General features: G+C 42.3%; 1 protein-coding gene across 4 annotated transcripts; it reads right to left on the reverse strand.

Moving 5' to 3' along the window:
- Positions 1 to 39,054: 39,054 nt before the first annotated feature.
- NDFIP2 (Nedd4 family interacting protein 2) lies at positions 39,055 to 103,658 on the reverse strand. Of its 4 annotated transcripts, none has more exons than XM_090023783.1 (8): positions 103,496 to 103,658; positions 78,307 to 78,463; positions 77,045 to 77,172; positions 66,695 to 66,782; positions 54,222 to 54,346; positions 47,737 to 47,803; positions 42,858 to 42,963; positions 39,055 to 42,035 (listed from the first exon to the last, which is right to left on the reverse strand). In XM_090023783.1, exons 1-7 carry the CDS (start codon positions 103,529 to 103,531, stop codon positions 42,860 to 42,862), a joined length of 705 nt encoding a protein of 234 aa, XP_089879909.1. In that variant the 5' UTR covers positions 103,532 to 103,658; the 3' UTR covers positions 39,055 to 42,035; positions 42,858 to 42,859. The 4 variants fall into 4 exon arrangements, with proteins under 4 accessions (XP_089879909.1, XP_089879893.1, XP_089879882.1 ...); XM_090023767.1 differs by having other exon boundaries at positions 39,055 to 40,854; positions 77,045 to 77,175; XM_090023756.1 differs by having other exon boundaries at positions 77,045 to 77,175.
- Between the last annotated feature and the right edge of the window lie 40,521 nt (positions 103,659 to 144,179).

Genomic DNA, 144,179 nt, shown 5'->3' on the forward strand with positions numbered 1-144,179 from the left:
CTGACCAGCGTCGCATAGAGGGGGAGGATCACCTCCCTGGCTCTACTTGAGATGCACCTGTGGATGCACGACAAGGTCCGGTTAGCCCTGCCAACCGTGACCTCGCATTGTCGGCCCATGTTCATCTTGGAGTCAATAATGACTCCAAGATCCCTTTCTGCCTCCATGCTCTCAAGAAGGGAGTTTCCCATTCTATAAGTGTGCTGCTGGTTTCTACTGCCTAACGGCAGCACCCTGCACTTGTCAGTATTGAAACACATCCTGTTTATGTCAGCCCACTTCTGTAACCTATCCAGATCTTGCTGCAATCTTTCCCTCCCTACTAATGTGCTCACCTCACCCCAAATTTTGGTATCATCAGTGAATTTGAACAGGTTGCATTTCACCCCATCGTCCAAATCGCTGATGAAGAAATTGAACAGTGCAGGCCCAAGGACTGAGCCCTGGGGGACTCCATTGTCCACTTCCCCCCAGGTCGAATATGACCCGTCCACCACCACCCTCTGAGTGCGACCCTTCAGCCAATCTGCAATCCATCTGACTGTGTAGGCATCAGTGCCACAGTTGCCTAGTTTTTTAATGAGGATGGGGTGAGAGACGGTGTCAAAGGCCTTGCTGAAGTCAAGAAAGACTACGTCCACGGCGACACCTGCATCCATTGCCTTTGTGACCTGATCATAAAAGGCAATGAGGTTGGTCTGACATGACCTGCCCCTAATGAAACCGTGCTGGTTGCCCTTGAGCATCATCCCTGAAGCCGGCCCTTCACAGATGTGCTCCTTGAGGATCTTCTCAAAGAGTTTCCCAAGGATAGAGGTAAGACTGACGGGCCTATAGTTGCCCAGGTCCTCTCTCTTCCCTTTTTTGAAGATGGGGACCACATTAGCTATCTTCCAGTCATCTGGCACCTGGCCTGAGCACCACGAGTGCTTGTAAAGCCATGCCAAGGGCCCTGCAATAACCCCAGCTAGCTCCCTCAACACCCTGGGGTGGAGAGCATCTGGACCCACTGACTTGAACATGTCCAGCCCCTCCAGAAGCTCTCTAACCCAGTCCTCTGCAACCTGAGGTCTGGAGGCGTTCCCCTCAAGTCCATCTGTCATCACGGTGGGGAAGTCCCGGTCCCTGCACAAGAAAACAGAGGTGAAGAATTGGTTAAAGTGTTCCACTTTCTCCTCTGGTGCAACCACCAGATTGCCCAGCGTACTTTGCAGGGGCCCAACATTACCCGGTGCCTTCTTCATCCTCCCTATATATTTGAAAAAGAACTTTTTATTATCCTTGATCTTGGACGTTACTCCTAGCTCTATGTCCACCTTAGCTTTCCTGACAGCCCCCCTACAGGCCCGAGCAGAGGAGGTATACTCCTCTTTGGAGATAGCACCCCCCTTTCCCTGGGTGTACGCTGCCTTTTTGGTAAGCAGGTATTCCCAGATGCCCTTGGTGAGCCAGCGGGGCTTTCAGGCACTCTTGCCCCCCTTGCTTCTTGTTGAGATGGTCTCCCCTTGGGACCTAAGTATTGTTTCCTTAAGAAAAGGCCACTCGTCCTGGACACTGAGTTCCCCTGCCCTCAAGGACCCCAGCGCTTCACCCACTAGTCTTCTCAACTTGTTGAAGTTGGCCCTCTTAAAGTCTAGGGCTACCGTCTTGCTGCAGGCCCTTGACACCCTGTGCTGGATGGTGAATTCCAGCCAGCGATGATCACTATCGCCCAGGTGGTCAAGAACCTGGAGGCGCCTTACCAGGTCATAGCTTGTGGCCAGGACCAGGTCCAACAGGGCGTTTCCTCTGGTGGGACCGTGCACCTCCTGGATTAAGTGTAGGCCCTGTATCTCAGCCAGGAACCTCCTGGAACAGTCCGTCCTGGCTGACTGTTCCTCCCAGCAGATGTCCAGGTAATTAAAATCACCCATGACAACTACATCCCTTGCCTTAAGTGCCTCTGCAAGCTGGCCTGAAAATTCCCGGTCCAGCTCCTCCCCTTGGTTGTGGGGTCTGTAGTAGAATACTAAAACCCAATGTTTAATGGCTTAGGGGGTAAGAGATGTGTTTGAATCATCTCAGGTGGAGAAAGAACTTGATTTTGGGTCTGGCACTGGGTGGGCCCCTTCTTTTGTGCCAGTTTTGTGAATCTAAAGGTTTTTTTCTAGACAATATTATTTGCCCACGTCAACCCAAATGCATGAATAGTTTGGGTTTGACTAAAGCTCATTTTTTCAATGAATTTACCATTAATCAAAAATGTTATCCAGCTCTAGTGGCTCAGCAGTTTCTGAAACTTTGGAAATGTTAAGGGTTCTCTATCCTGGCAATGAAAGAGAGAGGCACCCCAAATCACTAAACTTTCCCATGGCAACAAATAACCTTCAAACATACTTAACTCTGGCTCTCACCATCAACATTGAGCTTCTCTGCTGACAAGAAGATATATGCTAAAATTAAATAAATCAACCCACTTGCAAAGCATAGCTAGCTCATGCTTCTGAGTTTAATTTTAAAAGAAGTGGCTAACATTGGCTATGCACTCAGCCAATTGCAGTCTAAGCCAGAGAGCAGGAAATCTGCTTGCCAACCAGGAAAGCAGATTTGTAATGTTGTTCCGCATTATACTAAATAAGATTTTTTTTCTGAAAACACATTTTCCACTACAAAAAACATAACTAATGATCGTTATCTGGGAACAAGTATCTATAAATAGCACATAGGCAAATAGGTGTTTTTTCCACTTAAAGAACTATAGTGGTTTCACACCACTTGTCAACAGAAGTAAAGATTATAATTATGTTCAAACAAGCCAACAAAATACATAGCCTACACCAGAAATAAGAACATGCACTGTTATTTACCATGTCATCTTTAAATTTTGTTTCATTTATGCTTTGATGGCTATTAATATAGGTTAAAACCTGACAGATTAGAATCGTGTATACTTTCCTACAGTATTTATTGTGCTATGGAAAGACAATCAATTTGCTATACTGTTTGCTAGAAACAGTAACAAATGGTTTATTTTCAGATCGTTAAAGTTTCCATTATTTTGGTTTACCAATGTCTATGCAAATGTCTGAAGATAGGCAGACCATATAACTGCTTGATTGTTTGTTTTCAAGGAAGATAGACAGTTTGTATATGCATTTATTTTCAAGACAGAAGTAAGTTTCTGTAGCAAGTAGTGGGCCAGGTGCAGACACAGTTATAAACAGGGTAAAGCCAAGAGCAGCTATACTTGATGGAATGTTACCAATGTGAGTCAATGTCAGTGGAAGAAGAATAAGGCTCATTGTGCTTTTCATTTTGTTTCATGTAGACTAGAGGGGAGAAAATTGATTTTAGCCTTGATTTTGTTTTTTTCCCCTCATACATGTCACTGGCAAATTTTCTTCCCTTGGAGAATTGGTGAATGTGGGAATACAGACTCTAATACAAAACACTTGGCTTGTTTTCAGTTCCTAACACATACTCCAGAGTTCACGTTATGGTTATCAGAAGGAATCTACGAAAAATGAAGCTGCACACAACTGCAGATCATCAGCATGGCTTAACCTTGTCAAGTGGGGATGAAACAGGAAGTGCTTGGTGACACTGACTGGCAGAAATACAAACTGATGAAGAAAACACACTGCAGGAAAGAGGATCTTAGACAGCAAATTGAAGCACAAGACATTAACTAGAACTGTATTCTAGCAGGGTCAAGATCAGAGAGTGCTGACGTACTTGTTACATGTTTCATCAAAAGGATTAGTTCCAGCAGTTTTTTTAAGCTTTCCTACAACACAATCTACCAAAAGGTGGCCAAGGGCAATAGGGGTTGCCCAGAGAGATAACATTTTTAATTATACAAAAAGCCATTCTTGATGTCATAATCCAAAGGTTAATGCAAAAGCAGGTCCTCAACAGATGTGCTATACATCTGCTAAATAACATGGGGATGTAGCTGTAGGGTCCTTTGATGGCAAAAAATATCTATAGATCAGTAGTACCACTTATGCTATGTTTGCCTCCTTCCCTTTCAGCATTTCTCATTGTATTTCTGCACTTTGTTTAAAAGCCTTAGCCAAACAAACAAAACCCACACGTCCAACTAACTGCTAAACAAAGGCTGAAGTCATTGTACCAGGGCAAGATAAGAAGGAAAGGGGTGGAAAAACAATAACTGATCACCCTAGATTTCAACTGAGAATAACCTTTCAATAATGGGGGTTTTGACTGTATTCTCAAAGAATAGTGAGGCATTCTGTTTAAATACCACTGGTAGGACATTTTATGTAGCTCAGCAATTCTCAGCCAGGATGCCATGCCATCATGGGGTGCCATGAGATCTTTTTCAGGATGCCACAGAATGCCAGGCTAACTAAGCATAGTTAGATGTACAAACACTTGCACACGATTCATAAGATAAATCCAGTGATTTCAAATAGGAATCCTTTGTGTCAGAAACTGTCTGACCTGTCTTGTGGTCTGGATGAGTTCTTTACAATACAAAAAAATTGTTCTATTATTTTTCTGTGGTGAAAAATTGAGTGGAAGATAAGAGCTGGCATTTTCTGAGGGGTGCCTTAAGTCAAAAAGTTTGAGAACCACTGATGTAGATCTTTTATCATTTATCACATGCAAGCATATTGAAAGAATTTGTCAAGTGGTTTCTGTCTTCTTTCACAACTGATGCATTCTTTTTGCCTAAAAAGGAACAAACATACTTTTTCTTAGAGGTGAGCGATTTCACACCAGATCAATGAAGAAAAGTTACCTTCACCATTAAATGGAACGTTGCTGTACCCAAGGTGCTAAACTGTGGTCTATTAAACATGGCCCACTGGTTCTTGTTTTATACAACTCAAGAGACAGTAGAAGTAGAAAAATTAAAAGATTTAACAAGTGATAAAAGAATGCAGAAAATCGAAAGCCAGTTACATCCACTCCACTCTGCATTGAAGAATATTTTCAGGTTTTTCTAGGTACCTGATTCAATGTACTTATTTATTAATGTGTCTTTAACTACAAAATTAACTAACTTCCTCCTTGGGAATGTTTTTGGAGTTTAAAATAAAATAATAATATTACAGCAGAGGTGTAAGTTGTAGCTGTGTTGGTCCAAGGACATAGGCAGACAAGGTTCTTTGGGTGAATCTGATATCTTTTATTAGACCAACTTAAATAGTTGGGAAAAAAAATTTTGAGCAAGCTTTCAGGTTCAAAAACCCTTTGGCAGAGTGAGGAAGTTTCAGCAGTTGGTGTGTGCTCTTCCTGGATGGAATGAAAAGTAAAGAAGCCAGAGGCTGGGCTGGTATGCATACAAGATAGGCAGTCAGTGAAGATGTAGACTGAGGAGTTAATGGGTGAGAGACAGACTGGGTCAGGGGAGAGAAGGGGAATGAACAGTGGAGAGGTACCTGGGAAGTCAGGTGTCAGGCAGGTTATAAGGTGTCATCAATTCAATGTCTATATTTAGTCCACGATTTTTAGTATCCAGGAGGTAGATGAAGTGGAGTTCATAGGCTTGTCTCTGAGAAATGTTTTGTAAGTTTCCTTTGAGAATCAGGACTGAGAGATTGGAAACAGAGTGGTTTTCTTGTGAGAAATGTGCCCCTGCAGGTAATTGGGTATTCCTGTCTTTGGTAACATGCTTACCTAACACTGAAAACATTGAACAACAATACTCAAGCAGACTCACAGAAGACTTAATTAATCAAGTCTGCTTTGTATGCTAATTAGTATGCATCCAAGCAGAGCTCCTTCACATGTATAGCAGCCAACGATAATTAGATCAAAAAACTGAATCATCTCTAAACTGTTTTCAACTGAAAACTGGGTTTTGAACTAGTCATTTTTCTTAATGCATCTACTTTGGCATTTTTTAAATTAAAACATAAAAACATTGGATCAAACCACGAAAAAGAAATCATTGAAAACATTTTGGGTTTAAGAAGATTGGAGCCAAGATTATTGTTTTCCTTTTCTTTTGGGGAAAAGTTGAAATTTTTTTCTGAAAATATTTTTCCATAACCAGTTGTAATGATAATATTTTGTATTCATTTAAAGATACCAAATAGGGGTGTGTGAAGCAGGAAGTATTTGATTTGGATTCAGATTCAGTTCGATTCAGGGGACAGTAATTTGAGTTGCTGATTTGGATCACTGTACTTATTCGATTCGGCCAAATCTGAATCTGAAGATTCAATTCCAATTTGGAGAATCAGCAATTCAGCCATAGACATAGCTTTGTCTGTTTTTTCTGTATACCTCAAGGTACCAGGTGCAGCTCATAAACACTGAGATGGTAGGGGGTGAAGCATCACACAGAAGCGTGGAGGACCCCCCTGAATGCTCAGCGGCTGACCTGGAAGTAGACCAGAAGTAATTCCGGTCCACTTCTAAGTCTGCCACCTAGAATGAGGGACCCCCCCCCCACCATGTCTCCCTGGTTCAGTGATTGGCTGCAGGAGGACCCCAGGTGGCCCCCACCATACACCCACTGAGCCATACGGGTCCCCCACATGCTCCACGGCAGACCTGGACGTGGACCAGAATTTTCTTTATTTATTTATTTGAGAGAGAGAGAGAGAGAGAGAGAGATGTTTCATTTAAATCACAGAAAAATGTGGATTTGGAGTTACTTTTTTTTTTTTTTTTAACCGAAAATTGGGGATTTTTTTTGAAGTCAGAGAAAGCCAGGATCCCTGGTGATGTCATTCTACAGATGTGTTCAAAGTCAGTTAGTAGGAGGAAGCATGTGGTGACATTCTGTGGTCTTGTGTTTGCTCTGGAAGTCAGGAAGAATAAGTGTAACGGATCCTTTTGCCCTTAAAATCTGTAACAAGTCTGATATAAACTTATACTGGAAGGACAGATGTACCAATGAGGGGGTAGCAACTTAACCTAAAAGATTTAATAGAAACCAAAGTTTGAAAATGAAAATTAAATACGTTTTCCTTTACCAAATTCATCTCTTGAGTTTATTCAACTGATGTTAAAACACATTGTATCACATCTCTATGCTAATTTAATTTACAGAAGCAACTTTCTAAAATTGAGAATAAAAGAAAAATAAAAAATAAAACTACCAGAGTTTTTGTGCAATATATCTTGTCCCAGTACAAAGTTTACATTACCTTTCTAGCTAATTGTTTGGTTGACCATCAATTTCCTGTCTTTTGCAAGTAAATACTCCCACACAGGAAACACAGTACAGTACTTTTGAATATAGAGGCCTTTGACTATCTTCAATTTATTTTGTGGTGGTCATTCCACATGCTGGCGTTCATCTTTCTTTTCATAACAGTCTTAAAGCAATCATTGAGATGAGCTTTAATAAAAAGGCAACAAACAGTGATAAACTAAATTAAAGTAAACATATCATGTAAATAGCATTATGTAACAGGGCACATACAGTATTATTCTGGCAAGAACAAAAACTGATTAGATTTCTATTCCCAAAGTATCAAAACTAGTGGCCTGCGAGTGTAAAACACATTGCCATAATCATGATTTTTACAGCAAAAATGACCCTCGTCTACTCTGCACCCTACTTGCCTACTTCTACCAATGAAGAAATTTTAACACGCTGCTTACCTAGGGTCTGATCCTGTTTCCTACGTATGTCAATGGCAAAACTTCCTTTGACTTCACTGTTTTAAGAGAGAGTGCCTGCAAACTAATGTCTAGGGCAGTAGTTCTCAACTGTTAGGTACCCCTCATTGGACTACGGACACTCCTCCATAATTTTTGTGAATTGAGTGGCACCCCATTTCAAAAACTAATTTATATATTACAGTACTTATTTCCTTGCAGAGGAGCCAGCAATGGGGTTGGGGGATCATCCAGGCAAGGACAAACCTGAGCCTGTACTAATCTGCTTAGTTTATTTGCTTATCTTCTAAAACCTCACTTAGATCTTCACACCTCACGGCAACCTTCAAAACATTCTGATGGCACCCCAGGGTGCCCCAACACCTTGGTTGAAAATTGCTGATCTAGGAAGTAAATCTAAGCAAAGACAAGTTAGGGACTGCACTACCTGGTGGTTAGATGATTGACCTCCAGTGTGTAATCTAGACCTGGGGTTAGGCTCACTATACAGTGCATACAGTGAGGACAACTAGGTGATCCAAACATTCCACAAATTGAGCAAGCAGCTGCTTAAAACTAGCAATAGGCAAGTCTAAGCACAAGAGTATGTATAAATTCATGCCCCCTCTCTGGAGGTTAGCCACCTGACCCCAGGTTGCAGGAAGGAGCCTTCATCCACTCAGAGCCAGAACCTGGCACATACAAATCTTTCAAAAAAATAAAACAGGGTTCACTATTTTTCCTTGAAAATCCAGTCAGACAAAGGTTTGGTGCCCATCTTTTATGTAATGTCTGGTCCCTTCTTTCATCACTACTTATATACTTTACAGTCATTGGATAAAAAACAGCAACAGGATTTAGAGACCATGGCTCAGAATAAACACCCCTGTTCAGTAGGGTTGTGCAAAGCTTTGGTCGCTGATCCAATTAGGAGGAGATTTGGCCCGATTCGGTGGCCAAATCTCCAAATCCAAATCGAATCAGAAGACACATTAATCTCTCCAAATCAAACCGGAAGCCTCTGATTTGATTTGGAAAGATTTGACAATTTGGCCATAGACACAGCTTTATGTTTTTTCTACGTACCTCAAGATACCAAGCATGGCTCATGAATGCCGAAATAGTGGGGCAGATAGAGCATCCCATGGGAGCATGGGAGAGTTCCCCGCCTGCTCTGCGGTGGACCCAGAAGTGGACCAGAAGTACTGCTGAGTGCGCAGGGGACCCACCCTGCCCCCTGGCTCAGCAACTGGTGCCTCCTGGGTCTGGGGGGCACCTGGGGTCCCCCTGCAGCCAATCACTGAGCCAGGAGGGCGTGGGGAGAGGGTCCCCCTGCGTGCTTGGCAGCAGACCCAGAAGTGGTCCAGAAGTACTTCTGGACCACTCCTGGGTCCACTGCTGAGCACATGGGGGACCCTCGCCATGCTCCCATGAAATGCTCCATCCACCCCAGCACTGCAGCATTCATGAACCACACCTGCTACCTTGAGGTATGTAGAAAAAACATATAAAGCTGTTTCTATAGCCAAATTGCTGCTTCTCCAAATCAGAATCATATCTTCAGATTTGGCTAAATTGAATCAGGACACTGATCCAAATCAGCGAATCAAATTACTGTCCCTTGGATCAGGCTGAATCAAAATCTGAATTGAATGTTGCCTGCCTTGCACACCCCTACTGTCCAGCTGAATGCTCTAACCATTATGATACAGTCATGATCTTTGTGTGCTTTCTTCTCAAACCCATTCCTTTCTGCCTAGTGAGTCAACTCCAATGGACAGAATAGGGACTGCCTCTACCCGGTCATCCTCTATCATTTTAGACTCAAGGTACCCCTCGGAAAATGTTAGCTCATAGCTTTCATTGATTCCTTATATGGCAAAAATAGGAAAGCAGTTCTTCTGCTGCAAAGAACTCAAAAAGACTATTAATGGGTCAAAATGCTTTTAATACTATGGGCTCCTATTTGAAACCTCTGGATTTATCTTGTGGATCCTGTGTAGGTATTTGCAACTGTTGAGAATCACTATTCTACCCAAACCAGCTTATTTAATAGATTTCATAGGCATTAGGGCTGGAAGGCACCTCACAAGATCATTGGGTCCAGCCCCCTGCCCAAGGGGCAGGAAGTCAGCAGGGGTCAAATGATCCCAGTTTAGCCTATAAATTGGTAGCCTATCACTCTCCTATAGGCAGATATAGATTTGAACCCTCTGGCCTCATCCAGATGAGTGTGGCTGTGTGGTATATGGTGCCACATACATGTCTGCAGCACCACATACCACAAATTCAGCTCTTCTCCATACTGCAAGGGAGCAAAACTCATGCCAAAAAAAACTGGAGAGGTGCACATGGGGGCAGCGTATGCTGCTCAGAACTGGAGCCTGGCAAGCTGGAACCATGATCTGTCTGTCAGTCAGGCTCTGAGTAGCAGGATCTTCACTGCTGCAGCTCCTGGAGGCCCACAAGGACCAGCCCAGTCTTGGTCCCCACCTCCCCTACCCCACCACCCAGGGTATCCTGCCATGCACTAGAAGGTGTGTGGCACAGGTGTTTCCCACAGACAACTAGCAGTGGCACAAGGTGCGCTGCCACTAGTTGTCACTGGAGAACCAAATGTCCATGATCATGTGGATGTGACCTCTGAGGCTAATGGGGGTCTAAAGCCCAGTTTTATCCCTTTTGCAACTAGTGATCTAACCAGCGCTATTTCTATGAGATTTTTATATAAATGTGGCCACCATTCTCCTCCAGCTGCATTTTAAAATAAAATATCTACAAGGGCATTTCCTGATCCTGCCGCTGTGTATTAGGCATGTATACTAGATGGGGTTCTGAAAGTAAGCATGGTTCTGCCTAGTCGTTGGAAATACACACCAGGTGCATCTACACATGCAATTAACATGCTTTCATTTTCTACACAGAAAATTCAGGCTCATTAAACTGCACCCAGGTGTGCTGCTATGCATGTGCCCAGGTAAGATGCAAACAGTCTGGCAGGAGCAGCTTACTTGAAGGGCTGCTCCTGCCCTGCTGTACCCCCTTGCAGCAACCAGAGGGAGCTCCAGGCTCCACCAGATGTCAGCTCTGGGCTGGCACAGGGTACTAGGGGTAGGCCTGAGCTCTGGGGGATGGAAGAGGAGCTGCCCCCAGCTCTAGGGGCAGGTCTGAGCAGAAGGAAGCTCAGGGCCAGGTGGACAGAGCAGGGCAATGACAGTCTGGTCTCCCAGGCTGGCTGGCTGGGGAGCCGTGCCCCCGTTCCATTTGCCCTCATGCTGCCCTAGGTACCTTGGGGCAACATGGCAGGGGAAAGGAATATTGTGGGGGTGGGGAATGGGTTGCAGGCAGCCATTGCAAAAGGGAAGGTGAAGTTTTCCTGACTTTCATTGCTCAATCCCTAGGAGCCAGGCAGCTGCTTCCTCTGTCTCTGCCCAGATATTTCCTCCTGCTCTGTGGCCCCAAGGGGGTAAGCAGTCCCAGTCCAGGGGCACCGCTTGTCCCATGGCTGGAAAAGGAGAGAGAGGGGGCAGGGAAGGCAAGAGGATCCTGGGGGGAGGCAAGGCTAGCAAGGGTGATTGCAGTTCCTGACAGGCCAGGGCAAGGGATGCATCCCAAAGCAATAGAGCTGCCTTGAGTGGGGTGCAGGCTGGAGCGACACCCCATGCAATACAGCTGCTTGGGGGGGGGGGCGGCGGGGGAAGCACTCCTATGCAATGAAGGCACCTAGGCCGGCAAACAGGCCAGGTAGTCCCTCTTTCTCCTACAGCTAGAGGCACCCTGACCCATGTGCCCCACTAGCACTGGCTGCCATGATGCTGATGACCACAAGGCTGGCCAGCAAGAACTATGACTATGGCTATGACTCAGTGGACCCCTACCTCTACTTCAAAGAGGAGAAGGAGAACTTCTTCCTGGTGATGCAGCACTAGGCAGGCACCTGCAGCTCACAGCTCTTCTCAGAGAACATCTGGAAGAAGCTCAAGCTGCTGTCACCCGGGTGCCATGCTGCCTTCCCATTCATCACCAACCACTTGGAGATGGTGACAGAGCTGCTGGATGGCAATGTGGTGAACTAGAGCTTTATCTGAAATCCTAAACAGGCCTTTGCCAAGTCCATCACCATTCAGGACTGCTAAGAAGCCACTCCACATGCTGTTCTTGAAGATGACAGACTTGGCAAAGGCCTCATAATCAGGGTCATAGATGAAGCTCTGGTTCACCATGTCACTGACAAGCAGCTCTGTCACCATCTCCAGGCAGTTGGTGATGGATGGGAAGGTTGTGCAGCGGCTGTGAGAAAGCAGAGGTGTGGGCAGCAGCTCAGACTTCCCTGCCTCCACCAGAATTAAGCTGAGCAGCAGTTGAGGCCACCTGCTGCCTGGGCTGATTGGGAAGAATTTGCATGCATATAGGCACATTCATGTAAAGCAGCATTGGCCAGTATCTGTACATTAATTTACTGTGCAGTAATTGCTGCACACATGTAGACAACGATGCTTTACTGTGCATTAGGGCTGTGCGAAGCTTCAGTACCTGATTTGATTCATCGGAGATCTGGCCCAATATGGTGGTTGAATCTCCAAATCCAAATCGAGTCAAGAGAGCCTTTAATCTCTCCAAATCGAATTGGAACCAAATGAATTCAGAGAGATTTGGAAAGACTCAACAGTTTGGATATCAACACAGCTTTCAATGTTTTTTCTATACATCTCAAGGTACCAGGTGGCTCATGAAAGCTGAGATGCTGAGGTGGATGGAGGGTCCCAAAGGAGCATGGAGGGCTCCCCAGCATGCTCAGCAGCAGACCCAGAAGTGGACCAGAAGCATTTCCAGTCTGCTTCTGGGTCCATCAGGCAACATGTAGGGGGGCTTCCCCATGGCCCCCCAACTTGGCGACTGGAGCCTCCTGGGTCTGGGGGGCCATCCGGGGTCCTCCCACAGCCAATCACTGAGCTGAAGGGGTGGGGGGGTTCGCCACTGAGCATGTGGTCACCCCGCCACACTCATATGGGATGCTCCATCTGCCCCACAAGCCACGCCTGGTACCTCTTGGTATGTAGAAGAAACATTTAAAGTTGTGGCCAACTCACTGATTCTCCAAATCAGCATTGAATCTACAGATTCAGATTTGGCCGAATCAAATCAGGGACAGTGATCCAAATCAATGAATTGAACCACTATCCCCGATTTAGACCGAATCCAAATTGAATACAGCCTATTTCACACAACGCTACTGTGCATTAAATTAGTTTAATGTACAGTAAAGTGCATGTGTAGACATGCCCACCCTTCTGCGTACACTGAGCGTACACACAAACCAAACTGCAGATTCCTAGGAAAGCTATCTAATTTCAACTAGGAAACATAAGTTCTATATAAGTCCCAATTCCTTAGAGAAAAAACCATGCCAAACAACTTGCTAAGTCAAGATCATGACAGGGAGAAAAGAAGGGGGAACTACCGCAGTTTTGGCCAATATCCAAGTAGCTTGAACATTTTCCCAGGAAGTGGAAGACCTGGGTTATAGGTCCACCTGAGCCATAAGTGGTTTGAAACTAGATCTTTCATTTTCCAGGAGCCTGCTTTAAACAATAAGATATAGCTTATGCAGGGCTGCAGGTATTCTCTATTCCCCTGCAAGTTTCCCTCTAAGGTGCGTTTGTGCGCAGCTGCACATAAGTAAAAGACTGGCCATGCACAAACTTTTTTAGGCCATGCTCCCACCAGGATAGAAGCTGGGCTGTGATGTGGGACATTTACAGAACGTAAGCTCCAAGCCAAGCTGAGATGGAGGTGGAGGTGCAGGTGAGGGTGGGGGTGGGGGCAGGAGCCTGGCATAGGCTCCGCCAGCTCCAGGGAACTGCTGTGCTCCCTTGCTTCACCTCAGGGAGTGAGGAGGCTGGGGAGCAGAGCACTTCCCCGGAGCCGTTGGAGCCTGCGGAGCAGTTCCCCAGAGCCGGCAAAGTCTGCTCCAGCCCCCAGCCCCAGCCTCCATCCCTCCCTTGCCTCACCTTAGGGAGGAGCTGCTGCTTGCCCTGAGTAAGGCTCTGCTGGCTCTGGGGAAGTGCTCCATTCCCCAGCCCTGACACCATGTGCCTCCTCACTCCCCGAGGCAAAGCAGGCGAGCGGAGCAGTGTCCTGGAGGTGGCGGACACCCTGCTAGGTCCCAGCCCCCAGCCCCCCCAGGCCTCTAGCCCCAAGGTGAGGAGTGAGCAGCTTACCTTCGGTAAGTGTCTCACGCCACACTGAAGCGGTGCGCTCACAGACCGCTGCTCCTTAGAGGGAACACTGTTCCCCTGTTGAAGCCAATGGGAGGAAGAGTCATGGAACTAGAAAGACAGTATGAGACAGGGAACCTGACTCTGTGTCCTAGTGCTGGTACTGCCTTAGGAAGGAGCCCTAGGTTCTATTTTCAATGGTGTTTATACACGTTATTCAATGACTGATCAGTTTAAAATGGAAGCAGGACAAAGGCATCCTCTTTCTCAAGAGAGTGCCCTTATCACTACAGCACTTCCAGGATATAGATAAAAGAATAAACTTCCAGTATTATTATGACATTACCATCTGGTTCTGGACATTGCCAAACCAACTTTTTTTTTTCCAGCATACTTCTCCCATAGCCCAGGTTTCCAGATACATACCCTATCATTCAGTTGCATGTGTTCTTGCTTTCTGAGACAATAATTTTGCAAATTCTTGCAAATTATTTTAAGTACAGTAGAGCTAATAATAAGAGAATGATTGCACCAATACTCCTATTGTATTCTTTTGCAATACTGACATTTAGCAATAGCATGAATAAAACTCCTGGACTTCTTTGAAAACAAAAAACAACAACAATGAGCAGTAAATTGAAATCCTTGAATGTTTCTGCTTAAAAAATTAATTCCTTGGACAGTGAACTATAAAACAGGTTGCCTTTTCTGGCATAGAATCTATGTTAGTGTATATGCAATTTTCAAAATTTTTAATTTTTTTTTAATATGGCAATAAAAGCAAAAGTGTTGGTTGTGTTATAGGAGTTGTTTAGGGTGGGACTTACCAGCTAGCGTTGCCATACAGTTCTAGAATGCACGATGTGTTCAGTCTTTGAAGAAATCTGGTTATTGGACCTAATGCAAGTAGTTCAGGTGAACTCTTGCAGACAGCAATGCGATTTGCCTTCTATGTTAATCTCGGAGTCGATTCCCTGGGCACAGTTACTTCCTGTGAATAAGGCACTTGTGTTGAACTGAAAGTTATGAAAGAGGAGAGTGCATGCATTTGTCTTGTGACCACCTGTGACTAATAGCCACACTTTATCAAACCATCCTCACAGACAAGTTGGAATGAGTAAGTAATGCTGCATAACAATGTGGAAAATTTAAAACATTACCTGAAGTCTAAGGAGTATAATTGTGATCCGAATTCAGATCGACTGAAGGAGGCCCTGCAGCTTTACAGAAATTCTTCTCACCAAGTCCCCCATACAACTGAGAAAGAAACAGGGCTTTGGGTGTTCTGGCCAAAAGTGTGTTGACTTGTGATACGTCTCAGAATTAGAAAACATTTTGCTATACTGGTGCTCCGCTCAAAAGGGAGGGCATGCTGCACTCCAAGAGAGAAAAAACAGTTTGGGGAGAGGTGAAGGAAGGGCAGTAGATGGTAGCAGAGCACATGAGGGATGATGAGTCAGCCAAGATAATTTTTCAAGCTCCTGTTTTCATGTCCTACCCACACAACATAACATGGCTTAAGCATATAATGCCCTAGTGGTAAAAGCTAGCCCTGAATAAGGATTTGGGGATGTGGTTCTACAAAAATACACGGAATAAAGGTTATTGTTCCTTTAAAAGAAAAAACCTGGAACTAAATTAAAAAGGAAGAGAGACACATATACATGTCATAAATAAACTGAAAAAGAACAAAGAACAGATCTTCTAAGGAATTCACTGTCTCAGTACTTGGCCTATAAAGAAATGAGCTAACCAGTCTTTCACAGTGGAAGTCCTCCACTTCCGCAATAAGTTAGAACATGCAGAGAAAGCAAAACAATTCCACAAGGCCTACGTATATGGGTTTCTAATCCAGTGAAAGTAATATATGCTCCGTTTCAAATCCAGAGTCAACAATGTTTTCCTTTTAACAGACACAGCATGGTTAAACTATATGTCTAAAACTGATAAGGCTGCTATTACCTAGGAATTCTTTCAGAAAGGGTCATGTTTCCTTAGTGAGACTAAAACAGTTTAAAACAAATTAGTAAATGCTCATTTTGGTTATTCTTTCTTTCTCTACTAAGTTAGTTTGTGGCAGCCAACAATATGTGGGCTACACAGTAGATAGAGTGCCCTACTTTTGAAAGGCAAAGAAGGGATGGTGCTTAAGTGTATCAAAAAACCCTATTCGATTTGGAATTTCACACTGAAGTCCTAGGAGAGCGGGCAACATCTGCAAACGGGCTATGCACTGCCACAAAATGTTATAGAATCTATTTTAATTGCTAGGTACAGGTCTTGTATTTCTCTCAGATATATCATCTAAAATTGACTGAAACACTAGAACTGTACTTAGCAATTAAAATAAATCCTGTAACACTTCACTGGGTTCATACCTCTGTGCACACACACACACACACACACACACTACACATGCTATACACACTCAGTACCATACATTCGGAGTTGTTATGATTCCTCTGATAACTCCTACTCTTAGAAAGTGTGTGGGGAAATAAAATGTAATGAACTATTAAAAAGCCAGAAGGTCTGTAAAAACACAGTGAAAGCAGTTCTTCCCATTCCTCAAATCAAGCATGAAGCAATACCTGCCCACAGCCAATTTTACATTTTGGACTCATGAGTGTACATGTTTTAGACTTTCACCTCCCAGTCCTCATGGAGCAGGAAATAAGAACCTGCCAAGTTCTTTATTTGCAGAAATGGCAGCCATGACAGAACCTCATTGTTGTAATGTCTGGCCCAGTAACCTCAACTGGAGAATCAGAGACGGGTGCCAGGGGTCCCATGTGGTCTCCCTACATCGTCCTGAAGACAGTAGCAATAAGCCCCAGTAGTATATTTCAGGGCCAGGGTTTCACAGATTAATGAAACCCTGTGAAGGGCCTCTTCTCATGAACCTCAATCCCGACTAGTACTAGGAAGCGATACTTTCCCATACCTCACAACTAGAAGAGGTCCAAAACCAGGAAATGAGGCTCCTTTAGTTCAAAATGCTTTAAAACATGGCTATTCCATTCCAATATATATGTAAAGAGAAGCCCCAAATTATCACATGGGCCAGAATGTGAAGCAGTTCTTTCTCTTTGCAAGACACAGTAGAATATTTTGTTTTTGGTGGAAATGACGATAGCACGCCAGGATAGGAGACTGTGAAAAGCAAGCGAGTACAGAGCACAATTCACACCTCAGTGTAGGAGGAAAACATCAAAAACATATCAGAGTTGTGTAACATGCTGAAGGAGAAATATAGAAGTTACAGCAATACTGAGCAATTTGGCTATGTGGTATTCTTTCCTATTCTGCATACAACTCTACCCCTTCACTCTACACTTATGATTGGCCCAAAAACCTTCATGGAGAACACTAAAGAAATACCCTCTCTCTCCTTAAAACATGTCTATTCCTCAAGTGGGGGAAAAAAGAGGATGTATGTATTTTCATTATTAGCTTCTGAAGGGTTAAATTAAGATGATTTTTTACAAGTCAAATAAAAGCTTCACAGCTCCTTAGATATTTATCAGCCCATTAAACATAGGTAAGAATATGAGAGGGAAGGAGAAAGGAACAGATATATATGTAAGGAGAATTAAAACTCAGGATGTTGGGTGTGGGGGGAATGTGCTTTGAAGTACAAAAGATCCATTGTTAATGTGGGACAAAACCTCCCCAGTATGGGACAGAGATAAAAAGGAGGGAGTTTCTAGCAGATCAAGGTCAACCAAGATATATGAATAACATAAATGCTATTAATCTCATACAGCATGAATCAGAGAATTGCAGCAGGGTATAGTTGTATGGTGGAGTTCATGGCATGAGTGTTTTAATGCCACTGTATTAGATAATGAGTGTATTCATCACGGACTCCTACACACCAACCAAACTGGCAGAGAAGCAGCTTTAAGGAGCTTGAAAGAACAAATGAAGAGCTGGATCTAAAGCTCAGAAAGGTAATAAGGAAGTTTAAACTCTACCACAGGTTTAGATATTTGTAGGCCCCCACACAACCTCACTCTGCAGGAAATAGCATGAGAAAGGAGTTCTTAGTTGGATAGCTTGCAGCTTATTATGTGTGATGCTGCCTCTGTCATTACAGCCTATTTTAACAGAAAAGATGCAGAGCAATACAAGAAAAGGCTGTGCTAGAAAATGCATCAGGTTTTTTCTTCTCAGGGTTCATTCAATGTGAAAAAAGAATTAATTTTCATTTTGCAGAGGTTAATCTAAATACTTCTGAACAGCAAGAGCCTGAGTCACACTTGAGTCAAAATGTTCATCACCAGATGCAATCCTGATCGAGTGCCTCCTTTCATCACACTTCAGACTCCTGATATTACCAGGGAACCACATGTTTAATAGGAAACATGTCAGGCAAATTTCTAAGGAGGAAGGAAATAAGAATTTTATATAATTAATACATAAAATCATATGGGTAATGCGTGTGTATAATAAATAGCAATCTGCAGTAGAGTGAATTGCCACTCAGTGGTTTGCACTACCATTTATTTTCAGTGGCAATATTTGTAAATTTACTCCAGACAAAATTAATGATGCAAGAGTATTTAGCCATATGACTTGTTTTTTCCTGATCATTTTTTTCAGACTTCTTAAATAAAGCTAAAAAGTTGGAACTACATTAAAATCTAGGATTCAACTAATTCCCTAACCCTGAAGTTTGCAGGAGTTTTTTTCCATATGAAGCTAGATTGCATTCAAATCTAAATGCCAATGGTGTATTATCCATGGGTAGGACAGTATCTGCAATGGAGCAAACTCCACAACCAGGAACACAGACTTTTTTTTATTTTTATTTTTTAAGATTTTCTGATCTGAGATGCATTCTATTCCACCTATTAGAAGCACAGGGGGATTTGGGTAATGAAATGCAACTCTATTCCACCTCATTCAAGCCTCTGAAAAACAGCTGATGCAAAAGATGAGTAAGTCCTCATTTCTTTGGTCTATTTTGTGACTCAGTCTATAGGATCAGTTGGTGGTGTACAAAAGTAAATGTGTCAATTAATTTGCAGGATTTAACTAGCATGGAAAAGAATTGCATTTATGTGCCTATGTCCACATTGACATCTAACAGAAAGAATTCAGTCTGACCATTTGTCTGCATTACTGTTGGACCTAGAGGCTATAATGGATTTGGAGGTTTTTGTAATAACGTATGAACATGGTATATTGCTGTCATAATTAGAGATTTTATTGGACGTATATATTAGTTTAATTTAATATGGGACATCAGGAAAATCCTGCAGTAAACACACAGAATGGCTTGAGACATGGGCGACTGGTGCCACCTTAGGGGGGGCACATGCCCCCCCAGCAATCAGTCAGCAACCAGGGGATTGGCCCATGGCCAATCTCACTGACTGTGGGGAGGGGGCAGAAGTGGCCGTGGTACTTCTCACTCCCTGGCCAGCACTCACAGGGGGGCACCGGCACTCCTGCCTGGCCCTCCTACCCATCACCTAAGCAAGGAGCACAGCCTGTCAGGGTGTACCAGTGCTCTCAGGAGGTGCATGTGCACTCCCTACCTGTCACCACTGGCTTGAGATAAGCCAATTCTCAAACACCATCCTGGTTTAAGTTAAATCAGAGCCCCCAGCCTGCTGTCTGGGCTGGGCGGGCCCTTCCCCACTACTCCCTGGCTGCAGCTCCAGCAAAGACTTGCAGACACAGCAGGGTCTGCCTGGCTTCCCTGTGCCTCCCTCTAACTCCCACCCCACACTTGCTGCTTAGGCAGGGATCCCTTCCTTGTCTCTCCCACAGCACAGACCATAGCCAACATGTGGTATGTTAGCTAATGCTGTGTAAGCCAGATAGGACAGTGTCTGCTTAGGGCTTTTTGGAGCTAATCAGTAGGTCAGCTGGTAATGTCCCTCCATGTCTTCCTTTGGGAAAAGCTGTTTAAGAGTTTGAACTAATGAGTGAGACCTTGTTTTCTGATGGGGTGCTAAACGCTGATAATGGAGCTGAGAAATACTCTGGTAGCAAGGAGGGAGGGGGAACCCTTCTGTAATTAGAGTATCCTGTTGGGGCCTGGCTTTGCACCTCTTTCTTGGTTTCTTCTTTGATTCATTGTGGGAAAACCCATCTTCAGGGGTGAGTCATCAGGGGCAAAATATGCCCAAATATTCATTGATTCTTTCTACCAGTTTTGTGATTAGAGATGCATTAATCATAATTTCCAAGATAATGCATCAGAAATAAGGAGAGAGGGAAAAATATGATAAAACTTTTCTGCAGCATAAGGCAGAAAAGAAGTAAGGTTTCAGAAACTCTTTTAAGATCAGATGAAAGATTACCTTTATTAGCTCACTAATACTTGTATAGAATTAGACTGTGGTTTATGGCTGGATTTTCAAAATTTGACTTCATTCTAAAATGGAGCAAAACATATATACTTTGAAATTCTCCAGAGCAATATTAAAAAAAATAATTTTTTACCATATCTTTATTTTGGATTCTAATATAATCCCAATGAAAAGCAATTTCAATATGAAACATTAAAAATGTTAAACTAAAAATATTAAAAACAGGATATTTTGATATAGGATTTTTTCCTCCAGCTTCCTTCCAAAATGAAAGTCTAGCAAAATCAGCAAGATTTCAATAAGCATTTTGAAATCAATCAATGGAAGAACTGCAGATTTTGAAGGACAATGATTTCATTTAAGTTTCTCTAGTCATCCATGAATAAAACATTCCCAAACACAGAACTATACAACAATGTTACTTCCCCTTAGCTTTCTACAGAAGCGGTCCTCACCCCTACCTTGGGCAAATTCAAGTGGAGGTTGGATGACCACCTGTCTGGAGGCTTGTGAACCCACAGTTCATTCCTGCCTGTGGCAGAGGGTCAGGCTAGATGATCTGTTCAGGTCCCTCCTGACCCTAGCTACTATGAAACTATGAATCCAATCTGTCACTAAGAGCAGTAATACCCCTTGGCCCACCCACACCCAAAAGCTAAGAGAGCTGAAGTCTCTACCAATGCTTGATATTTTACATGGCAGCGTAGATCCCTCTAATGGTATAAGGACAAACAGGTAAAATTTAAATGTATGCATTGTACAGATCCAGAGTTCACTCCAGAACAACTACTTTGTTTGTTTTCAGTCCAATGAGTGACTGTAAGTATACAGGAAAACTGCTCCAATATACTGTATTTACAGTGTGTTGAAGCAGACTCAATTAAAGTTCGCTGATGACACCAAACTCTGAGGTAAAGCATCCAAACCTGAGGGTAGGAGGATGATCCAGGCAGATCTGGACAGACTCATGAAATGGGCGGACAAGAACTTGATGGTGTTCAACACCAAAAAATACAAGGTTCTCCACCTTGGGAGGAAAAACCTGCACCATGCTTATAGGCTCAGTAGTGCTGCGCTGGTTAGCACTACAGATGAAAGGGACTTGGAGGTCACGGTTGACCACAAGATGAACATGAGCCTTCAGTGTGATGCTGCATCTAGTAAAGTGAGCAAAATGCTGGCTTGCATCCATAGATGCTTCTCAAGCAAATCCTGGGACATCATTCTCCTGCTGTACTCTGCCTTGGTTCGTCCAGTTTTGGGCTCCACAATTCAAAAAGGATGTGGAGAAGCTTGAGAGGGTGCAGAGAAGAGCCACATGCATGATCAGAGGTCAGGAAAACAGACCTTACGACGAGAGACTGAGAGCTATGGGGCTCTTTAGCCTGGAAAAGCGCAGGCTCAAGGGTGATCTGGTGGCCACCTATAAGTTTACTGGGGTGCTCATCAGGATCTGGGGGAATGTCTGTTCACCAGAGCCCCCCAAGGGATGACAAGATTGAACGGTCATGAACTCCACTGTGACCGATTCAGGCTGGACAAAAGAAAGAATTTCCTCACTGTTTGATCCCCCAAGGTTTGGAATAGACTGCCACCGGGGGGGCAGTTCAAGCACCCACTTTGAATGCCTTCAAGACACATTCGGATGTTCATCTTGCTGGGATCCTATGATCCCTACTGGCTTCCTGTACCTGAGGCAGTGGGCTGGACTCGATGATTAGGTCTATGAAATCAAGTATGCTGGACAGTGCTAATTAGCATGCTACAGCAACCTCTGTCTCATGTATCAGCATTCCTGCATTTCAAAATGACAGCGAGTTGCTTGAACTAAAGCTGGTTTGATGAGGTTTAGGTTAAAGTGCCCCTGCCACCATTTTGAAGTGTGCGGACATATACACAAGATGGTGCAGGCGCTTTAATTAGACCACCTCTTGGAGCCACTTTAAAATGCACACCCCGCACTCCACCCGCCTCCAGAGCACATGTAAAAATGTCCAGTGTAAATGGTAAACTAATTTCACGTCTAAGAAAAAAGCACAGACATTTTTCTTTTGATAGCTAAGCCTAGTGGTGAAGTAGTTAAAATAGCTCTGTATCATTGCTTTGGCAGTGAGTTTTCATCTTTTATTGGCACAGTTTTATCCCCAGAGACAACAGGAGATTGTTCTTGCTATGTGTAAAATGATCTTGTTCTGGCAAGTAAGGTTTTCCTAGTCAACAAGTTTAAAATTTTTAAATACAGGAGACATATGCCCTGTTGAATCTGCACTGACAAATGTCTCTTTACAACAATCATTCGTGACGTTAGTTGCAACTACTCCATGGACTGCTATAAAATGGACACCAAAGCCATTGTCAAATGAGACAGAGGAAAAAAAATGAAAATTGCAACCTCTGAAGAATGACTGTCCAGATAAAGATGAAGTAGAAAGTTGGTTCTTTCTTCATGAACAATCTGTATTGCACCTAGTAAGGATTATGCACCGTGGGAAAGATTGCATAAAAACAAATTCAGTGGACTTACGTTTCATTTAATTGCTGAAAAAAATTAATTCATAAAACAAAGCAAGACTGATTCCTTAAACAGATGCACTAGCATTTGAAGATGTGGTGCTTTGGTCAAGCAATCTATATTTTTCTTATTGTACATAGTAGAGGCCACTTATTAGACATTAAAGTAGAGTGAGGCACCTAAGTGCATTTACGTTCTACCCAGTTCAAGGCTCTGAAAATCCTTTAATGCATCTACTTTTGTAATACACCGTGATCTACCCTTAAGACTAAGTCACAAAATAAGCAGTGAGGAGGAGGACCCACTTACTTTTTTCATTTACTTGTTCACGGACATGAGCGGGGCAGAAAAGGATCAGTTAGGGGCCTAAGACCACTTACCAGCCTAAGAGGTAGAACAGAATCTGGCCCATATTCCAACACACAATCATACTAATAGGAGACATTAGGCTGAGGTATCCCTTACATCAGAGGTATACATGCAGGATTAGGGCTGCGTAGTAAATTTTGACCTCCATCTTTGCCTCACCCACACCCATTTCCTTCATCTAATGAAAGAAGCATTTTTAGTGAATACTATTAACTTCCTGGCCAACTGCTACTTCATTTAATGATTTGTTGCTGAGTTCAGATTCTATACTGATGAATTCAACATAGAAATGTAGTTTAGACAGATAACCCACAATGGAGTCATCAAACTGGTGTAGTTTATATATAGTAAGGTGGTGTTTGGCTGTTCTAGGATTACAGTGTTCCTCTGCAAGTCTGTATCACTCTGCTGAGGCTCCAAAATTATTTAACATTTTGGTAGATGTAGTTTAAGTTAGAGCCCAGCTGTTGATAAATAAACATGAAAGTCAAGGCGTTGAATCTTCCCAGAAATCTTTCTACATCATCATCCCTTCTCCAGAAATGTACTCCAGAATCTGAGATCATATTGAAAACCAAACCGAAACCAACCAAAAAAAAAAGTTTCTAGCCATTATAAAGCTGTTGTGAAAACCTTGAAAATGCAAATTAAGTGAACACCAAAGTACTGGTGCGTTCAGTTTTTCTGGAAAAAAGTAGCTCCAAAACATTTGAACTATAGCTTATCTCCTTCACAGCCATACTGATTCTACAATTCTACTGCCATGGCATTCAATATTCAAAAGAATACAAATATAATTCAATATTTTGCTGCCACCAGATTCTCAACATTTCACTTTCTATCTCCCTACCCTGCAAGGATCTACCCAGGGATGCATTTCTATCCATTCTAAGAAAAATGAAAAAAAAAGAGGGGGGGGATGGAGGCGGAGGTACTCTCATTGGAAATCAAAGGGGAAAAAACCCTACAAAAATATTTCATTTCCCATTTGAGAAAAGCAACTATATAAAAGTCCTAGAATGGGCCAAATTACAAAGTCATGAAGGTATTCACACAGGATGTGAGAGACTGAAATTCAGCTGTTTCCTCTGGCTGAGATTTTGAACCCACATCATCTTCTCAACACAGTGCACTAACATTCATGAAATAGAGTATTCTCATGTGAAACTTCCTCAGTCTGCTCTATTGGATATATTCCATTTTGTACAAACAGCATATGTAGTAAGCATAGGCATCAACATCAAATGGAGAGAAATTGACCCCTTAGGCTAAGTACAGACAGTCAAAAAGCCCAAGGTGGAATTGATTCAATCTTTACAGGTTAGTCTAAGCTGCATAGATTGAACTGATAAGTAAGTGAACAGACATTCACTTTTGATTCTGGAAATGCAGCCAAATGCCTGCAGAGGCCCAGGGCAGAAGCTGAGGTCAGTAGAGCATGCCTCCCTGCTGGGCTGGAGAAGCTTGGGCCAGGACTAGCTCAGCCACCTTGCAAGGGGGGTTTGCAGGGGAGGTGCAAAGCATCCTGGGATGCTAGGGGTCATGAGCTGAACTTGAATCTGTAGGGGATCTGGGACAGAAATCCAATAAACTGATTTAACCTAAATTAGTTAAGACTAATACTACATCCATGCAGGTTTATCTTAAACTGGTTTTGGCCATTTTGAAAGCAGCATACGTGCACTGAACTTCTGGGCTAGGGACAAGCATTACACATAAACCAGTTTAAGTGATCAAAAACTGGTTTAAACCTGTAAAAGAACAGATATTCAGTGCACATAAACAAGTTTGAAAATGGCTGAAACTAGCTTGGAATAAACCTGGTTGAATGTAGCATCAGACTTAACTGATTTGGCTCAAATTGGTTTATGCAGTGTCTGTTCCAAACCCCTTGCTGGTTTAAGATAAACCAGACTCTACCAGTATCCCAGCATGTTCGTTGGGCTGGGCAGAACTCTCTGCTCCACAGCAGAACTGGCCCCTCCCCTTTGCTCTCTGGCCAGAGCCCCAGCAGACTGTTGGTACAGCAGGGTCTGCCTGGCCTCCCCCTGCCCTAACCCCTGTCTTGCTGCTTGCTGGACAAGCAAACCCCACCCTCCCCCTCCTATCACAGACCCTAGCTTCATGGACCCTAGGCATGTGGTGTACTAGCTAATGCCAAGAGGTATCTCTGTGTGCGCATCTCCAATTTCACTGGGACAGGCAGATAGAACAATAACTGCTTAGGGCTCTTTTGGAGCTAACCAACAGGTCAGCCCATAAGCTGTTTAAGCAGGGTTTGAATTAACAGGGTGAGGCTATTGTTTTGCTGATGAGGTGATAAACATTTTTATCAGCTCCCTGCAGGCTCGCTTGCCTGTCAGTTTGCTGCAGACAGTATAAAGCAGGGAGGGAGACTGAAATGCTCCGTATCCCAACAGATGCATACATGCACTGCCCACCCACCTTGCCTCAGAGTGCTAGCAGGCAGCTTGGGTCTGGCAACCTCCCCCCTCCCCTTCCCCGACTCTTTGAGCAGCAAGTGGGGAAAAGCCTGTGATGGTGCAGACAGATCTCCCTAATCAGAGGTCTTGCCTGGGACAGGCCAAACCTCTCTCAGCTCAACTCTATGTAATGGAAGAGAGGACTGCTCTAGTGGGCCCCCAGCTGCTAGCCTGGAGCCACTGCAGGCATGTGCCTGAATTTCCTCAGTCCAGAGATAATGTCTGTCCAGTTACATACCATTTCAGCCTTGCCATGTTAGACTAACCTGCAAACTTTGAATCAATTCAGGCTCAGGCTTTTTGAATGTCTGTCCCTAGCCCTGTTGTGTTACAGATTTGAACCAGTTTCCAATCACTTAAACCAGTTTATGTGTAATTTGTGTCCCTAACCTTAACGTCCCCTAGCAAGGATGGTTAGGGCCCCCTTGTAAGGGGACAGGCAATGCGGTTCAGATCTGCTCAAGAAGAGGGAATTGAAATTGGGTCCCCCAAATTCTAGGATAATTTCCTAATCACTGGGCTGTTGAGAAAAAGGGAACCACCTCCTCCTCCTCACTGGTTTTATAAATCTAAGCCTGAAAAATTTCATCTGAAATTATTCAGTGAATTCAAGTCAAGTGAAACCATATTTCTCCTCAATAACCTTTTTCCTAAATAACCCACCCAGCTTTTAAGTTAATTGGATTACAGCATGTGCTCTCTTTATTATTCCATGGAGCTAGGCAGAGGGAGGTTATAGACCCAAAAGTGAAGTCCAGCTTGTAAGCAGTAAAAGGGGAGATCCAGAATTGTGGGCCGGCAAGCTAAAATTCTTAGACACAAGTGTAACACTGAGGGCCAAGAACTCTGGGAGATGACTTACAAGCACCAGCTACAACCTCCCATATCTACTGATACAAAGGAAGGGTAGGAGATCCTGATTTGCTCTACCTGAGCATCTCTGAAGCAGTACCATAAAGAACAAAGGCAGTGGGAGATTACAGGTTTGTTGGGCTTTCCTTTGCTTTAAAATAACATCTTCAGTAATAATTACTGTGTTAAAGTCATCACAAAATTTTACATCCATCTATGAGCTGTAACTATGTGTATAGGAGGAAGAATAGTTCTGAAGGATAAAGTTGCAATATTAAAATCAAGTTGATGCAGAATTATGAATTCCTGCTACAGAAAGGACATAGGTGCCCCTTATCATGGTAGTTTGGCTCTGAATTTTGAAGTCTAAAAAGTTTGCCGTCTGTTCTCATTAGAGGAAGATTCTTTCTTTATCTTTTCCATTTGTTATAAGCTGTTTTTAAACCTCATAAGCTCAAAATGTAGACAGCATGAAGTTAATGTCTTTAGCCATCCAGTGCCAACAACATATGGAAGAAGGCCCTGCATAGCCAACTGCATAAATCCAGCTCTGTCACCTCTGTTTATTCACTGAACCTCCACTTTATTACTACATATTCTAATATAGACTCTTACCAAGACATCTGACAGAGATGCTGCATAAAACCTTAGGAGTCCAAATATGTGCACAGAAGAGGACAGAATAGAGATCAAAAATATCTTCCTTCCACCCCTGCCCCCTTTAACAAGTCTTCTATATATACTGTATCTGCATTATATTACTATGTATGTCCAGTTTGACAGTTTACAGCTTACAAAGTCACTGGGCTTTTTTTTGAGTTGTGTCAGCAGTAAGTGTTCATGACAGGGGAGGAGAAGTATTTGCTAGAACTAGAAACACTGTGGATAGGTATTGTGCAAACTGCTTCATAGCTGTCATTTGGCCTCATTCTTGACTTGCACATTCTCTGCTGTTCCCAGCCTGTGTCAAATTATACAGTGGTTTTGAGAGGCAAATGAATAAAGTATCAAACTATTTCCAGTACACAGGGTAACTAATATTTGAACTCAGGTTTCAAGTTAAAGACAGTTACAAAAAACATGGACAACAAGGAGGCTACAAAAGTGGTGTTTTTAGGGCAAGTTCACAAGAATTTATGCTAATTTTGGCTTTCCGGTGATCATGAAACAAAACCCCTTTAGACCCAATAGATTATGGGAACCAACTACCATCAAAATATTTATATTAAGGACTTCATTGAGAGTGTATCACTGAAGATATAAAATGGATATTAACTCTCACTTACATAAGTACAAACTGAGGACAAGCCGAGGTGCGTCTCTCTTTCCCAACCTGTGGTATTAAATTACTAGAACTAACAGAAGTACTTAAGCAATAATTTTTGTGGGCGATACCTTTTATTGGATCAACTGCATATTTAGGATAGACTTAGACAAGCTTTGCTCAATAATGCACTGCATTTGAATGATGTTGCTTCGTCATCTTTTCTGGAAGATCAGAGGATATGTTGGATTTCCCATTAGAAAATCATGCCTTCTAGCATTTTATAGTCTTGTCCTCATTTGAAACAATGTGTTTCAACACAGTTCAGCTATTTTTCCAAGTCATTCTTATGTATTATTCTAATCATTTAATTACTTTTTACATATGTTCAACAATTCCCATTTAAAGGATTCATATACCCAACCTGAAGAATATATTATTCAATAAGTAATACTCTGATTAAGTATTTGTATTGACCAGTGGGGACCAAGCTTTGTGGAAGGTGTGCCACAAATTAACCTAGCACCCTCCCTCCTAATCTGCTGCTCTGCTTTCTGCTCCCTATTCTGTGCTGCTGCCTAGTCTCCTGTGCTCCCTGCTCCCTGATCTGTGCTCCCTATCTGGTCTCCTGCTCTGCTTTCTGCCATATTTGCTACTGTCACCTCCCTGATCTGCTTCATGCTACACACAGAGACTGTACATAGCACTTGTGCCACAGGCCAGCCACCCCCGGTACAGACAAATGATGGTTTTCTACATTTGGTACAAAAAGGACGGATACAGGGTGATAAAAGAAAAACAAAAACATCATTTGCCCTATTGAGGTGTTTTTCTTTTAAGGAACACATTCCAGTCTAAATCCATTACTCTGGTTCTAGGAATCATTACACCCTTCAGAAAAGATTCAGCCAATAAAAGAAAATGCACTCTACACCATGAATGCGGCTTTATCATTATGTCAACAATTGCATCGGCTTCAGCCTGTAACAAGAACTGTTTACTTTAGGCTTAAAAACTCCCACATAGGATGTAGCAGACAGCATCAGGATTAATACAACGTGCTATATATATATATATATATATATATATATATATATATATATATATATAGAGAGAGAGAGAGAGAGAGAGAGAGAGAGAGAGAGAGAGAGAGAGAGAGAGAGAGAGAGAGAGAGAGAGAGAGAGAGAGAGAGAGAGAGAGAGAGGGTTTTTTTGGTTAGCGACAGCAAGGTGCAGAAACATTGTATAGCTGTTGTCAGCTGTATATTTCCCTGCTCTTGAGTTTACTTTGTGCTATTTCTGACCTAATCATGTTCCAGCCAGAGGGGAAATAGAGGAAGGGGAGGTTACAAAGCAAAAGGCATTCAAAGTTCCATATCAACTTGCATTTGCCAATCCGGAAAAGATTTTTGCAAATAGGTCACTCATTAAAAGTTTATATAGCTGAATTCAGGAAGGCCACCTCCAAGTAGAACAACGGCAAAGAAAAAAGGTTTTATTGAGCCTTCTGGGTGGGCACAACCATCAAGCAGAATCCAAAGCCTACATAAAACATTACCTTTCAGATACTTATCTAGCCACTCAGTAAGCATTCAGTTATTATTTACCCTTATGTAAACAACTCTACAATCATTTTTGTGCCTCTTTAGCAACCCAAAGAAGTAAAACTTGGCTACAATATTAAACAAGTCACCTTCATGCTGTTCCTTACCAAGAAAAGAATGTGATAAAGTAACCTGAATAAAAGGAGGTATGACCTTAGTCAAATTAGGCACCAACCCTGCAAAAATGTACACATCTGCTTAACTCCTCTAGCACACAGTAGTCTTTTTGAAATCATCGGACTGCTTGCATGCATAAAGTTAAGAACATAAGCGTTGGCCAGAATTAGGCCTTACAGTTTGTATAACTAGGTTCCTTATCACCTTGGAATTTGTTAACAATTATCAAAACATAGGTTCTTCAGTTTCATCCCCCAAATTAAGGCCCATATATTAACAAAACTCTCTTGACTTTAATGTGGCTGTAGCTATTTTACATTTACCCCAGGGAATACATTGCTGAGGAAAGAACAAATAGAAAACATGTCATAGAATCATAGAAAATTAGGATTGGAGGGACCTCTGAAGGTCATCTAGTCCATTCGGGCCAGTTTGCACTTAAAATTAAATAAGATGAATCTGCATCTCTAGCACCCTGATGTGAGCTTGTCCTCAGCCAGTCTGATATATTATGACTATACTGCAAAATAGAAGGGGATGGGGCTTTACTGGGCACCTGCTGTTTTGTAAGAACTGCCCATGTACACTTTCATACCCCACAATATGTGAAAGAAAGCATGGTAGCTTACTGTGTTTTTAGTGAAGACTAAGCTTCCAGAGTTTAGCTTCCACTTACCACAAGAAAGAAAAAAAAAAAAGTGTTGCATATAGGCAGTTTTTATGGAACAGGTGATGCATAAAAATATGTGGCCTTTTGCCCTGTGGAAAATTGTTGTATGCCCATACTTTTATTGTTGCTCAATGAAATGTATTTTTTTTTCCAGAGAGTTTTAGGAGAGCATAGGATTTACAACCCTAAACTGATACTTATGGAATACTGGGTGACATCTCTCCACAACTTATTACATTAATACCATATATTTCTACATACAACATGCACTTTTCTTCCAAAATCAGCCCCCAAAATTGAGGTCCATGCATAAAGTGGGGAAAATGATTTTCTCCCAGGATACAAGAACTTCGATTCTTGCTCCACAGTGCAGCAGCTGTGGCATTACTATTCAGGAAGCTGAGGGAATCAACTGATGTAATATAATAGCTCATTGTTCTTCACTCCAAAGATGTTAACAATTGCCTCTCTTTTTTAAGTCTTGATGTTCTACAATCAAGTTAACCTTTCTTAGAGAAACTTTGCTAATCTGCTAGCTGCCCTTTGCCTCTCTCCTTTTATTTCACAGCTCTAGAAACTCTTTAGTTCAGTTCACCACACGAATGTCTCACATGCACACAGATTTTTTTTCCTGAACAAACCTATTTTTGTTCATCACTTGAATTTCATTTGGTAATTATTTCGCTCCCAACAGCCGAGACACGGTTTAGAAATTCTGTTGCCATTTTAACTTGTGTACAGCCTTGCTCTAAATTTAATCACGTGAAATGACAATTGAGTAAAATCCCCCCATCCTACCTCCCCAGAAACTTCCTTGAAACATATTTGAAAATTATTTCCATTAGTAATACTCATTCTTAATTTCTTAATTCCTGTCTGGACATTGTGTTCCTATTGCATTGGGCTTAGCCATCCCTATAGATCAAACTTCTGATTAGGAGTAATCTATTAAAGGCTGATGTCCAGATGGCAGGAAGTGGAAAGTGGGGTTCTATAGGGCTCTGTGTCCAATACTATGTAATACTTTTATTAATGACTTGGATGCAGGGACAGGGGCTGATCATATTTGCAGATGACAAAACAAGGAGGGGTTGCAAACAGTTTGGAGCATAGGATTAAAATTCAAAGGAATATTGGTATGTTGGAGAACTAGGTTATATGCAACAAAATGAATTCAACAGACAAATGAAAAGTACCATACAATAGGAAGAAAAACCAAATGCATAAATACAGAATAAGGATTTATTCTGACACTTCATTAGGCAGCAATTGCTGAGAAAGATGCAATGTTGTCCAAAAACAAGCAAATATAATTCCAAGTTGCATTAGCAGAAACATAATATGCAAGGTACAGGATGTGATTATGCCACACAATTTACTGCTAATTAGGCCTCAGCTGGGGTATTGTGCCTAATTTTAAGTATTAGAAATTAAAAAGGATACTGAGTTAGATTATGATTCCAGGGGCAGATCTTAGGGGGTTGTTGTGATGTAGTTGCACTGCCCCCGCATTTGATTCTGCCACAGGAATAGGGAGGGTGCCTGGCTCCTCATTGGTGCCACAGGGGTGGAAGCCTCCCCAGCTACCCACTGTGGGGTGGGAAAGAGGCTGCCCCCCCATTTCCTCATCCATTGCTTTTGCTCCTCTGAGACGGCTCTGGGACAGCTAAGCCTGGGACTGTCTAAGCCCAGGGTGAGGAGCTCAGACCCTCCCCTTGGCAGGCTGCTTCTACTCCCATTAACACAAGGGAAGTACAAGGGCACGTGCTTTTTCAAAATACTATATCCACCCATGTATGACTGTAAAGGGTTGAAATACAAGGCATGCAAGGAAAGGGTTAAGAAATAAGGCACATTTAGTGAGGGTGGGAAAAGAGGTTGAGATGAACAGAAGAGCAATTTTCACATAATCAAGTCTGCATGAGGAGTAGAAAAATTCTCTCCCTCCAGAGGGCAGAACATGAGACAAAAGGTTCCAACTGCTGCAAGGCATCTTTAGGTTTTACCTGAGTAAAGCTTCATACCTAACACAAGGACAACTTAACAAGTTGCCCAGGAAAGTTTTTGAACTCTGGGAGTTTTCAAGAAACTGGATTATAAACTGTTTGGGATGGTTTAGGAATAGTCCATTCCATGTCTGTGCAGGGATTGGACTAAATATTAAAGCTGTAAATTCACCCATTATTTTCTCTTCCCTCAAAAACCCATTGAAATTAGATGGGAAAAAGGTTAAAGCTGAGACAATTATCACAAGGCAGGAAATCAAGTGGTCTGCTTGCAAATTTAGATATCATACCACACAATTATTTGTACTGTGGTAGTGTGTAGGAAACCAAGTCATAAATCATAACACCAATATGCTAGGTGCTGCACAAACAGAACAAAAAGTGAAATCTCTACACTGACAGTTCACCGAAGTCAAAAGATTTAAAAAATAACAGTGCTTGTTGGGAGGAGGGTGGGGTGGAGGAGAGGCTAGGAAGTAGGATATAATTTGTATTCTGTTTCTAAAGTAACTGAGGGTTCACATTTTTCAACTGCTCTCAGCAACCATGAAGGATAGAAACAGTTACTCCAAAAAACAGGATGAGATTGCCATGTAATCCCCAGGTCCAGGAACTGGAACATTAAGAAAATCATCACATTCTGCGAACTTTGTGATATAACAGTGAGTTGGCAACAGCAAGTTTTCTTTTTTTAGTGTGAACCTTACGATTGCAAAAGTTGAAAAGGCTGAGTATGGTATGCAGATTTTCTAGTTTAATGCAGCAAGGCAGATTATATTTTGACCAGTAGGTCAGAGCCATGCCTTGAGGCAGTATATAACTATACTGTTCATCTTGGCAAAGCTAACACCTGCTGGCTTAGTACCTTACTGAGAAAAAAGGTAGGCCCTACATGACTGACAGTTTGTAGGGGAGTGTGTTCCTTAGCCATTGCCTGCAGCAAAACCAAAATAACAATGATTATTTATTTTGAAAATTCTCCAGGTATACAGACAGTGGAAAATTTCGTAGGAACAACCCATTTTTGCACTGTTGAACTATCCAGACTGCACTATATGGCAAAGTTACATCTGCACAAGCTGCAGAAGAAACAAGAGCCGCATATGGAAGAGATTCAAGCACTGTGTGATCTACTGATTTCAGGCATTGCACCACATCTGAATTGCCCCTTTGAAATTATGAGCATCCTTCCTGTGTATGCCAGAATTCTAAACTACAGAACCGCACTTGCTTAACTTTCTCCATGTAAGATACACCGATGTTCTGGTGATGAGTAATAACAAAAACATGAATAGATGTTCAAAGTCAGGGTTGCTCAGTCCCTGGCTCACAGGCCGGATCTGGCCTGCAGAGCCATGTGATCCAACCTGTTGGGCTCCACACAAGTATCAAAATTAGGCAGCACGGAAGCAGTGGTAAGATTAATTGCCACCAAATTTCTGGACGTATGGGGAGCCCTGCAGGCTGGATGGCACGGCCCTATGCCCTAGATTAGGCTCATGAGGCCAGGTCAAGGCAGAATGTGGCCTCATCAAGGCATGCAGGGCCCAACCCAATGCACTGATCCCACAAGCGTGGCCCTACCAGATTCACAGCAAAGTGGGCTATGCTGCGGCTCCTTTGATCTTGCAGGTTCCCCCGCCATGCCGATTGGTGGAGTGGCCCAGCTTGTGGCTCATTCCTGATCAGCAGAAAAACAAAAACCATGGTTTTAAACTTGGTGCTGTTTTTGCCTCCCCGCTGCTGATTGACCGAGGGGCCCTGGCAGCCCTGTTGCTTGCTGCTGACCAGTGGGGGAGACAAAAACAGCACCAAATTTAACACTGTGGTTTTCGCTTCCCTACCAATCAGAAGCCACAAGCGTGGCCCCTCCAACAATCAGTGGCTGGAGGAGCCTGGGGGATGAACCTGCAACATTAAAAGGAGCTGCAGTACAGCCCACCTCCACTATGAATCCAGTAGGGTCCTACCCATGAGGGATCCAGCCCCATACCACTCACCCAGACTGCAACGTTGACTGCGTGACTGTTCTAAGAATATTCTGACTCCCAACATACTAAGAGCAAAAAACAGCAGCACTTTAGAATGAAATGTGTTAACTAGTTTGTGACAAGAATTATTTATGATACAAATTTCATATTGCATGTAATCAGAGCCAGACCACACTAAAAAAAAGAAACAATTTATATACCACAGCAGACTTCACTGCTCATCAGAAATAAAAGTATTTGGGAGTATCAGTGGAAGCCACAAAGTAATTTGAAAACCACTACACACACAAACAAAATTATCAGGTATGGTCAAATTCAGCAGAGGTGCAGAAACCCTGCTTTCATTAGTGTTACACCAGAGATTAATTTGACACATGAAAAATAATTATCCTCATCCCCTTCTATTAATTTAGACTTCGAAATAAATCTGTACTTTGAGCTTTTTAAGGAAATTGCAGGAGACATTTTCAAATGCAGGAGTAAGTTAATGACTTAAAGCAAGTTGAAGGAAAATACTGAGAAAGACAAACTAGCTGAAGACCCATCCCATAGGGGCTCTCATCAGTAGTTCTAAGCAGCCAGCAGTGCCTTCTTCCAATAATTCCCCCCAAAAGGCCTGTCAACTTAACTTTGAAACACCCAGTAATTCTTCACAGAAAAAAATAAAAACAATCACACTTCAGAATCTACACTGTGCAGCTGCCAAGAACATAGCAGCAGCTGCTGACTGATACCATAGCAGAGAGAATGAAGGGGAACACTTTTATCCAAGCCAGCTACAAGGAGATGCCAAATAACTACTGTAGTTGAATACATACATATGCCAATTTAAAAACAACAGATACAAAGCAAACAGAACAAATTATGTCAGCAGCAGTCTCATATGTGTATTTATGAGATTATGTTTGGACATTTGTGAGTCACAGTACAATACTGATGTACAAAATCAAGATGGACATCTGTCTGTGCAGTCATGCAGAATGGAGGAATTCATGAGCAACTGTTAAGATTCGGTTAAGGGTCTTCACCTTAGGCGCACAAAGGAAAAAAAGACAGATGGGTACAAATTAAAGCGAGTTTAAAATGCATTGTTTAATTGAGGGTCCTTTATCATTTTATATAAAATGGTGGAAATAAACCATGGCTGCATAACACTTGTGCATACATAAGGAAGAGTTTTCCTTTACTTCCCAAAGTTGTTCCATAGTGAAATCTCAATCCTTTTTTGAAAAAGATCACATTGGGAGGAGCCATTAAAAATCCCACTGGGTGCATCTATACATGCAATTCACATGGCTGAATAAAGTTGCTAGCAGGGCCACAAGGGTGCTAGTGTGGGGCTAGCCAGCTGGCAGCCAGCACACTGTAGCATCCTTATGTCCCAGCCACCCCTGGTCACCATCTACACATGCACTGTGACAGAGTAAATAACTCCATTGTAGGATAGTACTTATGTTGCATAATACTATCCTATAGTGGAGTTGGTTTAATCTGGCCAAATAGTGCTGCAAGTGTAGACAGTGAACCTTTACTGGAGCTAATCAGCCAACTCCACAGTAAAGCACTCATGTAAATGCCCCCACTATCAATTAATTTACAAGTCTAGAAAAATATTACAGAATGAAAAATGACAGTATGCAAAAATAATGTGGAGGTGGGTCAGAGTTTAGTTTCATAGATTTCATAGACATTAGGGACTGGAAGGGATCTTGTGAGATTATTGAGTCCAGCCCCCCTGCCAGAGGCAGGAAGTCTATAGGAATCAGATGATCCCAGCAAGATAAACATCCAAATGCCTTTTTAATGAGTCCAGAGTAGGCGCTTGCACCACCTCTGGGGGTGGGGAGGAGTCTGTTCCAGACCTTGGGTAAGTTTTTCTTACATTGAGTCTCAATTGACCTCCTGGATTTAGTGTCCATTAGATCTAGTTATCCCTTGGGGAGCCCTGGTGAACAACTGTTCTCCCAGATCCTGATGCACCCCCCATTATATACTTATAGACAGCCACCAGGTCCCCCCTGAACCTTCTCTTCTCCATGCTGAAGAGTCCCATGTCCCTCAGCCTCTCCTCATAAGGCTTTCTCTCTTGGCCTTTGATCATACAGGTAGGTCTCCTCTGGACTCTCTCGAGTTGTGCCTCAAGTGATTTGAGAGTAAACTTTAGGCTGCCCATGCAGCTAAATTTAGGAACCAAAGGGAAATTCTCGTATTTAGATATTCTGAAGATAATGTTGACCCCCATTGTTTTGATATCACTTACACTTACATACCAGAGGATTGGAAGAAGGCCAATGTGGCCCCCATCTACAAGAAGGGGAGAAAGGACCCCAGCAATTATAAGCCAGTCAGGCTTACCTCAGTCCTTGGGAAGACCTTTGAGAAAATTATCAAGGAGCACATCTGCAAGGGCCCAGCAGGGGAGGTAATGTGCAACCAGCATGGGTTCATTAAGGGCAGGTCCTGCCTGACTAACTTGGTTTCTTTTTATGATCAGGTCACAAAATCCCTAGACGAGGGTGTCAGGGTGGATGTCATCTTCCTGGACTTTAAGAAGGCCTTTGACATGGTTTCCCACCATATTCTCTGAAAAAAAAAACAAAAAAACTTGGTGACTGTGGCATTGATGCCTACACAATCAGATGGGTGCCAAATCGGCTAGATGGTCGCACCCAGAGAGTGGTGGTGGATGGGTAATTTTCAACCTAGAGAGATGAGGGCAGTGGAGTCCCCCAGAGCTTGGTCCTGGGGCCTGTACTCTTCAACATCTTTATCAGCGATCCGGATGTGGGTGTGGAATGCATGCTGTCCAAATTTGCTGACGACACTAAGTTGTGGGGCAAGGTGGGCATGCTGCAGGGGAGGGACAGAATCCAGCTAGATCTAGACAGGTTACAGAAGTGGGCAGGCGAGAATACGATGGAGTTCAATGCAGACAAGTGCAAGGTGCTACATCTAGGGAGAAAGAACCAGCAACACACCTATAGGCTGGGGGACACCCTTCTTGTCAACACAGTGGCAGAAAGGGATCTTGCAGTCTTTGTTGACTCCAGGACGAACATGAGCTGCCCATGCAAGGACGCAGTCAGTAAGGCTAACCGTCCCTTGTCGTGCATCTACATATGCATCACAAGCTGGTCCAGGGAGGTGATCCTTCCCCTCTATGCGGCATTGGTCAGGCCACAGTTGGAGTACTGTGTCCAGTTCTGGGCACCGCACTTCAAACGGGATGTGGCTAGCATTGAGAAGGTCCAGAGGAGGGCCACTCACATGGTTAAGGAGCAGTGGGGCAGGCTCTATGAAGAGCAGCTAAAGGGCCTGAACCTATTTAGTCTTCACAAGAGAAGGCTGAGAGAGGATCTGGTGGCCGTTTACAAACTCACCAGTGGAAACTGGGGAGGCTCTGCTCCCCCAGGCACCACTGGGGGTTACTAGGAATAATGGCCACAAATTGTTAGAGAGAAGGTTCAGGCTGGATATCAGGAGACATTACTTTATAGTTAGGGCTCCCAGGCTCTGAAATGGGCTCCCAAGTGAGGTGGTTTTCAAGAGGAGGCCGGACAGATATTTGGCTGGGGTGATATGATCCCTGTACCCGTTCCTGCCCGGGGCAGGGAGTCAGACCTGATGATCTGTTTAGGTCCCTTCCGACCTTAAGTACTATGATATACCGCAATTCTAGGAGGTGAGAGACAACAGAGTGGAAGTAACGAAGGAGAGAAGAGGAGAGAATATGAAGTGTCTGGTTGTAAACTTTATGTTAAAACTGGCAGGTGTTGTGTTTAAGTAACTGTTGAACAAGGATCTGGTTCCTTGACAAACCAGAACTTGAAGTCACATTAGGAGAGAACAATTTCTAAATAAGGTAAGGAATGGGGTTGAGCTTCTAATGCGAGATATAGCGAACTGAAGTCAGTGCTCCTTCCCTATACTCTTAGCCCTCACACAAGGGAAGGGTGGCAGTGGGTCCATGCAAGAGTGTTGGGATTAGGCTTAAAAGTTTTCACAGGTAGTGGACTGATGTCATTCATCCCCCAGGTGGTGCAGACAGGTGAGAGCAGAGGGCAGCCCATGCTCAGGTGGTATAGATTATGAAAGGAAGGATGATAAGTTACTGCCAGATTGTTTCCCAGATGTGTTAACTTAACACAGATACACCCTAGTTATATCACATCCCTGGTGTCTTGTCTTTCTTCCTGTGGTGCCCCGGATAAAGGAAACAAGCAAGAGGAAAGCTTACATAAATTGGATTTGGGCAATTACTCAAATTTAATAGATTTTTTTTTTTTCAACTTCAAAGCTCTGTTTGCAATTTATAGAAAAAAATCTGTTTACAGTCAACCTCATAGTGATACTAGGGTTTGTTTTCTAACTACCACACAGAGCAAAGCTGACCAGGTGTTTCTAAACCACTGAAGCAGCTGCTCCTAACCAAACTCACAGGAAATAGCAAGGAAAATATGCAGCATTTGACACATCTGGAATAGATTGCAGAGTCTTTGAAATAATGTGCCAATTCCCTTCCTCCCACTGATGAGATTTCAGGCTACCAAAGTGCTGCATCCACTAAAGAGGGACAGATAAGATGCCTGTCTTCACCATACACATTCTTCATATCAGCATGAAGAATAACGCTTTGAAGTTAGCCTGGAAATAATGCATGTAGGAAAAACGGTACTGTAAAATGTAATAGAGTAAACAGAGAGAAATCAAGCAGAAGATTGATATTTAACATGGGAAAATTGGTATTTACTGTACTAGCTGAACTTGGTAAATTTAAAAAGGAAAATCCATATTACATACGTTTCACATTTATGCTAAAAAGTTAAAATGTCAACACACTAAAAGTTTTGAGTAATAAAACATGGGATGAAAAAAGGAGGAAGAATGGGGGAGCAGGTTAGCAATATCATTTGCATGTAATTTCATGTTAGTTGATTGCAGCAGAATACTGCAGCATGAAATTCTCTAATGTAAGGTACAAAAACTAAAAAAGCAGCAAGGGTTTTACACATTGCTCTTCTCTGGCAGAAGGACAATAAATGAAAAAAGTATAAAAACACAGATGAAATTCAGAGGGAAATGCAAAACAACTATTAAACATAATCATTTTATTTCTTTTCTTTTTTTCCACAAAAGGCCAGGAAAGGGAGGTTTCCCAGAAGCATTAGTTTATAATTGTTTACCTTTTTTAGTAACTATGCAAATTAAGAACAATAAACTATGTGACCTGTTTACATATGCATTTTTAAAACATTCAGCGTAAATACAAATTGAATAAAGCATTACTAGTTTAAAGACAACAAAAATCTCATTTTTTTAATGTTAGTATTAAAAAAAGTTCAAATTAAAAAAGAGGAGGATTCCACCCTCCCACAAAAAAGCAAAATATGTTGATTACTGGTTGTCACTGAGATTCCAGTTGCAGTAAAGGATTAAGAGGTCTATTCTCAATCCTGGCAGGGCATAGATCTTACAACTATTGCAGGGAATTATGTTTCTTTATGAACAGGAGAATGCATCCCTAAAGAGATGATACCTTTAAAAATATAATACTATTACTGTTAAGTGAATACTAGTAAGAGTGCATTGGTTTTATTTTTTTGCTATTAGTTTAAAATAAAAGACTGAAGGGGAAAAAACACCCCCACACACACACGTATTACAGTTTTAACTCAAGTCAGAGCTAATTTTTTTGAAAGACTGAAGTCGTTTTTTCTAAATTAAGCATGGTGAGACACTTGTAAGCACCATTCTGAGAAACTCATCAAATAAAGGGGATTTCAGGGTAATAGCAAACATAACATTTGGTAAATACAACAGTTAATGTAATTAACCTGGGACCTGATCTGCAAAGCTGTTGCTGGAGCAGAGACCTATTTGCATAAAAAGGCCTAAGATCCAATGTTAGCAATCCTTGCTGACTGGAAGTAGATCTGTCTCTTTCAATGGAGCTATCTACAGAAGAAAGATTCTTTTGCATGACCAAGGGTTTTCAGGATTGGGTCCAAATTAGTTAATCAAATCATGCAGAGAATAACCTGCTGTTCAAATGGACATTCAATATTTTCTACCCTCAAAGAATTATACCAAAAAATAAAACTATAACTTTAATGTCCAAATTAACAAAACATATATTGTTCATATTGTGAGTAAACACAATTTAAAGTGAATGAGAAATACTATGGTTACAAATATATTTTGACATCACTCCTAAGAAACAATCTAAACAGTGATTTATGCATAGATATTTACATGGGGGCTCAAAGTGGTATTTCATTTTTAAACAAACTACTAAGCTGGTCTGAGTTTGATAAAATGCTGATCTTTAAACACTAAGAATAATGAGGATTTGCAAATTTTTGTAAACTTTAACAAGTGTTCTATGTTGCACAATCATTAGATTAATCTAAATTACATAAACACTAACTAAATGTTTGAACTGGTTAATCTGAATCAGTATATTTCAAATTTTACTGAACTAAACTTCAGATCAACTAGTCAGTGGTACACACATGCTGTAAGACAAGATACCACTTGAGTCTTTAAGATACAACAAGCACAGATTAACCAAGTCTGACTGTATTTAATCTCTACTAACAGGCTGTATGAAGGGTATGATTTTACTTCAGTCCTATCTTTTTACTTAGCACATAAGCAAATGTGCAAAAACAAAAAGGCAATTTTTTATATATTTACTTGAATGAACAAAACTGGGACTTAAGCATAAACCACCCTGTCATTCTGTTTGAAGCTGCATCTTTTCTTCACTAATTTGTCTTCTGTTTTTAGTAGTCTTCTATCATATTAAATTGGAGAGTTACAGATCATCTGGAAATTTCACACTGGTATAAGAAGGGAATGTCTGGTCGATGCAGTCTAGAGATAAAGAAAGAATCGTACTTCAGTTCATCAGATTGATTAACTGTAAGCAACACTGATAATTGAGGTGAGTGTTAAAGCAGGAAACCTTTTTTTTTTTAAAAAAAAAAAAAAAAAAGCAAAATCAATTTTATCCCAATCAGGATGACAGGAGAAACTGGCAGTAGAAAAAGACTCATCCAAAATATTTTTAAGGCTTCTGTTTTTGGAATATTTATTCATATTATAGTATTTAGAATTGCTAACATCTATTTGTTTATTTAGAAATCATTTTACTGGACAGAAAATATCTTCTCTATATCAGTTCACTTATGCTTGCTGACATTTACTTTGTAGTTATTACTTGAATTAAATATTTAATACCTTTGAACAGATATTGGGTAAGTCTGTCCAGCTCCTGAAGATCTTTTTGAGTCTGAGTAGCTCCTACTGTGTAATTGTTAGAGGTGCTTTAAGCTAATGGACCAGTCAGTAGAAAGATTCTCATTGTCTACAGTGGGTGTTACACAAAGGTCCTAATATTCCATCCTATACCAGAATTTCAAGCCTGAGATGAAAAAACAATAGTGTATACTACTATACTGTCCTCCTCGCATCCACCTTTTGAGGCAAATTCAGCCAGATACTATTAGACTTTTAATCACCCTGCATTTGAAAAGCTCTATTCCTACATTAATTTTTATTCTATAAGATCTAAATTTATTAAATACATATTAGATGTTTTCATGCAGGTGTTTACTATACACTTTTCCTTAACTCTAAAGAGGCCACTTTATTGCTCAGAAAATAAAATATATATTATTGCTACAAAATGAAGGGAACACTGCACTGTAGATGTCACTAACTTAGGCTGTTTCTTAAAAGGCAATATATTTCTCAATTATCATTTAAGAGTTTACCTTAGTGCATAGTTTTGACAAAATGGCACATGATAAAAGCATATTACATTACAGTTTTATTCACTTAACAGATTAATTCCATGATCAAGAACTGAAAAGCACAGCAGAAGTAATGATTTTCCATATTTATCATTAGGTGTTCATTAAAGTGGATTTTGCTGCCTTAAATAAAAAGACACATCCTTTCTAGGCAAATACTGTCTCAGGATTTTTGTTTTGTTTTTTTTCAGACTTCCAATAGTGAGTTGCTGGTTACTTCGTACTGATCCTGTAGCCAATCTTGAAAAAAAGAAGTTAAAAGAAAATCTGCTTATTATAGTAAATACAGCTTTTAAAATGAAATAAAACTGAGAACCAATACTAAACATTTAAAGTTACACACAACATAATGAAAATGCATGGTAATTATTTATGGACTCAATTAGAATCATGGTGTTAAAAATCAAACAAATCTCCCAATGTTAAATTATGCAGCAAAGGCCAACAATCCACATAACGGATAAGTAGTACTTGAGACAAAACGCCAAACGGATAAGCCAACTAAAACAAGAACAAAGTACATTGTTACATAAATAACAAAAATCATGGTTTGTGATTAGCTTAAAACATTCATATAAAACAGGCAATAAATATACTGACAGTCTGGCCTCAAGAGTGAATGTCAATCAGATTTAATATTCAGATAGATCAGTGCTTCCTGACTGGCTGAGAATAGGTTGACTGATGAGCCAATCAGTTCTCGTGTGCTAATGTCCATATCCTGATTAGCTGCAGCTACTACTCTTTATACAAAGTGAACTTGATTTCTAAGCTTATATTTGCTCAGAACGTTCGTTTCAAAAGAAACAGTTTTAATTTTAAAAAATTCTTAACTTCAGAAGAGGAGAACTCTGGATGCTCCTGAAGCATACTTCAGAATGGAGACAGAATTCATTGTTACTGCATTTAACATGCGTACAACAAAGACTTATTGTTTTGGTGACCAAAACTTAACGTTCCTTGAAGGAAGTATTAGCCTGTTAATATCTGTTAACCAAGAAAAAACAGAATCTACCTCCTGGGACAATTAACATTTATCTCAATAAAATAACAATTGCTTACCTCTAGTACAAGAAGAAAAATCTTGTCCTATGAGCAGCTGCCATACTTTCAGACATGTTTCTGACTTTAAGGTAATTGACAAACCCTCGAAAGAACAGGAGAAGGCCTGAAAGCATTAAAAATGCATGTAAATAAATGTAAAAAAATACCTAGCTGTATAATATTGTGGGGTTTTTTTTTACTGTACCATTAAAAGAATGCAAAAAATTGAGAGAATGTGCGCATGCGCATGTGCACACACAATGTGACCTTCAAAAATCCAATCTATGAACATAACCTAACCTCATTACAGATACAAGAGTTCCAACAGCACAAAAGTTTTTACAATTAATTTAGAGTCAGGTTCAAGACTGTCATTTGTACTAAACTTAAACAATTTTTAAAAGCAGACAAAGAATTCTTGAAATACAGTTTTAAAATACTCTGTTTAAAAAAAGGGGAAAGCAAATACAGGCCTCAACAGCAGGATGAGTTGTTGCTGTATTAAAAGACAACTTGAATTCTGAAATACAGTCAGAAATATATACATGTAGATGAGTATAAAATATGTTGCTAGTTAGTCAGGGAAAAACCCAACATGCCAGGTAATAATAAACGTATGTAAACGGTGCCTCAGTATTTGGACAGGTGTATTTTTATAGTAATAGACTAAAGAAAGACAATGTTGCACGATCACTCTGGAGCATGAGTTACAAGTACATACTTTATTTGGTCACACCACAGATCACCTGGAAACTAACCACACACTCAGCTTTCAGCTATGTTTAGGGAGTCACCATAAAAATACGCATAGTTATCATATGAAAGTTATTTTTCCAAGTGTCAGTGTATAAGAAGATGAAAGAGCTCACAATCACAAGATACTGTTGATGGCAATAACTTATCAGTTCAAAGATGCACAGGACATTTATTTGAACAAGGAGTCATAACCAGAAAAGAGAAGGCAACGTGGCATAGCGCAGACAGAGAACTTAACCAGAAGTCAGCAGTCCAGCCGCTTGTCTGATAGACAAACTTGGGAGATCATTTTACCTCTCCATGCCTCAGTTTGCTCATATATGAAGTGGGGTAATAACACTTACAACTCCTTTTAAAAATATTAGATATAGAGGATCTCATCAAAAGAAGGCATTACTACTACTACTACCACTACTACTATTATTATGGTAAGTATTAAAATAAGTTATAGAAGGGACATAACTCCTTATGTTTCAAGGCTTTAACAGTTTGGATTTAAGTGTCAGAAGGGTATTAATGCCACATCTGCAGTTTCTTGCCCTTTTTTTCAGCAGGTCTGGTGCTGCCCACTGTCAGACATAGGATGCTGGACTAGAGAAGACTCTGGGTCTGATCCAGAATGACAATGTCTACGTGCAAGTTGATTGTTTTCCTTTAGATCTAGTAAGGGCTATGGGGCCAGTGACCCAGGTCTGCAAGCCCCCGACCCCTAGTGGAAGGCAGCAGCTGGTACAGCAGGAGCACAGGCTGGTCTCCTCCCTGCTGCTGCCTGCTGCAGGCTCAGGCAGGGCTAGTTTCCAGTGGCAGCGTGCACTTCTGTGCGGCAGGGGGGCCCTGTGCCACCCAGATCTGTGGGGGAGAGGTAGGGCGGATGGGCACTGCCCCCGTGCAAGCAGAGGAAGTGCGGCCAGGGCAGTGGCAGGCAGCTTTCATGTGTGGCCCCACTGTGCCCTGACATGCCAGTCACACACACTGCGCTCTGGAGAGCCTGGGGGAGGGCAGCAGGGTAAGGAGCACAGCGTCTGCGACCCAGGGTTTATAAAATGCTCAGCTGGTTGGAAACCCCTCCTGCTCCGGGCTGGCTGCAAACCCTCGGTGCTGGCTGGAGTGCCCAGCCAAGGAGCACCCAAGCTGGCTGGGGGCTGAGGGAGCGGGGAGGTTTGCAGCTGGCCGGGAGTGGTGGGGGTATCCAGCCAGCCGAACACTCTGGTGGAGAGGCTACACACTCCCTCCCAGACAGAGTGCCTTGCTGGCTGCAAACCTCCCCGCTTCCTCAGCCCCTAGCCAGCTTCCCCCCAGCCCTGCCTCACAACCCTGAAGCCCCACTTACCTCCAGCAAGAAAGATGAGCCTGAAGCAGTCTCCAGTAAGTGTGAATGTCGGGCCCTGCCCTTCCTCACTCCCTCCCCTCCTGGCAGAGTTGAATATTTCCCCGCCCCTTTTGCAAACAGCTCCTGGAGGCTGGAACTCAGCCAGCCTGCAGAGCTCTTTGCAAAAGGGGGAATTCCGTGTGTTTCTCTTTTAAAAGGGAAAATCCGTGTTTTCTCTGATAAAAATGGGAAATCCATAGTTTTCTCTATTTTTCCACAGGAAATGCAAAACCAGGATCCCTACTCATCACAAAATCTTCTCTGTTTTCCCTTTTCACTCTTTTTTGTTGTTATTGGAAAAACCTACACCAAAAAACTCATTCACCCAGATGAAGGCTCAGGAAGATGCAGCTGATTACCAACTCTGGGCATTTTTACACATGCAAGCTCCACAGCACCAGGCACTTCGAAAAGCACCAAGCGTCGCGATGCTTGCAGTTGTATAAGCAGTGAAATGCGTGTCAGTGCTGAGAAAATGGCGGCGATGTGCTTTTGAACTAAAACACATAGAAAGTGCTTTAGTTCAAAAGCATATCACCACCATTTTCTTCATGCTGAGATGTATTTTGCCACTTGTATAACTGCACATGACACTGCTCCAAAGCAGTGGATCTCTGGTGTGTCGTGGGACCCAAAAAGTATGTCTATAAATGCCCTGAGGCTCAGATAAAATGTGCTCAGTGACTGAGCTGAATGTTATGGCAATCTGGAATAGAGTGTTGGTGCCTGAGCCTCCAGCCACATACACCTGACCTGATTCCACATCCAGATTAGGGCTACTGCAAGAGCAGAGAGGGAAGACAGGTAGTTGTCAAGGAGTCAGGTGCTTTCTATTGTGAATAATGTAGTACTTTAAGAGTCTGTACATTGAAAGCAGATTCCAAGCTCAGTCAGGTTTTCACATTTCCAGGTTTGAAACTTAGCCTTATAGTCTTCAACAGCAATCATGGCTGGCTAATCTACTGGTTTTAAAATTAATATTTTCTTTCTTGTCACTTCACTTCATGTATTGGGGACATGGATTATTTTATATCTTCAAAGTAATTAAAAAAATTAGGACTCATATTTTAAAAGAGTAGTCTAATCAGGAAGGTGTTCAAAACACTATTAAGAAACTTCTGACAGCATTCCTTGACACTGAGCACACTCAAGTATTTTTACTTGGCAATAATTCTTATACAGAATTAAATATCATCTGAAGTGCTTAGCTTCCAATCTGTAAGTCTGTAATATGCAAGCAGAGCTGTTTCAGTCAAAATATTTTTTATAAAAGAGGGTGATGCTTAATCACTCTATGCACTTAAATGGCAACCAGTGCCTTTCATCCCAATGAATTCCAAACTATAAAATTTGTAGTATGAACTACCATGAAAATGTTGCAATTTAGAGTCTAAAGTTTGACTCCCAAATAAAACTGGCCTGATCTGAGAAGTCTGAGCTCTCATTCAGACCAATGAAATCAGCATGGAGCTACAGGTGCACAGCTCCTTTAACAAACAATGCTATTGTTACTTGGGTTTAAAAGCCTAATGTTAGCCACACAAATTTGAACATATTGGCCTGGGCATGCATGTACACATATGTATGTGCAAAGAATTGTTTCATTTCTGCTGAAACAAAGCCACCTCTGAAGCAGAACTGATGAATAAGAAGCTGTTTAAGGGGTCTGATGATGAAAAGTTTTAAGTACTTGCAATTCCCATAGATTCCAGACCCTATGCCGTGCACAGGTATAGAGGAAAAGCAAATTCAAGATAAAAAACAAGAAAACCCTCTTACCTAAGTTAAGGGGTAAGGGAAGTTTTAGGTGGCAAGCATACTGTACTCCTAGGAATCACAAATAGTCAAGATTGGTTATGCTTCTCACTCCCAGCATAGGATTCCCTGACATTTTGTTGCTAGGTCATTGGCTCAGAAATGACTCAGAGGAAGAGTGCCACCTACTGTATCAACCTCATCACAGGTTACTGTTTCTCTAATTAGGAAACAGCAGGAAATAGGATTAGTAGTACAGCCTCAAGTAAAATCAAAGCATCTGCTGTGTTTTATACCAAATTAGAAAGCTTGTGTAAGAAAAAAAAAAAATTACAACAGTAGTATTTTTTGACATCACTGTTATTGAAATCAGACACAAAGGAGCAAGAGTCAGAAACTCAACTTCTGAGCATGAACCTAAGCAGACAGACTTTTCTGAAGAAAACTGACTGAACGGAAGGAAGCACTGTGATCAGAAAGCATGAAGCTTTTCCCTTGCCTGACTGAGTAATAATTAATACAGCGTGCATTTCAAAAGACAAAAAGGATGTTATCATGACTCAAATAAAAGATGGCAGATACAATCATCCAAAAATCAGCTCTCTCTCAAAATTTAAGGAACCTCCATGAACAAATGTATACAAATTTCATGTGTACATACTGAAAGTTAACGACTTTCACACAGATTTTTTTACATTTATGCTTATAAGTTCAGTTTCATAGTTTTCTGCTCCTAGGTCAGCCGCAAATTTTGTTGATTTTTGCTTAAAAACAGACATCTATATAATTATATCTAGCACAGAATTCTAATGTGAAAGTTAATAAAATAATTTGAAACTCTCACACAGGGGCAACCAAGAATTTGGTGGTAGTAACGGAAATAAAACATACAGGATTTTCAGTAGATGAAGAAACAACTTAATATGTTACAGAACTCAATTTTTACATGCACAAGCAACTGTTTCATCTTTCAGAAATACCACATCAAACTACAATTTGTATTTGATTATAACTTACCAAGTACAAGAAATATCCACCAAAGCCAGTACTGTCCATTGAAGTATCCAGTAAAGTAATCTGAGAACTAAAATACAGGCATAAGGATTACCCACAATAACACAGACGACCATCGTATTTAATATATTTAAATAAACAGTCAAGAAGGGAATTTAAATATAAAACAATGCATTGGGGCACAAATGCAAACAATTACTTATGGAGCTGTAAAACATACAAATAGCTCTAGTGTTGTTGTTCAAACATTTCCCACGTGCCTGTCAAAAATATCCTTAATATTACTGGTTTGAATCATTTGACATTTTCTATTATAATAAATTACCATCAGTTCTTTTTCAGTGTCTGCCATCCCAAACACATTACAGCAGCCTGCTGCTTTAGATATTAACACCAAAAGGCACATTAGTTTAATCTTATCAGACAGGGATGTTCTGCTGACCCCTCAAAAGAAGAGCTTTTGACCTTCTGTACACCCCCTACTGTTAATCGCTGCCAAGAATACCAGTCCCATAAAGACCCCCAACTCATTAAAGTCTTTTCATTTTCAAACCAGCATTCAGTTCCCAGCAGTGAGCTGAACGCAGCTAAATGAACCTTGAAGCAGCATTTCAACTGTTCCTGTTAGTGACCACGGTAGACAGTTTTGTCCTCTCTCATGTGGGAATATGAACAGGCAGGCAGCTGGAGGGCAGGGTGTGATGGTATTGAAGACAGGTATCTTTTCCTTTACCAGACTCCAGACTGCATGCTTCACTGATAAAAAAAAAGCTAATGAAATGTCTCTAGAACACGCATTAGATCTCTCTATTCTCACTTCTAAACAGTTACTGAAAGTAACTAAATACTCTGTGTAGCAACAACTGTTCAATAATCTTCTGTGCATTTCCTATGTTATTGCTATTCAGCACCCTTGATACATATTGTCAACAGTGCTTGTCCATGTTTTATAACAGCAAGCATATTAATTACTTAACCTAAATTGAAGATGCAAGATCAGATACTCAGCTGGCACAAATCAATGGAAATCCCTAGATTTAGATAAGATGAGGATTTAGTCATTTTTATAAATTCTGTTCATGTTGGTGGGTGTGGGTCCACCTGCATATTTTCCAAGAGTAGAAGTAATTCTAATTCTTTAAAAGCTAAATTGACATGGTATCTTTTGGCAATTCTACTTGCATTCATTTCTTTAATGCAACATTAAAATGGGGGAGCAGGGAGATGGCGGGGAGGAACCAAACCAAACCACATGTACGTATTCATATAAAGTTAAGAGTCAATGGGAGCAGACTCATTCTTCAGTATTCCTAGGAAACACATTAGCATTATTCACAGTCTCTGTTTGTAATGCACTACCATATACTACAAACTTGAATTCAAATGAATTTTATTTCCATTTAATTAATAAGTAATATTTATTAAGAGTAGCCATTAGGCACAGGATTGTGGGAAAATCTCACATTTTGTCTACACCAGTGGTTCTCAATATTTTGAGACTTTGGGCACCTCTGGATAGACTCAGCACACTTTGCAAAATGCCAGCTTTTTTTTTTCTTAAACTACCAAAAAAAATGGAGTGAAAACTAAGCAAGCAGTTTTTCTGTTGCAAAGAACTCAAAGACCACAGCTATATGATTTATATTTGAAATCTCTGGATTTATTCTGTGAATCACGTTTGCAAACTTAACAATACTAACATAGTGTGGCAACCTGTAGAGCCCCTTTGAAAAGATCTCAAGGCACCCCAGAGTGCCGCGGCTCCCTAATTGAGAATCACTAGTTTACATCTTTGCCAAAATAAACAATTGTTGCAGACTCTTCCATCAGTACACTTATGTTTGCATAGACGTTTTGCTGCTGGCGGCAACTGACAAGAAGGAGTGTAAGTGGACTAGGATGATTCACTCTTCAGTTTTGCCCTGTTCCTCTGCTGAGAAAGGCAGTCCCGGCATGGAGCAACCCTAACCCCACTGTGTGCCCAGGGAGTGGCACTTTGGCCTGGTGGGACTGAGGAACCCACCAGGGGCCAGACAAAGCCTCTCTGCAGGCCCAATCTGCCCTTCCCACGGCATCTGGCCATGCCCCCGCCCAGCCACTGAAGGTAGGGGTACCCTGCTGCCAGCAGAGGCCCCCCCCTTCTGCTATCCCATCTGCCTCAGTGGCCATGGTGCCTGCTGCTGCAGCAGGAGAGGGGAGCAATTGGCAGACCCAACTCAGGTCCCTACTGGTGGGATAGAGAGAGGGGAATTAAACCCCTCTCTGGCTAGTTAAGCCCAGACTGGCCAGCTCCCCCCAACCCTTTTCTGAAGCCAAGGGCATGCTCTAGCACCTCTGGCTCCTAGCCTGAGCAACTGCAGGCATGTGCCTGCATATCTGTTCTGTTGCAAACTGGTTCATTCTCTGCAGGTTAGACCAGGGGTTTTCAACCTTTTTGGATCAGTGGGCCCCTGGCAGCTGGACTCGGGGGGGGGGGTGGGGGTGGGGAAATGATGGCATGCAGCTGGATCCAGAGCAGGAGGAAGGGGGTGGAATGCAGCCAGATGCAGAGCAGTGGTAGTGCCTCCTAGGGCCTTTTCAATTACCCCCAGGGGTACGCATACCCCTGGCTGACAACCCCTGGGTTAGACTAACCTGCAAAGGTTGAATCAATTCAGGCTCTGGCTTTTTGAATGTCTGTCCCTAGCCCAAAGCAGTCAAAAGCCTGGAGGAGAAAGGCATTTCCATGGGACCTGGGAAAGCTAAGCATAAGTCCCTCCTGAATGAAGCAAAGTTTCACTAATAGTAATATATTTCAGTAAAAAATTGTTTTTGACAAATGGGTATTTTCCATCAAAAAATATTTCATCCAAAAAAGAAAAATACAAAACCCCACATAATATGAAATCTGGTAAAGAACTGGGATTCTAAAGTAGTAACATAAAATACCGAGCGTTAAATAAATAAGCTACTGGAAGATGAAGTAACCCTTGAAGTTGTGTAACAGTTGGTATAAGTTTACATTTGTACTAAAAAAACAAAACAACAGACTTTGGAGTTAAGAAAAACTTTACCGTTATGTAAAAAGGAACAACAAGACTTATTGGCACCATAGGCCATCCACTAGTGGCCTACCCCACAGTAGACAGATTATTCCCATCTGTTCTTCTCCCTCCTGATATAGTTCTTACTCTGGCCACTGGATTGAAGAGCAGCAGAAATGTTCCAAATTTGGTGGGTAAACACCCCTTCAGCACAGGGAATTTAAGACAAGAGTACAGGATATGGCTAGGATTGGGGGTTGGCCAAGGACAGGAGGCATGATACGGCAGGGTCACCACACATAGTGCTACAGACCCCAAATTCAAAAATAGGCACTCAAGACAGCCAAGTAAAATTACCATAACCTGAACATTTTGTTGAACTTGTCTGAATTACCCAAGGACTGATGTAGCCCCTGGAACAGCCCATAAGTAGAAGGGAGCAAAAGGCAGCTGAAAGCCATCTTCTTATCTACTCCACTCTATTCACCTTAGGGTTCTGTACTGCCTTTTAACCATATTACCATTTTTATAAAAAGAGTTTCAGACCAGAACAAACCATTAAGTCATCTAGTCTGGCTCCTTGCTTATCAGTAGCCATTAAAATTTTACCTAGTTAGTCATGTATAAAAATTACTGTGAGGCTAATATATGTTCCAAATAGCTATCTGTTGGTCTGAACAAATGAAGAGTCTAACGCTCCCCCTAACACTTTGTTAAGTGGTTAAATCACCCTCACTTTTAGAAGTATGTATAATTTCAAGCTTGAACTCATCTTGTTTCAACCTCCTTTTATTTATTTATTTATTTTTACACAAGACCTCGATGTGACCCCTAAAGCTTTTTCTTTGTTATTGCTTTGCAAGATACAGTCCTCCATTTTCTAGACCAGGCTTGGCTTCCTTGTTAGACATAAATTTGTGTTTGGTTGTATTAAAACAGTTTTGCTCTAATAGGCTCAACTTGTCAAACACCCTCACTGAAGTTATTTTATTTTCTATTTTAGGAATTATTTTAGAGACTGAATGAATTGCTGACATAAAACAGAATATATATCCTCGTTCTGTTTGTTTTTGGTTTTGTTTTGTTTGTGGAATTAACTCCTAGAGTCCTGCCAAGCCACGGACTTTGACACCCTCTCTTCCTCCCTCCCCGACCCCCAAAGCAATGCTCTCTACCATATATCTAAGCATTAGCAAAATACCTCTCTTCCCCTACTTCACCTTTGGAATTGCCATCTCTCAGCTATAACAAGTTACTCCATGATCTTGTATTAACACAAAAATAAACACTGTTTACCTGTGGGAGCCAGCAGTCCTCAGGGCTGGTGCAGCCCAGCTTCACAGCCTGCCTGAAGGAAAGGACTGGGAGCCACTGGCATGACCAAGGAGCAGCAAAGATGACCTGCCCCACCCCCCGCTGCTGATTGGCCAAGACGGCCGTCCATCGTGCAGCTCTACCCCTCTCCAATCAGCTACAACAGGTTGGGCCACACAATGGGCAGCTAACTTGCCAATCAGCAGCAAGGGTTGGGGGAGTCAGGGCCCCAATGGCCAATCAGTTCAGATAGCGGGGAGGGGGACTACCAAAAAAAGACAACTAAAATGGCACCATAAGCAGCCTGTGACTTTTCCCGCACCTCAACAGGAATTAAGTAGATCTGTATTCACTATATTTTTCCATAGCAGGTCTATCTTATGAATTTTGCTTTTTAGTTAAACAAACCATGATGGAAACAAACAAAATGAGGTAAAAGTGGGCTCAATAATGAGTATTTAAAAAGCTTGCTACTGGTGTATTCTCCCTTGGTCTCCTGGAAATTCATAAAAATAGTTGTGTTGATATTTAATGAAAAGCTTAAAATTTAAGCAAAAGCTTAAAAATGCCATCAATTGCCAAAAGGTTCAAGGTGGCATAGAACCATCTCTGTAGGCCTCCATTACATTCTGTCTATACGTTTCATAGTTGGTACGGTTAGAAGGGACCTGAGCAGATCATAAAGTCCGACTCCCTGCCACGGGCAGGAAAGAACATTAGGGTCAAATGACCCCAGCAAGGTGTCTCTCTAGCCTCCTTTTAAAGACCTGTAGGGTAGGAGCGAGCACCACTTCCCTTGGAAGTTGATTCCAGATCCTAGCCACCCTCACTGTGAAGTAGTGCCTCCTGATATCTACTCTGGATCTACTCCCCATCAACTTATGGCCATTATTCCTTGTTACTGCTAGCAGTGCTCGGGGGAACAGGGACTCTCCCATTGCCTGCTGGTCTCCCTTGGCCAGTTTATAGACAGCCACCAAATCCTCTCTCAGCCTTCTCTTGTGGAGGCTGAACAGGTTCGGTCTCGTAGCCTGCCCTGCTGCCCCCGATCATGTGAGTAGCACTCCTCTGGACCCTCTCGATGTTGTCCACATCCCTCCTGAAGTGCGGCACCCAAAACTGGACATAGTACTCCAACTGTGACCTTACCAATATCATATAGAGGGAGAGAATCACCTCCTTAAACCTGCTCATCCTTCATCTGTGGATGCATGACAAGTTGCGGTTAGCCTTCCTGACTGCGTCCCCACATTGGTGGACCATGTTCATCTTGGAGTCTATAATGACTCCAAGATCCTTTTCTGCCTCTGTACTGATGAGAAGAGAGTTCCCCAGCCTGTAGGTACGCTGCTGGTTCTTTCTCCCTAGATGCAGTACCCTGCACTTGTCAGTACTGAATCCCATCTTTTTCTCATCCACCCACCCCTGTAACCTGTCCAGATCCAAATGCAGCCTGTCCCTCCCTTCTAGCATGCCCACTTCTCCCCACATCTTAGTGTCATCTGCAAATTTGAACAAGGTGCTTTTCACCCCCTTGTCCAAGTCGCTGATGAAGATGTTGAACAGTGCAGGCCCGAGCACCGAGCCCTGGGAGACCCCACTGCCTACATCCCTCCAAGTTGAAAATGACCCATCCACCACCACCCTCCAGCCAACTGGCGACCTATCTGACTGTGTACACATTGACACCACAATCTCCTAATTTTTTAATGAGAATGGGGTGAGAGACAGTGTCAAAAGCCCTTCATTCAAAAGCCCTTCATTCATTCTAAAGTCCAGAAAGACTACGTGTACCGCAACACCTGCGTCCAAGGATTTTGTGACAAGGTCATAAAAGGGCACCAGGTCGGTCTGACAGGACCTACCTCTAATGAACCCATGTTGGTTGCCCCTAAGGTTCTTAACTCTATATCCAAGTTTGTTATATACCTTTATTCAAACCTAATAAGCATTCCCAGATAAGCTCATTTTAGTGGAATAGGAAGTGAAAATGATAACATTTTATTAATCCTAGGCATAGTATAAATATATTGACTTTATGGATTTCTATTATCAGCTTTATAGGAGAAAAGGCCACATTATACATCTTTCCTGTTTCCTTTTGCAGACCAAAAAGGAAACAAACATATACAAAAAACCCAAAAAACTTACTCGTACAATAAGAATCCATTTGATCAGTGATAGGCCAAATCCACAGATTGCACCATATCTTCCTGCTATGGTGTTCGTTATACAGAAGGATAAGCAAAATCCAATCCAGTTGAAAATAAATGCCACTAAAACCAAGAGAATCAGTAGCATCTGGTTAGTCAGTGCTAAGTACTACATAAATACAGCTAAAGTAGTGTGTGTGCTGGGAGGTTTGAGGAGGAGGGATGGTACATGCACATACACACCATCTATAAAGAAAAATATACATTTATTTATTTAATTTTCCATCACTGATTTTACTAAAAATACTGCTGAATACTTTTCCATAATAAGAGATCCATATTAGTGTTTCAGATGATAATATTCCTTTGAGGACAGAAATTCCTAGCAGTACATTACCTTAGAAGTATAGCACCTGATTAAATGGTCAGCATTATTTAAACAGTGAGAATTCCAAATGAAACTGCATGCATCCTCTAGGCTAGGGACAGAAGTTACACATAAACCTATATACGTGATTGGAAACCCGTTCAAATCTGTAACACAACGGAAGTTTAGAGCACATAAACCACTTTCAAAATGGTAAAAACTGGTTTAAGATAAACCTAGAGGGATGTAGGTATAAGACTGAACGGAACTGATTTACTTTAAATCGGTGTATTGAACTTCTGCTCCAGATCTGCTCCAGATTCAAGTCCATAGATTTCATAGACATTACGGCTGGCAGGGACCTCAAAGATCATCAAGTCCAGCCCCCTGCCCCAGGGGCAGGAAGTCAGCTAGGGTAGGAAATACTGTGTATTGTGTAACCAGCTGTATGTTGGCTCAGGACTTGAGTTGTTTGGGGATTATTACATATTTTGTAGGCAACTGGCTGGGTTTTGCCAACTTGCATCAAATGTGTGTGTGGATATGCACACACCTGTAGCCACAATGTTTCATTCCTGTTGCTAAAGATTTGTAATATGGGGCAGGCCAGAGATAGTGAGGCAGCAACCACCCTGGAAGAGAGTTTATGGGACAAATACCCATGAGTTCAGTTTGACTTTCTGCAAAAAAGCCAAGTTCCAAACTGAACTGCCATGGGAATAGTTTTAGGGGACTGTCTCTGTGGGTTTGGTAAACAAACTCAGAAATGTTAGGCCTACTTCTCTTTGTTGATGGAAGATCTTTGACTCCCAAAGTGTTAAAAGTCCTGGTGGCTTATTTAATTACCTTTCCCTTGGAGTTAACTCAGTCCCCCAGCATCCCAGGATGCTTTGTACCTCCCCTGAAAACCCCTCCTCATAGGGTGGGTGGGCTAGCCTTGGCTCAAGCTATCTGCTCCAAGCCAAGCAGGGAGGCATGCTCTAGCACCTCCCTGGCTTCCGGCCTGAACCACTACAGGAATGTGGCTGCATTTCTGGAATCAAGAAAGAATGTTTATTCACTGCTTGCTGGTTCAATCTACACAGTTTAGACTAACCTGTGACGACTGAATCAATTCAGCCTTGGGATTTTTGACTGTTCGCATTTAGTCCTAGAGAATGATTATAAACTTCACAGATATCTGACTGCAACCCCATAGAACCATAAGGACGAACACATCAAACAAGGACTATGAATTAGGCAGATATGTAACTTTAAGGATTTTATCTTGGGACTATGAGAGTATAGCAAGATAATTTGCAATTTCACATATGTTTACATATGCTAGAATAATTCTAATGTAGGGCTTTTCTCACTCTAGGTAAAATTGAAAATAAAATAAATTTACTTGCTCCCTAAATTGATTATAAAGTGAAATACCTTTTGGAGAAGATCACACATTGCATCCTTTCCCTGGTCCAGAAATCATAACAGCCATTATCTGAATACAGTATCATAATGCAATCTCCATTATGTAAATAAACAGAATAAATCTTTTTATAATATCTCTTACACTCATGGCATGTTAAACAACAAATGGATCACCGTGTTTAAATGTTCTCATTGCTCTTACTATCAAATTTCACTTGTAATGTTCTCAGTGATTGCCTTTTGCATGTTTCAGTGTTAGTTACAAGCAACACTGTCTATACGGACATCATCTTGTATACAATGAACACAGTGTGGGAATTCTTCTGAACAAGGTAGTCTCCAACTGTTGGAAGTAAGTGGAAGTGATACAAGAAATACCAAAATAGTTGGGAGAAAGAAAACTGGGAAAGAGAGATTAGAGTTTAGGAGTGGATGAGATACTGGAAATACTGAGATACTATATCAGAGAGAACAGAAGAAAAAAAAGGAGGCATCCATCATGAGGGAGGGTTACAGACAGGGAGAAAAAGAAGCATTGCTAATGAAAAACTAAGCTAACTTTGCTGTTTAAAAATAAGTGCCTAACAACTTTCAATCCAATGCTTTTCAAACAATCCTATGAAAAAATCAGAACTACTAGGTAAATGCACAGAGAATTGATCTATTTTCCAAAGCATTAAAATAAAATCCATAAAACAAATATGGGTAAAAGATTCCATAACAAGTAGTCATACACAGAATAATTAACCAACCAACCAGTAAAACCCTATCAAAAATTTTTTTACAACCTCTCCTTCTAGAAAGGTAAACCTTTACATTTTGAAGATGAGAGACCAAAACTGTAAGTGGGACTTCACAAACTGTGAAGTGCTCTTGCCTAAAAAAGGGGGCACTTCACAATGTATTTCCTAAACCCTGTTTCATACTTTGTCTCACCTTTAAAAAAAATCTATTTTATATATGTGCATAAAAGAACAAGTCTCTCCCAAATAAATGGTGGCTACTATAAAGTTCACTTTTAGGCAAGTCACAAAAAACTAATAAATAGGTTAGCTAAAAAAGAAATAGTATTTTTATTGCATAAATAGAATATTTAAAACTGCATCCACAGATATCTTTTCAAAAAGAAAAGTTTGTTAGTAAGAAAACTCTGATAAATCCCATTCAGAAAGCAAAGTTTCCTTTTTTTTTTTCTAATAACCCCTCCCAACTTGCCACACTCACAAGTGTGCACTGAACTTCAGGAATCAATACTTTAAAAGTTAACCTACTTCTGTCTCAACATAAGATTACTGTTCCCTTTTTTTGCCATGCTTTTGCAACTGACAAACCTGTCCAAACTCTACGCAGGTATGCCAAAAAGGTGAGGCCCAGTAAGACTATGTAAATAATTCTTTCAGATTATGATCATTTGAGTAAATCCCTGCAATTATAAAACAAATAAATCCTCACCCATAAACACACACACAAACCTTTACAGCACCCTAAGATCAGTACTGATAGTCTCATCTGCTCAGCATTACCTGGGATTACATACATTTCATGAAGACACACCCGTACACTGAGAAGTGTGGGGGGCAGACTGTACAGGTTAGTGCCAGGACAAAAGCCTGATCCACATTCTGTTACTGCACCACTGAGGAGGCATTCTGCAAGGCAGAAGATGGACAGCTGGTCCTGCATGTGTAACCCCATGAGGAATGTGGGGGGTTAATTCTCCAGTGACAGTGTTTTTTAAATTGCTGACAAGTGTTTCATGTGTGGCCTCTGGGAAAGCTGCACACCTTAGCACTTTCACCATTTGTTCTTAATATTTGCACAGTAAAGTCTCTTTATCTCCTCACAAAAAGGAGCAGGATGCTACCAAATCTAAGTGATGGAAAAGTGCCCATGGCCAGGGCCCCATGCAGTAACCGCTACTGGAGGTATTTTCAGCAGCCTAAAGATATGTTGTGGGCTCCTGCATTACTTGTAAATACTCCTGGAACAACAAGAAATATAAAAATAGCAACATGCTTATATGAAAAACACTGGTTTGTCACAGAGTTATTAAAGACATGTCAGTTTCCATAGGTTGTGAAAAATGTCACTCTAGGCTCACATTTCATAGTTAATATCCTTGCAACAATTTCGGAAAATAATTGCCATTTACAAACAAAAACCATGTAAAATAAAAAAAAGGATAAAATATTAAAGATGTGGCTTCTGATCTTGTACTGTAACCACTGTCAAGGAGAACTGTGTACCTTCCTATAACTCAGAAGAAAACCATTAGAAAGCATTAGAGTTATACACCAAATTTTCCAAACACATACTAAAGAGTAGCATTAGTTGATTTCAAGACACAACTATGTCTTAATGCCCTCTGAAGTTGTAGATGTCCATCCTCTGGATGAGGGTTCAACAACATTTTCCAGCAGGGGGCCACAATGATCCTACTCAGGCTGAAGGCCCACAATAACTGTGGAGTGGCATGGGCAGAGATCTCCCTCTGCTGAAAGCCCCAGGCACCTGACTGCAGGACAGTGTAGGCAGAGCTCCCCCTCCACTAAAGCCCCAAGTGTCCAAAGTGAGAGCCCCCTGCCACAGAACACCATTGAAGTTATCATCACAGGTTCTTGAACCTTGTTCTATGCTCCAACAGAATTAGGGTGGAGCCTTTGGTAGCAGAACTACTAGGGGAACCAGAGAAGAAGGGAAAAGAAGCCGCAAATAATAAGTGACATTTCTGCAGCATAATGTGCAAGCTTGTATGTTTTTTGTTTTGTTCTGTTTTGAATTTTAAAGGCATACATTCCTGCATATTATTAGGGAAAGTCATTCCCTTTCACTACCATGGCAACTGCATGGCACTATCTGTGGGCTAAAAAAATCAGTTACAGAGCAAACTGGGTAATTCGAGAGAAGGAGTTAAATATCTATAATTAATTACCTTTAAGATTTATGTTTGCTATTTGTACAATACAGTGTACTAGTCTTAAATTAAGAGTATTCTCACTTCTATTATCAAATTATTTAGAGGAAAAACCATATCAAATTATTAGAAAAAGAAATCTAAAGTTTGCTTCATAGTCTATTACTTATAACAGGGGTTCTTGAGCAACTTCAAAGGGGACATAAACTGCCCAGCACAGCAGCACAGGGAAGCAGCACGTGGAGTGGTGGGCGGCAGCGGAGGCTGCTGCATGTGAGCTCCCCATCCCATACCGCTGCCATCCAGCACTAGAGGCCACTGTATCACAAAGTTTGAGAACCCCTGACTTGCAATGTCCTGATGTAAGTTACACTTAAGTACAGAATTTTGGTCTTATGGATCAATTTAAAGCTGAAAATCGTTCAAATCAGACTCTCAAAATTAGACGTTTGTAATCAGTATATTTTTGTAGCGTTTTTTTCATTAGCATCTAATTTACTCTCATGCCCTTGACCAAGAGCATCAAGAGAAGCAGTGTTCAGAGAGGATATAAAAATCACAATGCACCTTTGCCTCACTCAACACTTACCAGCTGAAGTGAAACTAAAGATGCCTTTCTATAGATCTCACATTTAAGATTTTCCTTTAGCAAATTCACATACCACTGTTTAGTCATACTGTTATACTGTTCTGGCATTAAGGATCTGATATTAATCAGGTGTGTACTGTAACTTTTGATCTTAATTCATTTTTTTACTACAACTATTTAACAAAAATGTATTAATCTACCATTTAAAAGAATATCAGTAAATAATCCAATAAAATTAAAAAACTCTGCAAAATCTTTGGACTTTGAAATAGAAATGAAAAAGATATTGTTACTTACACCCTACTGAACAGCAGATGCACCTTTTTTTCACTTCTTAGCCAACATTCAATAAATCATGGAACAGTACTAAATCTCTCTAGCAAGAAAAAAAAAGTCTCAAAAAGATAAGAAGGAGTTATGTTAGGACTGCCATTTATATCCCTGTATTTTTCAAAAAGCAATGCTAACAGATATCTATACTAGAAATGACTGATTAATCTACTGCCAGGCCCAAGCTAAATATGGTATAGGATCACATCGAGAGAAAAAGCAGAGGAAAGGGACACAATGATTTTTCCCTTTTTCCCCCCCCCATTTTACCACCATAATGCAACGGTGGTAAAATGGGAAAAATCCTTGCTGTAGAAAATCTCAGAGTTGTTCAGGGAGAAACGAGCATGTGAAAATACAGCACTGCTATGTATTCAAAAACAGAGCCTCCCAGAATAGGAGGGATTATTAAAAATGTCAGAATGCTTTTCTTTCCAAGAAAACCAAATCAAGCTACCTTACAATGTAAGGAAGCACCTCCCTACTTTTGGTTAGGTATGGTAGCAGTCAACTCAGTCAATACTGAGACTGTCAGAGGAAGGCTGTAAGATGTGATAGGAGACTGCCTCTTCTCCCCTCTTTCCCAAAATTACCAAAATAAAAGTACCAGTTTCAAGAAGGGTAGCCTGCCTAAGGGGTGGGGTGTGGGGCTGGGGAAAGCTGATGTCCATAAACAAACTGTCAGCTGGGAAGCAGTTGTGGAGTAATGGGTGTGCACTACCTGAGTATCATCAGGTCAGACAAATCAGATTCTGCCTGGAGACAGTGGTTTTCAGCATCAACAAAAAGCATTAGATTGTTACTGTCAATGGTGAAAGACTGCCTCAGAATACACCAATCTCCAAAAGAATCTCAACCTTTTTTATCGTTTCGGAAGCCATAAAAGCAGTTTTCAGCTGGACAAGCCTTAAGAATTTTGGTTAGGCAAGATCAAGGAATATTAATTTCAACCTCTGAAAAGTGTCAATCAGTTACCACTACAGAGCTAAAAAAATGCTTCTGATCAAATCAGCTGAAACTCAAAACCTGACATGGAAAACTTGTCTATATTTTATGAAATGATATTGGCAACCTGTACATCCTGAAAGGTGGACAATTACACCTTTGGAAAATCTGGCAAATTCAAACTGCCATGAATTATTAAATGAATCAATAGTCAAGAGGGAAATGCAATGTTATCTTGAAGTGAAACATACTTTTTTCTCATAAATACACACTTTGTTACTATAAAAGTGCAAGAGTTGAAGAACTACATGAAACAAAGTATGTTGTTGCTTTCTAGAAGCCTAGAATAGTGAACAAATTCTCATAGAACTGAGACATGAATATGTTTTCTATTAATTTCTCCTTTTGTATCAGAACAAATAACACGTAAAGTAAAATTAATAAGATTGTTTATTATCAGCAATTCTGTTTTTCAACAAGAACAACCAAAGTTTTGAACCCAGGGTGACCACAACCTGGAATTCTGATTTACATTTCATCAGCTAAAGAGAAGTGGCACAGTTTTCAGATGGAAGGAATTTGAGGAGCACTCAAATTCCACCTAAGTCAATGGGAGCTCTTCACATCACCCTAGCTGAAGAGCCTAATTTTAGCCACTATGATGTAAAAAATTTGGCCCAGATTTCTACAACATTTTTAAATAACTGGTTCTTTCTGACCAGAATAACATACAACTTAAATAAAAAACTTCTGATCTAAAATGTGGCAGCAGAATTTAATGCAAATTACATGCCAATTTACGTAGTCAAATGGGTCGCCAACAGGCTGGAGGGCCACACTCAGAGTGGTGGTGGATGGGTCATTTTTGACACGGAGGGATGTAGGCAGTGGGGTCCCCCAGGGCTCGGTCCTTGAGCCCGCACTGTTTAACATCTTCATCAGTGACTTGGACGAGGGGGTAAAAAGCACCCTGTTCAAATTTGCTGATGACACTAAGATGTGGGGAGAAGTGGGCATGCTAGAAGGTAGGGACAGGCTGCAATTGGATCTGGACAGGTTACAGGGGTGGGTGGATGAGAATAAGATGGGATTCAACACTGACAAGTGCAAGGTGCTGCACCTGGGGAGGAAGAACCAGCACCATACCTACAGGTTGGGGAACTCCCTTCTCATCAGTGCAGAGGCAGAAAAAGGATCTCAGAGTCACCACTGATGCCAAGATGAACATGGGCCGGCAGCGTGGGAATGCAGTCAGGAAGGCCAACTGCACCTTGTCATGCATGCAGAGATGCATTTCAAGCAGGTTCAAGGAGGTGATCCTCCCTCTCTATGCGACACTGGTCAGGCCGCAGCTGAAGTACTGCATCCAGTTCTGGGCACCACACTTCAAGAGGGATGTGGACAACATGGAGAGGGTCCAGAGGAGGGCCACTCGCATGATCAGGGGGCAGCAGGGCAGGCCCTATGGAGGAGAGGCTACAGGACCTGAACCTGTTTCAGCCTCCATAAGAGAAGGCTGAGGGGGGTCTAGTGGCCTGTTACAAACTAGTCAGAGGGGACCAGCAGGCACTGGGGAAGTCCCTGTTCCCCTGAGCACTACCAGGAGTGACTAGAAATATCGGTCACAAGCTAGCAGAGGGTAGATTCAGATTAGACATCAGGAGGTGCTACTTCACTGTCAGGGTGGCTAGGATCTGGAACCAACTTCCAATTCAAGTGGTGCTGGCTCCTACCCTGGGGGTCTTTAAGACAAGGCTAGACCATCACTTTGCCGGGGTCGTTTGACCCCAGTACTCTTTCCTGCCATGGCAGGGCGTTGGACTTGATTATCTGCTCAGGTCCCTTCCGACCCTACTAACTATGAAACTAAGTGGAGTAATACTAAAAGCTATCTATGACATGTTCCTGCCCACAATTCTGAGAGTTTTCCTTTACTCCATGCCTTATCACTAAAGCAACACAATTTCTACTCTAAACACAAGAGCAGAAGATAGCCCAGAGGTCTGACAAAGCTAGCTCTATCCACACAGGAAAAAAAAAATGAATATACACACAAAACAGTTGAGTCAGTAATACATTTTTTCCATTGACTTCAACTAGAGTTTTAGTCAGGTCTTAGAAAGGGAAGAAAATAAATTGTACTGCAGGATACAATTAGCAACAGAAGGGGTAAGGGTGCTTGGTAATGTAATACACCTGCCAAAAGCCAATAGTTGTATAAGAATGTTATAGAAAATATAGAAAATGTGGGCCATAAAACAAATGTTGAACATTAGATATATTAATAGATTATTACTGAAAAGTCATACTTAAGATAAACAGACAAGCTCTATGTGACAAATGTTTCCCAATAAATGTATTATATATACAGGTTTGAAAATATATCCCTGCAATGCACCATTCCTGGATTCTGGCATGGAAAGTTCTTTTGCTCACTGTTACTTGTGGAAAAGAACAGATAAAGAAAACCTGATTTCAGCAAAAAACGTAGGTGTGTCAGGAGCTTTTAGATTTGACCTCTAGGAAATACAGGAAAAAAAGAGTAGCTGTCCAAAATGACTGTTTTAAAATTCCTACAACTTGGATTAAAAGCTATAGAAATTACTACCTAGGTTTAACTAGGCAATAATGGCACCAACCAACAAACCATTTGTTAAAACAACTGTATACACTGGAACATGGGGTGGAAATTTTTATTGTAAAATTGTGAACTTAACTTCCACGTCTTATTTGCTGTTACATGATAGAGACAGATCTCTGTAATATGTCAGTGCTTAGAATACTGGGGAGAGGGGTGAGTGGGTGGGGGTGGGGAATGAGGAGGAAACAAGGGGTAAAGAACAGAGACGGCCACTAGATGGCTGGAAAGACATCAATTAAATTGCAATTTAGATATTTACCACTAGATGGTAGCTATATATTATTAATTGTGAAGAACAGCTTCACAGTAAAACAATATTTTTATTATATGATCAGCTGGATTAAAACAAGTTAAATAACTACCAGATCCTCCCTCACTATTTCACACTGAGTTTTTATAAAACTCATAAAGTCCTTGATTTCAGGGTCTTTGGGTTTCTTTAGAATAATGTTATGCTGGAAGCTGAGTTAGGAAAAAAAATGAAACAAAGAACCTTATTTCTTTATGTCCATGTCCCTGCCAAGGCAGAATTTTTCCCATGGGTACATTTTCTGTCAGTTTTGTAATACCTCCTTTAAATGCCCTAAGCAAAACTGCCCCAATTCTCAGGACCCTGTTCCAGGATCTCATAAAGTTCCATCCCTCTACTCTTCTTTTGAAATTATGCATTTAACTTAATTCCTTTTATTCTTCATATAGCTACTCAGAGAGCCTAAAATCCAGAGTGTTAAACTCATTTGACTCCCTGGGCCAGATCCAAACCACGGGACTTCACACAGGCTGGATACAGAGCCACCTCCAACAGCAGGGCAAGCAGCATCAGGGAGCCACAAAAGTTAACACAGCTGTAGCTTGTCCCACTGCCAAAATGTGTCCTCAGTAGGCTCCAAACCCTATAATTTGGCAGATAACTTCACTCCCCTGCTTGCCCCACCCCTGAATTCCTAGTCCCTCAAGTAATGCTAGAGGCCAGATGACATGGCTGTGCAGGACAGATGTTTGACACCTTTGCCTTAAATAAATTTCCTTCCTCTGAACTGCTAGTGGAACTTTTCAAGATTTTGTACACTTACCCCCCTTGCCCTCATTTATACATTTAAAATGTGTCTAGTCTGTTTTGGGAGGAAAAAAAATCTCCAGCTCCACAATTTAGTTCTTTAACAAATTACTTCAACTGTCAAGCAAAGAAGTTTTCAGTGCTGTACCTGTGGTTTTGAACTTCATGCAAACAAATGCCCAGTTAGGTGTTTAAATGTCTACCTATGTATGCTATTATCTAACTGACGTACAAAGTTACTGCAAACATACACATACACAATAGGCACATATTTTCATTAAAAGCTTTGTCCTTGTCTTGTTTTGAGAACAAGCCTGTTGTGCATTTGCATGCTTTAACAAGTTAATAAAACTGAACAGAAATACACTGGCAGAGTAATCAACTGGTAAGCATCTCCTCTTATGACATAAATATAAGCTTTGAAAAAAGAGAGAGAAATATTGGCTTCCTTAAAAAGATACGCCTTAATTTGGTTGAAGAGAAAAACAGAATCTATTTTATATAAAAAGCAGTGCTTAATTTTATGTACCCAAAGCTGTGTACAAAGTTTCTGAGCACGGGGTTTTTGGTGACGTTTTTGCTTTCTGAATCCAATCCAGCGTCATTATCTACTTATATACATATGCATATCTGGTACAGACTTTAAGCTAACAAGACCCTTCAGATCACACAGCAGACACTCATGGTTTTACATACAGAGGTTCCCCAAAGTCAATAACCCAGGCAAGGATTCTGCATTATACGTAATGATGTATATGAAGATTGGTGTTGAATAAACGTCTGCATTTAAAAGTATGGAGTTTGTGCTACATGAGCTGAGGCACCCAAATCTTTTAGTTCAAATGTTGTAGCAAACTTAAAAGTCTATTTGGGTCAAGTCACTAGGGCTAGGCACAAATGTTTGAAAAGCCCGAGAAGGAACAGAACCAAATTATACTATTTTCTGTAAGCAGCATAGTTTATATTAGTAGCAAAACAAAACATGCATTTGCCCCATGTTGGGGGGGGGGGGCTAGAGGGGGGTGGTAAATTGTAGACTGGGTTCTGCCATTTTTAAACCAGTCTGTAAACTGAACTTCTGTTCTGTTACAGGTATAGATCAGTTTCCAATCACTTATATTGCTAAAAGTGTAATGCCTGTACCTGGCCTAGAAAAGACCAGAGAGCAAAATGGTGTAAAGCACTGACTATATTGGCATTTACAAAAATGATTTACATACAAAAAACCTTTATTATACTCAATTTAATAGTTTGGGGCATGGAATTTAAACAAGCAGCAGGAGATACAAAACATTTCTGGATATCATGTTTGTCAGGCAAAGCTGATATATACAAAAATATGCTTTTACTAGGATTCTGAGTCAAAATCATTATCTAGGAATGCAAGGATGACTGACATCAGCAAAAGACACCTTTTCAAGCAAAGATTTTCAACACAGCATCTGTAATATACATTTATCTTGGAAAGAGGTGGCAATTTCTCAGAACTTAAACAGCATTGGAAAATGGATGCAATTTTCAAGAAAGAATTTATAGTAAAACTATAAAAGACTCACTTAATAGAATATATATGTTAGAAAATAAAAGGTGCACAACACACATATGGTAAGTGAGTAAATACTAAAGGTGGTGTTGGTAGCAATCAAAAATCGTCTGGAAAAAGAGTGTTGTATATTACCACAAAAGTGATATAATTGTAAGAGTTGATTATCTTAAATATCTACGGTTAGTTTGACCTGAAAAAATTAAAATAGGTCTGAACAAATCCACCTACAGCTATTTAGTGCAATAAGCTGCCAAGAGCATTGTTTGGGAGAGAATGCATGTATCACAATATTTTTTTCTACTAATTTATCATCTTTCTGCAATCTAGCCTTTTTTAATTAATTGAAGTGTTTACAGTTCTGCTAAAACTTTGACGCATGGTCCACAATATAGTACTAGTCTGCCTTAACTAAGGATTTGTTCAGTCCTGCTACCTGTGACAGGTGTAAGTTAGTTTTAACACCATTCTCTGATGTGACTACAGGGGGGAAAAAAGCAACATACTTGCTTTTTGTGAGCAATAGGTACTGTTTTACATCTGTATACAAATAAAAAAATAATAATTTGTTACTGTATGTCCATGCCATTTACTTTATACTTTTAATGTTCTGCATCTTCAACTTTTATATTTAACTCAGCACCTCAAAAGGTATGGAATGTGAAAATAACTTACTGAAAAATGCCAACATGAAGATGCCATCATTTCCCACTCTAAGCTGATCTGCATCACTGAAGTCATCCCGTGGTGGATACTCTTCTTCCTAGGTGTATAGGTTGTTGAAATTTTAGTAAAAAAAGTTTATCTGAGAATAAATGCACAGCCTATAGTTTAAAATGGTTAATTCTGTATTTGAATCATGGTAGAAGGATATTTTTGAGAGGTCTATATAGAAAACAAGATATGGATGTATAAGAGATAAACGCAACCTAGACACCTATTAAAGTTTATTGCTTGCTTTACTGCTTACTATGATAAAGTCCAGTAATATTTTTAATTCACACTTCTGCAAATGCACCAGTAACATACATTTAAAATGATATATTCAAATCTGAATTGAGCTACAGATCATTATTTCATACATGAAGAACTACAGTTAGAAAAATCAAAGGGAACAAAGTAGTTAAACTAGGGATGAATTTATCTTCAATGGGGTTAAAATGGACAAGTTTAGTTCCATATATGTGGCTAGTCATCTGATCAGCGTAAGTATTTACAATGTATTTATTCAATTAAATAACATTTATATGTAACACCCACTGTCTCATTATCTGTGCAGTTCAACCTCATCTTACAAGATAATCCTCTGCTCTCAGCTGAACATGATAAAGAAATAGGGCTGGAAAGATAATCTAGTCCAACCCCCTTAGTATCATTAAGTTACTAAAAAATAAACATTGAAGAAACTATTAAAATATTCACTATATTAGAAAAAAAATCTCTTCTTTTTTTATTCAAGTTAAAAATATTATCAACCTTTCAAAAAAAAATCACAGAATTCATTGACATTTGTAAGCTTTCTCCTTGAAGTAATTTTAAAATAAAACTGTTTTTTATAACTGTCCATCACAATCACAACTTACATTAGTACACAGGAATGTCTAGAGCAGAAACTTTTTCTAAGCAATTTCCTTAATTGCTAGCGTCATTTCAGGTCAATCTTTGTTTGCAAGATAGGGATACCCAGTGTATGTAAACTGCTGATTATTGCTGTTATTTTTAACCATGTTAGGTACGTGACCAAGGCCAAAGGGGAAGCATTTTAGTTAATAGCACTGGGTTGGAGCATTTCTGTAGCACTTGTGAATTCAGTGTTTGCCTATTCTGGGCAACACTTAGACTGTGTTTAGATCTCATTTGAACACAATGGCAATGAAATAAATATATAAGGAAAGTTTAGCCACCTACAACAGACAGCTCAAGCCCTATTTTTAAATAATCTTAATGCACTTACATTTTAAACATGGTTAAATACAGGTGAAGATCACATCTAGAACATACTGGAAGTCTTAGATTCAAGCAAAAATAGTAATTTCTTTATGTGAACAGGTTATATATGATCAACACAAATTGAGGAGACAATGTATTTTACATTTTATGCAACTGATTTAATATTGCATTTTAATTAACCTTTTAAAATAGTTTCCTAATTATAGCCATCAGTGGTTGGAGGAAGGGGCACAACTTATGTTAGGTCACTCTATGCTTACAAAGTAAAACACTTCAAGTTAAAAAAAACCAAAAGGTATGGTGGCTGAAATGCTAGATCTTGAGAACTTAAAATAAAACAGTGAATGAGCTTCAGTACACACCAGCATAACCGGCTGCTTGTTTACATAGTTGTAATTCAAAATGTCTTAAATGAGTCACATTCTTTAATAAATTATTCTGCATTTAGTCTTTCCTGGCTTTATACATTTTGGCACGTGATGGAAAATAAGACCCTACAACAAAAATGAATTTGGTTGGCACTTTCACAATCTCTAGCATGCTTCTGAAAAGATGGAATTGGAGCAAAATAATTGCTTTGTTAACAATGTCACCAGAGGGTGCAAATAATTTAAACTATAATCTTCCTCTCCAGACAGACATCCAATGTCTCTAACTTGAGCAAAGTTAATGATGAAACACTTTCAAAATAATAATCCAAAAATCCCCAGTCGTGACAAAAATATTAAAAAAAAAAATCCCTGAGATGCTTAGACGTAGGACTTTTAAAAAAATCCTATTTTTAATGTTTTGATGCCTCATCAATATCAAAGATATTGACAAGACTGGATATATTCAACACAGGGCAAATAGTTCATTTGCATAAAGAACTGTATGCGGCATGATAAAATTAGGGGAAAATATATGAAGTCACAGTGAAAAAAAATGCAAAACTGTAAACAAGCAAAAGATAAGTAAATGTCACACTGTGTTTACATGCAAGATATGCCTACATATTTTAGAATTCCTCATGTTACTTTGGTGATCCAAACACTGACCTTTTCACTGTCACTTGATCGTATTACAGACTCAGACTCAACAACTAAACAAACAACTCTCACGTGATAATACTTTTCTCTCTGCCAGTACAATGTGTATTGCTGTTTGGAGAATAAGATAAAGTCTGTATACATTTGGTCAGATTAATATCAAAAGAGTACAAACAAACAAAAAGGATGATGCGGTGGCTAGAAAAACACTGCAAGTCTTCCTGATGGTAAAAATGAGTGTAAGATTTGGAAGATATAAACTCTCACCTTTTTTCAAAAGTGTTTGCTATTTAGCCATAATAGTTTTAGTTAAGCTACACTTATGAGGAAATTGACATGGTGAGTCCCAGTAATGCTCACCTAATAGTTACACTGCTTCTGGTTCAGTAGGTAGCATACAAACTAAGCAGCATATATCTAAATGTACCATTCCCAGCAAGTAAGTTTGAAGTAGAGACAAGCTCTATATTTAAAAATGTATTAAATAACTCTTGATATGAAACTGAGCAATTTACTAAGTGTTTTGACTGTAAAGTTAACATAAAGGAATCCAATACTTTTCTATTTTCCTGAGTGAATTGTACTACTATAAAAGATCTTAAAATATTTTCAAAAGGGTAATAAACAGCCAAATGTATAAAAAAAAAGACTTGCCGAATGAGTTAGCACAGGCACCAAGTTTCTCTCTGCCATTTTTCAAACATGGGAAAAAGAAACGCTGGTCATAGAGAAATGACTGCTTTGAAAATGATGCTAGGCAAAGAGACAACTGGAAAGTAACTATTTAAGTTGGTTTAATAAAAGATATCAGTTTCATGCAAAAAACCTTGTCTGGGAAAAAATAAGCACTCCAATTAAGGAACTCCAATATCTTTGGGCAGGGCATAACTACCCTACAAATGTTAAATGTGCCTTAATTGGAAAATTTAGCTGTTGGTCTGCAACATTACACTCCTAGGACATTTAAACGTGTTCTCCAAGGAAAGTGGAGGAGGGGAGGGCAAATTAAAGTGCCCGGAGGGTCTTGTCTGTCAGCATCCCAATGCTGAAAAATGGCAGCAGGTCACATTAAACCTCATCAAGTGAGTTTTAGTTAAAGCACCCCCAACACCATTTTAGAATGCAGGGATGATAATACACAACATGCTGAAGTTGGCTAGAACGCAGTTATTATCACACTGCAGTAGACTCAATTACACAAGTAAGTTATGACAGTGCGTCAGAGCAGCCTCGCTGCATGTGTATAAGCGCCCCTAAGTACTAAGAAAGTTTAGTGCAACTTCTGTTGTAGTTTGAAAATGAATTAATGGTGTTTTTGAAGAGAGATTACATAAAAATTCAGAAATTAAAATGTGCCAAAGTTTACTTTGAGGAAATGTATTACAATTTTTCTCATTTTAAATTGATGGTTAATATTGCTTTGCTGTTTTTTAAAAGGTGATAAGAACCACATACTTCTCTCATTATCTAGTTATCTGGTAACAACTGAACCACATAAGCAACCCACATTAAACCACTATGAACTGTAAAAAGTATTTGTTAATGTTTTTAATTTGCAAACTTCAGAACGGCAAAATTCTGCTGAGATTCAGTAACAGTTCAACATATGTTTCCTATCTTTCCATAAGTGACTCCCCACAGTTGTTAGAAAGGCAAAATATGAATATAAAGCAGATATCTGCAGACAGACATGTTCTAATTAATTTTATTTTGTTCCACTAATTATAATATATTATTTTGCATAATAATCTGGGATATCTTCTTAAGGAAGAGTGCTATATCAAACTAGTTTATACTTAGTGTTACAATATTTGCATACTGAATTCTGATAATCTTAAAAATAATTAAATTGAGCTCTTTAAAACTAATCTTTAATCATGTGCAATCTAAATTTTCCAGAATCAGATTGCAAGACATACTTAGTAGCATTTGGTTTTATAATCATTACAAACTTAGAGATCGTAGAGATCCATCAGTCCACCGAACATGTCCTCACTACAGTTCAAAATCATTGTTACAGACCACTATCTTGGTTTTGTTTTAAAAATTTCTTTTCCTCAAAATAAACTACCTCCACCCCTTGCAGTAATGAGTTTTGTTTTGCTTTGCTTTGCTAGGGAAGGAGAAGCAGGTAAGGGGCATTCTGAATTTATTTGTTTTCCCAGGGTTTTATGGAACTCTGAAGTCCAGAACTGAATGCAGCTACCTTTCAACAGAAATAGATAGTTTAGTACTGTTTTTCTAAGGATGAGTCTTTTAAGTAAGTGAAAATAGCTACAGTGTACAATGTTGAATAGCATTAAATTAAAAAAATAAAGACACGTCTTTCTTTCACAAGTTCTCTCTCTAAATGAAAAACCTAACCAACTTTGCCCCTTTTACTGCATACTTCACACTATGGCTAATGCTGTAAGAAAAGAATCACCTACAACATAGGTTGTAGTAATTGCAGACCTTGTGATCTATTTTTAAGTATAAAACTACTTTTGTTTCTATGTTCAGAAAATATTTAACAACAAAATGCATTAACAGCCTAGGTACGTATCACAAAAAACAACAGTTTATTTTGTAAACTGCAAGGCACCAAATAATAAACAAAGCTTTAATTACAGTGGCAGTTGTGACTACCGCTATAATTAAGGTTGTGTCATTAGCTCTGTTCCAAACATTGTATTTCAGGAATTTATAAGTTTCTCCAAACCAAAACTAGACATGCAGAGCCTACCTGGAAAACAAGGTGTTGCATTAAAGCACTGTACAAACATTCCGTTTCTCCTGGGAAAGTCACTGGTCTCGCAGGAGAAGCCATGAGTGTACAGATTCCTGGCTTTTACTCCTAGAGTACAAATGGCCATTCCAGGAGAAAAATAACCTGGGAACAACCAGGGTTAAATCACTCCTAGTAGAGCAAATGTCTGTACATGCTATGGCTTCTCTCACAAGAGAAAATATTCCTCCACCATCTTTCACTCCCCCTCCCCCCCAACCCTCCACCACCACGGAGACACTATGTCGCTCACTGGACACTGCTGCTCCAGCAGCAAGCAGAGCAGGCCCCCTTCACAGTCCTCCCATTGTGCTGCAGGGAAACAAGCTGACAATGCGTAGTTTGGGTCAGCCAATCAGGGCTGCCCATACACTGCTGCCATCTGTCACTAGACAGACTAAGGGTGCCTGTAGAGCATTGCTGCAATGTGTACAGTGTCAGCATCACAAGGTCTCTGCTTTTCAGGGCCTTCAGCATTTGAATGCCTGTAGTTATAACTCTGGCTAAGTTTTTCTACCAGGAGAACACACCTGGGAGAAGTCTCCCAGGTTATTTGAATGTGAATACTCAGCCTGAGAAAGCAGTCACTGGTAAATATGTACTATGGATCTATGCAATTCAGGTAGCTTGCAGAATATTTTTTGACAGAAACTATAATTTCCTGAAAAAAGAACTGAAGATATAAACATTACAAATCAGTGATCAAATAGCATACCTTTTACAACAACTCTGAGATTTCAATGATGCAAAGATAATTCCACAAAGGACACTGGGAATCATCGTAAGTGATTACTTGGCAGAAGAAAAGTTCACAAAAAGATCTAAAACTAGATAGAACTGTACCATACCTCTGGTGGACTGAGGAATATTTCATCAAACAGACTCCTAGACTCCCTAAATTGGCCGTGCTAAGCATGTAAAATAGAAAAACATAAGACAAAGAACTAAAGACGACTGTTATGCAAAAGCCTTGTATTACACAAAAAACAAGTCATTTAAATTATCTTCAATATTTTGTTTCCACGTAACCCTTTAAAAAGTCACTTAATTTGAAATGGAAAAAATGCATATTGAAAAATAGGATATATAATGCTTCTACCACTAAAGACTAAGTGCAGTGAAAATCTTTCAGGTATACTGATACAGCCAGAGACACTGGTGAGAAGGGGCTGGGGGGCAGAGGGATGAAAAGGAAATAAATTATTCAGTATACTATTACATACAAAGCCTGTACTAAAAGAATTGTTTTATTGTTGAAAAGTCAAGCACTCAGAAGTTAGGAAAGGAATTGTGTTTACCCATGCAGGCTTAATTCTCCCCTATGCACATGTGCATTACGATGCCATCTTGAATTGCTGATTACCCAATTATTTTGCATAAATCCTGTCTGATTCAGTATGCTGGATGAGTGGGGATCACTACATAAGGAGCAATATATTGCTTTCTCATTGTTCAATGTGTGGCTCTATCCCTTGTTCACTGCACTAATTATTAGGAAAAAAACCTCTTGCTAGGAGGGTAGTAAAGCACTGGAGCAAGTTACCCAGAGAGGTTGTGGAATCTCCATGCTTAGAGGTTTTTTAAGACTAGGAGAGACAAAGCTTTGGATATGGCAATCTAGATGGGGATGGCCCTGCTTTGAGGAGGGGGTTGGAACAGATCTCCTGTGGTCCCTTCCTACCCTATTTTTCTGATTCTATTATTCAAGTACTGCTGTGAAGACAACTGTTATGATCACCATAGAAATGCCCACAAGTAAATTTAGTATGAATGCTTCAAATACAGTAATGCATTTTGTTCTTACCACTTCTATGCAGGAAGTGGGTAGAATTATTCCCATTTTACAGATGAAAAGCAAGGTAGGGTGGTGCCTTAGAAACTAACTGGTTCAGAGAGGCAAGCTTTTGCAGGACACAGCCTATTTCATCAGATTTTAGGGATGTAAAACTGAGGGAGATAAATTTCCTTTCCATTTCTATTTCAGATGCCAAATACTCTGAAAACTTTGTATGCCATGTTCAGTACAACTCCCACTGATTTTAGGAGCAGTCAGGGTCTCAGACTGGTCATCCAGAAAGTGGAGAGGAATTAAGAGCTATCTGTGAAAAGTTTAGTTTTATCAATTTGCTTAATCTTACATCCTAAGTCTTTGGGAAAGGCAAAGGCAGGATTCCATTCTCCGCAGCAAAATACAACTATTTCAAGCATGAGACCCTTCTTTTTCTTCATGCAATGTAATCCCCAGACTTATCTGCTACAGACCTTCAAGTAATGAAAGCAATGGAGCTGGGGTGTACAGACATCTCTTACTACATAACCTTAACTCATTCCTAGAACATATCCATCCTGTGGTCTGGATGAAGCAAGGGTCCTATGGAAAATATGCTTTGTGATGGCGCAAATAAAATATAAAGGGGGTTGAATTAATATTGCACTGCCAACTACATTTTTGGGAGCTTACTAACTTTTGAATGCTTGACCATGCAATCTGGATACTGCTGTCTGAAAATAATGTACATTCTTAGGGAAGAAAACTGAAACAAAATAAGAACATGATCCATTTTTGATGCCCACATGGACCATCAGAAGAACTGGAACATTTAGATACACTGCACAAACACCTGAGATGAAGTAAATGATAGTACTAGTAGGTTGTCATCTACTACATGTACAAGCACTTAAGGGTATCATGGTCCCAATGAATTTCAGATTCTTTGCTGACACCTGAGGAATGATGAGACAAGAGTCTTCTAACTGTTCAAGGCTCTGAAGGGGATTGTCCTCTAGCAGGTACAAACTTCTGATTATTTTATTCCAAACTTATTTTGTGCCCCATCACGTGTTAACATGTCCCACTTCTCTCTCACTGCCCCTAAGTTGCTTGCCCTGGTTGCATTCTCCTTGCCTCACTCTCAACATCAGCTCCACAGGCTTCTCATCCTAGACCCAGCCTGGTCTATTGGGCTTCTTTTCCAAATCCCCAAAAACCACTCCCTCACTCCTTTTCTCCCCTGCCCCCAAATCTCAGCCTCTCAATCCTAACCTTCATTGCCTGGGACAGAGAGCTAGCACTCTTTGTCCGAACTGTTCCAGTTTGTCTCCATTCCCACAAGATGCAGTCTCAGACTCCTTGTCTCCATTTGCTTTTTCCTCTCCCCACTGATCTGCTTCTCCCATCTCCATTTAAATCAAACAGCTCTCCTTCATGCTGATCAGATGCCAGAAGTGGGGAGAAAAGCATCAAGGCTAGAAATAAATGTCACCATATGAAACAGATCAGCAATGCCACAAGGTATTGCAGCACTATGATCCACTTCACTGGGCAAAACGTTAAGTTATCCCTTCTCCCACCCTTCATGATGCGAGACAAGGGGTGATGTGGTTTCCCCACTTCCCCTGCTCAGGCAGACCTGTCCCTGGTAATCACTGGGGGATGGGTCTGGCTAAGAAAAATCCTTGCTTTTCCCTTCCCAGCCAGACCTCCTCCCTGAAAGACGTGCTTTCTCTTAGTCAGAACCATGCCCCAGATCTGGCTTAGCAGGGAACCCAAACTTCCCTACTGAACTACAAATACCCCAAGATTCTTCAGGGTGCCTCTCTGTAAGCAAGAAATGGGGGCAGAAATTCCAGGGACTTGACCTCAAGCTCAGGGTGCCTGTATATGTCCACCACAGAGGTAATAGATATCTGCAGCAATAAAATGGCAGAGTCTATCACCACCTTTTGTTGCACCGTTGATTTTCCTTTCATGTGGTGCAACAAAGGGTATCAATGTCTATTTGCACAGCATTTGTGCCACCATAAAAATGCTTATGGTGGCACGTGAGACGTCAGACATCCTGTTTCCATCCCAAAAGCACAAAAGAAACTGATTTTTGTTTTCCATTCTAGTGCTCAGTCCCAACCACCACCCAAAACATCTGGCAGCAGTCATCATAAGGAAAATTCAGATGGGACACCGTATAATCTCTCCTGTTCTTAATCAGTTTTAAGAGTTGTGAAGTTCAAGCTCACTAAACAGTAAGGGAATTTTCAGAGATTTTTAGCTTCTTAAAAAAAAAAAAAAGAAGAAAGGAAATCACTACTGAGCTAGGTTTTTCAGTGCTACCAGTTCCCCCTACAATAATAATAATAATAATAATAATAATAAACCCCTTAAAGTCTATTAGTAACATCTGAAATATCCTGAATTTGTACAACTATTCTTCAGATGTACCCTCATAACTGTAAAACCGTGAAGCGCTAAAAAAATCTCTCAGGGCCTCAACACTTGTGTATAATTTTGTTCCCATAACTGACAGTGGGCACAGGACTGCAGGAGAAATTAGTCAATAAATCTCACATTGAAAACTAGCTAGTCTGCACGATGAGCGAGTGCAATCAGATGGTCAGGATTCTAAATGTATCTTACCAGCACCTGCATATAACCATGGTCTCAGTGATTCTTAGCAAAAGAACTGAGTTATTGTGATACAGACTACATGCCAACTAATATCTCCCACAATATAAAACAGCAGTAATCCTACCTCCGAGGACCTAGGAGAAAAAACAAAAACACACTGTTGGTGCTTGAAGCAGGAATCAGTGATATTGCCATTTCAGGTTCCAATTGCCAAGTGAGAGACACTGTTTCTGAGCACTCTAGCAGAATTTAATAGTATATATTCACTATGTCAGAAATAAGACAAAACACTGGACAATTAGACTCACACTCAAAAGGGAAAGATGTTTAAATCGCTAATTTAGATAGATGAAGTGCCTAACTTAGTTGAAGTTCTACAGAACAAAAAATTGAGACATTAACCTTATACCGTCTAAAAAATCTAAAATATGTCATTTTGCAGCCACTATTTCTGTTGTCACCTTTCCCCCTCCTTTCTACAAAAAAACCCCAACATTTCAGTTCCTGCACTTAAGATGTAACCATTCAAAGATCAGCCTAAGTGTAGGAAGTGGAATAGATAATTTACGATTCTCTAGCTAAAAAGAGGCAAAGGACTGGAAATATTGTCAAACCAAGCAGAAAATGTGACATTTGAAACGTATTAGAAAACAGAGCTTTACTTTAAAAAAAATGGTATTTTTCTATTGTACTTTCCACATATCTAATTGAAATTAATTCATTCTAAAAGATACTTAGGAAACTGAGATTACAAAAATAATTTAAAAAGTTAAAATGTGCACCTAAATTATTTGAGACTATCTTAAAGTACTGTACACTATTAAATCAACCTTAATTATAGATTTCCCAAAAGATATTTAAACAAATATTTCACTTACTCTTTGGGCTGCTTCAGCTGCTGCAGCTGCCATTGCTGCAGCTTTAGCTTTCTCTGCTTCGTCGTAAGTAGGAAGAGAGGTAGCTACACTATATGGAGGTGGTACAGGGTAAAATTCATTTTGTGTTTCTGCTAAAGAGAAAGAAATAAAAGTGGAAGCAGTGAGTGTCATGGTTTGGTTATCTTGGAAAGATATCAACAAGGGCCAAGTACTACAGCAATCTTAAAAGGATCATTCACAAACAGGACCGGTAACATTTAAATTGTGGAGTCATTAATTTTAGTCTTTGTGCTATAAAAACATGAACTACCAGTGTCTGCAGACTTCATGAAAAGGTTTGAGATGTTACTCTTTTTTATTACAAACAAGCACAAGTCACAATTTCAAGTTACTATCAGCTTCAGCTCAAGGCAATACAGCTTGACCTGGATACTGAAAAACAGTAAAGACTTTTAGAACAAAGATTTACATTCAGTCAACACATCACAGCAAATGTTCTACTTGCATATACATTTTTTGAGCTGAAAGAGGATCAGGAATACAAAACAGCAACCAAAGAAAAGTTTCAAGTTCTGGATATTAAAAACTAAATAGAGGGCTATGCAGAGCATAACGGTTCATCAACTGTGGAATCCTGTTACAAGGTTCAGGAGAACTATGTAAAACAGATTCTTTCAACATTTCTTTCAATATGGCCAATTTTCTTTTTAGAACCAATAGACTTATGTGGTAGAATACACAAGTTTTAGTCTGTGCAGTCCAACACTTGACTTTCCTCTCCACCTTCACTTAGCCTGGAAGAGAGTTCTGGGGTGATAGAAGTTCCCAGTAAAGAAGCCTATTTTACAATGTTCTGTACAGGAAGACATCAATGCATAATAGTCTTCTATTTGGATCAGGGCCACAACAGACATGAATAGGAGACTGTCTTCATTCATATATAATTAAATACTAACCAGAGCAGAGAGAGACTGGCTCTAGAGCCCCCTGGTAATGGAACACTCTAGTTTTTAAGTTCCTGGTCTAAATCAGACAAGGTGGGAGCCTGAACTTGAGTCTCCCCCAAGTCAGACAAGTATCACAACCTATGCCAGGGCAAGTTTCACTCTCCCTCTTCTCTGGTTTTGGCCAATAATTCTATTGTGGTGCTGGGAAACTTCACAAAAGTTTTTCTGTAGGTGGTATGTACCTGTACAGCATATATACACTTCCCTAAAGGCACCTAAAAATTATGTATGCTGTTTGTAGCAGAGGAAAAATACCTGGGGTTGCAGCTGCTTCTACAGCTATACTAGAATAAGGTGGAGGAGAAGTATCTGCTTCAGATGAAGCTGCTGTTTGAGAAGTCTGTGCAGTCTCTGTAGAAGTAGACGGTTGTTCAACAGTCGAGGACTCCGAAGGATCATCTTCATTGTGAAGCTTAAAATAAAACACACACATACAATATGCTTTCAGATAATTCAATGAAGTAAAAGCAAATACCTACATAAACCTTTCAGACATTACCACAAATCAGCAATGAATTCGGCACTTATTTTTTTTAAGTTTATTGGAATAATGTATAGTAGGGGCATCCAACTGATTTCATCCTGCGGGGCCAGATTACCCACCTCTAACCATATGCCAGAGCTGCTGCACTGGCAAGGCTCCAGAACCTGGGGGTTGCTGCTAATCAACTCTTCTTTTCCCCTCTTTCTGATTTAAGTCATCAACAGTAACTAAAGAACCCAAATTAGGCAGTGGGCAAGAGGATAAACGGGTGAGAACTGGTAGAGTTCATTCTGGCATTCTAAAGCCACACCAACAAGTCCTAAAGACAGTAATTTACCCATTTAGACAGGCCCCATGTATAGCATATGCTAAATAAAAATAAGTCACCAAACTAATAAACTAACAAGACTGAATAAAACACAAGGAACCCCAAGTATAGCCTTTAACAGCAACTTTTAAGCAATCACTTTAAAAGTGTGATGATCAACCTTCTGGCCCTGTGGGTTAGTCCATGGGACAGATTTCATGTGTAGGTAAAATCTAGTGTGCTCGCCAGAGACTAGGTGGCCTGACCTATGCACCAGCCTGATCCTATGCACTAAATCTGGCCACAGAGCAACCCTGGATGCTGACCCCACTATATGCTGACATGATCTAGCATGCAGGGTTGCATCACCTAGCCCATAAGGTTTCTCACAAGTCCAGAAATTTAGCACAAGGGAAGCTGCAATTAACACTTCCACTGCTCCCCTACCACCACATTTTTGGACCCATAGGGAGACCCATGAAATGGTCTCATGGCCCAGAGGTTGAGCATGACTGCTTTAAAAGAATCTATTAGGTATCCAGTACAACTCAACAGTATTTTTAAGATCTCCTTGACTATGCAACAAGGATTTTTTTTTATTCTTAAAACTGTTTCTATTGCATATTAAAATGCCATGTACTTAAGAGCTCTTTAAGATCCCAAATCATAAACAAAAAATATTTTATGTATATGGAGATGAACATAATTGATCCATTTTTAGCAAAATATCTACCCAATTGTCTTTTGTTATAGCAATTCAAGGTAGTTACACATCCTATTTTATTTGTATACTTATGACGCAAGATTTGCAGCAAAAAATTACTGCAGGGATTTCGTTTAAGTGGTAACAAACCTAGAAGAATGGTATATATCCTAGAGTTTTAGAACAACTTGAAAATGAAGTAATTCAGCTCTTATACCCAAAGACTGGTGAATTAGAGATTTCTTTAAAAGTCAGAAAAAAAAAAAGCAGATAAAAGACTGTATATTTTCAGAAACACTGTCATCAGTCTCATAAGATTATATTGAAGGAACTGTGCTCATCACATATAAGGTAATAGCATTGTCATGGGTTTAGGAAGTGGTTAAACAAGAAAAAACCAACAGGAATAAACTACTGGTTTTCATTATGGTAAAAAGGTTAACATGGGGTACTGCAAGGATACATACAGGCAATCCCTGCTTAACGCAGTTTTGCTTAGCACTATTTTACTATAATGCTCATTTTACATCAATATCCGATTTCAATTAGTGCTCAGAGAGTTTCATTATAATACTCATGGTTGCCATCTTGGTTAGTCAAAAACTCTCAGTTTCACTTAACACTATTCCGCTTAACACTCCATTTTTCGGGAACCAATTAAAAGCACTAAGTGTTGTTGCGCTATAGATTCAGAAAAGTTTGAGTAAAAAAGTAAGGTCAAGAATATGCACATAGTGAAAAATGATTTACATCAGCAGAGACCAGAGCATACTGAAAAGAGCTTCAGAATGCCTCAAGAGAGTTAGACCTATGGGAAACAAATTGGGAGACAAGATTTGAATGCAAGCAGCACGACAAAGGGAAAGCCTAATGAAGAACAGAAGAAATAGTCTAGACTAATAATACAAATTTCTGGGATCTAAACTAACCATAACCACTCAAAGAAAAATTTAGCGTCCTATGGAAGCAATTCAAAGAAAGCTACTCTTCAAAGATCAGAGACAGTCAACAGTTCTGCTTACCCAGTCTCAAAAGAAATATATCAGGAATGGAAGAGATCCAAACCATGGCAAAGCTGAGAGGAAACAACCATGTAAAAAAAGAGGCTGAAAAGATCAGAGCTATTTAGCATAGCAAAGAGGACAACAGACTTGTCTGAAATACTAAAGAGAACACAACAATTAAAAATAGATATTTCTATTTATAAGAGCAGGAGGTCCAAGGACATCGAAATACGGTAACAAAGTACTTCAAAATATAAACAAAGCAAATTTACCCTGCAGAATTCACTGCTACAAAATATCACAAAAGTGAAAACAATAAGATCAGATATTTGTAACTGCAATACATATACAAAGACAGAAGAGTTATAACCTATGTTTCAAGGCATTACTTAAGACTGGTTCAAAGCTATACAAACTGAGAACAAAAATAAAGCCCAAGTCCTTGACATTTTTAAATCAATCCTATTTGTATTATCAATCACTATTACAGAGAAAGTTTCCCTACTGGAAGTTTTTCCCATAACTAAGTCTGAATCGCTTGATACTACTACGCTGGGGGGAAAATGGATCACTGATCTGAGGTATATAGTAATTCATACATTAAGCAACTAAATTCTCACAAAGGCAATATTTAATACTAAAAATACTGCTTTAAAACAGCTATTTGTTTCCCACCCCCATTCTATTAAGAGAAAATAGCTTTCCCCACCCCCATCACAAATTGCTACCAAGCAGTTGTGAACAGGCACAAAACACTTTTGGCCAGGTACAGACGTTGTACTTTTACAGGTATAAATGATTGGAAACTAGTCTATACACATAACAGAACAGAAGTTGGGCAGACAAACTGGTTTAAAAATAACAAAACCCAGTCTAACATGTGTCCCCCCTCCCAACCAAATGGCAAACGTGTGTTCTGTTCACTACCAACCTAAACTACGTCACTTCCAGAACACCACATAAGCTTAGATCGATTCCACCACAGGCTTTTTGAATGGCTGTACCTGGCCAGTGTCAAGTAGTCAAATAAGACTAAATATAAAATGGAAACTAACTCTCCAAGTTATCAGCTTTTTCCCCTGAAGATTTGAAAAGCAGGTCAGAGTAGTACATCCTTCCCTTTCCATGTTATAATTTCTTAACTAAAATTTTCTTTTAATTAAATTGCAGCAAATTACAGAATGCCTCTCTTAAAAGCTTTAATTCAGTTGGCCCATCTCTAGCATAAAACAGGTTTCTGGGCAGCTATTTTGAGAAATTCTGTGATAAATCTCTCGCACAGTCCACGGATATCATGGCATCCAGCTGACCCTGAAAGCTTTCAAGTTAGAGCGGGGCATGCTTCTTTGTAAGCAGTTTTGAATTCCTCCTGAACTGCCTGCATGTTTATCCCACGCTTGCTCTCCCATCCCCCTATCATGTACTGTAGGTTAGAGGGATCATCAAGGTCACATTACATGGGCTAAATTTATGCTTTGGACTTTTAAAAGGGGATAGCAATGGGTCTCTTCCTAAAATCAAAAGTTCAGAACCATACGGAGATCATTAGGGAGTGCACAATGTAGTACAAACCATCCAACTCTACCATACACAAATTTAAAAGCTCCTTTATTCTTCATAACTAAGCTGAGCTATTGGGACTGAGTTCCTCAAAAAAAAATTTTAAATTATCTCCCATATTACATACCAAAAAAAAAAAAAAAGACTGAGCATCTGTGATCCATTTAGTACTTTCAGAACTTTTAGGATCAAATGCACAATGAAAAAAAATGTGACAATTACTTTCTTTGACTTGACCACTTCATTTTCAATTATCACACCCATACCTGAAAAGAGTACAACATCTTCTTGTAGTGTTTATTCCTTAGGTGTAACCTTCATTTTCTTTGTGGCATCAGTTATTTCCAAACAACTAGGTGTGATGTCATATGATCGATGACTTCACATAGGGGAATATGGAACACGGGAGGAACCATCTGTTATTGTACCAGAGATCCTCAGTAGGGAGTGGGTCGAATGAAAAAAAAGTGATGACTGAAGAGAGCCTACTACCCTTCTGAATTTTTACATCCATGACAATTCCAGAGCACAAGCTCTTCAAGCCTACACAAGGCTGCTTTGAATACTGGCAAAAGTCCCATTTTCTAAGATTAAGAGTACAATTAAATAAATATTTTACTTCTACACTCTACAAAATACACTACCCAAGTTAGCACTGCTGTATTATTCTCACATTATATTATTTTTTAAAATTAATTTTAAAACCTTCTCACTTTATGGGTTATTCAATTCAATATCTATATAAAAGATATTGCTATGTTAGGAATGTGCATCTTATGCTCACCTTGTCTATTGCTTTTTACCTTATACTATAAATCTAAGGGCCCCAGGACAAGATTTGGTTTTTAATTGTTTGTACAAAATTAGTGTAAGTAGCCCTAGTAAAAAATGGAATCTAAGATTTGTCAACATCCCTCTGTGCTAGTCCTAAAACAGGTTTGGCTGGTGCATCCCCCTTTCCCAGACTTTCATAATTCAAATGTAGTGTTCCACGGTCTCAGTTTTTATTTTAAAAAAATTGGGGAATTTTTCAGGGTTGATCTTTGAAACATAAAAACCAGGATGAAATCAGGATAAAGGGAAGAAAAGAGAAAAAAAATCAGTTTAAAATCAGGGGAAAAATTGGCAGTGAGACAGTAAAGCTGGGACTAGAGATGGGACAGGGTAGGGGCACGGCACAGCCCATCAGTCACTCCTGGGGCTACGGCAGGGAGCAGAGCGGGGGGAGCTGTCAGTGGGTGCAGGGCATGGAGGCACAGCTCTTGCTGCTACATGCCCCCTGGGAGGGCTGCAGGCTGGGGGGGCCTAAGCCAAGCTCTTCCTAGGGGGTACGTGCCACTGGATCAGCGGCAGAAAGCACATGGTACCACGCCCTGCCTTTCTCCCTGGTTGCATGCACATCCCTCCCCCCCTGCTGCAGCAGCCTGCTGCCAGACTGCCCTGGCATTTGGGAGGAGTGGGAAGTGGCACATGGCCAGATGTGGGGGAAGAAGGGGAGCCCACCCCGGCACCAGTACCTCCTGCCTTGCCTCGAGTCAGAGCTAGGAGCCCTGCAGCTCCAGCCCTGAGGGGCCATGCAGAGCAGCTGGGTGCAGCACCCTCTGTAGGGAATATGGCGAGGCTCTCCTGCTTGCCTCCTGCCCCAGTAGGGCTCGCAGCTCCCAGAGCCTAGGGCAGGGCCAAAGCCAGAGCGCAGCTCAGACCCACCTGCCCTGGAAACGATTCCTGTGGCCCTTCCCACCCCATCCAGGGTCAGAGCCGGGAGCCCCATGCCCCCAGGCAGTGGCTCCAGCCACCCTCCCTCGGCCCCCGTTGCCACCACCACTCCACGTCCAACCAGAAACTTGTGCCACCGGTCACCAGCATAGTGACACTTATTTTACCACCACAAATGGGGAATGGGCTATTCCTCACTCATGCTGGTTAACAGGGATTTGTACTGAAAAATGGGTGTAAATCAGTAAAACCTGAATGACTTCAAAGAAAAAAACAGAGAATTTATCAGTGTGCGTGTGTGTGGTGGGGGGGGGAATGCCACCTCCCAAAAAAAAAAAAATTCAGTAAAAACTGAGAATACAGAACACTATTCAAATGATAGCATGATGACCAGACATCACGCTTTTCCATTTCCCACAGAAAAATGTGGCTTTTCCCCTGTAAAGTTGGCTCCTGCCTGATGCCAGTTCAGCCAAGCTGCAGCCCCATTCACTGCTGTGGGCACAAAAATCAGAGGGGGGGGCATATGCCCCCACGTTCCACCTGACACATTGCCTATGGCATCACTTATACCCGTACATTCCCTGCCCTACACGCATACACCCTTCCCCAAACACTGAGGGGGCAGAGGGGCTGTGGCGGGGGGGACTGGGTTAGGAGTAAGGGGCACCAGTACCAGCAGGGGCTGGGGGTAGGGGCATGGGCTGTTTCACGTGAGAGAGTTGGGCAGCAGCAGGGCACCAGAATATCAGGGCTGATCAGCACCAGAGACACAGGGGGTGGGAGATGGGCAACTACAGCTGGACTCCACATCCTGGTAAGCGAATGGGACAGGGGGAACTCTGTTTTTCCATGATATAAAAACCAAAAAGTCATATACCAAAATATAAATATTTAGAATGTATTTTATTATAATGATTGAGGCACTAAATGCTTTAAAATGTAAATATATCAATAAAACCTCATGTCTAAATGATGCACATATACATATATTAGTGATGTTCATTTTAGTCACCGAAAAAAAAAATGCAGGTTTTGGATTTTTTTATTTTATTTTTTTAAATCAGAGAATTTGGAAGGGACAGCGGTGTTTTTGTTTCATTTTGTTTTTAATCAGAGAAAAACCAGGATCCCTAGTGATGATATTTGGAAGAAATCTGTCTATGATTATAAAGCTATTACTCAGGGAACCACTCCACTTTTATTAAGTTGAACGATTGGTATCGATTTTATACTCCTGGATTCCTAGATTTCTTATTTTCTCAAAGGACAGACAATCAGAGACAGAAAAAACCTAGGCAATACAAGTCTATCCCTTTGCTACACTATACTGTTTGCTAAGCTAGTCAGCTGAAATGTTTTCTTTTCTCTTGCTGAGCAATGCTTTAGGTGATGTAAGCCATATTTCTTTCTTAGTAGAGTTTTTGAGAAAATCCTTGTTCCTTTGGCAAGGGATCTGCTTTTGGTTCTCTAGAGAGCCGGGAAATGCCCAAGATGAAAGACTGACGATTTAGCTATGCAGTGCTACATGGAAGGCCTCACTAACACCCCTACTCCGATCCAAAGAGCACCCCAATCTTTCCACTGCATTTGTGGTGTTTTCCACCGTGATATATAAACGTTTTTATTTATTAATAATTATTTTATAAAACATTCACTAGGGCAGTGTTTCTCAACCCAAGGATTGTGACCCAAAAGTGGGTCACAAGAATATGTGAAAGAGTTATGAACAAACTTTAAAAAATGGATTCTCCTTTAAAAAGGAGAAAAACCATGGGAAAAGGTGGCTTTTTCCTGGAAGGCTGTCAGGGCTCCAACTTGCAAGAGGCTGCTTTGAGCTGCTTGGGGCACTTCATGCCCTGCACACACTGGGAAACTGGGGGTTGGAAGAGGGAGGGCAGGAGGTTGAGAGCGAGCGGCATTGGGTTGAGACTGACCATCGATGTCTATAAAAATGTGTCCTTGTAACAGGGGCCAGGCCGAGCCCCATACTCACTGGAACAGTGATTGCTGACACGCCCCCCAGGCAGCAGATCCTGGGCCAGGCTCGCAGAGAAGCGGCAAACCCGTGCGTCAATGACATGCTCTGCTGCGCTACCAGACAGGCAGCCAGTGCACAGCAGATGCTCCCCAGGCTCCAGTCCCAAACCAAAGTGACGGTCAGAACCCCAGCTCTGCTTGGGCACAGGCCACAGCCCAAGAAAAGGGCAGGCAGCTGGCACAGGAAGTGTTGCCTAGAGCCTGGAAATGACAGGCTGGGGCTGGGGCGCTCAGCTCTTGTCAGTGGCAGTGGGACACATGGGGGGGAAGCAGAGGTCCAGGTTGGCCCAGACAAACCTGGAACTCCTTACATAAGGCTGCACCAACCCCAGGAAAGTGGGAATGCCAGCACAGGCACTGTCCCATACAGCATTCCTCCATGGAGACTGAAGACTAGGAACTGAGGACCAAGACCAGCTCTCTGGATGGAATCCTGACTGCTGCCCTACCATAGAAGGTCAAGTACCTATAGGGGCTACTCTGGACTTCATAATACCCCTGGCTCCACATTACCTGAAGGGCTCAAGCCCAGGATGGACCAGCCCACTTGAACTGAGTTCTTATCAAGGACAAGTCCTGAAAACCTTGGACTGCCTGTGGGAAGGCAGCCAAGATACCCTGCTGGGCTAAGAAAGGCCTAAAGCAGGCACAGACACAAGTTATATGAATTTATTTGTTTCTTTATGCAGTCCATACACTGCCTATCAGAGAACTGAAGCAAAAACCAGAGGGCTTAGCTGAGGTGCGCTGACCCCAGGAAATGCAGTTTCCTTCTGTCACTGGCTCTTCCATCTGAAGTAGGAAACCAAATCCCCTATTCAGCCAGAACATCCTAGTGGAAGGGGGCTGGGTATAGGGGAGGAGTCCCACAGCAGACCCGTAGTCATAGTGACCCATAACAATCTCAGCCAACTCTCTCCATCTTGGTGTAGCCAATTGGCTGGGTCCCTCTACAGTTGTGCTACAAAAAAGGTTAAGAACCACTGCTCTAGGGCAAGGGAGCAGAGATCAATAGTATTAAAAATCTGTCAACTTCTTAAACTCCAATACCAGGGGTGTCAAAACATACAGCCCATAGAGTCACATGATTCAGTTCATGAGTCTCTGCACTGGCCCCACACACTGCATAGGGCTACACGCAGCACATGGGGTCAGTCCAGGGCACATGCTACATGACTGCTTCTACATGTAGGCTCCAAAATTGATCAAGGTCTAGCCTAGTCAGTGGCAGCATGCATGTCCAGTCTGGCAGGGCAGTGCAAGTCCTGTGCCAGTCCACTGTTTCACATGCAACACGTATAGCCAGTTCAGTTTCAGTGCTATGTAGAGTGCACCAGCCCCAGGTCTCGCTCTGCATGCAACATACAGGCTGGAATGGGCACTTCATGCAGCGCAAAGAATCTGGAGCATGGCTTGCATGTGGCACTCTGCCAGACCAGCCCCCTGCACAGGTTCCTTTACGCTCAGACAACCTGGAGCCCAGTGCAGACTGGTCCCAAAGCTAGCATGCAGGCCCAGTCCAGCAGGGCACCACAGGCAATCCATATCCCAGCCCCCCTGTGCTGCGTGCAGTGCTGAGTCTGCCCACGCACTATATGCAACAAGCTCCAGAATGAGGTTAGCACGTGCTGCAGTCAGCACACACACTGGACCTAACACTGCACAGAGAGTCAATCACAACACAGTCTGCAGATCAGCCAAACAACTGGCTTTTGGAGTTGGAAGGGGCTGCCACCCCTGCCTAAAGAACATTTTTCTTCTCTAGGAATTACACTGGACAGTTTAATTGGCTACACTGGAGTTCTATACCTTTCCATATTAACAGTGATTTCCACAATCACACTGTAACCTTTCTTACAAATCTGGCAATGCTCATCAACAGACTGCCTTTTTTTTTTTTTTTTTTTTTTTTTTTTTACTTTTTAAATTGCATTCTGTGTGAAAATTTGCTTCCACCTCCACAACTCCCCACAGCTACTAAGGGAGAAAGGTAATCACAGAACATGAAATCAATTTGTTTTCAAGCTCACAAGGGCCTAACACACCACATCAAATATTCTGAAATCAGTCTCCAAAGATTCACTTACATCTTTTTTGTTCCACTTTTCTTCACTGATGTTCTCAAACTTAAATAATGTTGGAACAGAGACTCTTTTCCTAAATCCAATCTTAACTGGGTCATATCCAGAACATACATTAATACTGCACTTCTAATTTAAAATACTTGTGCTTGCATAAGTGCTTACTTAAATGCCTCATTTAATAAGTTTTCAGTAGTGCCTAGGTACATCAGAAAACAGGCAGGAGACCTAAATCCTTTTAACTATAGGCACAGTTGTAACTGGACACTTGCTTATGGTTGCCCACCAGGGTACTCAAGCCAGCATCAGTGGCTGCACTGATGGCAATTATACAGAACAGCAGTTGCTGTGCTGCTATCCCACATCCAAAGAAGTCATGCCCCCTGCCCCTTTGTTACACTACTGACACCAAGTCGAAGGGTTCAAATTTACCAGTATTTTATGACCAGGGATCCTGGTTTTTTCCAATATATAAAATTCCCCAATTTTTAGTTAAGAAGATCAACAAAAAAACCCAAATCCATGATATATCACGGAAAAAAGTAAATTTGGGGTTAATTTTTTTTTAACCGAAAATTGGGGAATTATATATACTGTATCAGAGAAAGCCAGGATCCCTGTTTATGACAGATCCAGAACAGAACCACTCCAATCTAAATCCTGCGCTCTAATCAAAAGTACCACCATTTTCCTCAAAATTATCATTAAATAGCATGTATGTGTGTATGTACACATACACAAACACACACTCACTCATACTAATGGTGTATTTTTAAATTGTTTTCTTTTCATTAGAGAGGCTCTGGAATGAATCATCATGAAAAAAATCCTTTTATTCAAAATTATTTAGTGTAAGGTCTAACAGGCCTCTTGCCAATTTGGGTCTCTTAGATGTTCCATTAAAAAGCCTCCAAAACAAATAATGCTGAAGAGTATGAACACTCCAGTGACACTGGGTAGAATAAAATATCTTTTAGAAATGATACCATCGAAGTCTTGGCAGAGTCTGCTCCGAAGACATTCATACATATAATATTTTATGAGAAATAAATCTTTTTAGATGATAAGCTTTCCAACGTATTTTAGGAGACAGTCATCAGGATATTTCACCCACTTCTACAAAACAAAAATTAATTAAAAAAAATGTATTGTTTTAATCACCAGTGTTCTCTCCACAGGAGATCCCACCATCTAATAGCTTTACAGCTAGATGCACTTGTTCTGCTTTCTTTCCCAAGGATTCTGAAAATCTCAACTAGGTTTCAGATTTCGACCCTCCTTTCAAACTCCGATTTCTCTTGCTACGGTAATCCAGCACAAATAAACTCTTAGCTTTCATGGTTTCAACTGACTGGCACAAAGTTATAATTTAGTTTTATTAACTACCTGATGCACTTTCCTCCATCTAGTATTTGGCCACCTTCTGAGACCAAAGACTAGATTCTATTCTACCATGTAAGTGGACTTAGCATGAGTTTATTCCACCCTGAGAAAACATTTCTCGTATTTACCCAAATACAAGGACAGGTTTCCTCCCCACCACCCTACGAGAAAGGAGGAGAGGGGAGCCTTGTTCTGGATTCAAGTATGGCCAGTTGCAGACAGTGGCTCACCCCCAGCTTTAGCCCTGGGCCCCAAGCTGAAGCCAGAGCCAAGCTGCCATCTGCCTCAGGCTGGAAGAGCTTGTTTGGCAGAGTAGGGAGCATGTAGTTGGGGGAATATGGGGAAGACTCTGGAAGCTGGGAGGTGGGAACCTGCAGCCTGACCCCCAGCCTCTCTCCCCCTTGACCTTCTGCTTTGGCTCTGGTCCCTCCAGCCCTAACTTGGCCAAGCTGGAAGCTGCCACCACTTCCCCCTGGCCAAGCATGGCTGGGGCAGGGCTGAGCTAGGGCTGTGCTACTGCTGAATGCCTAGGAGACAGAGCAGAGCTACAGAGGGGAGCAGAGGGTGGGGGTGGCAGGAGCCAGGCAGGGTGGGGGCCATGCTACTGCTGATTATCCTGGAGCTTCAGAGCTTAAGCAGAAAGTTAAGGGGGGTGGGGGGAGCAGAGAGGAAGGGCACAGACACAGAAGAGCAGAGGGTGGGGAAGGCAGGGAGTGGGAGGGCTGGCACAGGACTGAGTGCAGTGGGTGGTAGCCAGGGGACATGCAGGAAGAGGCCTGGGCACAGAGAGGCAGGTGGCAGGGTGGGAGCAGGCACAGGGGACAAAAGGCAGGGGTCTGACCCCTCACCACTGCTGCCTTCCCTGTCACTGCAGTAGGGAGAAACAAATTTTAGATGACTTTCCATTAATTGTATACATTTTTCCAGGAATAGACTATAGTTTCCATATATGGAATGTAATTATTGGGGGTTGGGGGGGAGTCTTAAAAATCAAAATCATCTTGGATTTGGATAAAATACTGTAAATGAAAAACATAAGTTGTCTTCTTCCATCTTCCAGTTTCTTTGTGAGTCAAAACTTAAGGGTAGAGTAACATGACAGCAGCAGAAGTATTAATGTAGGAGTGCTCAGCTCCTAGTCCATGGGTCAGATCTGGTCTATAGTACTGTGCTACCTGGCCTATAGGGCTCTCTATAGGTCTGGACATTTGGCCACAGAGAAGCAATAGTACCCGTCTCCTTCTGTCAAATACACCTGTTAGGAGCCCCAGGCCCTGTGTACCCTCAGCAAGTCTGCAGATGACACCAAGCTGGGGAGGGGGAAGAGAGTAGTGGATATGCTGGAGGCTAGGGATAGGATTCAGAGATACCTCAACACATTGAAGGATTGGAACAACAGAAATCTCATGAGGTTCAATAAGGACAAGTGCAAAGTCCTGTGCTTAGGACAGAATAATCCCATGCACAAGTACAGGCTGGGGACCAAATGGCTAAGCAGCAGCTCTGCGTAAAAGCATCTGGGGATTACAGTGGGCAATAAGCTGAATATGACTCAACAGAGTGTGCTGATTGCCAAGATGGCTAATGGCATACTGGGCTGCATTAGTAGGAGTGTTGCCAGCAGATCAAGGAAAGTGATTATTCCCTGCTATTTGGTACTGGTGAGGACACATATGGAGTACTATGTCCAGTTTTGTACCCTCTCCCTCCCTCAGAAAGGACATAGACAAATTGGAAAAAGCCCAGTGGGGGGCAAACATGGTTAGGACCCTAGGGTACATGACTTCAGGAAAAGACTGAGGGAACTGGACTTATTCAGTCTGAAGAAGAGAAGTAGGGAATTTAATAGCAGCCTTCAACTACCTGAAGACTGATTGCAAAGAGGATGGAGCTAGACTGTTCTCAGTGGTGGCAGAACAAGGAGCAAGGGTCTCAAGTTGCAGCAAGGGAAGTCTAGGGAACGCTCTCATAAAGAGGGTGAGAGAGGGCAGCACTGGCCCCCATACCTGTGGACTATCCCCATGTCACTTAACTGACCTGCAGGGCCAAAAGGTCCCTGCATTAATAAAACTGGAATAGAGTGGAACAGGATCACACTTAGGTGCCCATGTCTAGTTTGATATCCAACACTGTTCCCCCCAACAACAATTCCTATATCCCTGTACTTGTTCTGTGACTAAAAGGAAGGATTCATTTTCCAGAAATGTTGATCTGAAATCTTTCCACAGTACTAATTTCCTTACTAAAATACTAAGCAACACAGAAGACAGTTCAACAGAAAGACCACTATCTTTTACTGCTTTGTGTACATGCATGTAATCATTTCTCCTAATACGACAGAATATGAAAATCATACTAAAACTCAGGATACACACTCAACTTTGGTTCTGGGAGTACAATTTCTGCCTGTGAGTAGCAAATACAATATATCTCCCTATCATTCAACAAGTATGTGCTTTACATACATCTGGATCTTGTGTGCCTCTTCACTGACAGGTCTTTATTTGGATACTATTCTGCTGAAGGTTATCAGTAGTAGGCAAGTATTTGACTAGCAAATATTTTCACAAGCAGGAAAACAGACCAGAAGACTGTTCCTGTATTCCACAGCTCTGTAGAAATACTAAGTGCATCTCCTAAATAAGGATTAGGTACCATGGAAACCCAAAATCTCTAGAGGCAAATTTCAACTCAGTATAGTCCAAAGATACTTGTACTGAATGCGGTTGTTGAAAGAAAAAAAGAAGGAAAAAAAGAGACAGACAACACACACACATGTTGCAACAGAAGTCATTGCTGCCAAAATAACAACTTTCTTTAAAATTAACGTTTCAAAATATTTACTTTCTGGATAATGTTAACGGATGTTATGAAATAGGGAGCATAGATAAGGAATGCAAATCTACAAACCCAAAAAGGAGACATAGATTTCATAGACATTAGGGCTGGAAGGGACCTCGGGAGATCATCGAGACTCCATTGTCTTTTTTCATTTTTGTAAGTGGGAGGAAGAGGAAAGTCAAAATTTGTGCTACTCTTATTTAGAGAACGTTTAAAAATGAACTGTCAAAGATGTAAGAACAAATTTCATATACATATGCCTTCTCCACAGCTTGCTCTGATACGTATTCCTTTCCCTCTTTATGCTGATACCAAGCTTGATCAGCTGATTTATACTTTATACAACTATAGCCATTGCACTGCAAGATTTTAAAAATTGGCTGCTCTGAAAATTAGATCCCTAGACTGAAGGAAAGAGACAAATATTTAGGGCCAGATCCTATTTCACCTATACATGCTTAATTAGCTTTTATCCAGTGGTATAACTGTAGGTTTTGGTACTTCATGCCAAGTTTGGTATTCTGCACAGCCATGTTTTTGCACACTTCCCAACTAAGTGTACTCAGTAGGGCTGCACTCTGCCCTAGCAAGGCCAAGAGGGGCGCAGGGAAGAAAAAGAGGGTTAACAGAATCAACTAGGCACATGCATGCCAGGTAAACCCCTGAACTTCAGTCCCAAAAAGAACATGACTAGTGGGTGTGAGATGTTAGAGAAGGAAGGTGGTAACCCTTGCACTTTTACCCTAATAGCTTAATGAGTAGGGTACCAGCCAAGGGAGCAGGAACCCCTCCAATACTCCCAAGGAGGTCTGAATCCATGACTCCCACTTCCCAGTAAAGCACGCTAACCAACAGGCCACAGACTAGATACTGTCCAGAGAACCTGAGACCCCTTCCTATTGAAGCTGACCATCTAGACAAACAAGAGAGGAAAATATAAGGTCAGGACGCAGAACAAGTGAGAGGGAGGGATGCTTGGTAAGATGGTTGCTACCCTAGAAGGGAAGAGGTCCTAGGGGTCCTCTATTCTAGCCCAGGCCTCTTCTCCCAATTTGGCAGATACTATCGCAGTACTGTTTATTCAATGAATATTAAATCCAAGGGGAAGATTCAAGAGCAGTTTTATAATTTACAGATGTATCTTTTAAACTCTTCTGGTTAATAACCTCACTTAATCTCCAGGCCAAATGAAACCCACGAGGCACCAGATGGATAGCCCCGTACTAGAGGAAACGTTAAAGAGAAGGAGCATTCCCGAAGCCGTCTTAATTTTATGAAGCTACTGTTCCAAAGACAAGAAAGAAACTGAATTGATTTCCATCACTGAATTTTCTGTCTTCTTGATTAACTTGTATCTCTTAGGCTCAGCATTTATTTGTGATATGCTGTAGCTTCTAGCTAGCTTGTATGACTTGAGGCAAGTGCTACCTTTCCTAGGGTCACAAAACTGCATGCAGAAGTGAGTCTATTATGATTATACATTTCCTTAAAACAAATCCAGAATTATTCTGGAAGCCAGAGAAATGTTTGGTAAACTTATACAAGTACTGATATGTAATTGTGTAAAACAGGTCCTACAGGAAAGTTTAAGGGAGCTTGAACACTTCCCTAATTCCAGGAAACAGCTGGTATGGAGGAAAGGCATGAATGCATATACAATGCTTATTTTTTTAATGTCTGTTTTCTTCCAAATGCCTTTAATGGACAAAGGAAAAATAATGCTTGCTTTAAGGAGACTGTTCAGGCACTACTTACTATATTCCTTTTCTCACAAAAAGAACAGATTTCCAGGTTCCAGGTGTACACGAGATCTGCTGTGGTAATCACAACTAACATCAAAGGGACTGAAACACAGGGACCAGTTTAAAAGTGGAATCATGAGAATCTGCCATTTCGAAAAGATGATGGCTAGAGGCCTGAAACTTCAAAGGAATGTACTTAGAGACCAGAAGATCTGAAGTGCAGTAGCCTAGTGCAGTGGTTCTCAGTCTTTTTCCTGCTAGGACCCAACTGCGAAGATCCATGGGCCATGACGGTGTCCCTCACTCTCAACTCACAGCCCCCAACTCCAGCCCTGCCAGAGGGGACCCCAGCTGCTCCCATCCCACTTGGGCCAGAGCATAGTGGCTGTAGAGGCTCCAGCTTATGCGGACAGCAGCAGACCAAGTGGAGGAAAGGAGGCAAGCAGGTTAGTCGTGGTCCTTCCCACCCCACAAGCAGCATCTCTCAGCCGCCCTGCCCCTGCAAGGATGGCCCCTAGCCCTGGTGCCGCCAGCCTGACCGCAGATCTCTCCCACCCCCTTCCCCTGCTGGAAAGGGTAGGGACCTTCCCACCACCCCTCTGCCCTGCCCTGCCCAGCTCACAACCCTTTGAAATATTCTTGTAATCCACTTTCAGGTTGCAGCACTAGTCTAGTGGCTGTGATAAAGTAATTGCAGGAATTAAATGTGATTAATTTCAGCCTTGATGACGCAATCAATGGCAGTACATGAATTTTAAAATATATATATCTGACACAGTATAATTAGATCATTCGCAACAGTTCAAATACAAATTGATAAAAAATATTCAACATTCAATTATATTTTCATTTAGCAAAGAATAGACACAGAGAAGACAATAAGAGACCTTTAAGATAGTTATCAATTTCTCAGTATAAAAATTAACTACACTTCGTTTTCTGGTAAGCAGATGTCAAGATAGGTTGAGAACAATGCACCAGAGAAACTACATCTGCAGGAATTACAAGATTTTGCATTGGATCTTTTCCAGAAAACTAAAAAGTACTTTCTTCTGCATTAACTGCAACTGAATCATACTGACTTTTTCTTTGATCTTACTTTATGGACATTTTTCAATGACAGAAACACCTCTTTCTTTATAAATACTTGGTAGCGTAGACAGACTGCTTTCCAACTCCTACACAAACAGGAAACTTTAAAGGTCTTCCTCTTTTACACAGTCTAATGTTCTACAGTTTGAAATGAATCAAAAAGGCAGATTTCAACCGTGGTAACAGGGTGGCAGAAAAAAAGTCATCGACTTTATGACTCAAGGTCTGGGATTCTTTTAGAAGAGAAATACTGTTCTGACAAATTCCTTAAGATACCAACATACTAACGCTTCACTGCCCTGAATTCCAGAGTACGATAATAGCTTCTAAACACTTACACTAACTGGACAGTTCTCCTCAGTAGCACATATTTCTCTTTTCCTGATAGACATTGCTTCTTGGTACCTTCATGAAAGTAAAATACTACCAACTTCTGGAAGTGAGCGTGAGAAACAGACACAGAAGCAGACTACTCTGTTAGACACAAAAGCAAAAGCTGTGGTATATAATTATAATCAGCCTTACCAAAAGGGTTACAAAATTACTCATTTGCTCATTACCATAGCTAAAAACCCAGCGCAGAGTACCCAGCTTCAACTGGAGGGGTGGGGAATGTTCACACCCATCCTACCAGTCCAGGCAATGTCCTGAAAAATACAGGTTTAAAATCTCCCTCTTTGGTCGAGGAGGAAATTCAACCAGGTTTCTTACTTGCCTAAGAAATGTTCCAAATACTACAGACAACATATGACAGGTGAATACTACCACCAACTACTATCTCCTCCTCCAGTCATTCTTTATAAGAAGTCAGTGAACCAGTGACTCATTTCCAAAGTGGTTCATTTTAATGCCTAAGTACAGAAGGGGATTGCAGGCTCTGCATCCTAATTTCAAGAGCTACAGCTAATCACACAGAAAATCAAGATAGCAGGCCTCTCTCAAGCATTTCCTATTATTACCTAATTTAAACACCCCTTCCACCCAAGATGCTGGCCATGTTGAATCCCATTCCCCATGTAGTTGTTTAGATGCATCTTAAGTGCCTAACTTGCAGCTATGAATCTAACTCCAGACCAAGCATGTGAAATTAAAGCAGAGTCAATATGCCCAAGGCCCAGATCAACAAACAGGCTTAGGCACTTTAAAATCCTTTTTAGAGCCTAATTTTAGACACTCTTGGCCTATACATTATCTTTGCATCTGAAAGACTGTTACCAACACTTTGTATTTACATGGTGCTTTTTAATCTGAAAATTTGAGAATATTACAACAGAAAATATTTCACACAATAGATCCAAGCATATCAGTCTAACTTTTTCTTGACACCAGTATGATCTAGTGGGAGGAGCTTAGCTCTCCCACACCAAAAATCTAAATTCTTATGTTTGTACTAAAAGCTCCCTTGCAACCTTAAGCCCCATCTTTGCTCTTCATTTACCTATGAATCTGCAGAATTGAAAAGAGTTCTTAAAGGCATGAGGCCTATTAAGTGGAAGCTGTGACATGTACAGTTCAAATCAGTCTCTTGGTTCTTTTATGCTGCTGCTATTCTCCCTTGACTTTTTTGTGGATAGTATAGTTGCAATAAAAGCCTTTCCCACAGCATCTGCATCTCAGTACTCCAAAGAAATAAGGAAATAACAGAAGAATGTAAGTCTCATTTTCAGTACTGCCTTTTTCATCCAGCAGACACGTATAGCTCAGCCCATGAACTTCTCTAAATTGTTTCTACATTAGCAACTGCAGAAAGACTGCTGGAATACTTAAAACACAGTGTTACAAAAATCCAAGACATACAAACAAAGTACTTTTAAAAACCTCTTCTAAAAACTGCCTCCAAGGTACACCTGCAAGATTGGAAGCATCCTGTTTATCAAGTTCCTAGTCTCTACCATGTATTACTAAATAAAAAAAAAAACTATTAAGGAAAAAAGCTCCACAACATTGTTGTAAACAGGAAAAAAATTCTCACTACAACTGAGCATGCAAAACAGATGAACTAAATTTTAATTAGTTTAATAAACAAAAATAAAAATCTCCCAAATGACTGCTACAGGGCTGAGAACAATCCAGCTAAACTTCAGCCCTAAAAGCTCCTTATAGATCAGGGGTCGGCAATTATTTCAGCTGAAGGGCCACTTAACAAGTTTTGGTGAGATGTCAAGGGCCACAAGGGTAGCCCTGCCCCTTGCCAGGTGCCATGCCCCCCTGGTTGCCATCTTGGGGCCAGAAATCCCACCCCTTGCCCCTGGAAGTATTCCTTTTGAGACTGATTTGCCATCTTGGAAAACAGAAACAAAAGCAAATTATACACTAAAAATCAAACATTTGACAATAATATATTTTAATTTTATTTAAAATATATACATTTTTGTCCTATTTGTGTGTGTTTGAATTGCATATATAGAGGTGATTGCATAATAGCTCAAAATCAAGTCTTATTCTTGTATGTTGTGGGGTGTTTGGAGAGTGTGGTTATGGGGTTTGTGAGGGTCTGGGAGCATAATGCATAGATGTGTGTCTATGTGGGGTGTATGCATATGCATGGATGCGAGTGTGTGGGTATGGGGGGCTGTGAGGTATGCAGAGGAAAAGAATATGGGGTGTGCATGGGGAGGTGTGCATGTGTCTAGCAGTGTGTGGGCTCCCCCCCCCTGCCCAGAGACTCACAGGTGTGTGAGTGAGGGGGAGGGTGTGGGTAGGAGCGGTGTGGGATTGTGTGGGGGAGGGTTCGGGGTTGTGGTGGAGTGTGCATGGGACCCCCACACACATACCTTCCCACCCCCAAACCAGTCAGCAGCCGCCTCCACCCCATAAAAGCCCAGAGGCCATGCATCCTGCCACCGCCAACAGTGTGCAACCACTGCCCTGCCACATGCCTGCTCTGGACTCACCCCCATGGGAACACATCAGCTGGAACCCATGTGCACAGCTTCATCCCAGCCCATCCCACACCTACTCCACACCACCCACCCATGGCACTTCCTGCCGCCCCCTCGGCACACAGAGGGGCTGGGGCAGCTCTGTGGCTGGACTGCCACTCCAGGCAGCCCAGGAGGCAACGGCTCCTTCCCACTGGCCCCTGCTCTGCAGTACCAGTGGGGACCTGTGCTGCACAGCCCTGACACCCATGCCTGCTCCAGACTCACCCACGTAGACACAGCAGCAGTGGCATCCAGGCAGAAACTGTTGCTCAGCACGGGGTAAAAGCAGCCCCTTGCCACTGCCAGTCAACTTCCTGCTGCAGCTACCCAGAGCCCTGTTCAGTAATGCTAATGAGAGAGGTCTTCAAGCCAAGCAGGATCTGAATCTCTACCCCAAAAAACCAAAACACTTAACTCAGCTTCACTTCCTATATCATGAAGCAATTTTTAAAAGTTGCACACCCAGTACCTTTATTTTTTGGGGGGGAGGTTTCATTTGGGGGGGGGTTGGGGGTTTTTTTGTTTGTTTTTACAGGTCACCTTTAGGCTCAGTACTGTAACAAGAGATGTGTGGGGGGGGAAGGGAGGAGGGGGCGGCCTTCGACACTAAGTTATCTTTTGAGTAATTTTACTGTGTAGGCTGACTTTCATGTGCGTCTGACTGTATACTTGGTGAGAACCAATACCAATGAACTGACTTTGGTGAATTTTAATACTTCTTCATATACAAATTTAAGGAGTTTCAAAATGCACCCTGGCCATAATAGATGCATGTTTTATAAACCCGAAACAATAAAGCCACATAATACACTGTGTTAATAGGAAAATGGGCAATTATACAGAGTGGAAAAGGAGACAGAATATTAAATGTGCAGGTGTCTCAAATAACCACTTCTCAGAATAACAGTATGTAACTAAATGAATAAGAAATGCATTTTTTTATGGTACCATTTATTTCATTTTCAAATAGAGCATCAAAACTAGTTGGAGTTTTTTTTGTTTTTGTTTTTAAACTAAACACCATCCTTATACAGTAATAAAGAGGTGAAAGTACATGCAACTTACATAAAAGTAAGGCTGCTATTCTGCAATAAATTTCCTCCAGAAAGATGAAAGTGCTTTACAAACCTACACACAGCAATATATGTGTACACTACCAAGAAGAAATGCTGCAATCATTGCTAGCTTTAGGACTATTGCAAACTGTCAAGCACCCTGTACTTCAATGAGTCTCACATGACATACACAACCTACCAACTGAAAAATCATCCCAATTCCCCAGGTAGTCCTATCTGATGCCAGAGACAGCAAAACTGCACTGCCAGTTGAATACCCCTAAATGGGATTTATCCATTGAACAGCTGTGCCTCGAGGTCTCCCTCCTAGTTTCCCATTATCCATGGTGCAAGTGGGAAAGGATCAAGAACGCTTGAGCCTCACACCTGGATGAAGGGTATTCCTGAGCAGGGAGGAGATGATTGGTGGCATAAATGTGGGCACATAAACATGAGTGAATGTGCACAAATTGAGATGAGACAAACTGAATGTTGCTTACGTTACTTTACAGTAACCTGGCTCTGGCTCTTGTAACAACTGTTCATAATGAAAAGCAACACAGTTTACCCAAAGAAAATTGAGAGCCTTATTCAAGTACTACCGATAACATTTTTAAACCCCAACTAGCTTATCACTTAAATCTGTTGCCTTTCAATACCATTTAAATGCCTAGGTCACTTGGGTGATTTTGAAAATGTTATCTATAATTCAACATTCACGTGGAAAGCTGAATTCCTTGGGGGAGGTTGGGCGGGGGGGAGGGGGGACTCGATCATGAAAGCAACTCTGAACATTACAAATATACACAGAAATGGGCAAACAATTCAATATTAAAAAAAACCTCTCTTTCATTTTTTACTCTAATAAGAATAGATAAAATGTCCTCCAAGTCATAATCTTCTGCAGATAAAACATGGAAGAACAAAGCATCCTTCAAATCACATTTTCTACAAACAAATATGGATTAAAATAAAACAGCAAAGAAATCAGCAAACAAATACAAGAAAGTGGGGGTGGGGAAAAAAAATCGCCTCTGAACAATTAACCTCTGCTGCTACAATTCCACTTGGCTTGATGTTCCACTTTCATTACCCACATGAACACGGCAGGAGAAAGGAGACAAAGGAGGGGAGGAAACAGGAACAAGCAATAGTGATCGTGCCTTAAAATTCTGAAACTCGCTGTGGGCATGTTAACCAATAGGAATGTGGTATATACATGACAGAAAATACAACAATGAAGAATAAGAAAGGAGCAGCGATTGGTTAACTTACTTCTGACATCACATCCTTGCAGGGAAGGATGACAAAAACCCTACCCAACAATTACATGTTCCCCTGCCCTGAGAAGGGGGGGATTGAAAAGGCGGAAGGGAAAAATAAGTCTCTCATGCCTTGGGATGGATATAGTTATGTAACTCTGTGGTCCACACCTGGTTCTTGGTTTACAAAGGTTTGTTTCACTGCTGCTCTTTGTATTTTTCTGTGGCATTCTTTTTGACTAAGAAGCATTTCATTTTGTATTTGCAACTTGCAAAAGAATGCCTTCCTTTGTCATTCAAAGACAAATTGAGTCAAAGTTTTATTAAGAACAGATTGTTAAATTAGATCATGAATGTTCATTGATACAAGAACTGGGATTTAGAAAAATAATGGCTGTCACTTTAACTTAAAATTTCATTCAATTTAACATGTATTTTTTAGCCAGGTAGTGGAGCCAACTCCTCCCAGCTCATGTACTATTATTCATGTAACAAGTAGCTGCAGAAAACTCATATTCTTAACTTAATGTCTTGCAAACAGTAGCAGTAAGCAGAAGATCAGATAGATGTTAAGTGTAAAGGTTTAAGGCACAGAAGAATGAGGAGTAAAGAACATCTTCAAGTTTAAAAATAGACCTATTAGCACCTGACTCTGATGCTTTTGGTTCTTTCATCCCTTCCACCCATTACAGAACTACCCAACTGTGTGAGAATCCAATTAGCAAAGTGAGTATTGATAAACATGATTAAAAATGACAAATGATTATCACTGTTCTTTATCGTACTACAATAGCTCTACTCAACAAGCTGTTTTTGGTTTATGCTGCAGATTAAACATAATACCGCCATTGTAACTGACGACAAGTTCCATAGAAACTGTTACAGCCTATTTGAATGCAGAACATCCAGAAGCTAGCTGTGAAAATACACACACATACAACCCAAAATACAGTTACTTGATTATGGTCTTTTTTAAGTTGTTTACACAGTGAGATATCTGGATTAACTTTTTTTTATTATTTCAGTCTCATTCTTATAATATCTCCATGCCAAAGGGACACCCATTCAAAAGTCTGAACACGATAACCATATCTGAAAACTTAAAACCTATAGGAAATACAAAGCAAACCCCTGACCAAAGCAGCAGTAGTCCTTTCTTGCCTTCTACCATAAGCGATTTTGCCATATAAAACTCATGTAGTTACCATCATATTTACCCCCATCCTCCCCATGATCTGCTTGGACATGCACAGAAGGTTGTTTCAGACCCTGGAGGGGAGTTGGGAGGATAATTCAAGGAAGGGGTCTTATGGAAAAGGTCCTGCCACTGATTCCCCTCTCCCTTTTACAATACGGAGATAAATTTCAGGAGATTCTGCTGATTCCAAATGGGGTGCCAAGAGCTGGAGAGGCATTTTGCGGTGCAAGCAGGTCTAAGCAGGGTAGGTCACATCAGCAAAAACACCATGAACTCCACACAAGAACAAGACACAAACAGAAAACACTGTGGAAAACCGGTAATGTGCTGCTGCCAAGAAGCACTCCTGTAGCAAGTAGTCTACCACACCTGAGGCCACTGTAAAGTTTTGGACAGCTTTAATGCACAGGTGTAGAACATTCTGCAGTAATCTAATCTCAAGGTGACAAAGGTAAAGATCCTAGTAGCAAGGTCCAAAGAGAACAGCCACAGGCAGTTGACAATAAGGCACGGTTGCAATACGCTCCGTCCAAGCCTCCAGCACTGCCCAACACACAGCAGGCACGTACCCACCACCAGAGGGGGATGCAACATGGCCCTCAGGGCTGACTCTTAATGAGTAATAACCTCACAGAAGTCTAGACACAGATCTGTATGCTCTGGCTGCACCACCCAAGCGCAGTCAGGAAGCGTTAGATGCAGGAGGAAACTCAAGGGAAACTGGCTGGGTGCGTTTTAATATCAGAGACAGAAGCATCCTGCCCTTCCCTCGCAGCCTGACACATTGCGTTGCCATTCCCTCCAGAAGAATCCATGTCCCCACACCTGGAAAGAGACTGCTTACAACCTTCACTGCACCTGCTTCCTTCTTGGGCCTCATGAAGGGCATATGAAGTATTCCAACAATACTTGTAGCCTAACCCCAACACTCACAGAAACCATGACACTTGTGCCCTGGCCCTGCCAGGCAGGGCTGCCTCCTAACCCTGGCACCCCCAGACACTTGTGGCTCAGCTCTGCCAGGCAGGGGTGCCCACCAACCCTAGCACCCACAGAAACATCAGGAGGTATTACTTCACGGTTAGGGCTGCCAGGCTCTGGAATGGGCTCCCAAGGGAGGTGGGTGCTCTCTCCTACCTTGGTGGTCTTCAAGAGAAGGCTAGACAGATACCTGGCTGGGGTGTTAGGACCCTGCCATTTGTTCCTGCCCCGCAGGGCAGAGGGTCAGACCTGATGATCTGTTTGGGTCCCTTCCGACTCTAAGCACTATGATATTATGAAACCACAATGCTTGTGGTGGGCCAGGCAGGGGTGCCCCCTCAACCCTGACAACCACAGAAACCACAACACTTGTGTCCCTCCCCCTCACCAGACAGGGGTGCCTCCTAACCCTGGCACCCACATACACTTGGGGCCCAGTCCCACTAGGCAGGGGCATATCGCAATCTTGATGCCCACAGAAACCACAACACTCATGACCCAGCCTCGACAGGCGGGGGTTGCCTCCTAACTCTGGTGCCCACAGATGCTTGTGAGCCAGCTCTGCCGGGCAGGGGCACCCCTAACACCGACACCCAGAGAAACCACAACGTTCACGGTCCAGCCTCACCAGACAGGGTGCCCCCACCCCTAGCACCCACAGAAACCACGTCACTCATAGCCCAGCCGCGCCAGGCAAGGGTGCCCCCACACAGAAACCCTCACCCTCAGACGCCACTCCACGTTCCTGCCCCCGCTGTAGAGATGCCAAGGCCGGGACGTGGAAGCAGGAGCAGGCAGCGCTCGCCTGCCACCCCGAGGAGCCGGGCTAGGAGTGGGGGGCCGCCCCGCGAGCAGGAGGAGCCCCCACGGGCGCGGGACTGCGGGGGCGGGGGGAGATTACGGTGCAAACAAAGCCTCGCCCAGCCCGGCCGCAGGGGAAGAAGGAGACACGGGAAACTCCCCTCCCCACCCGGCTTGTCCTTGTCCTTCCCCAGCCCAGAGGGGCCGCACCCCAGGATCAGCCCCCAGCGCGAGGGCGGAGGCGGGAGCGGCCCCGGGCCGGGCACTCACCACTTGGTAGCGGCTGGCGGGCTGGTGATGGTCCATCTCGGCGGCCCGGCTGCTCCGACGCCGCCGCTCTCCCCAGCCTCCACCCGCCCCGCCCCGCCCCGCGCGGCTCGGCAAGCTCCGCCTCGCCGCCTGCGCCCGCTTGAGTCACCCCCGGCGCCGCCTCAGCGCCTGCGGGAGGGCCTCAGTTCCGCCCGGGTAGGCCTGGCTCTGCCCCCCGGCCCCTGCCCCCGGCTCGACACGCTCTGAGCAGCTGCCGGTGCTCTTCAGAGGGAAGCCCGCCGCAGCAACGCCCCGAGGTGTCCTGAGGGGTGAGCGCAGAAGGGTAGGCTCCGTGAGGGAGACACCTGCTCAGCTTGGCAGGTCGCCAGGGTTTGGGCCTCAAGACATGCCCCATGGGATCGGAGACGCCCCTTCCTGACTTTGGGGGTTGAGTGGAACCCAGTTTCAATATGACCTGATATGCTCGATCATGCAAAGGGGGTTGGCAGCGAGGGAGATACCTGGTTATCTCAGTAGATCTCCAATGGTTTGGCTTCAAGACATGCTTCTTTGGATTTGAGATGCCCCTTCCTAACTTTGGCAGGTTGAGTGGCACCCAGTTTCAATAACAAATTATATCATACTATATGATGTCAGATGATATGATATGATATATCATGCAGAGGGGTTGGGCAGTGGGGGACATACCTGCTTATTTCAGCTGTTCTCACGTTTCTTGGCCTGGAGGCACACCTCTAGACCCCAGGCACCCTCCGTAACTGAGAGTCATAGAAAAAAATCCTAGAAAATGAGGGTTGGAAGGGACCTCAGGAGGTCATTCTAGTCCAACCCCCCCCCGCTCAAATCAGGACCATCGCCAACCATAGCAATGCACTGGGGTAACCATGCACCCCCTGAGAGCGCTGGTGCACCCCATTAGGCCGCACTCCCTGTTTAGGCGATGGGCAGGAGGGTGAGCAGGAGCACCAGTGCCCCTGCCACAAGTGCCAACCAGGGAGCAGGGCTGCTGGCAAAAGCAGCCATGCTGCTTCGAAAGTGGCATGGCCACTGTATGGTGAGTGAAATCGAACGTTGGGGGGACCCAGTCAGCCACACCCAGTCATTGCGATCGGCCATGGGGACCTCTCCCCCCCCCCCCCCCCCCCCCCCCCCCCCCCCCCCCCCCCCCAGTCGGTGACTGGTGTCTCAAGATGCACCAGTCGCCCATAATCCCCAAGTAGCTCATCCCAGCCAAAGCCTTGTCTAGCTAGGTCTTAACAATCTCCAGGGATGGAGATTCCACCACCTCAACTTGTCCCTACCTGGTTCATCTGCTCTCCACACTGCCCAGCCTCTCTGCCAGGAAGCAAGAGGTTCTCTGCACAGTTGTTTCTGCGGTGGGGTACCTCTCCGTTCACATAAGTGATGGGGTACCTCGAGGCCAGTGAGCCGTGCCTCAAGGCCTAAAAGGTTGAGAACCACTGAGATAAGCACAGGCTTAGACTGGTCCTTTCCTGGCCCACTCCCCATCCCCACTGCCCGAAGACTCTAGATACCTTACCACACTTTTTTCTAAATTAGGTGCCACTCAGTCCATAAAAGTTATGGAGGGTGCCTCAGGTCTAACAAGGCATGCCTCCAGGCCAAAAAGTTTGAGAACCACTGAGATAAGCAGGTATCTCCCCCACTGCCCAACCCCTCTGCATGATATATCATATCATGTATTATATGATATGATTTCATTTGTTGGAGAAACCAGGTGCCACTCAACCCACAGAAATTATGGAGGGATGTCTCAAATCCAGTGAGGCATGTCTTGAGACCAACACATTTGAGAACTACTGAGATAAGCAGTACTCCCTCAGCTGCCAAGCCTCTGCATAATATAATTATTATGCATTATATAATATAATATAATATAATCATTATTGAAACTGGGTGACAATACACAAAAGTTATGGAGGGGTGTCTCAGGTTTAATGAGGTATGTCTCAAGAGAGAGAAGCAGGTATCTCCCTCACTGCCTGACCCATCTGCACAATAGAATACAATACAGTGCAATACGGTACAATACAATACAATAATTCATTACTGAAACTGAGTGCAACTCAATCCACAAATGTTATGGAGGGGTTTCTTGAATCTATTGAGGGGTGCCTCAATTCCAAAAAGGTTAAAAACTGCCTTAACCACATACACACAGGGCTGTGCCCCTCATAGTTTAGCCCCTCTACACAAGTGGCCTCTATCCCTCAAGAAGCATGCTACACGTGGCACTGGCAGCTAGTGGTTGGTATATAAGCCCCAGACACCTAGTTAAAGAGGCTGCCAGCAATGGGAGTTATAGTGGCATTCAGGAAGCAGGCATGGATCACAGGTAGCAGTCAGGGAGAGGGCAAGAGTCAAGGATTGGTGCCTGCACAAGGGTTTGGCCCTGTAGGAGATACAGGGGTAGGTACTGCTATATTTAGTGTTGTCATGTCCCAGTGGCAGTAGGGTTCAATGGCACTGGGCAACAGCAGTTTTGATTATTAGAGTGGGACTGTGTTATCCTTTGAGCTTAACTTCTGGTTCATTTGCCAAAAACATGGCCATCACTGCCCTATACCACAAGACACAGGAGCATCTTTTGTCTCACAGCTCAGCTCCCTAAACATGCATCTGTATCTCTACGTTGTACTCCCAACTCCCTACATACAAACACACATGCACACTCAAATATCTGTGGCTCTTGTAGTTCAGACTCCTACCAATGCACATATACTGAACGCGCACACACCTACATATCTGTGCCTACTCTCAGCCTGGCGCCTCCACCCAGCCGCACGTGTGCAAGCACAAATACCTTCGTGCATCTCTAAACCCAGGTTCCCTGCACATGCCCACACATATGGAAACAAACTTGTTTGTGCCTCTCACAGCCAGATTCCTAGCTCACACTCGTACATATATACAGATGTGCCTGTTTGACATTTGGTTGCTGAGCCTTTAAGTTACGCTTGAGTCATTTTCATGTGTTTTTCACTGCAATCATGAGGGCTAGAAATATGCTATTTGAAAAAAACCTGAAGGCTGAGATACTTATTCACATAACTCCAGGAATGCAGCTCTAAAACAGACACCAGTGACTGCTAGAGTCAAGATAAAATCTCTAGAGTTGGCAAAACTGCACTTGTGTTGCACTTGATGCTAGGAGACTAGGATGATGAGACTTCATACCATGGCTCAGCTATTTTTATCCCCTTTTCAGTATAGTCACATATGCTCAACATCCCATTTTTAACAGGACTAACTCTTGGAATGACAGGACCACTCTGGTGTGTAAAATGTATTTTGCATGGAGTGCAGAACAGAGAAAGGGATAGTCATCATCCTCTGGAAAGTGTTTCACACAACTGTATCTTACGTAGAAGGCATCCCTCTAGATCTCCAGTGCATGGGGGTCTCTAGATTATGCATACTTGTATACCACTACAGTATTCTATTAGGATTCTTCATTCATACCACATCTGCATTGTTTGTAGCATAGCAGGGGACCCCTACCCCTGCTACTGGAAGGAAGTAAGAGCAGTGGCAGGAGGCAGGCTGAGGGAGTGCAGCTTACAGGGAAATAAACTACAAAGCACAGGCTGCTCATAATTAGGTAAATGAGCAACCCCACACAGGGCCAGACAGAAACAGCAGAGCAAGTGCAATTTGCAGGGACACTAGCTGCAAAGAACAGCAGGGGCAAAGAGCCTAGAAAGGGACAGAGGACTCAGTCTGCAGGCAAGGACAGGTGTAGCAGAAGATGAAGATTTCATAGACTTTAAGGCTGGAAGGGACCTCGGAAGGTCATGGAGTCCAGTCCCCCTCCCCCCACCCAAAGGGCAGGAAGTCAGCTGGGGTCATAGGATCCCAGCAAGATAAGCATCCAATTTGCTCTTGAAGGTGTTCAATGTAGGTCACATAAGATAAGTCACATCACCTGGGCCCTGTTACCATAAGGGCTAGGTCAGGTGACCTGAAGAGAGAGAATAAAGGGTCATATAAGCCTAAGGTGAGGGTAAAGGGCAGTGTTGCCAGGTATATGATAATTATTGTATTTATACAATAATTTCAATCCTCATACCATATACAATAGATAATACTAAAAGTGTTCAAAATGTAAAATCATTTTTTTGTATAATTAAGTTTGGGGGAAATGTGCTGGGCTCCTCTGATCCCATCTGTTTACCTAAGTGGCTTTTGCTGAGCCTCCAACAGAGGCTTGGTAGCTTTGCACCTCAACCCATCTCAGAGATGCCAGGCTTGTTATGAGAATGTGCATATGTGTGTGTGTGTATTCCGACAAAACAATCAGGAAAGCAGCGTCCTACTGGTGGGTTGTTTCCCCACTGCCTGCCCAGCATGCAGGGTCTAGCCCTTGCCAGGCTTCCTGTCAGTAATCTACTAGATCTTTCCCCCATTTAAAAACCCACTGGGGTTCTATTGCACCTGGACCCAATCTGTTCTTCCTCTGCCTCCAGCCACCACAGCCACCTCCCCAGCAACTGAGGCAAAGCCAGATTGGCTTCTTCCAGCTCACCCCAGCTTCCCCCGGCGTTGCCTTTGCAACACCCAGCCCTTTTTAGACCAAGGACTGCCTGGGTTTGCATAACCTGGCTCCCTACGCAGCACCTGTCTGTCCAGCCTTGCATCAACTCCCCGCACACCAAACCCACTGGTGGAGGCAGCCCCTGCAGCAGGCAGAAGTGGTCAGATAGCCAGACAGAAGACCCATGGGATTAGACAGCCCAGGAACAAAGGAGGCTTAGGGGCAAAAGCAAGGGATGACGTGTGCAGAAGAAGAAGACTTATTTGCATACGTATTTACAAACTTTTTTCAGTGTACAATAGTTTTTTAGAACATATGATAATTTTGAGCTTCCAATATGATAATTTTATATTTAAGACCTGGCATGGGGGGCAGGGTTTGTGCCTGGGAGGCATTCTATCCTATAAAAAGGCTGAGGCCAGAACAGAGCTTGCAAGGGTCTATGACTTCATGGGTTGTAAGGGCTGAAGCTGAGACAGGACCAGGGACCCAGTGTAAGAGTAAGATGGGGCCAGGGGCTCTGAGGGTGACTGGAAGCCATGGTTATTGTCCCTATGGCATTTGGGGCTAGGAAGGCATGATTAAGACCAATAGGGCCATGATTAGTTCTAGCTGGTGCCCACAAGATAGAGAGAGGCAGGGCTGGTGGGCCTGGAGTAAAAAGGTGCAAATGCCTTGCTCAGGCTGAAATTGGGGGCAAAATAGAGCAAGGGCCAGAGATAAGCAAGGTAGAGCAAAGCATCCAAAGCTTACTTTGGTCCCAGGGCAGCCTCCCATATTTATTAGTTAGAAATCAAGGTATGGCAGATAGACATACTTTCACTGCTCTCCCAGGAAAAAGAAACATAAGTGTACAGACGTTTAGGCTTTTTCTCCCACAGTAAAAATGGCATCTCCAGGAGAAAAATTACATGGGAACAATTAGGGTTAAATCACTGCTAGGACAGCAAATGTTTGTACATGCCATGACTTGTTTCAGAAGATTAAATAGTCCCCCAGCATTCGCCCTTAGTCTGCCAAGCAGACTAGGGAAGCCTGCAAAGTATGCTCACTCCCCACACACATCTGGCCAGCTGTAGGAGCACCTGACTGGCTACTGAACACCACCCCCTGCCAGTCTCTGACCAGCAGGGGCAGTGAAAGAAACCCCCATCCCAGTGCCAAGCCAGGATCTGCCCCCCTCTCCTGCTGGCCCGGATTGAGCCCCCTGCCCTCCCCACCCACCCCAGCACTCTTGATACCATTCCTCCCCCAAATGCACAGTGTCAGCACTGCAAGCCCTTCACTCTTTAGAGCCTCGACATTTAATATCTGCACACACGGCTTTTGGTAAATTTCTTCACCAAGAGTGAAAAAACCTGGAAGAAGTCTCCCAGATTATTTGAATATATATACACAACCTTAATCTAGAAACTCCAGAAATTGGGTTCCATTCTGATAACTGCTTTCCAGGAGTATGTTACTGCCCTCAATAATGTTTTGTAAGGTATAAGGAAGTGCACAGAGAAGGCTGATCTTTCTGGTTTTAGAAAACTGAAATAATTATACTAGGAGAAAAAACAAAGCACTAATAATTTACTGTATTGGTTTAAAAAACACCATTAAGATTGCATCCTGTTTCACTTTATGTACCTAAATGGCACATACACAGATGTGCAACTAGTGTTCTTAGCACTTAGAGTATGGCATTCTGTTTTGCCCAGTGGATAATTAGAATTACCTTGCATATATATGGCCAAATGAAGTGAGACAGAGCCAGCTACTTTTTAACTTAATAGGTAGGACATTCCATGGGATCAGGAGACCAAGGTTCTAGGCTTCCATCATCTACAAGGTATTTGATCCTGCTTCAAAGCAGAATGCTCTAGCCAGCAGGCTAGGCACTACCTAGCCTGCTCTCCTGAAACTCATTCACTGTGCCTTGTTTTGAATAATCATTGGATAAATAGCACTGGGAAAGTTTCTGACCTATTAGAAGCATAGGCATGGGCTACAAGTGCTAGAGCTTCTTCCCTTCAAGGGCAGGCAGGATTTGCCTCATGTCTTCCTTTAGTTGTACTCTTCCTTCTGACCATGCATATCTCCCATCCTTGGCTACTGAGTAAGCAAGCTTCAAGAGAAGGGGCAGAGAGGTATCTGTTTAATAGTTATCCTATGTGCTAGTGGTTAGAGCATTCTTCTGGCATGTAGGAGATGATGGTCAACATCCTCTATGATGGAGGCCTACAATCTGGGTCTCCTTCTCCCTGGGTGAATGCCCTACTAAGCTAAAAGATGGGACCATCTTCCTCCTCCTAGTTACAGTTTCTGTCCGACTAAAGTGTCAGGACCTACTTGGCCTTATGCATGTACTTGGGCAATCTTGTTTTGCTACGTAGCTGCCTAGCCAAAGGGCAGTCCTACCTAGCATGCTCAATGGACTTGCATAGACTTGTGTAAGCAGAGCTGAATCACAAAAGTGTAAGTGCCAAAACTGAAGTTACGCCCTATGTACATGACATTTAGGAACTGACCCTTAGTTTTCTGTGCAGCTTCCTGAATCCAGGGACTAGAATAAGGACAATAATTACTCTTAATTGTGTAAATAACTTGTTTGCTATATCAGAACCTTAGTGTCTAAAATGCTTAAAACAAAAAGAAAATAATGCCAACATAGTACTCAAATAAAAAAAAATGCTGTTGATCTGTTTAAGAAAAGTTTATATTTTCATATGCTGGAAAGTACAACTTGTGCAAGTTTTGAACTTTGTTCTGACAGGGAAATGAATCAACAAGGGCTTCTCTTGATATTCATAGCTGTTAAAAGAGGCGTGCATGTGAAATGCAATTGACTTTCAGGCTAGGAACAGAAGTTTCACATAAACCAGTATAAGAGATTAGAAACCTGTTTAAACCCATAACAGAACAGAAGTTCAGTGCACATAAACCATTTTCAAAATGGGTGAAACCGATTTAAGATAAACCTGGATTAATATAGTATCAGACTTAACTGATTTAAGTTAAATCAGTCTATCAATCACATTTCCGTCTCAGATCCCTCCTGACTCAGCTCAGTCTCTCAGCATCCCAGGATGCTTTGCATCTCCTCTGCAAATCTCTGCTTCCCCTCCAGCCTTGGGTGGATGGGCTAGCCTTGTCTGGTACTGTTTGCTCCAGTCAGCAGGGCTGGCCCTGCCTCAGAGCTTTCAGAGACCTGAGGCAGCAAAGCTTCTGCTTCCTAGCCTGCATTCTGCCTGTGCTGCCAGCCTGGTGCACGTGGGAAAACAGAACCTCCCCACCAGCCCTGGTTCTCAATGGTCTGTGAGCATTATTGCCCCCGTGGTTGGGCCAGCATGAGTCACTGAGGTGCTGGGAAGGGGGTGGGAAGCACTCCGCCATCCCAGAGCCAGCATTTTGGTCTGGGGCCTGCCCATGTGAGGGGAGCCCGATGCCTGGGGGGGTTACCCTGCCCCAGCCTGTGTTCCCCCTGCTAGCCCCCGCCCACAGGTCTGGCCAGCTGTGGAAGCACCTGGCTGGCTGCTAAACACTGCCCCTTGCCAGTTTCTGACTTGGAGGGGAAGGGTGAAGAAGCCCCAATGCCCCGATGCTTGGCACCCAGACCAGGGCTACTTTCCCTTCCTGCAGGGGGGAAAGCAGGAACTTGGGGGCATGTGCTGGACAGCCAATGGGGATGGCCCCTCTGAGCTAGCCTCAGTAATGGCCTGCAGACTGGAGGTGTGCATCAGAGCCCTCTGCCTTCTAACCTGGGTCAGTGCAGGGTTCTGCTTATTTTTCCAACTGAAAACTGGATGTCAGTTCAGTTCCTTATCAGTTCAGTCTATGCACCTTAGAGAAACCTGAAAAGACTGAATCAATTCTGCCTCAGGTGTTTTGACTGTCTATACTTAGCCTATGGGTTACAGCCTCCAGTCTGGTGCATTTCCTTTTGCTGTACAGTGGGAAGTCCTAGTGAGATCATTGATTTTCCAGAATAACTTCAGTACAACAGGAAGCTCTCTCAAAAACAACTCATTTACATATAGGAAATACATTGAAATAACTTGATAGTTATCTTTTTTCTATTTCTATTTTATTTCTGTTCTATTCTATTCTATTCCTATTTTTTGCATAAAAACAACAACAACAACAAACTACTGCTGCCATAGAACATTGCAATGCAAACAGAAACACTCAGCTTTAGGAAATTCTGACATTAAGATTGTCCATGCAACCTGAATTCAGTCCACTTGCAAAACTGCATTAATATGAGGCCTCTGGTTACAAAATCCTGTTCTATTTTTTTTAACAGCACTCCTGACCTTTGGCACCACCACAAAATTAATAGTAAGCAAATATGAAAGTCTTAGCTTTCTCTTTCCATTCATTTGCCTATATGAGGTTATTCAGATTACAGTTCTTCAGCAATGGCTGGGAAGCAAATATAAGTTAATTCTCTCATAATAAATATACATACATACATACATATATACATACATTCTGATATAATAAAGGGCTTAGTCCATCTGTCTGTCTGTCCCTAAAGCTCTTGAAGCACTCTGATTGGTTACTGAAGCAACTAGAGTGCTCCAAGAGCCTTACAGACAAGAGGCAGCATGCAGCAGAACACCGCTATGGCAGTGGAGATGGAGGAGACAGACTGGGGAGGCAGCAGCAACATGGGGTACTGGTAAAGGGAGATGGAGGGGATGGCGGAGCAAGCTCCACCCCCGCCCCAGGGAGGCAGCACAGGGGGGAATATTAGGATTAGGGTTAGGGTTAGCAAGCTTCCGCCCTAACTCTCCCCCTGGTCATTCTTGACAGGCAATTCACGTGTGTGTGTGTGTGTGTGTGTGTGTGTGTAAATAATTATTCTAAGATTTTAATATTATAAAAGCCTTAATCTGTCTGTCTGTCTGTCCATAATGCTTTATTCACGCTCTGATTGGCTGACAGATTGGCCTTGCCCCTCCCCCCCGCCCCCTGCAGGTGGTGATGATGGAGTGGAGGGGGAGGAGGAGACCAACGGAGCTGGCCTTGCCTCCCCCCGCCCCCCGCAGGTGACAGCAGTGGTGGCATGGAGGCGGGGTAGGGTTGGGTGCTACATGAGGCACAGGCTGTCCCTCCCCCCTTCTGATGTCACAGGCTGTCCCTCCCCCCTTCTGATGTCACTGCCCTCAAGGCCAATGTGGTGGCAGTGGGGGGAAAAGAGGCCTGATGCGAGTGGTGGGAGGAGCGGGCACGCCATTGTGATGGTGGTGGGGGGAGGGGAGGAGCGGGCCTGGGCCCGATGCAGGGTGGGGAGGAGAAGTGAACCGTAGTGAGGGGAGAACCTGGCCCATCGTGGGGGTGGGGGTAGGGGTGAGAGCAGCAGGCCCAGTCCAACACAGCAGCAGCTGGGGGAGAGGAGGGGCAGGCCTCCTCCCCCACTCAGACCTGGGCCTACTCCTCCCTCCACCCATGAGTCAGCCCCAAGCCTGCCCCTCCCATCCCTCACCATTGCAGCAGGGAGGAGGAGAGTGTGGCCAGATGTGGGTGGGGCCCACGGGGCTCTATCCCCGCCTGCTCCCCCCTATCATTCTTAGTTTCATAGTTTGTAGGTTTGGAAGGGACCTGAGCAGATCAAGTCTGACCCCCTGCCATGGCAGGAAAGACTACTGGGGTCAAACGACCCCAGCAAGGTGTTTGTCTAGCCTTCTCTTCAAGACCTCCAGGGTCCCCTCTTACGAGTTTGTAACAGGCCACTAGATTCCCCCTCAGCCTTATCTTGTGGAGGCTGAACAGGTTCAGGTCCCTCAGCCTCTCCTCATTGGGCCTGTCCTGCTGCCCCCTGATCATGCGAGTAGCCCTCCTCTGGACCCTCTCCATGTTGTCCACATCCTTCCTGAAGTGGGGTGCCCAGAACTGGACACAGTACTCCAGCTGTGGCCTGACCAGTGCCGCATAGAGGGGAAGGATCACCTCCTTGGACCTGCTTGAGATGCATCTGTGCATGCATGACAAGGTGCAGTTGGCCTTCCTGACTGCATCCCCACACTGCTGGCCCATGTTCATCTTGGCATCGATGATGACTCCAAGATCCTTTTCTGTCTATGTACTGACAAGAAGGGAGTTCCCCAGCCTGTAGGTATGGTGCTGGTTCTCCCTCCCCAGGTGCAGCACCTTGTGCTTGTCAGTGTTGAATCCCATCCTATTCTCATCCACCCACCCCTGTAACCTGTCTAGGTCCGATTGTAGCCTATTCCGTCCTTCTAGCGGTCCCACATCCCACCACATCTTAGTGTCATCAGCAAAATTGAACAGGGTGCTTTTTACCCCCTTGTCCAAGTCACTGATGAAGATGTTGAACAGTACAGGCCCAAGAACCAAGCCCTGTGGAACCCCACTGCCCACATCCCTCCAGGTCGAAAATGACCCATCCACCACCACTCTCTGGGTGCAGCCCTCCAGCCGGTTGGCAACCCATTTGACTGTGTAGGTGTCGACACCACAGTCCCCCAGTTTCTTAATGACAACGGGTGAGAGACAGTGTCAAAGGCCTTCCTAAAGTCCAGAAAGACTACGTCCACTTCTACCCCTGCATCTAAGGATTTGGTGATCTGGTCATAGAAAGCCACCAGGTTTGTCTGACAGGACCTGCCTCTGATGAATCCGTGTTGACGGGCACATCTTGACGGGCAATTGGCTAGTGTGTGTATATATTTGTGTGTGTATAAAGGATACTCTGATACTATCTCTGTGTGAGTACCTAAAGAGAATCTAAGCAATATATGCAACCTCTATCTGTCCTCTCTAAACACTAGGCCCCTGCACAGCAGAAGCTGTGTGCCCAAGGGTGGGGGAATGTGGGGGAGTTTCCCCCAGCCTCCCTCACACCCCATATACCCATACCCCCAACCACGTCCATACCCTGCCCACAACCCCCACACATACACGAACCCCACAACATACTACACCCCGCAACACACAGCCGCACTCTGTCAGTAACCCACACTCACATCCCACCATACATACACACCCACTCCTTCAACCACACCCTACACACTCTCCCACATACACCCCACATAACCCACACACAATATACAACAGTAAGACTTTATTTTTGAGCTATTATGCAGTTCACCTGTATATATATATATACACACACACACACACAGTGCAAACACACATACATCAGGAAAACCAGAGCGCCCCAAAGAATGACGAGCTCGAACGGTCATAAACTACTACAAGACCATTTCAGGCTGGACATAAGGAAGAATTTCTTTACTGTCCGAGCCCCCAAGGTCTGAAACAGCCTGTCATCGGAGGTGGTTCGAGCACCTACATTGAACACCTTCAAGAGCAAATTGGATGCTTATCTTGCTGGGATCCTATGACCCTAGCTGACTTCCTACCCTTTGGGCGGGGGGCTGGAGTGGATGATCTTCCAAGGTCCCTTCCAGCCCTAATGTCTATGAAATCTATGAAGAAATATCTTTTTAAATAAAATTAAAATATACTATAGTAGATGTTTGACTTTTTGCAACTACTGCTGCTGTAACGGCTGCTTCTGCACCCCTGCAACTGCTGCTCCACTCACTCATCCTCAGTTACCCTACTGGATAGGATGGCAGTGGCATTCAGTAGCAGGATGATTCAGTGACACCTGGTAGCAAGGTAAAGTGGTGGCAGCATTCATTGACAATTGGATGGGTTGCCAACAGTGGCCTGTCTTGGACTGAGCCCCATTAATTCAGCCCACACTTGCTCAAAGATTGCCAAACCCTGTTCTAAAGCATCCCTAGACTGACTAGGTCTCTCAATTTCAAGGCTGCTGGTATAAGCGTAAGGATCTCTACAAAACAAGGTAACCAATCTTAAAGAGGTGGGCCAGAGGAAAGAGACTGTTCCTATAGTTAATGAGGATTGTTTACATTGAGTCAGGGTAAATATACACTCTAGGTAAGTGCATGTCCCTAATGGGTTAACTGCTTTCATCTCTTCAACTCACTTCCATCTCTCTCAGCAGTGGCCTCTCCTTTCCCACCCTCCCCCTCTCTCCTGTCCTTTGTGACCTTATTCCTTTATGTGATATTTACTTGAATACAAGACAAGATTTTCTTCCCCATTTAATGTGTGGAAAAAAGCCTTTGTCTTGGAGTTGAGTACAAGGCAGCAGGGCAGATGGCAGCTCAAGCTCCAGTCCCAGCCTAGGGTTGGGATTGGAGCAATAGCCCCTGCTCCCCTGCTACTCCCCTCCCCCCCAGTCTCAGTCCCCCTGCCTGTCCCCTGGCACCTGTCCCCCACTACCTGTACCCACCTTGCCCCCCCAGCCACTGCTTACCTTCAGTCATGATTCCAGCTCTGGCCCTGCTCTGGAGTGGGCACAGAGCACATGGTGGCCCAAGCCCCGGACTGGCCAGGTAGCAGCAGCAGTGGTGCGAGCAGCTCAAGTGTTGGCTCTGACCCTGATCCAGTCCTGGGGCCAGGGCTGCCACTGATACAATCAATGTTGCCTGGACAGGCAGGGGCCTTAGAGTACATAAAGGCGTTGGGTTTCATATCAATAGAGAACAGAGTAGCAGAAAACCAGAATGTCCTCTGTGATAGCCACCCTACTTGATTTCCTTGCTGTTGCTTGCCTCCCTATCACTGCCTTAGCTACTGCAGTGAGGGGGGTAGGGGAGGAGAGAAGGAAATCGAAGTGCAGGTTATTTTTTTTTAAGTATATTTGTCATGTTCACTTATCTGCAAAACAATTCTTGTAAACTTTTAGTATAACTTTCAAACTCTATTGACAATTTACTATTTGGTATGTATATCCCATTATATTTCTGTTCACTCACTGGATGAATATTACTGCTGTAATTAGTAATTCGACTTGAAAAAGCCACCAAGGCCCTGAATTTCTCAGAAAGAATTAACAAAGAAGACAGAGCTATCTTGGGTTTTTCTCCCCATGGGCTTGGTCAGAGCCATCCTTCTTAGAAAAACTGGGTTAATGTAAAATGAAGTAGGTAGGTGAAGAAATTCAATTTCATTTTCATCACATTTATGCACAGTGTATGTGTGCCTGCATATGGTCTTAGCTGTTAATTTGCAAATCTGGTTCCTGGGTATGACTACACTGCAAAGGTGAAACTGCACCTCCTACAGACATAGCTGATCTAGCTTTAAATTACTTTTAGAAATGAAGTGGTGGTAACACAGAACTCAGCATGGATTAATCAACCAAGTATTAAGCCACAGTTGCATGTGTATTTGCAGCTTGTAGTGAGCTTCATGCTCCCTCAGCTATGCTGTTATCAGTAGCTGAACTATCTGATCTAAAAGTACCTCAAAAGTGACTATGGAAGCAGCAGTCATATCCTTGACTATACTGTTAGCGTATTCCTTATCTCCACTATTTTGAGTCTTGTCTTCTGTGTCAAATTGAATCCCATATAAATTATACTAAGTACTTTAACTGGCCATCAACCTGTGTTAAATAGCTGTAGGAGCACAGGAAGGAGGCTTGTCAGCACTGCAAGGAGTGGCTATGGCGGGGCGGGGGGGAGGTGCAGCTAAGGTGAATTTTAGGGTAGCTATAGCCCCCTTCCCCTTCCTGCCCCCCAAATCCCACCCTAGCACCACCCCTGGCTGGATGCAAAGAGCCAAGCTTCCCATTAACACAAATACAGCTTCTTTGGTCTTTTTGCAAGAAACAAAGCACCAGGAGCTGCAAGAGAGAAATACAATCTATCTTCTCAATTTCAAGACCAGGCCTCTGAGACAGACACCATGTGGTCCAGTCTGCCTAGTCAGAGGCTAATGGCTGATGTTATCGGTATACTCCTCTCTGAGAAGAGGATTCTTCTGAGAATGGTACATTTAAAATCTTGCTATGAGGAGGAAATGCAAGAGTTGAATATTATATCTAGTACAGTACAGGAAACATTACATGCTATGGGGCAAAAATCAGTACTGAAACAAGGGAACCATAAGCATAAATTCTTGTGCATAAGCAAGTTTAAAATGTGCTATTTCAAGATGCCAGAATCTGAGTTCAAAGTATTTTCTGCCTGTATTCATGCTAGTAAAGTACAAGAACTCAAATATTTGTGCAAGTAAATGCAGAAGTGATACAATCACTGGGGAAAAACAAATTAATTTCAAAATCTGAATAAATATACATGGGATGTTTGTAGTATTGTTCTAGATAAAAAATAAATTGTGCACAAACTCCAGCAGAAAAGGCTAACACCCTCACCACCGATCACATAGCATTGAGAGAACAGCAGATTTAAAAAGAAACTAGATGGCTGCAGATCCTGGCAAAGTTTATCAGACTATTTTCTGCAATGGAATGTCCCCAAGTCAGGCAGACAGTCAATAAATCAATAAAAGTACTGATAGTAAAGTACACATAAAAGCTGGAACACACCAAAACATCAGGTAATATGGAAAAGATCTCCTCAAATTGCCCAGCAAGAGAAATATCTCTACTTAGAAAGCAAAGAGAAAAGAACCTCCCCACTAAAAACTAAGAATTGTGGGAGAAACAGAAGAAAGGGCAAAATTCTGTTAAGCAATCTCTTGGAGCTCCTTCTGGCTGTTGCATGGGGCTAAAGCAGCATTGGAGCATCCTTGTATCAGGCTGCTCCCATTGGGAGCACCCATATAGACGTGCTCCCCGGAAAGGCTTACTACACGATAATTTACTGCACAGTAAGCCTTTATAGCATTAATTGCACATGTAGATGCACCCAGAGGCTGATATTATGCTCTCTGAGGCTGCAAACGTACTTGATCTGGGCCGTGAAATCCTCTCGCCTTAGGAACGGTTACATGTTTCCAAGCTTTTTCAAGCCTTTTTTTTTTGCCTGGTCAGCAAGGGGAACTATGTCTTCCATTATTAAGGAACCTTTTGTACCCTGTCCAAAATTTTACTAGTAAATCTAGTAGGCTTAAAAGAACTAGTTGTTGATCTCTTTGTGTGGCACTATCTCTATGGCTGTCATTGATTGCATAGCAACCTCACAGGAGATATGGCTCTTAAATCTGGGAAACCTGAATTATATTAAGATTAGGTCAAAATCTGAAAAATATCGTCCTTCAGAGTACAAATGACTAAGCCTCCATAAAAGTATATACCAGACATTTTCAAATACCTACAATAATTTCTTTTGGAGAAAATTTCCCCATACGTAGACCCTACCAGGGTTTTCTGTCATTTTATAATGGCTGGTGAGGAACTGAAAGACAGCTGGGCCTACTTAACTCTTTACAGGCCTCATTTAAGAGCTTCTGGACATTCAGGGCACATGCACAACTCCCTGGGTACTGCTAATCAAAATATTCCAGCCTTTAGTGTTCCAGACATTTGTACACCTGAAATGGACAATCTATAGTTAAGCACTTGAACTGCAGATGTTTGGCACACCTTAAAACTAGCCTACAGTGAGCCCAGAGTTCAAAATTGGATGCACTGAACTTCAAAATTTATAATGATTTGGTTCAAACATAATTGAGATGATACCATGTTCTGAGACTGTGACTGATTTCTGCTCTTCTCACAAAATGGAACTATTGTTGGCAAGGGCAAAGATCCTTTGCAGGTTTTTTTGAGTCCTGTAGCAGACTGCCAGCTCAAGGGGCCTGAGAACAGTCTGCAACCTGGTAAGGATTACAGTCCACCTGCAGTTAGTGAAACTTGATTACAGGCTGCCTAGGAGGACTAGGTCAGTTGGTCTAGATAATTAGCTGTCCCTCAGTAAGTTAAGAGGGCTCTTGGGAAAAGGAGTCTGAGAGAGGGAGAAAGAGACTTCCATAGTGAACCCAGAGGAAGAGAGAGAGGCTCCCAGGGAAAGGAGATAAAAGCAGGCAGGCAGCAGAGAGCTGAGAGCAGAGAGAGTGAGCGAGAGCGCCAGAGCCAGAGGGTCAGTTTATGGTGGAGCTCAGGACTATGCCTGGAGTGCTGTTATCCCAAGAGTTGGCATGTGGTTGCGCAGATGACTGCGGGGCATGAAGAGACCATGAGTGCATCAGAGACTGTGTAGATGGCTTATGTTGATTGACTCTTGCCAGTAGGGAGCTTGCCCTGGGGAAGTACAGTTAATAAACACAGGCTGTGAGCCTGTAAAAGAACACTGAGGAGCTACAAAACCACTACACACTCCAAAATACCAGCACTTATGGCTGCAAGATCTAAGACATCTTAGATCTCTCCACTTTCTCCTCCAAGTGTACTGTGCAATTTAACATCCACTAAGCGCACAACTAATTACAAAAATCATGTGATTTCCTTTCTAGTTTAGAGAAATGAAGAAGAAACAACATATGCCAGATCACTTCACACACACAACAGCCAAGCACTCAGGAACCATGGTGATGGGTGAAATAAAAACATAAATATACTATAACTCTTCTTTTAGATGCCTAAATAAGGATGTAAGTTCCTCAATTTAGGCACCCACAACAGCAGAAACATTGACCTATGTCTGTCTCCTGTTCTGCACAGGTATAATCATCTATGCCCAACTTCCTCCAGCTTTCCTGCCTTAGAGGTTGACAATTTTTTTTTGCAAAGAATCAGTATTGGCATGATGATCATTTGGTCTTTGAAAGTATATATATATATAATTTTTTATTTTATCACTGCAAAATGTATTTATTATACCTCAAAATGGAATGAATCCAAAGATGTCTTGACTGAATACCAAAGTTTTCTGAAAAAGTGTATTAAGTAGCTTAGTATTCCGTAACAATAAGTAAAACTTCATTGTTATTCCACCCTAAATGTGAACAGTTAGTTTTGTAAAGCCCTCTGGAGGCTCACAAACAAATGCCTGATTTTCAAAGTGCTTAAGTAAGAGTTGAAGGGCATTCATGACCGGTAGATAAAGGCAATGAAATTTCATTACTGTGAACTTTATAGTGAGCTCATAAATACCTGAGAATAAACTTTTCCTGAATCTCTACTTTCTTCCTGTGAATTTCTTAGACCAAAAGAAAATTTTCTACAACATTCTCATTTATTTCCAAGGGAATAATAGCACTAGGTCTTTAATTATAGAGGAGAGGGGATAAATACAACTGCTAAATTTAAGAGAAAGCCTGTTTTCCCTGACCACTTCATTTGAGCTACCCTATTGTCTGGCATTCTCCTGAAGCAATGTCCTGGTCTGCCCAGAGAGCATACCAGAGCTCTGTTGCAGTCAGCACAATCTCCTGTCTGTAAGTTTGAACACACAAAGCACAATTCATAAGTTTGTTCCAGAATAGCCTTCATTCACTATCAGAGAGCTGATCAGACTGCTGGCAATGAGGAAAATGCAAGGATACATTAATTAAAAGTCTCTCTTTTTTTTTTTTTTTTTTTACACAAATTAGGTGTTTATACAATTTGCCTTCTTCTCATTTGTGACATGGTTTAATCATATTAAAACCACAAATGTGTAGTCAGAAATAGATTATGTATGCACCTACATTTCAAGTGAATACATCCCAGTACCCTCTTGTTTTGCCTAAACACAAGGCCTTCATTTCAAAATAAGCACATTCCAAAACTATCTTGTTCCGTACAGAGCACAAGGCCTTTGTTATGTTCACTCAGTTCCTGTAGGTAATTTCCAATCTTCACAGTTCTGGGGGAGTTTTTACTATTAACCCTTTCCAGTCATCCTAGCAACTCTAGTTCAGCCAAACAAGTTCTTGTGCCATCTTTTATCAAAAGAAGACATAATTGCTAAAAATGCTGTGCCAAAGTACATCAGTACTGAAATCAAAGAGCAAATACAATATTACATTTCCCTGCATCCTGGTCCTCTTCCATGCTTAAGACATGTAAGTAGCACTCACGTGGGGGGTGCCCTTCTCACTAGCCTACAGTCAGGTTCATGCATGCACTTTATTCCTTTTCTGCTCAGCGGCCTCACTTTAGCAGAAGGGTTGGAGGAGGCCCTCAGACCTGCCTACTATTTCAAACAGTGCTAGGAAGTAGATGATATAGGTTTAAACTCCTTCTGGCTGAGTAGAGCCTACAAACTAGCAAACACTCCAGTTACTAAAATATGAAACACAATTCCTCCTCCTCCTTCTCCTCCCCCTCACTCTGTGTTTCAATAAATCAATGCTGCTATCTGTCAGTTAGATGTATGAGTTCTGGCAGTCTTCTCTGTGAGTGGGTTCCAGTATGACAGAAACATATAAGGCAGACCTTATTGGCAGAATGGGAGAGCTATGTGTCTCGGCAGAGCAAGATGGAATCAGTCTCTAGGTATGTACCATGAGAGATTTGTAGAACTATGCAATTCCTTGGTGGTATAGAGGAGAGATGTGCTAGCAGCCAGAGGATTTTAGTAATAGCTGCCATACTAGTCTTATACCACACATTTTCCCAGCACAGATAGTGCTTGCGAGATAAAGTGGACATACCCTGAATATTCCTGTACCCTCTCTTTAAGAATACCCACTCTTGGGCATCCAGAAAAAATGAGTCATAAGCCTGCACTAATTTATGCTAGGCACCAAACTTAACCGCAACTCACAGAAGAGTCAGTTTGATGTAATTCTTCCTTTTTTTCTTTCCACCCCCACCCCGACAGATGATGCCTGGCTGTTTTATGGCACCTAAGTCAGACACACCTTATTATCTGTGTCTAAACCAAGCAAACACTAACAGCTGAATTTGTCTTCCTATTTTTCAAAGCTTTTCTTCTGATTTGCTTATTTATCTCTTGTATTACTCAACAAGTCTATATGACAATTTCCTGAGCATACTAATGACAAGATCCTATTGGTAGCACATTTGTGTACAAATAAACAGAGTTTACAGATTCGGAAAGCCAAAATTTAAAAAAATAAGCATGAAAATTGGAATTGAAATGGTTGATTTTATAACTGCAGCAGATGGCACTGAGTTGCAAATGGAACATAAATAGGATATATATACAATTGTATGACTAAACCAATGTATGACTAAGCTACAGCATGGTTACATGATTGTTCCTGCTTGTAATGATCTGTCATTATTAAAATGCTTAGTCAATAACATTCAGTTTATCATCTCCTCTGATCTATCTATCTATCTATCTAACTATGTATAGATTGTTAAGAATACACATTTAATATGCACAAGGTGGTCTCTGAGTTGCAATAAAAACATTGGAAAACACTGATAAAATTATTAGGCTGATACAGCCATATTTTTGCATTAAAAAAATTGAGTACAAATAGGGAGTGGTATCTCTACCCCATTAAATATTAGACTAAAGCAAAGAGATGCATAATCTCCAGTACTCTTTAACGTGTCTATGGAATAAGCGGTACAATAATTGTAAAATTCTCAGGATAGTGTGAATTTAAATGGCTTATCCAAACTTTTTGGATCTTTTGTCAAAGGAGAAGCAGAAGATGTAGGACAAAGAATGGCTGGAGACTTGAAGATAAAGACAAGAAAAAGAAGCTGAAGATCAGCAAAACTAAAACCAAATGTGATTATATTAGCTAATAAGAAAAATGTGGACAAGCATATCTAGGCATGAATATCGCAAGTTAGGCAGTTGAAATACCTAGGAACATTAACTGCAAATAACTTAATGAGGAAGGAAATTGAGGTCTGTGCAGAGTGGGAAATACCCATTACTATTCTTGACCAAAAAAAGTTGGCTCCAAACTACTACTAAGAAATACTAAGATTCAAATACAACATTTTCACTGAAGCCCCAGATTGTATCTCATGATATATTGTCATGTGCTTTCTCAAAATCTATAAAATATCTGAAGGACTGTATAACAGGAAGCCAAAGGCTCCTCTTACTGGATAAGGGAAGACAAGAGGCTAACCAGGCAGTGGGGGTGAGCAAGCTACAGGAAGGAAGAGATGTGCACATCAATAGGTGGGAAAAATAGGGCACGTATATCAGCAGATGTAAGATGGGGCTGCAGCCAGTGGACCCATGCTGCAGCCAGGGAGCAGAACAAGCTGCCCATTAAGAACTAAAGAGCACAGCTGTGCCGGAGCTACATGAGTCTCCGGATTAGAAGGAGCTGTGCTCCAAGGCACTTAAAAACTCTGCACTTTGAGCTGGGTGGCTCTTGGTATTGGGACAATGCTCCAAAGGAAACAGAGCTCCCAGGAGGGGAGGAACTACCTGAGAGAACCTAACCGCATGGAATGCTTATGAGACAGAAAGGTGAGAGCCCAGTAGTAAGGCACCTGGCCAAGAGTTGTTTTACCCCAAGAAAGGGAAGGATTTTTTGTTTTGCTTAAGCAGATGCTTACCCTTTTTGTTCTAGTTTAGACCAGTGAACTAGAAGTGGCTACAAGGGGTGAAGAGGAGGCCACAGTGGGGTACTTGAGGGGAATACCAAGCCTGGAGTCCTAACAGGGATCAGGGCATCAAAAGTGAGTAATTGAGGATGAGAGGGTCAATGGCCTGAACCCCAGAGGTGCCACAGAGGTAATCTGAGGCTGAGAGGGTCAGAGGTCACAGCCTGAGAAGGGCAAAACTAGTGCCAGGTGTCCAGAGCCCATAAATTATTTAATAGCAGCCTTCAACTACCTGAAGTGGCGTTCAAAAGAGGATAGTGCTAGACTGTTCTCAGTGGTAACAGATGACAAAACAAGGGGCAACAGTCTCAAGTTGCAGCAAGGGATGTTTAGGTTAGATATTAGGAAGAACTTTCTCACTAGGAGGGTAGTAAAACACTGGGACAGGTTACCCAGAGAGGTGGTGGAATTTCAATCCTTGGAGGTTTTCAAAACCTAGCTGGACAAAGCTTTGGCTGTGATGATCTAGTTGGGGATGGTCCTGCTTTGAGCAGGGGCTTGAACTAGATGACCAGTAGAGGTCCCTTCCAACCCTAATTTTCTATGATTCTAATGGTGAGCAGAGGCAGGCTGAAGTCAGGAGGGCCACAGCCTGAAGCAGGAAGAACAACAGAAGCAGCTGAAAGCTAAGAGGGCCAGCCAGAGCCCAGGAAGGATGAGAGCAGAGCTGGGTCCCAGAAGCTGAGGTTCACGACAGTGGACCTTGGGCTATGGACCCAGCTAGAGAAAGGGAGTGGAGGCCCCAACAAAGGCTTGGAGGCCTGCCATTTTGGGGTGGGAGAGCTGTCCCTTTGGAGTGATTAACTGATACAATCTGTGATGCATGAGCATGGCTGTAGGTGAAGAAGGGCACAACTCTTGCCCTTAAGGCTGGCAGAGCCCAAGAAAACATGCACCAAGAGCAAAGAGAGAGGAACAAGGCCTGTAACAGAGAACCCTAACTCTGTTAACAGACAGAGGGAAGCGATGAGGAGCGGGGATAGAAGGAACAGATCACTGCCAGGGAAGCAGGATCACCATTCCTTTAAGAGAGTTCAAGGACAGATTCAGTGAGTGGTTGGTAATTAAGAAATTAGTCATCCCTGGTGGGTGATTAGCAGATAGAAAATAGTCCATGGGCCTTCAAAGGAAGGACTGAAAGCAACAATAGGTTGGTGGGGGGTGGGAAAGGACAGTGAGAGCTGACAGACCTGGAGAGAAAACCCCAGGTCCTAGTGCTAGACAAGGATGTTCCATGTGTTCCAGGTTTTAGAAGCTCCAAAGGAACTGGTGCCGTGGAAGATGGAGATGTGGCCAATGGCGACAATTCAGCACCTGTGGGGAGAGAGCTGTGGCAAGACTGTAGACAAGGTCATAGCAGGAAAGGCAAACCCGGAGGGGCTGTTAGCCAGTGAGAGAGTTATGAGCAGAAGGAATGAGATGCTGACAGGAACAAACTGAGACACAGAGCAGGTGAAACTATCGAAGGGGTTATGCTCCTTTTTTCAACAATCCTTCCTAAAAAGCCATTGAACCCTGGGGATGGGTAGGACAAGTATAAGAGGCAGTTGCCTGTATTTCTTGTGGTTTCCTTTGTTGTCAGAGTTAAGAATCATAATGCTGGGACACCAAAGCTTTAAAGGAGAAGAAACCCTGTACCTGCATAAGCTTCTAAACTCAAGAATACTTTTTCACCATCAAGTTGTGGCAGGAGTGAGCAGAGAGGCACTGCAGGGATAGATGAGTGAAACTGTGACTCTTCTCACCTCCCATAGCGCAGAGTCCGGCAGACAGAGTAGGGGAGCAATTATAGGGCCCCATAAACTCACCAGTGGCCGGAGGGCAGTCTCCCCTCATTGCTTTTCCTTACCATCAAGGCATAGCAGGTGAGTGAGAAGATGAAATCCAAGGAGACTGGAGTAGGGACCAGACAGGATAGTACTGGCTACAAGGGGACATCATGTTGGCCCTTGGAAGGCATACTTTCACAGGCTGCTGTAAAGAAGAGGAAAAACACTTTTCTCTCACTGCAGAGAGCAAAATGAAGACCAGTGGCTTGAAGTTGCAGCAAAGTAGGCTTAGATTGGTTATCAGAAAACACTCCTCTGTTAGAACAATGAGGCGACGTAATAGACTGCCTAGGGAAGTTGTAGCATCTCCATTATTGGAGGTGTTCAAAAAGAAGTTGGACAAGGAATAGCTGTGTCTGTGCTATACCATGGGTATTTCCCATACTTCTCGGGTTTGCTGGTTGCCACATGGAGACCAGAGGGAATCTTTCCCCCTACTGTAGCTACACATTCAAGGGAGGGAGGAGGGGGTTGTCTTCCTCAGAAGTACTGGGTGCTGCCTGCAGCCAACAGTGGGAATTTTGACTAGCGTGTGCCAAAGCTCCTGCTGAAACTTAAAGTTGGAGGTTCCTGGCTAGAGGCTCTTACCCCTCTAAATAGGGCCAGACTGATCACCATATTTGAGGTCAGGAAGGAATTTTATCATATGCGGTTGCACCAGGGTCAGATTGGTACAGGCTGTGGGGGTTTCTGCTTCTGCTATAGTGGAGGATTGCAGCCCTTTTCCTTGGATCTCTCAAGCATATTTTAACAACCATTGCAGCAGCAAGATGTTAGCCACTGTTGTGTCCCTGTTTTCCTTGTGGCAAGTTAAGGTGTTATGCCTGTTGGTTGTGTCAGGATTGATTGTGCAGTTTTGCTAATAGGTTAGACAATGGATTTATATAGGATGGTTTGGATAGGGATGATCCTGCCTTTGAGGTCTTGGACTAGATGACCTCTGAAGGTTCCTTCCAGCCCTACTTTTCTCTGATTTTCTGATCAAATTAAAAAGCTATTGTTATATTGTGATGTGAGGCCTGGATATGAATGAAGGAAAGGAGACAACTTGAACAATGAATCACTGGACAAATTTTTGGACCAAAATGAGACTATGATAGGCAAAAGAGAAATCTAATAGGGAGATGCATATGAAAACTGAAGTACAGTAAATGCCTTGGAACCCTAATGATTTCAGGGAGAATGATATGTTATTAAGATAACAGAAAAAAATTCCATGATCCATGATCTCTCTAAAAAACAAAATGAATAAAAAAATAAAGAACAGAATGTTAATCTTTAAAGACTAAGCAGAAAAGAATAATTGTCCAGAAAACCATCCAGAAAGTGAAGAAAAAGGAAGAAGAGTCTATCTAAAAAAATCTTTGTTCAAAAAGCCATCCTCAACACTTAGAGATCCCTATATGTCATGTGCCTAACTTCCCACTCTCTGTGTAGCTCTATTAACATCAGCAGGACTACTCATAGCATGTAAAATTAAGCATGTTCACAAGTCTCTCATACCTATAGTGGCTGGCATCACTGAGCAAGATCTAGCAACTATTAATGTGAATTACAAAAAGTGTGAAAAATATGCCTTGGCGGTAAGAGACGGAGCCAAATTATAAGGGCTGACAAGGATCTCTATACAGCTTAGCCTTTACAAGTAGGGAGTTTTTAAAACAGTGATCAAATACTAGTACTGTTGCTGAGTTTTAAAGAAAAACATCCGTAACATGTAAACCTGTATATAACATCTGTATCTTAGTACTTGACTTGTGGATTTCTAAGGGAGGATAAGACTCTCAGGCTTGCTGAGGCAGCTGTTTTATTTAACAGACTACCTACTCTGAACAGTACCCTATGCAAGCTACTTAAATTGAAGCTGACATGGTTTAGTGCAGACTGTCCAACTGGTGGCCCACAGGGCACTGGTGGCCCACAAGAGATTAGTCTGCAGCCCCAGGCTCCCACTGGCCACAGTTCCCCACATTGCTCTGGCTACTGCTGCAGCTGGGCTGTTCCCCACAGCCCCCTTCCCTTTTCTGGCTTTCTCTTCTTGCCCCACCCCAGGACTCCTAAGTTGAACATTCCTGGTTTATTACAACAAAAGACAATACTGCTGCAACAAGTGGCATTTTTTGTATTAAAAGAATCTAGAGTTTTATGAAAATTCAACATTGGCACAAAAACCCAAATTTGGCCTTTTAACATCCATTAACTTATTCAAGTTAATGGATGTTACTTATGTATGACTATAAGGGGGTGAAATTTAGTCCATAATGCTAACCACTTTCAAACATCTGCATGTTTATGCAGCTGGCTGGTATTCCAGGGAATGTCACCATGCCCCCTGGTGGCTACTAAGCCCTTGTCAACCTGGCTCTCTTTGGGGCCTTCTCCCCTTTACTCATCCACCACACTTCAGTGCTATTAACTTCTGATAAAAGGGAGGCTTCCCCAGGACTTCCCAAGCCTGGTCTTACTCTTATGACCCAGGTGCTCATGATCATTGCCTTAAGGATTAATTTTATGGGTTCCATCCTCCCCAGTACCCACACCCATGCCTCCCAAAAGATCTGCTAACACATGTCCTTCCTAGGCTATTGGATCCCAACCCCAGTCCTCACCGCTCCTTGGCCCCCTCAGTCTCTAGCTGTGGTCCCTGACCTTTGGTCCCCTTAGACCCTGGCCCTGGGTCTAGGCCATTTGACACCCTTGGGCTCCCAGGCCCTTCTGCCAACTGTCCCTTCTGAGCTACAGACTTCCAGGCTCCCTGGCCCTGCTAACACCTGCCCTCCTGGGCTCTGACCTCTGGTCTCCTGGCTTTGCTGACACTTGCTTTTTTTCTGAGCTAGGAGCATCCAGCCCCAGCAGTCTCTTCTCTTAATGGGACAGGCATGCCAAGTGCCCTATCAAAGTGAATCAATTGTAGTCTGAAATGTGATAGTTCTTTAAATAAAGTTTTACATTTAAACAGTTTGAAAATATGGTGTTGCAATGGAGAGACTGACACAACTATAAAGCAGTCCAACTCAAATACATTTTGTAGAGGTGTTAATCACAATTCTTTTCAATGATGCCTATGTAATCCTTTTAAAAAGCATTAATTATTTAATAATGACCAAGAGGAAGAACATTTCCTGTAACTTACTGAAAGCTGAAGGTGATGGGATTCATGGGACAGCGCATGATGGACAGCAGTAGTGTGTGAGCTTTTTTATACTGTAATCCTCTGTTATAACAGAAAAAAAATTGTTGACATCACTCCATTTTCCTCTATGCAAGGCACACTATACAGCCATCAAGCCAGGGTATGTAGTCATAGCCTCAGATTGAGAGCTCATAATGCAAGATATTGTTCAATGTATGTAGAATACATCCACTTAATTCAGAGTACTTACCATCAATACAGATAATAGGGCAGTTCTTTTGTTTATGGATGGATTTCTGTGCGTCTTTGTGTGCGTGTTCATGTGCGTGCATTAACACACATGCACATACACAGAGTGGCTACATACAAATATTCATTTTCTTCTGGGAATGTCAGTGCTTTCCCATGAGTGTACAGAAGTTCAGGAGTTTTATCCCAAAGCAAAAATGGACACTTCAAGAAAAACATTACGTGGGAAAAATCGCAGTTAAGTCACTTTCAGGAGAAACTTTCCCGGGAGAGAGAATATTTGTACAACTTACCTTTCTGTGAGAAGCCACATCATAGTGCTCCATCATCCTAGCGTGCTTTGCTTCCTTCCATCCCCGTCTCCCAGAGGCAGCATGTTGCTTTCTGGACTCTACTACTTCAGCTGTGAAGGGGGCAGAGCACATGCCCTTTGCAATCCCACATTGTGCTGCAAGGAGACACAGGCTAACTCTGAGTAGTCTGGGTCAGCCAGTTAGGGCTGCCCAATGGATTGCTATTATTTGACTGAAGGAGACTCTGAGATGTGTGTACTGGGATCCCCTGGCTGTGCACTGTCAGCACTGCAAGTTCTTCAGGGTCTCAGCATTCAAATGCTTGTTTTGGCATGTCTGGAAACGTTTTTCTACCAGGAAAGCAAACCCAAGAAATTCTTCCAAGCCATCTGAATGTGTGTACACAGCCATAGAGTAAATAGCTGAATATGTTGTGGTATGAGAAAAATTGCTGTAGAAGCTACAGTTCCTTTGATTTCAATGGCCTGCTTACTCTAAAGCTGAATATTACTACTTTGTATATCTATTTTAAAAAATACAGGAAAATAAGTTGTTTTTTCTTTCTTTTTTAAATCTTGTCTTTGGGGGGCGGTTTAATCGGTATATCCCAAAGTGGGCAGATATGCCATTTTATTTCACACTAGAAGGAAGGCAGCAAATTATGTAAACAATTTTATGAATAAGGGATTGTTCTAAAGCTCACTTAAATGAGCTGGAAGCAAAAGAAAATCTGATAAGTAAACCAATAAAGACAAGGGAAAAATAGATTAAAAATATTGGCTTGTAAGTTAAAAAATAACATTTAGCAGTTCCAAGTTCCCATAAGGGAAAAAATATCATTAAATTACTGTCAACATGCACATTTTTTCATCATTATTTAGTTATTTGACAGAAAAGTATGTGTGTTCTGGAGGACAGAATTTGCTGTCTCTCTCCCAAGTGGCTTTTTCAATAACATAAGCTTGTGAATTGCTATAATTCATGTAACTAAAAATGTTGAAACCATTGTTAATGAGACAATGTCACCCTGCTCTTTTCACTATTATATATTTGGAATCTTCATGTTGAAAGTTAAAAATAAAATAGGAATATCATAAAATTAAAAAAAAACAATAATTTAATGTCTTTTTAAAGATACTGCATCTGTTTAGCCTCAAGTATTTAGTAAAATTTTATTTTAATATGTTTACTAATCTGAATGACTACCTGACTATCCTGTGGTGGGAGAAGACAAATTCATTGAAAAAAAGAGAGGGAAACAGAGACAAAGTGAGGTTTAAAAAAAAAAGATGAATGAGGAAAAGAAATTAAGCTAGGCAAGGCAGAATGGGACAGCCTGGTATGGCATGGTTAGCCATTGTATCATTTAAAAGCAGAAGAATCATTTGCATTTGCAATCAGGAAGCATCCCCCCATGAAGATTAGGATTGCATGGAAGGACATCTGAGTAAGATGAATGCTCCTAGTTCTAATGCAGTGTTTTAGTTGACAATAGCCAAGCAGTTCCAGGACTGGAGAGCTCTCCGCTTCCCCACTGAGACAGGGGCTCACTGGCAGCTGTCCCACCAGTGTGGCAGGTGCCAACAAGCCCATGGCTGGGCAGGGAATCCCTGCTCAACCAGAGCTGGCCTGGAGCTGTCCCCCAGTGGGGCAGCTGCCAGTGAGCCCCCAGCTGGGTTGGGATTCCCTGGGGACTCGCTGGAAGCTGCCCACTGGCAAGATAACTCCTGGCCAGCCTCCTGTGAGGTGGGGAATCCCCACTGGGCAGGGGCTGGGCTGGCTGGTAGTAGTGTGTCGGGATGTGCACAGGGTGGTAACAAGCTACTGCACAGTCAGTGTCACCCAAAAGCCATTTGGGGATGCAACTGTGCAGTAACGCCAGTTACTGTGCAGTCATTTAGTACTTGTGTGTGCTTAGGACTTGTATACATAAGTACTAAATGATTGTGTGGTAAAACTACGTGGTCAGCATCTCATGTGGATGTGGCCACAGTATGTAAAACCTGGTCAGTTAATTTAAATTGACCAATATTTTATAATTTGACCAATAATTAATTGTAGCAAAGAATATTTGTTATGAATTTTGACAGTTTTAAAAAAATGAATATCTATTTTGAATACATTCTTCATTGTGCAAGCAGCTATAATTGAAGAAGTATATAAAGGGAGGGAAGTTACTGAATCCTATATCTGCAATTATTATACTAGCATAAAAGGATAGGTGCACACAGTCTAGCAAGATCCATTCCAGGTCATTAGTCACAAAGAATCAACACTTCAGAAGATAGCCTAAATACTAGAACAGTGTGCTTACAATTAATTCACTAATATTGAGCGATTGGAAAAAAGACTAATGAAAAGAATACATAGTCAATTCCTATCACAAGCAGCAGGCAGGTACTTTAAGTATGATAATGAATACTTGTCTGAGAAGAGAAAATTTTCAAAGTATCCCAGGGAAAAGAAAGGCATAAGAGAAAGTGGTACTAAATAAAACACTAGTAAAATGCTCACGAAGCTTTGAATAGGATTTGCTCTGTAAATCAGGTAAATGGTATGCTAATAAAGACAGGGTATTAATAGTAATATAGCAGGAAAAATACTTCAGGAAATGGGTATATGAGTTTCCTTAGGAAGGCCTTCATCCTGCAAAAAAGACTTGTGAACATCCTTAATTTTACATGCTATGAGTAGTCCTGCTGATGTCAATAGAGCTACACAGAAAGTGGGAAGTTAGGCACCTGAAATATACGGAGCTCCAAGTGTTGAGGATGACTTTTTGAACAAAGATTTTTTTTTAGATAGGGAAGAAAGGAAGAAGAGTCTTTCTGGATGGTTTTCTGGACAAATATTCTTTTCTGCTTAGTCTTTAAAAATTAACTTTCTGTTCTTTATTTTTTTTAACTTTTGTCTTTCAGAGAGATCATTCTGCTCCCAACAGCTGTCATTTCCCAAAATAAAAATGTGCCTGAACTAAAAACAGACTTAAATGCTCCCTAAATTTGGAGATATACAAATCTATACCCAAATAATAGTCGTGATCCCTTAAAAAGCACCTTCTGGAAACTCCGAGTGTCCTGAGTTCTCTTTAACTTCCATGGAACTATTTATGTGCTTGAAGTTTTGCATGTGCTTAGAGTTTTTGCTAAGTCAGAGACTTACTAAGCAGGATCTTTAAGTACATAAAATTAAACATTTTTACATTCTTTGGGGCCTCCCTGGGTATATCTTTTCATCCCATATTTTCCATTTAATCAATGCTGAACATTTTTGTCTAGCTTTAAAAGGATACTCTCTTCAAACACATTTTATTTTAGTAGATAATAGGTTGTTCTTCTGGTTTGGTTACTTATGAGGTGTTTTCCTTCTGACACATTAACAAAACAGATGCATAAACTTGACCAGATTATATACTAGAATTTTAAAGCTAAGTCTAGTACAGACTTCATCTGTCAACATGTAATACGTCTGCAGTGCACAATAAATAGAAAAATTGTGTGTGCATGTCTGTAGACTAGAAGTTGGAAATAAATTATGGTAATCCATCCTTTTTTCAGAGCTCAGATACCTTAACTGAGCACCCTGTAGTGAATTAGAAATGCAAGAAAACTTCAAAAGAAAATATACATTCCCCCAGCTCAGGTATGTGTCTGCCTTAGGGCAATGACATTTAAAGACAAAATACACCATGTAGTAACAGAAGGTATGTCAGGAGAACATACAGTTTTGAAGGTAGTATCAGATTCTTGGTTTGAGTTGTTACTACACAAAATGTACATTTCTTGGAATATAAAGAAGGATATTAACTTTCAGAATGATGTAGATAGAAAAGGAAGAATTTTGTATAATTGGGAGGTACATAAGAGAATAGGAAATGTATACTCAGCAGTCATAAATTACAAAGCACTAATTAGGAACTGGAATATTTGTGGATATATTTAAAATTACCATTATAATGCATTAATTTATGTAAGTAGCAAAACAAAGGCAAAACCTAAACCAAAATAAAAATTAGATTTTTTTCTGGACAAAGTTTAATATTCTTATACTCCAAAGGAACATTCAAAGGAAGAACAAAATATATTGTCCTTACCACAAAAAATTGTTGTACTTAATTTCATTATTTGTTTCCAATATTTATTAGTAACATAAAATAATACATCTAGGAAGTTTGCTGTATTGTAACTAACACTGGTTAATGACTTTTTTTATACTTACTTTTTATATAATTAATCTTAACACTGTATTTATAGATTATCCAACACTGAATCCGTAATATTTAAACTACTTGATGGACAGCTTCAGTTATTTTAAGTAAAAATTCATAGATTTCATAGACTTCAGGACTGAAAGGGACCTTGGGAGATCATTGAGTCCAGCCCCCTGCCCCAAGGGGGGTGCTATTCACCCAAGTAGTGCATCATTTTCATATTAAGACCATGTAAATTAATAAGGGTTACCAGATATTTTTCATTATCTAGTTTGTTCTTCAAAGTAAACTACATATTAGAACAAGCTTTTACATGGTTGATAGAATATTTTTGATCTCTCAAGCTTGTAGCCAGTAGTCTGAAGAAAAGTGTGGGTGTGTATATTGCAGCAAGGTGTAGGATCTAAACTCTTAGGATACTACACTCTTAGGACCTGAATTGCAAAAATTAAGCCATTGGTGTCCATACACATTAAGAAAATGTCCCACTGCTTACAATAGTTGTTAGTAACGGATCATTCCTCTCCCATCTCCCCAAACTGCTACCAACAATAAAGGGCATTTGTACACATTTGTGCTGCAGCACCGGCTGCTTTTTAAAAGCACCCGGCACTGTGGCACATTCTTTTGTATAAACGTCCAAATGCACGTCAGCACTGATAAAATGGTGGCGGTATGCATTTGAACTAAAACACATTGAAGGTGTTTTAGTTCAAAAGTGCACCACCACTATTTTCTTAGTGCTGATGCACATTTCTCCATTTATACAAATGCATGCAACGCAGTGCAGGATGCCTCAGCTTATGGGCAGAGCAGATTCGATAAATCTAGTCTGCTCCAAATCACTGAATCTCCTCCATCAGAACAAACAAATGTATGTGTATAAATGTCCATACTGCTTGTACAGAAAATATGGGATGAAACTGAATTCAATATCATTGTGGAAAACTTGAATAAAACTTAGTTGTGCATCCTCTCAAGAACACCTTTGCTAATCATGCTGTAAATGATTTTGGCAGCTGAACATTTTTAAACAATACTTGAGAATCCAGAGTGGATCCTTTTCATAGGGCCTTTTCCATGGGACACTTAGTTTAATTTAGATTGTAGTAAGTATGACCATTAGAATGTGTTCTGAGCAGTCACACAGTTATGTTTACTCGGCCTGTGCAAGTCAGCAGCAATCCAATCCCGCTTCGGATCAGGCTGCTTCGGATGCCACGGATCCGGAGCTAGAGCTACAGACCGGGTTTCCACCTTGGAAATCCGGCCTTAGGGTATAATGGGGAAATCAATGAAATATCTATAACCTTTTTTTTTTTCTGATTTGGATGAAACTTGCAGGGATGGTAGCCTGATGAGAGCATGAAACCTGCCAAGATTCAAGAAGATCAGTACAGGGGTTTGGGGGTAACTGTACCCCAAATTCTTGAAAGCCAAACTCATGTCACAGCTGCATGTTACACCACAGATGTTTGAAAACTGCAGGGGTAGTGGCCGCTGGTGAGGCCACAGATCCTGCCAAGTTTCAAGAAGATCATTGCAGGGGTTTTAGGGGAACTACACCCCAAATTCATGAAAGCACAACTCCTGTCATGTCTATGTATTACACTACAGGGGGGTCAAAACTGCAGGAGTGGTAGCTCTTACTGAGGTCACAAAGCCTGTGAAATTTCGAGAAGATCGGTGCAGGGGTTTGGAGGGAACTGCCCCTCAAGCTGCAGACAAGCAAAACTCATGACATGGGTGACCCTGTGTGTGTTAAAGCGCAGCAGGGTGAAAGCTGCAGGGATGGTGGCCCCTGCTGTGTCCACGACGCCTGCCAGCTGTCGAGGAGATCAGTGCATGGGGGTTTCTGGGGCCCTGCACACCTAGCTGCTGACAGACAAAACTCATGACATGGGTGTTTGTGGGACTGACTGTCTGTCTTGGGGCAGTTGATTGTCTGTATTGATTCTTTCCTCTCCTTAGCATGGTTTTGTAGGTGTTAATTGATGGTAAATAACTGGCTACATTAGCTAGGTCCTGAGTATTGAGCTGGTCCCTGAGTGAATCATGGTTGATTGGTAACTGGTAACAATATAGCTTAGCAGCCAGGCCTGCAGTAGTGTCTCCCACACGCCAAGACAGATACAGTCAGTTCCACAAGCACCCATGGCACAAGTTTTGTACAGAATGAAAATTTCATCCAAATCAGACAAAAAACCCCAAAGTTATAGATATTTTATTGTTTCCCCATTATACGCTACGGCCGGATCTATGAGGCGGCTCCAAAGTGCTTCGGAAGCTCCAAAATGCTTCAGGAAGCCTAATGAAGCCAGTGCTTCAACCCAGACATGCTGCTTTGGACCCCGAAGCATCCAAAGCTTCTTCAGATCTGAAGCTCTGTCGGAAGCCTCACACAGCCCCAATGTTTACTATGATCTCTAAGTGTAATATGTGACATTATGAGGGACCACGCTGGAGCCAGTTCAAGACTGATGTGGGATTGGGACTGACAATCAGATAGATGGCTGTCAGTCCCAGGCCCAGCACCACACCATACTCCGGTATGGTGCCAGGGCTGGGACCAACAACCAGAGAGCTGTGCTGGTATTAACTCCATGAAGAGGTCGGGTGACAACTGAATGCATATTACTTGTTATGATCTGGAGATAATCCTTCTCCAGAAAAGTCCTAATTTTGGTGAGATACAATCACACTAGCATGCATTTTACGACCTTGAACACATGGATGCATGTGTTTTAAGTGCAGTTGACGTCCTAAGTACAACAAGGTCCTCAGGACCCTTATACATTCAGTCTTGAGGTATAACCCTATGGATGAGGCGTGGAATTCAGGTTTCTTCTGCTTGATCTGGTAAAAATTAAGGAGACTGTTAGACTTTTTAAGGAGAGTAGGGGGAATACCTTAATAGCTCAGCTAATATGCTGTGTCAATCTTAAGAGGATCACAACTAAGCTCCTGATTTAAAAAAAAATCCTTTTCCAAGACAACACTTGAATAGGACCTAATCATGTGCTCAAACTAAGCATGTACTTAGATGTTTGTCTGAATCTGGGTCTAAAGATGTTTTGAACATATGGCTCCTTTGTTTGTTTGTAGTTGCCTCACCAGCAGTAAGTAACTCATTAAGTACTTTGGAATATCTTGAACATGAAAGACAAGAAACCTTTTACATATTTCTCCTATTAAGATTATATTAGTCAATTATTTTAAATTGTTCCCTCTTTCACTGCAAGTCTCAGGGGTATTTAAAGTACACTTTCATGGTCTTGCATATGTATATGAGCTGTTTATCAGCAATACAGTGCTGTACTGGATAGATGTCCATCTGCCAGACTTTTCCTTTAGTTTAAGGCAACTTTTTTAATCTATTGTTCAATGTATCGCTTCATATAAGGTAAAAATACCCAGAGATGTTTTTTCAGCATGCAATGAAGTTGATACTGTATATTGACTGAGCAGCAAGTATCCCAAATATGCCAAGCAAGTCCTTCTTTTCTGTGGAGTGAACATAGAGCCCTGGTCCTCCAGCCCCACTAAAGAGGACCAGAGGGTTGTATGAGGGGGACAGAATAAGGAATAAAGGTTTAGTCTATACAGTATAAATCTACCCTGCCTCCTTCCTGTAAATAATCACTATGAAATAGTAAATACAAAGAAGCAGAACTATGTGAGCTTAACTGCTACAAATGTTTGTATATAAATTAAGTAGGGCTGTCAGTTAATCATAGGTAACTTATGTGATTAACGTGAAAACAAATTAACACATTCTTTTTATTTTTTTAATTGCATATATTGTTTTGACCAGAGGAGTGGACCAACTGCAGACCAGGTGGAACCCACAAAGATAGTTCTGACCCCAGTCTGCCCACACCTACTCCAGACTCACCCGCACACGCTAAGCAGCAGCAGCAGCAGCGGCAGTGGCCAGGCAGAAGCTGCTACTCAGCACAGGGGGAAAGTTGCCCTTCCCCCACTCTGCTGCTGGGCCCTTCTTACTGCAGCTGCCCAGAGCCTGTACCTGGGCTGCCCTATGGCTTCCTCTCCACTACCATCACCGCCATCTCGGCCACCCAGTAGTAGGGCAGTGGTAGCAGGGTAGAGGAGCTGCAGGGCAGCCCGGGTCCTGGGCAGCTGCAGCAAGAAGGGCTCAGAAGCAATTAGAGGGAGGGGCTGCTTTTCCTCCATGCTGAGTAGCAGCTTCTGCCTGGCTGCTGCCACTGCTCAGTGTGGGCAGGTGAGTCTGAAGCAGACAAGGAGAAGGCCGGGGTCAGGGCTGTTCACACAGGTTCTGGCTGGACCACTCAGGCTGGGGCAAGTCTGGGTTGGGGCACAGGGTGAGCTGGGGTTGGGGCTGGGGCTCTGCACTGTTGCTGGTGGTGGGAAGCAGCGGTAGGGTGCATAGGCTCTGGACTGTTGGGTGTGTGGGGGGTGCTGACTGTTGTTTAACTGTGTGATTAAACTTGCAGTTCATTGCAACCATTTTTTTAAATCTCACAGTTAATTGCAATTAATTTTTAATCTTTTGTCAGTCTTAGAATTCAGAAATGGATTACTAATATAATGTCTTGATCAACATTAAAGTACATGCACTGATCAATGTAAACATTTGAAAGAAGTAGCCTGCTGGAATGGAAAAGACTGAGGGTCAAGTTACATGTTACACTTAGATCACACTAAAAGCATTTAAAATGTGAGCATCTGTATATCAAAGCTTGCTAACTCATGCTAAGTACCCGCTGAGCATCTCAAATTATGCCATTTCAGCCAAGGTTTAACTCTAAGCCATGCTACCTAGATCGTGCTAGCACAACTTCAGTCTGCTCCACTGAGATAAAACAAGCAATTTGCAGATCTGTAACATCCCAGGATGCACTGCTTCCAGCCCTCTCACCTCCCCAAAGCAGGGATAGATCCCAGGTGTCCTGGCTTCAAGTCATGCCCTTCTCACCAGCTCTTTAGTGGCAAGACAGAGCTCTATAGGCAGGAAATGGTATTAAACCCTAACATGCAACTACTCACAACACGTTCTGACTTTAACACTTCTTAACATTTCATAGATTTAGCCTGGTCTAAGTGTAACACATAACTTCACCCTCATGAGTCAAGACATTGGAGTTTCTTTCAGTCTCTACTACTGATCTGCTTGTCTCAGAAGTGGCCAGATGAAAGAACCCCATATTGCACCCTGGGGGCTCCTAGAGCGGGGGCCAGACATGAAAGAAAAAAAAATATACAAGAGGAACACTTATCTGCAACAGGGCCCAGGGTGCCGTGGAAGTGAAAAGTGGAACCTGTGTGGGTTGTAAGCCGCGCCTTTATATGGCTGAAGCTGGCCGGTGACATCATTGGCAATCACCGGCCGGACAGAACAAAAGGGATCGCCGTCAGAGGCTGGGGAGAGCAGAAGAAGGGAGAGCCGGTAGAAGCTCTTTGCACCGGCAGCAACCGGTGTGCCCAGGAGAAGGGAGAGCCGGCAGAGGCTCTCTACACTAGCAGAGACTGGTGTGTGCAGGAAAAGGGAAAGCCCAGCAGGGCAGCAACAGACGTGGCTCACAGTGCAGGCAGCAGCTGACCAGAGCAGGAAGGGTCACAGGGTGCTGGAAGCGGGATGCCACAGATAACGTTGGGAGGGAGCAGCTTCGCAAACTGCATTTGGTGGCATGAGGGGAAAAGCGACCCTGGAAGAGGAACCTTAACCGCCCCTGGTCAGATGACGGGTCATCACCTGGAGCATTCTCAAGTACCGGCTGCAGAGTACTGACTGGCAGGGGCAAGGGCAAAGAAATTTAGAGGAGAGTGACGGGGAGACACCGCCGTGTCCTAATGGTAGGGCCCGGGGAGGGGACCGAGCAGACCCTTCCCAACTCATAGTTTTGTTCTGTTCTCTCTTTTTTCCCCCCTTTTGGAGGGGTTGTGGTGGCGGTATAGACAATGCCAGGGAGCTAAGCCTCTAATGAGGAAGAAATCTCAGTTAAGGGGAAGAGGCACCAGCAGGGGAGTTTCCTTTGGTCTCTTTTTCCTTTTTTGTTGTTGATTTTTTTCTGTTCCCGGTTTGAGGTAGCCTAGGGCAAGAACAGGCCCAGCTTAGGTTAGATAGGGGATCAGCTGGACCGCCATAGATGAGAGCACTCGGAACACAAGGCCCAAGAGAGCGTCAGGGTCAAGAGCACAACTGCATTGGAGGAACAGCCAACCCAAGATCTAGTGGCCCACCGAAGGTTGGTGTGAGGCTTGGGTATAGTGGAGATGGAGCCCCACGGATGACCATCTAGCTGAGGAACCCCTGGCGGTTTGACCCCCCACTGAAATTACATCCAAAGTCATGGCAGGCGAGTCTGGGGGTGGCCACCTAGGTGATAGGCATCTACCTCAGGGTTTACAAGAAACCTTGGTACACCTGCTAATGACTGTCTGGGCCAAGGCAGCATGTGAACAGCTGTTTGAGGCTAGGTGGTCACACTGCTGCATGACTGTGGACAGACCATATCACCATGTTGTGCTTCCATTTCTCCTCCTGACTTTGGTTGGCTGCCTTGTCATTAGTTAGGGGTAAAGAGTGACTCATATTAAGTGTTTATAAAGTATGTAGAATAACATCATCAAGAATAGGAAGTAATTTATATACATATAATCTGCTATTGTTGCTACTACTTCATACATTTTATAATTTTTACAGAATATATAAAATGGCTAATAATATCTCGGCATATGCTCTCATACCTCAAATTCTAGTGCATTATAATAGGATGAAATACAAGTAATGTACTAACCACTTGGAAATACTGGCTACACAGTTACTTAAACATACATGAGAGTGCTGGTTAATTTGCTTTTTAACTGGGATGCCCACAGATATCCTTAAAATAAAAACAAGCTGCCAAGTAATACTGTTATTTGTCTTACAGAGCAGAGCAGTGACCTTTCCCAGCTTAGAATATGCAATATCCATTTCATCTGTTTTGATTTACTTGGCAAGTTGCTTCAGTCTCAGGTTGTGGCAGTGAAGTTTTCAGCCTTCCCTTTAATTCACAGAAATTAAGGAAACAACAAATCAGAAATAACTTTCCAAATTCTCTACCTTCCTCAGGTTTCACTTTTTGCAGCAGAAAGGGATAACCAGATGCCTCTTTAGAAGGCACTATGGGCACTTGTAAATGTAATGGGGGTTTAGTCCTTAGGATCACATTCTAAATTAAAATGGTGGGTTTTAAATTGAAACAGTGGGGTTTTATTTTTCCATCACTGTTACAGCTGGGCCCAGCACCCTTTTTTTTTGGTGAAGGGTGCAATCCATTTTTTTTCTGGTAGAGCCTGCCCGTGGCCAGGGGGTAAGCCACCAGTAGGCCCTGAGCTGCAGGGGGCCTCAGATCTTCCCTTTGCAGTGGCAACAGCCCCGGAGGCTGCCCAGGTAAGCTGCTAGTGGCTTGGGTGCTGCCCAGCTCAAAGGCAGCACCCGGCCCAGTCCAACACTTGCCTGACCCCAGGCTGGAGCAGCACATGGCCCACTAGCATCCCACCCACAGCCCAGGGGGCACTGCTGCCACAGAGAGAAGGACTAGGGCCCCTGCAGCTCTGGGCCCACCAGAAGCTCACTCCCCGGGTGCAAGAGAGGTGGGCAGGCTCTGCCGAAGGTGAAAAGAAAAAGGATCAGGCCCCTTGCTGCTTCTGCCTTCAGCAGGCACCTGCAGTTGCTAGGCACCTCCTGAAGACAGAAGCAGCAAGGGGCCCAAACCTTTTTTTTGGCAGAGCCTGCTCGCCTCTCCCATGGCTGGCGGGGTAATCTGACAGCTTCAACATTGCAAACTCATTTAAAACCCCCCAAACTCTTGCCTGTGTACAGCGTGATGCCATTAAGCCACACAAAGGCAAATATTTGGCCATGTACATGGTAACAGCATCACATGTATAAGTGCCCTACAGTTTCTTCACTCTCCAGCTGGTTCTGGGCTGACCACAGCAAAGACAGGATTCAGAGCTATGTGGATCTGCATTCAAATGTCAGCTGGTACTTGATCAAAAGGGACTAAAGTGCAGCATGCATTTTGGTTATGCATTATGGTCAACTGGCAAACATGCTTCCTTTGAGAGTAGTTTGCCAAGCTGAGAGGGAGGAGGCTGGCCTGGCAACCAAGACAGTTGACTAGGATCTTTCAGTTAAAATTCTGTCAATTGCAGCCTTCCTGTGTAAACTTGAGCAAATTATTTAATTTGTGTTTAATCTCTCATGAGTAAAAGTGGGATAATGGTATGGCCTTTTGTATGTTTAGATTACAGTTCTTCAGGACTGCACTGCCCAAGATGTAAACTCCTTGACAGGACAACGTGTCAAGGATGCTGACCAGATGGATCAGCCTGCGCCCAGTATGTGGATTGGCAGAGCCAAGTGCCTTAGCAGCCACATCTGCAGCAAGCCCCAGCTAGTGAACTCTGTCCCAGTTAGGAGCAGAAAGCATCCTGATTGGCTGCTAGGAGCACCACCTGTCTATTTAATGCCAACTGGGGCCCTGGGTCTGCAGGTCAGTCGGCAGTTCTGCTGTGGCAAACTTCCTGGTCCCTGACCCTGGTTTTCAGCTTATTTCTGGACTTCAGCTTTGGATTTCCTTGTGGTTCTGTTTCCTGGCTCCTGACCCTGCTTTAGGTCTGAATTTGGACTTTGCCCTTCAGGTTGCCTTCTGGATCTGGACCCTGGGCTGTGTCTCTGCTTCTGGATGTCCCTCTAGCTTTGGTATTTTCCTCTCTGCTTCTGGATGTCCCTCTGGCTTCTGGATATCTCCCTCCTGTCCTCTGACCTAGCCTAAAGCCCCTGTTTTCCCCCAGTGGCCTAACCAGTAGACCAGACTGCCTATGCTCTGGTCCCGTACACAGTGTTTCCATTTATTTGTACAATACCAAACACCCATTCAAGGCTCAATAAGTGAGATCACTGGCTTTCAGGCTACAACAAATTCACAGTCACAAATGCCTAGTCTTGAGATCAATTGAGAGGACAAACTTATTTGGCTCAGTGACTTTTTACTGTCCAGTTATTACTAAGCCTTGTGTAACATAAAATATCATTCATAGTGGAAATGTGGAAAAATATGCAATTTGGTATTTTCAGTTTACTAGCTTTTGGGGCTAGTAAATTGCTCCATTAAAATACTGAATTCCATATTTTCTCACATATAACAGCCCTTCCACCCAAATAAAGCAAGCATGAAGATCCTGATGCCACCTGCCTCACCCAGACTGTCTCCTTAGGATGCCTCACTTCCTGGACAGTATGTTTCCAGGAGTACTTATTTCAAGTCACAAGGTTAGGACTCAGACCTCTGCAAGGACAGCAGCAAGACTGATAGCTCTTTATCATATGTAGTTCTTTATATTATTTATTGGAAATAAAGTGTTGTTTTCATGTGAGATGCTTCATCAAGATACAAGTAGCAGTTCATTTGCTGCTTCATGCACAAATTAGAGTGCTCAGCCAATAATTAAAGTTATGAGAGGACCCTGTTAGCCATCTTGGCAGCTTCATGGCATGCAAATAGTCTCCAGGCTTGCTTCTTTTCCAGTAAAGGGAACAGCTTTCCCACTTAAAATGTACACTCCAATTTGTCGGGTGGAGTGTTTTGTTTGTGAGAAAATATGGTAAATACAATATGGCTGGCCATATAATTGAAAATAAAGGCAAAAAAATTGGACACTGTTGATGTTGGTTTATCATACTACAATTAGCTGTAACTCCTGATTTAGTAAAATGAGGTTATGTCTCCCAAGATTGCACTGTACCCTTGGATAAGAATGCCAGCTGGCTCTGAATACTGGCTTTAATGGGGCCACACTCTAACTAGCACAACTCAATTAGAGTTGGCTGGCCTTCAAAGCCACCTGGTATTTTCACTGAACTCCAGGGTTGAGAAGCCTGAGCCCAGCCTTTTTGGGACTTCCCACTGGCTCTCTTATCATATGCAATTTCATTTATCCTGTGACAGGGGGCCATCCTGGGGCCAAGTCTCACATCAGCCCACCCATTTGTCTAGGGCAGTCTGCCCTATCTCGTCTGCCACAACTTGATGCAAGACTTGTTATAATAAGCAGGAGGCTGCTCATTACACTGCTTCGATACCAGGGGCACTACCCACAACTCCATACCTTCT

The sequence above is a fragment of the Crocodylus siamensis genome, chromosome 1 (assembly GCF_052110815.1).
Source record: "Crocodylus siamensis isolate JL-2025a chromosome 1, ASM5211081v1, whole genome shotgun sequence".
In the NCBI taxonomy this organism is placed as follows: Eukaryota; Metazoa; Chordata; order Crocodylia; family Crocodylidae; genus Crocodylus; species Crocodylus siamensis.

Bases quoted from the DNA above. Each gene is read 5' to 3' on its own strand.
- NDFIP2 (XM_090023767.1), bottom strand. From the start codon at position 103,531: ATGGACCATCACCAGCCCGCCAGCCGCTACCAAGTG. The intron at 77,176-78,306 runs GTATTTTTCCTC...CTTTCTCTTTAG, and splicing joins AGAAGCAGCTGCAACCCCAG to CAGAAACACAAAATGAATTT. The intron at 54,347-66,694 runs GTAAGTTATTTT...TCTTGGTTTTAG, and splicing joins CTTCATGTTGGCATTTTTCA to TGGCATTTATTTTCAACTGG.